This window comes from Lissotriton vulgaris, chromosome 7 (assembly GCF_964263255.1).
Source record: "Lissotriton vulgaris chromosome 7, aLisVul1.2, whole genome shotgun sequence".
Taxonomy (NCBI): Eukaryota; Metazoa; Chordata; class Amphibia; order Caudata; family Salamandridae; genus Lissotriton; species Lissotriton vulgaris.
In genome coordinates, this window is record NC_141695.1 from 243,391,494 (window position 1) to 243,535,672 (window position 144,179).

General features: G+C 43.8%; 1 protein-coding gene across 2 annotated transcripts; it reads right to left on the reverse strand.

Annotated features, from left to right (window-relative positions):
• Nucleotides 1-46,463: 46,463 nt before the first annotated feature.
• Nucleotides 46,464-114,450, reverse strand: LOC147701291 (uncharacterized). 2 transcript variants are annotated; one of them, XM_086928616.1, is made up of 6 exons: nt 114,240-114,450; nt 96,278-96,601; nt 82,252-82,389; nt 73,900-73,939; nt 59,872-60,009; nt 46,464-47,304 (listed from the first exon to the last, which is right to left on the reverse strand). In XM_086928616.1, the coding sequence occupies exons 1-5, from the start codon at nt 114,322-114,324 to the stop codon at nt 59,913-59,915; spliced, it is 684 nt and encodes a 227-aa protein (XP_086784742.1). In that variant the 5' UTR covers nt 114,325-114,450; the 3' UTR covers nt 46,464-47,304; nt 59,872-59,912. The 2 variants fall into 2 exon arrangements, with proteins under 2 accessions (XP_086784742.1, XP_086784741.1); XM_086928615.1 differs by having other exon boundaries at nt 82,252-82,401.
• Nucleotides 114,451-144,179: the final 29,729 nt, after the last annotated feature.

Consider the following 144,179-nt stretch of genomic DNA (forward strand, 5'->3'; position numbering starts at 1 on the left):
GTGGGTGTGTGAGTATTTGCATGGGTGAGTGAGTTGCTGTGAAGAGATGCTGTATGGGTGAATGACTGACTGTATGAGTGGCTGTAGAGGTGAATAAGTGGATATGTGAGTTGCAGTGTGGGTAAGTATGTAGCTATGTGAGTGGCTGTATGGGTAAGTGACTGGTTCTATGAGCAGGTCTATGAGTGAGTGAGTGGTTGTTTCAGTGCCTATTTGAGTGAGTGGGTCTGAAGAATTTCACTGGTTTTGTACGAGTGAAATGTGAGCCTAACTATGACATCTCTGTAACCTTTGTTTTTTTCAGTGAATTTCTACGTTTTTTTTCAATTCTATTTCCTAACTGCAATGTCCCTGTAAACATTTGGGTTTTTTTCAGTGAATTTCTAAGTTTTTAAAAATGGTATTCCCTATCTATAATGTCCCTATCATCTTCGTTTTTGTTCTGCAAATTATTAAGGTTTCTTCAATTCTATTTCCTAATTATAACAACCCTTAACCTATGCTATTTTTCAGGGAATTTCAGCATACCTTTACATTTTATTTCATAACTATAACCTGTTAAAGTTTAATTTCCATGAAATGAATATTTTGCAAGAATGATTCCTGCCCTGTGTATTTATCCAACAACCATTTTGTGCAACACCCCTACCCAACTCGAGCACTGTCTACTGGCTAATTAGTAGGTGACACCTCATTGTGAAAATGAACAGTGCATCTCCTACACTACAGCTGCGTTAAGGACATCAAGAAAATGTCTCCAGTGAGTCTGCTACTTTGCCAATGTTTTTGTTACTTGAGCATCTTAATTTTTTAAGGTGGAACTGCTAAGAAAACACACTTGGATGATTTGTACTATACAGAAGTAAGAGCTTCTTTGTTTGGTGGATATGCAATTGTATTCCTAGGCTTCAAGAACCCATCTTCAAAATCTTGGGAAGCACGCTGAGAGCCGTTTACTGACCATGTCATGAGTAGGGGTAGGCGAATTTTGAGTAGTCGCGTTACGCAAAGCTCAGCGAAAAAGTAAAAAATCTCTGCAAACACTCAAAAGTTCCGCAAACAAGCAAAATTGCTTGTTCTGCCCACTAGCGATGCTTTTTTTCCTGTTTGCGAACGCTGTTTGCGTGCTACGGGAGAAATATCTTGCTAACGCGCATTTTGAAAGCGCAAACAAGTAAAAAATTATATGAAGCCACGGATCGCAGAATTTTGGGCAACTCCGCGTTCTCTGCAGAACGAAAATTTACCCAAATTCCGCAAGTGGAATAGAATTTATCACCCAAACTTAATCAAGAGTGATGTAATATGCAATATCATAAGCAGTGCATTGCGGGCCATAAAATATAGGTAACTATAACTGCTGAATTTCACTGGTTTTGTAAGCATGAAATCTGACCCTAACTGTAACATTCCTGTAATCAATTTTTTTATGAATTTCTTTGTTTTTTATAATTTTATTTTCTAGCTATAATGCTGCTCTAACATTTGCTTTTTTCAGTGACTTTCTATGTTTAAAAAAAAACTATTTTCGATCAATGACGTCCCTGTAACCTTTGATTTTTTAAAATACATTTCTATGGTTTTTTAACTACTAAGCATGTTTGTAGATTGGTGGAGAAAAGTGGTGGGGACTTTGACCAGCTCTCTGCAATCCTGCAGTGTGGGCCCTTTTATTGGTAACAGAAGGACTTCTTTGCCCCCAAGGAACCTCAGCACGCAACAAGTAATGCACCAGAAGGTGCGTTTGCAGAGAGTGTTAGAAGGGGGTGGGTCCTCTGACGATAACTCAGCAATCCCGCTGTATCAAAAACACTGGAGGTACCAGGAGGTGTTGTTGGCCCTGCAGGGACCCTTAGTATTCAAGGGGACTTCATCCCCAACCATTAGGGTGCCAGGAGGTGCATTTGGAGAGTTTGCAGAGTGGTGGAGAAAGGGAGCGTGCCTCGGATGAGCTTTCAGTAATCCCGCTGTGCAGGACTTATTCAAGGTAACAGGAGGGGTTCTTGGCCCCCAATGACCCTCGGCATGAAAGAGGACTTCATTCCCCAACCAGAGGTGCACAAAAAGGCGTGTTTGCAGAGTGGAGGAGAAAAGGGATGGGGCCTCCCATGAGCTGTCAGCATTCCCCCTGTGTGGGACTTACTGGAGATACCAGGAGGGGTTCTGGGCCCCCAGGGACCCTCAGCATCAAAGGGGACTTCATCCCCCAACCAGTAGTGCACCAAGAGGCATGTTTGCAGAGTGGTAAAGAAAGGGGGCCTGGCCGCAGATGTGACCTCTTATCAATCTTGCTGTGTGGGACTTATTGGAGGCAACAGGAGGGGTTGCTGGCCCCCAAGGATCCTCAGCAGCCAAAGGGACTTCAACCCCAACCCAGTTATGCGGCAGAAGATGCCTTAACAGAGTGGTTGAGAAAGGGGGCAGGGCCTTTGACGACTTCCATGGGCTGGCTTTTTTTACATTTATTTTTATTAGGTAGCAGCCCCCCTCCCCTGGCCAATTTCAAGCTTGGAGACCACATTCCTTGGGGCCCGGCAATATCCTAATATGGGCTCCAGGCTGAATTCAGCCTATGAGTCACCATCCCCGTGGCCTGAACTTTAAATTAATTTGTTTTGTAATAGGGAATGGGGGGCATATTTCTGCAAAATTTGGTTTAGTTGTGTCCAGTGCTTCAGGCTGCAGGCTTGACAAAAAGGTCCTATGGAAATTATCATGAGAAAGGAACTTTTTTACCCCTTTTTCTCTGACCTCACTATACTGATCATCCATGCAGAACAAGATTCATCAGGGCACTTTTTCGGGAACATTTCATGAAGATTCATCAAACGCCCACAAAAGATATGGGCAAATCCATAAACACTTTTCTTATGGAAACATGGTCCTAACTAAGACTACTTACTGGCAATCACCGATATATATCGGTAAAAGAACCAAAGGTTACAGCATTGTTATAGTTAGAGTCAGAATTTATACACACAAAACCGTAGAAATTCTGCAGGTAGAGTTATAGTTAGCCCAAAAAACTATAACTTGTGCCCTAAGGCAACTATAGCTCGCACCCCTACCAAGCACAGTTTTCTCATCAATAATGTTTCTGCAAATGTAGCTGTGATATTGTTAACTATTTCATAGAATATACAATCAGTGATGGAATAATTGGGGTGATTAGCAGTGTATGGCGAGAACACGAGGCCCTGCGGCCTACTCCCTGCATGAAGTCAACAACATGGCAAGGCCCTGCGGTAAACCCCCCTGCATGCAGCCAACCCCTTGCAGCCAGGTTCTGTGGCCAGCCCCCTAAAGCAAGCTATCCCAGGAGGGTGGCAGGCAACCCACCTCCCTGGGCCAATTTCTGAGTCAAGCAATCTCATCCCTCGGGGTCCAGCCATATTTAGAAGAGGCACATGGCCCCCTTTCTAGGTTTTATTTTGGCCACAGGGACCCCATGTCCCGGGGCCCAGTCTTATCATATTGTAAATGAGAAGGGAGGAAGCAGCCCCCGCTCGGGCTGATTTCTGGCCCCGTGCACCCCATCACTTGGGGACTGGGCATATTTATAATAGGGAGAGTTGCACACAAACACGCTTCCCAGATGAATATTGTCCCTGGGTATCCCATCCCACAGGGCCGAACATTTCATTATTTCAAGAGAGGGGCTGTGCTCACTTGCCGATTCTGGCCCTGGGACCCCATCTCTCAAGGCCCAGTCATTTTCTAAAGAGAGAGGGGGCATGCAGCCCCATCCCTGGTCTAATATTGGCCCTAGGGGAACCCATTGTTGGGGCTCGGCCAGTAAGTGATGGGTACCCTGGAGCCCACTTCCTATTTGTTGAGAGCTCTGCAGGGAGCCCAATGCCCCCCTCGCCAGCCCCACAGTTTGCCATATGCTGGAATAGTAGATCACTTAATCTTGGTGGTTTGATCTTCTTGCACCAGGACCACGCTGCTTAACATTCCCAAGACTCCATCACTGTAGTTGCAGGAAATAGAGCTGCACTCTTGCTGCAGGTGCCAATAAGTAATTGTAGATTGCACTGGATGGAATTAAATCCTATGCATTTCGGTCGTCATTGGGCCTTAATCACAAGGATGAATGAGTCCTTCTTTTCTTTCTGTGACCATTTAATTGTGATGATTTGTTAAATATCAATTCAGTTGTTCAGAGCAATGCATCCTGGCCCTGATAGTTCTTCAGTTTCCATCACTCGCTCCAGTGGGTACTTTTCAAATTTGATTTGTGATAGCATGCTTTTGCACACAGGTCACTCTTATCGATGACATTAAAAAGCATTAGCTTGTGTGTCAATGTGCAGTGGACTAGGGCTAATTGTTGAAATTATTGTCGGCAGCCCATTCACAAATGTTTACATCCAAACACAATTTTTCCTTTGCAGGAATAGTAGTGCGCTTAATTGTGGCAATCTTTTTGCAGCAGGGCCACGCAACTTAACATTACCCAGACTCCGTCCCTGCAGTGACAAAAAATAGAGCAACACCCTTGTCACAGGTGCCAATATTTAACTGTAGAGTAAACAGAAAGCAATTAAAAGCTATGGGGCACATGCATCAACCTATCTAGGAAGTGCAAACGGTGCGAATCGGTAAATTCGGCCGTTTGCACTTCCTAAATATGTGTTTGGGATGCATCAAGCATTTTTGAGTAATTCGGTATTTTTACCGAATTCCAAAAATGCGATTGCTTTTAAGGAATTGCAAATTTGCAATTCCTTAAAAGCAATGCATCATTAAAAAAAAATTGCGATTATTCAAATTGGAAGTGCAAATTACCACGAGGTTCAACCTCGTGGTAATTTGCGAAATTGTTTAAAAATGCTTGAAAATGCATTTTTTAAACTGTTCAGTTACAGACACACATGTCCTTAGGACATGTGTGTGTGAAACATGCACTTTCAATTGCATTTCAGGGGTGCAGGGGGGGGTCCTTTGGACCCCCCCCCTGCACCCATGAAATTTTCTAAGTGCCACTCGCAATTTGCTACTGCCTTCCAATTGACTACATTGATTTCTATGGGCCTCTAGGCCCATAGGAATCAATGTAATGCCATTCCTTAATTGCACTTCGCAATTAAGGAATCGCAATTTCCGAAAATTAAGAAATCCTAAAAACTTTTAGGATTTCTTGATGCATAGCATTTTGCATTTCCTAAATAGCGATTCCTTAATTTTCGCTATTTAAGAAATGCAAAATCCTAGATTGATGCATGTGGGGGTATGCGTTTTGATCCTCATTGGACCTTAATCATGGGTTTGAATGAGTTCTTCTATTCTTTCTGTAGCTATTTAACTGTGATGATTTGTTAATTAGTCCATTGCGCAATGGCCAGTCTCCAAGCTGTTATAAAAGCATAAAAAAGGCTATTAATTAGGAAATGTTTGTAAACATATTAATGAACTTTATTAACCTCAACAGTTATTCCTACTCTAACACCTAACCTGTACAGTTTCAGTCTCCCCGCTCCATTCGCAACTCACCATCTCACTATCTCATTTGCTTAACTACTCCCCCTTACACTAGCTGGCCTCATTCCACACACCCAATCTCTCCTTCACTTGCCCTCCAAACATCCTCCCTTGACGTTCCTTCCATTGCTCATTGCATCCTACATACTGCCATGAGTCACCCTTGCACCCTTCCACCATGAGGGATGAATCTGCTCGTATGTGACTCACCACCCCTCCAAAGTACCACGAACCAGAAAACCGCCAGAGGACAGATACCTGACGCGCCTGAAATAAATATGTGCACCTCTCACCTCTCAGCAATTAGACCTGTGGCACCAAATTGACTCTTCCCCCATTGCCCCCACTGCATCTTGCAATTCCATCATATAATACTCATTCCCCAATATTGGAAGATGCACTCCGTCAACCCTGAAAATACTATCGTTCCTCCTCCTTAATCTCCACATGAGCAATCACTATGATATCCCGTGCCTCACAGAAATCCTTAACCGCCCTGGTCAACTTCCTTTGACCCTTATCAATTACAACATATTTAATGGCATCACAAACTCAGTCCAAATGACACATGTTTCCAAGAAATTCCTTTTGATCACCTCCAGATCCCTCTGCATATGATGTAGCAATGTCAGTCCAGACAGCCGCACTAAATTGTTTTTTCCCCCAGATGGATTAAGAGCATGTCCAGGCAACCCCTCTGTGGAAACCCCCTTTGTCAGCAATGGTAGCAGTGCGCCCCAATGCATCCCCCCTTTACCCCACAAAATAACCTGATCGTGGCTGCTTCTCAAGCCCAGTTTACGTCCATACACTTGTTGGTCCGATTAATTTGCTGCCCAGTGCACAAAGGAATATCCCACAATACAGGTCTTGGTTCCCTGCCCACTCTCACACCCTGCAGTAGAAAAGAGAAACAATGATATTGTGAAACAAACCACTGCATTCCCTCTTTCTAGCATACTACTCTTTTTAAAATTGATTTTTTACAATTTTTATTGAGCAGAGCATTAGGGACATTGCAATAGAAAAATGTTCAGGGAATTTAAAAACCGCATTTGATCAAAACATACAAATCCTAGATAAACCATTCTATGAAAATGCAAGTAAATGCAAAGAAGCAAATAGTAATCAACATATGACAGAATCCCCAATTTTCAACAAAGAAATTTAAAAACAACATTTGATCAGCATCTACCGATCATACAATTAAACCAGTGCAGAAAAATAGAGAATACGTGCAAAAGTAGCGACCTGCAGTAGTTTCCCAAATGTGCTTAAATTAATATCCCTACTTTTTGCGGATACAGAATTCTAGCTTTCTAACGTGCTGAAGTTTTAAAGTGCTGCAGTCGACCGGGCTTCTATACCATCATAATATCTAGATTGACTAAGTATTTCCAAGTCGCATTGAACTTTTATATAGCCCCCACCCGCCTTGCATATGCTTCTTCAAACATTGTGGTTCGCTTCATCTTATTCAGGTATCTCGCATATGAAGGTGCTTCTGCTGACCTCCAATTTTGAGGAATTAAGGAGAAAGCAACAAGGGAGGAAATAGCTAGGAAAGTCTCCTCCAATTTTGTCAAATTTATCCCAGATCTCGTAATATTAAAAGGGTGACTTTCATCACTGGATCTAGTCGCTTCTGGATTGCCCGGCTTATGACCGAAAAAATCTTTCCCCAGAATATCCCTAGCCTTAGACAAGTGCAGAATATATGTAACCAAGCCCCTTCCCCTTCTCCCTGGCAATAAAATCATCTATTCTCCACTTCTGGATATTTCTTGTTTAGGGCTTTGGGAGTATAGTATGCCATTCACAGGGACAAATCAATCAATCAATCAATCAATCAATCAATCAATCAGGACATGTGTTAAGCGTGCTGCATACCCGTGAGGGTCTCAAGGCTCTGGAGGGGGGTGGAGGTGGGGGGTGTTGCTACTGATCAAAGAGCCAGGTCTTGAGAAGTCATCTGAAGGCCAGGAGGTCTTGGGTCTGCCGTAGGTTGGTGGAGGTCTTGGGTTTCTTGAGTAAGGCGTTGATCTTGGCATGCTTCCAGCTCCCTGGGAACGTTGCTGTCCCAAAGGAGGTGTTGATGACTTTCCGGAGGTGGGGTGCGATGATTTTGCTGGCTTTGTTGAAGACGTGGTGTGGGCATGGGTCAGACGGGTATCCAGAGTGGATGGAGTTCATGATTTTGATGGTGTCGTCGTAGTTGGCGTCGGACCATGCGATCAGGTGGCAGGTGATCACGGAGGTGGGGGTCTCAGAGGTTGGCGGGGCAGTCGTGGCGTTGAAGCTGTCGTGGATGTCTGGGATCTAGCGGTGGAAATAGGTTGCCAGTGAGTTGCACAGGTCCTGCGAAGGGGGGATGCCGTTGGTGTTGGAGCTGGGGCTGGAGAGTTCCTTCACGATGTTGAAGATCTCTTTGCTGTTGTGTGCGTTGTTATCCAGACGGTCCTTGAATGCTGTCCTCTTGGCGGTTCTGATGAGTTTATGGTGTCTGTGGGTGGCGTTCTTGAGGGCTGTGTGGTTGTCTGCTGATCGTTTGTGGAGCAGGTTCTTCTCCAGTTTCCGGCAAGTATGCTTGGAGGCCTGGAGGTCTTCAGTGAACCAGGTGGCTTTCTTGCTGTTGTGGCTGTTGGAGGATGTCTCGAGCGGGGCAAGGGTGGTGGCACAGTCATTGACCCACTGTCGGAGATTCAGGGCGGCGGTGACGGTTCGGTGGGGTCGGCTGATAACCTCTGGGCAAGGGCGATAGCTAGCTGCTCTTCGGTGACTTTTCCCCAGCAGCGATGAGGTATCTGTTGGGTGCGGCGATGTGCGGTGGGTTTCCTGAAGGTAAAGTGGAAGCAGCGGTGGTCAGTCCAGTGGGGTTCAGTGGTGTTTTTGAAGGAGACGTGGGGGCTAGCGGAGAAGAAAGGGTCTAGCGTGTGACCGGCGGCGTGGGTGGGTGTTGTCACAAGCTGTCTGAGTCCGAGGTTGGCGAGGTTGCGGATCAGGGTGGTGGAGTTGACATCGTTGTTGTTCTCAAGGTGGAAGTTTAGGTCCCGAGGAGGATGTAATCTGTGGAGGCGAGGGCATGGGTTCTGATGAGGTTGGTGATGGAGTCGCTGAACTGTGGTCTGGGTCCAGGGGGTCTGTAAATGAGAGTTCTTCTGAGGGTGGTGTTGGGGTCGGTGTGAATCTGGAAGTGCAGGTGTTCGGCGGTGCTGGAGGTGTTGTCGGTGCTGGTCGAGATGCTGAGGGTGTTCTTGTGGACGATGGCAATTCCAGCTCCTGTTTCATTGGTGCGGTCTCTGCGGGCAATCGTGTAGCCTTCCGGGATGGCTATGGCAATGTCAGGTGCTGAGATGGGGTCAGCCAGGTCTCTGTCAGGAAGGCGACGTCTGGGGCGGTTGAGTCGAGGGGGTCCCAGATTTTGACGGCGTGTTTGCGGGCGGAACGTGTGTTGAGGAGGATGCTTCTCAGGTGGTTGGGTTTGTTGGTTGGTGGTTTCGCAGGTTGAATATTGGTGAAGCTGCAGTTCCGGCAGGTGAAGGGCCCTCGGGTGCGCTTGGGAGTGGCCCGGTATCAGGTGTGTTTTGATCCGGGGTTGAGTGCATGGAGGGTGCCAGCATCGTAGTGTAGCCGGGTGTCGTGGTGTCTTCGGGGTCCAAGGGTTCTGGCGCTGGGCGCGGTCCAGTTGCAGACTGGCGCAGACTTGCCTCAGGGGCGCCTTTGGCACGCCAGCCGTGTGCCCGCTGGGTGCGGCTGTGCAGCCGCCGCCATATAAGGGGATGTGGAGGGAGGAGCAGCTGGGATGGGGGAGCTTGGTGGCAAATGGAAGAGCGGGTGGGCGGGGAAGCAGGGAGGCAGTGGTGGGAAGGGACGGCGAGATACAGAAGGCAAAAGGGGGCAGGGGCGCTATACTGTCAACAATGCAGGGCAACAGAGATCAGTAAACAGTAACTAGTGATGAAAATCATAAGGCACAGTACAGTTAAGAGAAAAATGATAAAAGGAGGAAAAAAGTCACAGTACAATTTTACCAGCGGAGGGAGGGAGCGGCGAACTCACAAGAAAGCAGCAGCTGGCTCAAGGCAGGCACACACAGGCAGAATTGTGCGGTGTGGGGGGGCGGCCTGACCTGCAAGCAGGGTCAAGGTTCGCTCCCTCTACCGCGCAGTGGCCGCCATAGAAGGTGATGTGGGAGGGAGGAGCAGGTGGGAGGTGGGAGTGGGGTGACGAATTGGAGAGCGGGGGTGGGGCCGGAGGGAGGCAGCGGCTGGAAGGGACGGGACGGCAAAAGGGGGCGGGGGCAGGGGTGCTATACAATCAACTATGAAGGGCAACAGAGATCAGTAAACAGTAAACAGTGATGCATATCAAAAGGCACAGTACAGTTAAGAGAAAAATGACAAAATAAGTGCAATTCACAGTACAATTTTACTAGCTGAGGGGGGGGGGCGGCGAACTCCCGAGGCGGCAGCAGCTGGCTCAAGGCAGGGACACACAGGCGGAGCTGTGCGGTGTGGGGGGCGGCCTGACCTGCAAGCAAAAAGGCCATTCTTTTAAAAGTGGTAGCTCTTAAAGCCTTACTCCCTAGCAAGGATTTCCCGGGTTACTCTCTCTAAGAATTTCTCGACCAGTGGAGACTCGCTTTGGGTACACAAAAAACTGTACCAGTTGCCCACCTTAGCTCCAAATAGATTGGTCGCCAATTTAGTCAGGGCACCACTAGACGAAAGAGAGTATCTATTTAAAAAAAATATACTATTTGTAAATATAAAATAAAACAGGCTTACTTCAGTCGCCGCATCTATCCTGAACCTCATACCAGGTAATTACTCTATACTGAATTAGAAAGTGCTCCAGTTCTTCTAGACCACATTCCTTCCAAATTCTGGGGTGACTAGAATGAATTTGGCGACCCAAGCTTTTACATTCGTCTAATTTCAAATAGTGAAACCCAGAAGAACCAGCTTGCCTAAAAAAGAACTGTAGTCTAAAGGAATATTCCAGAAGAGTTTTATATCTGGTCCTCTTTGGGAGTTTAGAGGTTTTTAGAAATGTTGTGATCTGTTCTGTGAGCCAGATTCTTGTACCATTTTATCCAGAAAAAAATGATCTAATGAACCATTTGAAGACAATAGACAACCTGGTAAATCTAAAATAGCCGATTCGTAGTATGTACAGATCTGCAGTAATGCTAACCCACCCTGATTGATATCAAGTTGGACTACCAAGAGTTTAACCCTGGGAGCTTTTTTACTCCAAACGAACTCTCTAAACAAAGATTTGAGCTCTTTAAAGTAACTAATATTGATATTTTTAGGTGTATTTATGAACAAGAAAATAAGTAGAGGGAGTATGGACATCCTGATAAGGGCTACCCGATCTTTCAAGGTTACATACATTTACATTTACAGTGGCAAACGCGACCAATAACCCAACAATTTCTTTATTTTGCCCTGCGTGGGCTCATAGTTCAATTTATATAACCGCCCATATTGATTTGAGACATGAATCCCCAATACCATATTGGATCCGACCTGAGAGCCTGATGTTTAAGAATTGCCAGAAGAAAATCTATGTCGGTATTCAAGGTTAAAATCTCATTTTTTTAAAGTTCATTTTATAGCCCCCGATCAATTCAAATTGACTAAATTCAGTTAAGACCCGGTCCAGATTCTGGCTCTCAGGACAGAGATATAAAAGAATGTCATCTGCGAACAACTTTAATTTTGACATACCCGAGATAGGGTCTTTGATTGCTATATTATCGTGGATTTTATTAGCAAAGGCTTCAATGAAAAAAGGGAATAATGAAGGGGAGAGCGGGCACCTTTGACTAGTCCTCAGGTTTATATTTACTAACCATACTTGATTTGTATTTATCACCAGCTGGGCCTGGGTCCCCTGATAGACATTTCTGAGCATTTTTATGACCTGAAGGGGAACACCGAACCTACCAAGACCATAGAAAAGGGCTTCCCAGTTGACCAGGTCGAACGCCTTTTTGGCATCCACCATCGTAATGCATCGCCGGAGTATAGTTAATACTAAAGAAGTTGAGAGCCTATACCAAAAACACTGTTTTAGATGACATCGACCACCCGGCAATAGACCCAGACTGGTCTCAGTGGATCACTTCCTGGGCTAAGGGAGTGAAATGCTGAGCCAACACTTTCATTAAAATTTTATAGTCAGCATTGAAAAGGCTGATTGGTCTGTAGGAGTTAATGTCTTTGGCATTCTTTAACACACAAGATGACCCAGCACTAGATTATGTGAATACAAAGTGAACAAAAATATTTATTTTACAGTAACAAATGCGATGTCACAGGAATGGCTTCTCAAAGATAAGCAATTTCAAAGACTTGATTGTAGATTGGTACATTCTTTATTTTTCAAAATTCATTAAAACATGACAGGATTGCTTGTCGCCAATGCGTTTCATCCCACCAGGGACTTCTTCAGGTCTGAGTTTTATTGTTGCAACGAAAAAGTGAGCGAGAAAAAGGCAGGAAATAGTATTTCAAATAATCACAAGTTGATTCCTTATCTCACAAATCACCGAATTTGTCTTCCTGTTGTCATAATTTCACAGTATTTTTGCAACCATGGTATGGTCGGTTAGTGGAATTCCCAAAATGTACGGCCCATCGAATGTAAGGCTGTCGTGATCAGGAGTGCCGGTCCAGTATAGCTCTGACCCTTGTTTCAATTCCTTGGTATTCTTACCCTTTTTCACAAAGCTAACAATAATGGCTTCAGGTCTGAGTTTTATTGTTGCAACGAAAAAGTGAGCGTCGATCTTCTAATATTCTTATGGTGCTCATATAAATAAATATTGTGAGAAAAAGGCAGGAAATAGTATTTCAAATAATCACAAGTTGATTCCTTATCTCACAAATCACCGAATTTGTCTTCCTGTTGTCATAATTTCACAGTATTTTTGCAACCATGGTATGGTCGGTTAGTGGAATTCCCAAAATGTACGGCCCATCGAATGTAAGGCTGTCGTGATCAGGAGTGCCGGTCCAGTATAGCTCTGACCCTTGTTTCAATTCCTTGGTATTCTTACCCTTTTTCACAAAGCTAACAATAATGGCTTTCTTGACGATTGAGGGAACAGTGCCTCCAGTTTTTATATAATTAAACAGTTTTGTCAAAAAGGGAGTCAGCTTCTTTACAAATGTTTTATAAAATTCTATGGGAAACCCATTGTCTCCGCATGCTTTATCTCCTGCAATTAAATTCAGGGGAACCGAATTCTCAGCACGTGATATATATCGCGTTGCTCACTTCTTGCCACCACTATCGTCTGCTGGGGGACTCCAAGCCCCAGGGTACCTTGCTCCCAGGAGGGAGGAGCCTGCCACCACAGTGCTTTATAAAGCATCAACATCCACTGCAGCGCGGGTCTTGCTGCTCACTTGTTGCCACCACTATCTTCTGCTGGGGGACTCCAAGCCCAAGGGTACCTTGTTCCCAGGAGGGAGCAGCCTACCGCAGCGCTTTGAAAAGTGCCAACATCCACAGCAGCATGGGACACCCTACTAACCTGTTGCCACCACTATCATCTGCTGGGGGACTTAAAGCCCAAGGGTTCATTGCTTCAAGGACGGAGGAGCCTGCGGTTGCCGTGCTTTAAAAAGCTCCAACATCCACTGCAGCGTGGGACGTGAGTGGGCCGCGACCGGGTGAAGCCTGGGCCTAGGTCGGGCATGTCGTTGCCCATCATTGCCAGGAAGAGACAGGGCAGGGCAACCCCTTTTTCATCTTACCCCTGGACTGTGTTACTGTTCGGCATAGCCTCCCAGCAACCCGATAAGGTAATGTGCTAACTTGTGTCATGCTTGAGGAGATTCTGTGTAGAGTGAAATACATTGTACAAGAACTAATTCACTTGAACTGTCTGTCCCAATTGTAAGACTTACTAACCCACCATTGCAACTAGCAAACATGGACTCCATGTTCAATTGGGCAAAAACCATTTTTGTGGACAACCATCTGCAAACAGTTGTAATCATCTCAACTAGGTTAAATTATGGACAAAAGGAAAGTCATGGAGGGAAAGGTGCAGGAAGTAGTAGCAACTGCAGGGCAGGCAACGGGAAAAAGGCAAGGAAATCCCACAAACGCGCAGCTAGCAATTGTGTGCTTGATAGAACGGTCACCCTCATCAGTGAATGCAAGGGTACTTATCTGCGGAACCAACAGGGTCCCACAATGTTGGCCAATTCCCTCCCAACCCCACTAGCCCCCCGCCCAACTTCAATTCCCAAAATGTTACACAAGCATTCTTTAGAGGTGATTTTTGCCCACAGCAATACCACACTAGAGGTACAGGCAGCAGGACAGGCGAGGGACTTTTATCCCCCGAATCCTCCACATGTAATGATGAGTGTTTACCTGGTCCCTCCATCCATTGTACAAACAGATTTGCACTACTGGCAGTTACGCCCGACAATGCCACAGACTAAATGCCCAGCCATCTTGCACACCGCAAATAGAGCGTAATGAAGAACAAATCTAGTTAGCTGCCCTTCACGCATTGATTAAATCGTAATTAAATCTTAATTGACGTAAGACTTTGGTGTAAAATGATTGACTATAAAGACCCCGTGGGATGTATCATGCTGCCCCAGACCATCCGGGTTTCAACCTCTATCACTGAGATCGCTCCGTCCAACTGCAAAAGGTACTTAAAGTGACATAAGCTTTGCTTGCAAGATTCTAAAATAGTGGGCATCCGGGAAGTACTGTCCGCGAACACACTAGAGCTTCAGGCCGCAGTTGCAAGTACAGGCGGCTGAGCAGCAGTCTCTACCATACATCTGCATACAATGGAACAGCTGAGCTCTTACTTTCAAGCACCTAGTAAGCGTAGCAAATCTTGGGGATTTCCCGTGAATGTTTAAACTTACTCACCAGTGCTAGAGATGATGGCTACATTTGTGAGGAAGAATTAAAATTTTTGAACAACGCTGAGCCGAAAACCCCAGCTATCTATGGCCTACCAAAGGTTCATAAGCATAAACTAGACCCCCCCATGCGGCCCATCGTGAGTAGCATCAACTCGCTACTTGAGCCAATCAGTAAATATGTGGATCATTTTCTGAGGCCATTGGTGTGCAGGTTAAAATCATATGTGAGAGACTCTGCACACATCATTTCCTTGGTTGAGGGAATGCCTTTCTGTGAAGAGACTCAGTGTCTGGTCACCCTAGACATTGAGTCTCTTTATACGAATATCCCTCAACAAGACACCATCGAAGTTATTGATGAACTTCTATCGATTCAGGATCTGGATGGGGCCAATAAGGATTTTATTGTAGACTGTGTCCGACTAATTCTAACCAACAATGTTTTCCTCTTTAAAAACGAGTACTTCAAACAATTGAAGGGGACCAGTATGGGGGCCACATGTGCCCCCAGTCTGGCCTGTCTATATGTGGGCAACTTTGAGAGCAAGCACATTTATAACGAAATGGCACCTTTTTTCGAGAATGTAGCGGGCTGGTACCGCTACATCGACAATATTTTTTTCATTTGGGAAGGGACCACCACCCTCTTGGAAGAATTTTTACTTTGGATTAATCTTGGCGACCCTAATCTTAGGTTCACCTCAACGTACAGTACAACCAAGGTTGACTTTTTAGATATCTCCATAAAAAGCTCGGAGGGTGTATTAGCGGTTGAGCTATTCACTAAACCTATGGCCAAAAATACGCTCCTTCATTTTTCCAGCTTCCACCCCAAATCCCAAAGGGAAAGTATTCCCTTTAGTCAATTCCTCCGGCTCAGGAGGAATTGCTCAGATATAAAAGATTACTATAAGCATGCTGCAGTTCTCAAGAACAAGTTTCGGGATCGTGGCTATCCCAAAAAACTCCTATCTAATTCTTTGAAGCGGGCTAGATTCTACGACCGCGATGCCCTGATTAACAAACCCAACACTCAAAAAAGCCCTTTAAACAGAGTGGTGTTTGCAACAAAATTCTCCCACATCAGCAACCAGATTAAAAATGTAGTTAATAAACACTGGCACATTCTTAATCATGATGAAGATAAAGTATTAGACAAACCACTTTTTGCTTTAAAAAAAAAATAAAAATCTGCGAGATTTATTAGTACACACCTATAAGGATGAGGGAAGAGAGAACCAGAGAACTCTGGACAACACCACAGTTGTGGGTACCTCTTGGTGTGGTAATTGTAATATCTGTGATCAATGTATTGTAGCCTCTGAAATCTCATGCAATAACAAAACAGTTAGGTGTAAAACCCACAATAACTGCAAAAGCAAAAATGTGATTTATATATTAGAATGTCCCTGTGGGCTGTATTATGTTGGAGAGACAGGGAGAGAAGCTAGAATTAGACTACAGGAGCATAGATCAGCGATCAGGACCAAAAAAATAACTGCCCCAATTGTATCACATTTTTTGGAAAAGAAACATGGTGAATGTGATTTCAAGTGGTTTATTTTGGAAAGAGTCAAAATAGGAAAGAGAGGTGGAAATATTGTGAGTAAACGAAAACAGAGAGAACAATGGTACATTTCTTACCTTAACACTGTAAGAAATGGACTTAACTCCCGTGAAGAATGGGAGAGGCTTATAGGCTGAATGTTGGTTTTGAGATACACCCACCAACAGTATAGAGACCACCACCATAAATAAGAGAGAACTGAGGATCTTGTAATAAGATATCGGAGAAGTATGTAAATAGCGTAGTGTAACTGAAATATTTACCTTCATATATAGGGTGTAGAAAAGTATGTATATATAATAATAGTACATTCGAATAGTACCTGAGTGCAATGAGTTTATCACTTGTTTTGATCTAGTTGTTGTTTCTACACACAAAGTTAGCCAAAAAATACTTCTAGATGTTACCTCTATGGAGACATCTTACAAGACTAGGGAACTCCCTCCTTTTCTTTAAAATAATGTTTTTTTTTTCTCTAAATTTGTTGGACTCGCTAAAAGAAACTAACTCTTAAATCTTGAATCACGCGCTTACTTAATTATAAACTCATACATAAGGTAAACAAATGTTGGATGGACAACATATGCGCTATATGCGCTACATTTTCCTTTAGTGCTGCCGTCCACATTAATGTGCTTGTATTTCGGCGCTGACCGAGCCGCCCGTTAAACAGTTTATCGGAGTCCGCTCTCTAGCTCCATGGACAACACTCGAGGGAGCCAGGTTACTTCCGCATTTACACGCCAGCGGAAAGGTATTTAACCGGCGCGCTTTATTCAAGCCGTGTTGTCTATTTGAACACCACGGAGATTACACGCGGGAATCGTATCGGTCTATCCCTGAAGGTATGTGAATGCGCGATTTGTAGTCAGTCTCTAGAGCAAACTACCTGCCTAGTGTGCCCTATTAGCAACTAAAAAAACGCTGGTAATATATTTCAGAAGCAGCATTTGTTAAAGACTGGGAAGACGGAGGCATCCCTATTTAAGTCTGAGCAGGCTTGTTAAAAAAGTTTTAATGTGAGTATTACCTGAACCTTGATTAATAAACACTTGTGACAGTATAAAATATAACATGGGACTTTAATATTCCCATTTATTTTTTACCAGCGGTGCCCTTGTTTCGAATTCTAACAAATCGGAACCCATTTACCGCGTGTAAGCAGGATAATCTGCCTTTGTTAGTAAGTATGAAGCATGATACAATTATTAGAAATTTGTCAGCCAAGTTGAAAGTATAGAGTGATAAACATATCCCCATATTGCAGGACTGAAATATTATGAAGAGATAGATATATCTACTCGCTGAAGTGACTATGCTTAGCATCCATCAATAGGATCGTGTAACACTAATAAGACGTGAGTATATCTCTGTGCCTACTAAAACTTATTATGGCTAATATAGGTAGTTTATTTATTTTTATTTATTTTATTTTATGTAGTTTATAGAGCGCGCAGCTACCCCCGAAGGGGTGTCCCGGCGCTAAAAATTCAGGATTAGCCAAGGGAGAGGGGGAGTGAAGAAAAGGAAAAAAATGGAAAGACTAGAGTCCGGAGAAGAGCCAGGTTTTAAGTTTGGCTCGGAAGATTGTTTCGGAAGGACAGAACCTCAGCTCGAGCGGAAGGGAGTTCCACAGTCTGGCAGCAATGACACTGAAACCTCTGCCACCGGTTCTAGACAATCTGAACCGGGGCGAGATCAGGAGGCGGAGGTCATTGGATCTCAAGGATCTGGTGGAGCAGGATAAAGAGACCCGTTTTTTCAAATAGGTAGGTCCGTAGTTGTTAACGGCTCGGTAGGTAAGAGAGAGGACCTTAAATTGAATACGGCTGGCCACTGGGAGCCAGTGGAGTTCCCTCCGGTAAGCAGAGACAGATTGACGGTACGGGATATTACCGATCAGTCTGGCTGCAGCATTCTGGACAATCTGCAGCCGGCCTATCAGGTACTGTGGAGCCCCTGCATAGAGACTATTAGCATAGTCTAAGTGGGACGTGATGAGAGCCTGGGTGACTGTGCGGCGGGAATCCAAGGGGAGATAGGGTAGAATCTTTCTTATCATGCGAAGTTTCATAAAGCAGGCGGAGGTAACTTTATTGATCTGGGTTTTGCATGACAAGGAATCATCAAATTGGAAGCCGAGATTCCGCGCCGAGTGGACAGGGGACGGGGCAGGATCAAGCGCTGTGGGCCACCACCGAGAAGAGGGGATAGGGGTTTTGTGATTGAAAAACAGAACCTCAGTTTTATCTGCATTCAATCTGAGGTGATTCGCAGTCATCCAGCCACTGATGTTATTGAGGCATTGGCGGAAATTGAGGAATGCGGAGTCCGAGTGGTCCCTAAAGGAAAACACCAGCTGTGTGTCGTCATCGTAAGAGACCACCCTGACTCCGTAGGACTCCACAACGTCAGCCAAGGGGGCCAGGTAGACGTTGAAGAACAGGGGGCTGAGGGCAGAGCCCTGCGGCACCCCACAGGACAGAGGTTTTTTCTCTGACTTGAAAGGACGTAGCAGTACCTTTTGACTTCTATGTGAGAGAAAGGACTCGATCCAACTGAGGGCAGTGCCACCTATGCCTATCTGCTTGAGACGATCAAGGAGGATGGGATGAGAGACCGTGTCGAATGCAGCGGACAGGTCGAGGAGAACCAACATGGCCTCCTCGCCCCTGTCCACGCATTCTCGGATGGATTCAGATACTTCTAGCAGGGCCATCTCCGTGCTGAATCCGGCTCTGAAACCGGATTGGGATCCATGTAGCAGAGAATGATCTTCTAAATATTCCGTAAGTTGGAGCTGTACGGCCTTTTCCAGAACCTTGGCGGGTTTAGGAAGAAGGGAAATGGGACGGTAGTTAGTAAAGACAGCGGGGTCTGCGTCTGCCTTTTTCAAAATGGGGATCACCAGTGCCTCCTTCCAGGTGGTAGGGAAGAAGCCATGGTGAAGGGAGGCATTCCAGACGGACAGGAAAGGGCAAGCAAGTAAAGGCGCCAGTTCTCCCATGACTTTAGCGGGGACAGGATCAGAGGGGGCACCAGATTTACAGCAAGTGAGTAGTCTGATGGCCTCGTCCTGGTTGAGTTTGTTGAATGAATGGAAGGACGGAGACGCTGGGGGATTAGTGAAGGAAGACTGGGTGACAGATACAGAGGGGAAAGAGACACAGAGTTTATTGATTTTTTCCAGAAAGAAATCTGAAAGTCCCTCGCAGAGAGCCTGACTAGCGGTGTTCTGGGGGGCCCTAGCCGGAGGGTTAATAAAGTCTTTAACAATGTTAAAGAGCGTTTTTGACGAATTTTTGGCTTTATTAATTTGAGCGGCAAAGTGATCTTTCATTGCGCTTTTTTTAAGTTTAAGGAATTGTTTTAGGGCCGTTTTGTAAAGATGTTTGGCTTCAAGGTCGTAGTTAAGTCTCCACTTGCGTTCGAGAGCCTTACATCTGCTTTTCTCCTCCCGAAGGGGGGTGGAGAACCAGGGAGCAGAGGGTCGCGACCTAGTGGAGGAGATGGTTATCTGGGGGGCAATAGAATCAAGCGCTTTGAGGAGAGTGGAGTTTAACCTAGAAACATTTTTATCAATGTCCGGGGAGAGGTGCTCCGACTGAAAGAGAAATATTGGGTCCAAGGTAGCGCAAGTAACCTTGTGCCACTTTCTTCCCAGCTCCTTCCTAGGGGCCATTGGGGCAGATTTGCGTCCCAAGGTGAGAGAGAATGGAATGAGGTAGTGATCAGTCCAGGTTAGAGGGAGAGGCTGAAGAACAGTGATAAGTGGGAAATTGGCGAATATAAGGTCCAGAGTGTGGCCTGCCACATGAGTGGGGCCTGCAACCAGTTGTTTAAGATTGAGGCTCTCCATAGTATCTACCAGGTTGGTAGCCTTAGCACATAGCGGATTGTCTATGTGGAGGTTGAAATCGCCCAGGACAATAAAATTATGGTGTTTAATAGATAGGTCAGCCACAAGGTGGACAAGGGCAGTGAGGGAAGGGGCAGTGACGGGGGGGGGAGAATAAACTAGTATGCCAGCCAAGATAACTGAAGCAGAGTCAGAGACAAAGAAGTACATGGCTTCGATTGTGCCTATATCAGTAAGCTTAGTGAAAGTCAGCTGGAAGGAGGATTTGAATATGACGGCAAGACCGCCTCCAGACTTACCTCCAGCCCGATTCAGGCATTTGATGTCATAACCTGGGGGGATAGCTAGATAGATATCCGGCGAGGAAGAGTCTGTGATCCAAGACTCGGTAAGAAAGAGAATATCCCATTCGTCAGACGAGATGGACATCCAGATGTCATTGGCGTGACAGGGAAGAGATCGACAATTAACCAACCCAGCTCGCAAGGTGTGCTGATTAGAGGAAGGTGGCTGTGGAGGGGGACAAGGGGAGAGTCGAGGATGGCAGGGCGGGAGTGAGAAGCTGCATAGTGAGCAGTGGTAAGGAGCAGTTTCCAGGTGATTAGGGATGCAGCGAGGGCTGGTCGGGCAAAGGCACGTATTGAGAGAGTGAAGTTGAGCAGTAGTCCAGCAGATGCGGGCAGGGCTAGTGGAAGAGGCAGGGGAACTGGCCCTGAGCCCGGTCCAGGCCCGGACGGGCCCAGACGGGCTTGCCTTTGGCGCGCCTTCGGCGCGCTGACGGCGCGCCCGCTGCGCCCGTCCGCTGCGCTTCCTGGCGAGACACATCGTTTATGTCCGTGTGAGAGGGAACATGGGGGTGTGGCCAGCTGAGGTGGGCGTGTCCGCCGTGGCGCCTCGCCCTCAGTGATGGCGACAGGTAGCGTTCGTTGCAGCGCTAGGAGCGCTGTTTAAGTGCACAGGGAAGTGAAGTTAAAAATCAAAGTATCACACAACAAAGATTTTAAAAGCTAAAGATTCACTCCCGGCTTCCGCCTCAGGAGACTCCCAAATTAAAGTGTCGCGCTTTTCCAGCTGCGCGCACTTTATAGTGTCAGGGGGGGGCGTGGCCAGCTGAGGTGGGCGTGTCCGCCGTGGCGCCTCGCCCTCAGGGATGGCGACAGGTAGCGTTCGTTGCAGCGCTAGGAGCGCTGTTTAAGTGCACAGGGAAGTGAAGTTAAAAATCAAAGTATCACACAACAAAGATTTTAAAAGCTAGAGATTCACTCCCGGCTTCTGCCTCAGGAGACTCCCAAATTAAAGTGTCGCGCTTTTCCAGCTGCGCGCACTTTATAGTGTCAGGGGGGGGCGTGGCCAGCTGAGGTGGGCGTGTCCGCCGTGGCGCCTCGCCCTCAGTGATGGCGACAGGTAGCGTTCGTTGCAGCGCTAGGAGCGCTGTTTAAGTGCACAGGGAAGTGAAGTTAAAAATCAAAGTATCACACAACAAAGATTTTAAAAGCTAGAGATTCACTCCCGGCTTCCGCCTCAGGAGACTCCCAAATTAAAGTGTCGCGCTTTTCCAGCTGCGCGCACTTTATAGTGTCAGGGGGGGGCGTGGCCAGCTGAGGTGGGCGTGTCCGCCGTGGCGCCTCGCCCTCAGGGATGGCGACAGGTAGCGTTCGTTGCAGCGCTAGGAGCGCTGTTTAAGTGCACAGGGAAGTGAAGTTAAAAATCAAAGTATCACACAACAAAGATTTTAAAAGCTAGAGATTCACTCCCGGCTTCCGCCTCAGGAGACTCCCAAATTAAAGTGTCGCGCTTTTCCAGCTGCGCGCACTTTATAGTGTCAGGGGGGGGCGTGGCCAGCTGAGGTGGGCGTGTCCGCCGTGGCGCCTCGCCCTCAGGGATGGTGACAGGTAGCGTTCGTTGCAGCGCTAGGAGCGCTGTTTAAGTGCACAGGGAAGTGAAGTTAAAAATCAAAGTATCACACAACAAAGATTTTAAAAGCTAGAGATTCACTCCCGGCTTCCGCCTCAGGAGACTCCCAAATTAAAGTTATTAAAGCTACCCCTATAGGCGGCATGATACTATAAGAGATAATAGTTCTAAGAGAGCAAATATTAAGTAAAGTGTTGGCTTTTATCTAAGAGCCCTTAGTCTGCTAAAATGGCTAACATAATATAACTACTCAGAAATCGAACTCATAAGTCGTTTTCATGTTCCTTTATACATTTCAGTTGGCAATACGACCTATAAAAGACTGCTAGCAACAGGAAGTACGTCCTACCAGAAAGAAGGGAGATATCTATCCCCTATATTTTTAGAACGCCTCATTTTAAGGTTAGTATGGGATTTGACAGTTGAGGTAGATGAAACATAGTAAGTAGTGTATGGGGTGGCCTGGGAACATGAACCCCCTGAATATTAACATTTTAAACTATTTTGAAATCACAAATACCATTTTGAGATGTTGGTAAAATGCTCAAAGAGACAATATAATTATGTCAAATGTAAATGAGTAACTATGCTGTATAAAGAGTATATTTTATTATGTCCTGCAATGTGAATGACATTGAGGAAACACCCAGTGTTAATGATAAAATGTTTGTCTTTGTTTTAATATTGTGAGATATGTCAAATCTATATATGTATGATGTAAGGTGTTGTAATGTATCGAGCAATAGTGAGAAAAACCAATTCTGGTTAGCAGATGGATTGTTGCCCTATGTTCAGTTTTTTAATTTGTTTTATTATTGTTGCTGAGATATTCTTTACTTTAAATTACAGTTATCTGGGGAAGACAGCTAATATTTTTCCTGAGGAAGACGGCTGTATGATATTTGGCCCGTCGAAACGCATTGAGGATTGGGGGAGAGAATCCACTTTATAATTAAAGGAGTATTCTGACTGACGCTGAATATACCTTTTTGAGTATCTCCCTTGGTTTAGCTTTAGGAATTTATATGATGAACTTTAGAGTATAATTTGTTTCCATATATTGTCTGTTTTCCCTTGATTGACATACGTTTTTAATCTGTTTTTTAACTCCATTTTTAATTACAAAATAAAACTGTGCATTTTGAATTTATTTGTTGTTTCAGAATTTGGTTTACCATTGTATTGCTCTGAGTCTGCCTGTAATGTTGTTGTACGTCATGTCATTTTGTTCTTATTAATGTGCCCAAAGGGAATCTCTTTTTTGACAAAGTCAATAGTTGGTACCCCATCCCTTTGCTAGAGGGTCCCTCTCTCTTTTATTAGAGATGACTCAAAAAAAGCCTGCACCTATGGCATACAAAAGACTGCAGGTTTAAAAGACAGGCCCTAGCCGTATCAATCAGAAGTAGGAACTGCCCCCTGGTTAAGATAGCAAGAAAGGACTATAGTGCCGCACTGCACCAAGAAAAGATCACACTGGCAGGATTTAAAGAATGCCAGCCACGCAAAAGACATAAACGAATTTTGGACCCTAGTGAGCCAGGGCAACAGCAGGGACCTAGGTACTTTTTCCAACCACATCACAAGCCCAGACTGGCAGGATTTAAAGAATAAAAACAATAAGGAGCGCAGAGGGAAAAGCAGGACCCGGGTCACCCACCACTCATATAGTCATGCAAACAATAATGACCGGGTCCAATTAGACAATGTTATATATTTTCTCAACAAGTGTATGTCGTATTGCAATTTCTGCAACTATCTCCCCTTCCTTAGGGACAATTGGGGTAGAGAGTACACCGTTAACATGTCAATTTTAAAAGGCCTCCATCCCATCTATGACAGTCGTGTTCAATGGACAACACACAAAGATGTGTAGCTACTGTGAAAAAAATTGTGAAAAGGCGAGATGACCCCTTACAGACGAACCACCATTTACGCTGCGGAATTTGAGAAATTTCGCGTTCCATGGAGAACACAGAATAGCCAAAAATACTGTTCTGTGAGCGGAACGGTATTTACCCCAGAGGCCTAATCATGGGGTTAAATGGATATTAAATGTTAGGAAAACAATGACAGTATTGGGCCTCAAAGAATCATGGGATAGCCAAAACCCCCCAAACAAGATAGAGCTCAAACGCATATACTGGGATTGGACAGCCAGCCAAGAACTTAGTAAGACCAACGCAAGGGGCTAATGGTAGAATTCCTTAATCACAAGCAGATCAGAAGCCTCAAGCCTTAGCTGGATATAATCCCGGTTCCACGAGATAGAGCATTGTATATCCATTTTAGGCTCGGCACACTACCTGTCTACGCACTAACAACAAAGTGGTGTCCACCCAAACATATAACAGAAGGTTGCCCTTGCTGCAGAGCCTCGCTGGAGTGTGTTGCCCATGTCATGTTTGCATGCCCAGCCTAAACCCTGCGAGGTCTAAATGGCTAAAACCGATCTGCAGACACATGGGCACCCACGACCATCGGATCGCTCTGCGCATTTTTAAATTGGACTCAAGAGCTCTTTTCCCTTGCAGGGTGGCTACTTTTTTAAGCCACGCTTGGATAGTCAGGCAAAAAGCCTTGCAAGGGGTGCCTTACTTTCATGATCTAAGTCACACTGAGAAGTCACCTCAATCCAAGCAAGTCCTCAAGGTTGCTCTGCACATACTAAAAGCTGACTAAACAGATTTTTGCTTGTGGGGTAGCTAGGTTTTAAGCCATGCATGGACAGTTAAGTGAGAGGTATCTTAATTTTTATACTCTAGGTCATGCTGAGAAGTCACCTCAACCCAAAAAAGTCCTTTTATAATGTAAATGCACTGGCACTTTACACAAGCCCGTCGGGTTGCACGTTAAGTATTTATTTTTTCAACTATTCACATTTAAATGATGCACGATTTTAGCAAAGTAGCTGTTGAAACTTTTATTGTACAACCTGTGAGAAGTTGTCCTGGTATATAATGCTCACTAATTCTCGTGATCACTTTGTACCATGCCAAGCAACCCTTATGATGATTGGTTGTAATTCAACCTTGTAGACCAGTTATCCTAGTGGTAACGTGGACAAAGCAGTCTTAGGCTAAACTCTGAAAGGCATGTGAAGCCAGCTGTATTACCATACACAACCCCCTTGAATACCAAATGAAAGGGACACCACACAGATATATATTGAAAATATATATGTAGATTTATTAACTACAAAATCCCCTGGACTCTTTATGAGCACAGAAGCACAAGCGTTAAATCACAAGACAGTTTAAAATACACAAAAGTTGCACAATATGGATGAGCCCTAGGGGCCACCTAAACCATATACTAAGAAAGTGGTATAAGAGATACCAATCGGAATGGGAACAGGCCTAGGGCCTTGGGAATCGCTGGAGCTATTCGAGACTATCAATGATTAAGTCGGGAAAGGCCCGCGGGACTCGGGTGCAGTGTTCAAAGTGCACTCACTGGTTAGAGGCGGCAGACCCGAGAGCAGAGGACGGCCCGGGACCAGGGTTCGATTCCCGGCACGGCAGGTTTCTGGACCAGGGTCAGCGGACTCGATAATTCTCTCGCCTCGGTGCCCACTCTGATCAGCGATCACGCTCGGCAACTCTGGGCATTAGCTTGCCTCATCTTCACTAACGGCCCCACCAGACAGGCGGGGATGCCTGGTCTCACCCTGGAGATACCCATTAAGGGACCATCTCTCAAGGAAGCCAGGAAGGGTTTCGCAGCGGTCGAAGCGCCTTGGGACCCTACGGGTAAGTAGTGCGCTATATAAATGCCTATACATACATACATACATACATACAATGTAAAGTCTATGGTGCGTAAAAAGTACCAAGTTAGTTAGATAGGAACCTTCCGAGTGACCTAGAACGCTGAAACTTAAGACACAGGCCCTTGAGATGTGTACCAGTGTAGGAACACTGGCGGAGCTGAGTTACCTCACCCACAGGGAGCAGGTGCACAGGGTCGAAGTAGTGTCGGGTTTCGTCACGCTGGTCGATGGTGCTTGGAGCTGAAGATGCTGCAGGCGGCTCGGTGTGAAGAGTTCTGGTGGATCCAAGGGTGGATCTGAAGATGTGAAGACCTGAATGCAGAGGGGACAATGTTCAAAGTCACTAGCCAGTGACTACCGTGGAACCAGATTGGAACCAGGCGATGTCGGGTGCAAACAGGGGTTGAGGTGTAGCTTCTCTCTGCAGCCACGTAGACACCGGGTGTCGAAGACGTCCAGGAGTCGGTCACGAGCTGTCCCACGCAGGTTTCTCGCTGTTGGCGGTGTTGGTGACCTGATCGGAGCAAACAGGCCTTGGCTAATGCAAGCCACGCAGGAATCGAAAGATGCTTAACACTCGGACCAGCAAGGTCAGAGCGAGTGCTCCTTTTCACAGGAGCTTGGGCAGTCTGGAGCAACCAGACCCGCAGTGTAGTTTGTCGGTTTCGTCGCCAAGATGGCCGCTGACCACGTGGCTAGTGGCCGGGATGGCGCGTTGAGTGGCACAATGCAAAAGGGCCCCACGCAGATCGTGGAGATGCTGGGGGGCTGATCTTCGGTGCAAGGGCTTGTCGGTAGTGGGGGTTCTCAGTCCCCAAAGCACAGCGTCGAGAATGCCTCAGATGCTGCGCAGTCAGCTTTTTGAGTGTCTTCCAAGATGTCCGGTCCCACATCACTCGGTCCCTTCTTGGCAGGGACTGTGGATCGGGCTCTGAGAAGTCTGGGAGTCTGGGTCTTGTCAGGCTCTGGGCTCAGGCTCCGGCGGGAGGCGGCGGCAAAGCAGACGCCGAGTTGCTGGTTGGTGCCTGTGTTCACAGGGTGGCCACTCCTAGGCCACAAGGGAGATTCTCTTCAGTCTTCTGAGCAGCAGAATGTCGAAGTCCAGTCTTCTTCTTTGTTTAAAGTTGAGTCAGGATGATCTGCTGTGCAATGGCACTGCTCCCACTCTTTTTCCCAATCTGAGGGGTGGATCACCTACTAGGTCCCTCCTCTGGGAGGAACCAGGAAGGGGGCGGTTACACCCCCTTTCCTTTGTCCAGCTCCTCGCCAGGCCTGGGTCTAGAAAGTCCCAGGACCGGTTTGGACTGGCCTATGCACGGGGACACCTTGTGTGCCCCGGGCATGTCTGATTCTATTCAGCCCTGTCCTACCCAATACACAAAACCCTGTCTGGGGTGGTGCTCGCACCTCCCAAGGCAGGAAACCCTTTGTCCAGGCCACCATCTGCCGAGTTTCGGTCAGCAGCTGGAGGCCAGACTCGTGTCTGTGGTGGCAGCATCCATTTTGTGATGCTGAGGCTCTGGTTAACTTTAACCGGGGTTAAGGCTACACACATGTCGTGTCCCTCTAGAAGGGTGGAATGCTATCCCCGTCGACAGAACTGTCAAGGGGATAGTATTCCAATTCGTATGACACCTTACTCGACATGTTTTGATAAAGCCAAACCAAAGATAGCATTTAACCGCGAGGATTATAATGCACTTAAGAGTATATGGTATGGCAATATCCGGAACAGCTTAGGGAGTGGTTCCCGACAGCTGCAGACAGGCTCAGCTCATGCTAAAGCACCATCTCACATATTTCCAAGCACTCTGCCTCCAGGATTGATGAGGCCTTCCATAGGAGTGGCTGATAGGAACATATGTGTCCAGTTTAGGGTTAGGCACAGGCATACTGTACCTAAGTAAGGTGTGATTACACCGACTTACCCCAGCTGAGTGATCAGCCAGTTGTGTCAAATATGGAGGCCAGGCCAGGGGTGGCACAATACATGCTGCAGCCCCTGGTAGGCCTTGGAAACACCTATGCCCTGGGTACCTAGGGTACACTGTTACAGGGGCCAATAAGGTGAACCAGTTCCAATTCGTAATGCACCTAAAGTGCATTGGCAGTAATTTAGAGAGAGAACAGCAGGCTGTGGGTCTGATTAGCAGGCCCACAGCCACATTAAGTCATAAACCAGTGAAGCAAAAAGCAAAAATGTGGGGTGACCATAGGATAGCAGACCCTACTCTCCTACACAACCCCCCCCAAACGCAGGGACATTAGACTAACCTTGACCAGTTGGGTCTTCATGTTCTAAGTGGAAGTACCTGGAGAGACCATCTGCGTTGCCATGGTCAGTCCCTGGGCGGTGCTCCACTGTAAAGTCCATCCCCTGTAGGGAAATGGACCACCTGAGTAGTTTGGGGTTTTCACCCTTCATCTGATTAAGCCATAAGAGGGGCTTATGGTCGGTCTGAATCTTGAAGTGAGTGCCAAATGAGTATGGTCTCAACTTCTTCATGGCCCACACCACAGCAAAGGCCTCCCTCTCAATAGCTGACCAACGTTTCTCTCTGGGGGTCAGCCTTCTGCTAATAAAAGCAATGGGCTGGTCCTGGCCATCTACATTAAGCTGTGAAAGCACTGCTCCCACTCCCAACTCAGAAGCATCAGTTTGGACAATGAACTCTCTTGAGTAGTCAGGACTCTTCAGGATAGGTGCAGAGCACATGGCCTTCTTCAGGTCATCAAATGCCTTTTGACAGACTTCTGTCCACTGAACCTTTTTGGGCATCTTCTTGGATGTCAGATCATTAAGAGGAGTCACAATGGACCCATAGTTCTTAACAAACTTCCTGTAGTACCCAGTCAGGCCCAAGAAAGCTCTGACCTGAGTCTGGGTAGTTGGAGGGGACCAGTCCTTTATGGTCTGGATCTTACTCTCCAGTGGTTGAACTTGGCCTCCACCTACAAGGTGGCCCAGGTATACAACCTTGCTCTGCCCTATCTGGCACTTTGTTGCCTTGATAGTGAGGCCTGCCTTTTGCAGAGCCTCAAGCACTTCCTTCAGGGGGACCAGGTGATCCTCCCAGGTGGAGCTAAAGACAGCAATATCATCCAGATAAGCTGCACAAAAGTCATCCAACCCAGTGAGGGCTTGATTCACCAACCTTTGGAAGGTGGCAGGTGCATTTTTCAAACCAAAGGGCATCACCACAAACTGATAATGCCCACTAGGGGTAGAAAATGCTGTCTTGGCTTTAGACTCCTCAGCTAACCTGATTTGCCAGTAGCCATCTGTCAAGTCAAATGTGCTCAAATATTTGGCAGAAGCCAACTTGTCAATGAGCTCATCTGCCCTTGGAATAGGGTGTGCATCTGTCCTGGTGACAGCATTGAGTCCTCTGTAATCCACACAGAACCTCATCTCTCTCTTGCCATCTTTGGTGTGAGGTTTGGGGACCAGAACCACTGGGCTAGCCCAGGGGCTCTCTGAAGGCTCAATAACACCTAATTCCAGCATCTTTTGCACCTCAGTCTTTATACAGTCCCTGACGTGGTCAGGTTGCCTGTAAATCTTGCTCTTTACAGGAAGACTGTCACCAGTGTCCACCACATGGGTACACCAGTTAGTCTGACTGGGTGTCAATGAGAACATATGCCTGTATGCCTGTAGAACTTGTCTGCAGTCATGTTGCTGATGTTCAGTGAGGCTGCCACCTAAGGCCACACCATCAACTGAGCCATCCTCAGGGTTCTGAGTGAGCAGGTCTGGGAGAGGGTCACTCTCTTCCTCCTGTCCCTCATCTGTAGCCATGAGCAAGCCCATGTCTTCCCTGTTGACATATGCCTTCAATCTGTTAACATGGAGCACCCTGTGGGGGCTCCTGGGAGTTCCTAGGTCCACCAAGTAGGTAACCTCTCCCTTCTTCTCCAGAATTGTATGGGGTCCAGACCATTTGTCTTGGAGTGCTGCTGGGGCCACTGGCTCCAACACTCATACCTTCTGTCCAGGCTGAAACTCAACAAGGACAGCCTTTTGGTCATGCCAAGCTTTCTGTAATTCTTGGCTAGCCTCAAGGTTTTTGGATGCCTTTTCCATGTACTCTGCCATCCTGGAGCGGAGACCAAGTACATAGTCCACTATGTCTTGCTTAGGCTTTTTGAGAGGTAACTCCCATCCTTCCTTCACCAGACACAGGGGTCCTCTTACAGGGTGCCCAAACAACAATTCAAAGGGGCTGAAGCCAACCCCCTTTTTAGGGACCTCTCTGTAAGCAAACAAAAGGCAGGGCAATAGGATGTCCCATCTTCGTCTGAGCTTTTAAGGTAATCTTTTAATCATGCCCTTTAGGGTCTTGTTAAATCTCTCAACAAGCCCATTACATTGTGGATGATAAGGAGTGGTGAACTTGTAGTTGACACCACATTCCTTCCACATAGCTGTCAAATATCCTGACATGAAGTTGGCACCTCTATCAGATATTACCTCCTTAGGAAACCCCACTCTGGAGAAAACTTCAAGTAAGGCCCTGGCCACAACAGGAGCTGTTGTGGTCCTAAGTGGAATTGCCTCTTGGTACCTGGTGGCATGATCCACTACCACCAGTATGAATCTGTGCCCAGATGCTGTAGGGGGATCCATTGGACCTACAATATCAATCCCCACTCTTTCAAAGGGAACCCCCACCACAGGTAGTGGTATCAGGGGGGCCTTTGTTGTTCTACCTGCTTTACCACTGGCTTGGCAGGTTTCACAGGAGCGACAAAACTCCTTGGTGTCTTCAGACATGTGGGGCCAGTGAAAGTGAGGGACAAGCCTGTCCCAGGTCTTATTCTGGCCTAAGTGTCCTGCTAAAGGAATATCATGGGCTAAGGCGAGAAGGAAACCCCTAAATTGCAGAGGTATAACCAACCTCCTGGTTGCACCAGGCTTGGGGTCTCTCCCCTCTGTGTAAAGGAGTCCTTCATCCCAATAAACTTTATGGGCACCTTGAGCATTCCCAGCAGCCTCAGCAGCAGCCTGCTGTCTGAGGGGTTCAAGAGAAGGACAGGTTAACTGAGCCTGCCCTAAGTCTGCCCTAGAAGGTCCCCCTGTCCCCAGAAACTCAACCTGATCAGGTTCAAGTTCTTCAGAGACAGTTCCTTCAGGGGTCTCAAGACCAGCTTCCTGTGAAGCCTGATCCTCACTTGCAGGCAGTTGGGAAGGCACAGCCTTAACCCTCCTGTTCTTCTTCTTGGAAGGTGCTTGGTCCATTGTTCCAGGATCCAAGACCTGAGGTTCATAGAGGCACTTTTTGGCCTGTGACCTGGTCACAGCAAGGACATGTGATGATATCCCTAACATCTCTGCATGAGTCCTGTACTTATCTTCTGACCATAGAGAGTTCTCCAGGTCATTGCCCAACAAACATTCAACTGGGAGATCAGCACTAACCACAACTCTTTTTAGGCCAGTTACCCCTCCCCAGGAAAAGTTAACAAGTGCCACACTATGTGTAGTAGTGACATTGCTGGCATTGGTCACCAGGTAATTATCACCTGGCATGTATTGTCCAGGGTCCACAAAGTTAGGCGTCACCATAGTGACACTGGCACATGTGTCCCTGTAAGCTTGAGCCACTTTGTTATTAATCAAAGGCATCTGTCTGTATTTGCCCAGGTTACTGGAACTTATGTCAGGGGTCAAATCTATGTCCCCTTCACAAATCAGAACAGCCTGTGTAAGGGTTCTGACTAGGTCAGAATCTCCTTCAGTTCCCAAAGTGATACCCACTACCCCCTTGGTTTGTGGACCAGCACTGCTAGCTGTACTAGTGGGTGCAGTTGCCTTAGGGGCTGCAGTGCTGGGGGCTCCACCCTTTTTACACTCACTTGTCCAGTGAGAGGTGTTTTTACAAGTTTTACACCAGGGTTTCTTATGACCTTCTTTCTTCTTCTTCTTGGAAGTTTGGGACCCACCCTCTGTATCAGTTTGGGGCCCTGTTGAAGACTTCTGGTCTTTAGATTTCTGCTCCCCACCCTTCTGGTCTGTTTTCTTCTGGTCACCACCCTGGTTCTGGTTCTGGTTCTTTTGCTTAACTCTGGTTCTTACCCATTTATCTGCCCTCTTTCCCAATTCTTGGGGAGAGGTCAAATCTGAGTCAACCAAATGTTGATGCAACTGCTGGTTCTGACAATTATTTAAAATTTGTTCTCTCATCAGCAAATTATACAATCCTTCATAGTCTATAACCTTGCTTCCCAGCAACCATCCCTCCAGAGCCTTAGTGGCACACTCAACAAATTCAGACCAGTCCTGAGTCTGTGTCTTCTGGGTATCTCTGAACATTAACCTGAACTGTTCAGTGGTTAAGCCAAACCCATCAATCAGAGCACTCTTCAGGACCAGGTAGTTTCTAGAATCCCCATCACTAACTGTGAGGAGTCAGTCTCGGCCTCTACCTTCAAAGGAGAGCCACAAAATTGCTGTCCACTGCTCCTGAGGGATCTGCTGTACTCTGCAGGCTCACTCCATTGCAGGTATCCATTTATGGATGTCATCCCCAGCTTTGTAGGGGGGCACAATCTTACTCAGGTTTCTGTTATCAAAAGACCTGTCTTTATCCTTGTGGATATTGCTGCCACCAGTGGGTTCTATTACCCCACTCTCTCTAGGCTGTCTTGCTCTAGCAAGTTTCTCTTGGGCCAGGGCAACTTCTAATTCTTGTCTCTGGATCCTAAGCTCAGCCTCTCTCATCTTGGCCTCATGTTCCCTTCTCTGAGGGCTAGTCATCTCCTTCCTGGAGTGACCATGAGAGCCTCTAGAAGCATGTGAGTTGTTAGAGTCACCTGAGTGAGTCCTCCTCCTCCTAGGCTTCTGGTTAAGTCCACCTGGGGGTCTGAATGGGTTATTACCTGATTCAGTCCCAAATAGGCTTAAGTTAGCCTGGTTCAGTCTACTGACCAGCACCTGACTATTTCTGTCATCATCTGACTCACTGCTTCCCCCCTCTTCCTCTTCTTCCGCTTCCTCTTCCTCCCCATCTACCTGAGGAGCTCCAGTGATGGGGGCTTCCTCATCTACCAGGATGATAGGGCCAGGGGTGTCTACAGTGTCATCCTCTGAAGGATGGCCTCCTTCAGCATCCCCTGTGGGGTCTGCCTTAGAGGTCTTTAGAGTCTCAGACTGATCAAAGAGCTCTCTTAGGTGGTCTGTGGTAAGGGGAGGCCCTGTCCTCAGACCCCTTAAGACATAAAGCTGTCTTAATTCCTTAAAGGAAAAAATAGCAAATTTGGATGGTGCCCTTGGAGGGTCACTCTCAACAGGGATGTTCCCAGTGGAACCTCTGCTCCAGCCATTGCTCTAGTGTGGGTGGATGTGTTGCAATCTACCTACACTGGTGTTTACCTACTAAACCTATCTAGTAGTTGTAGTCAGGGTGTGCTACTCCCTTTACTCTACAACGACTAAGTTCAGTAGAACTTAAGTATACTAGTCTTGTTTTATATGTACCTAGCAGGTACCTGTATGATCTTTCAAATGATAATCTCAAAGATTGTAATGGTAAAACAACAGCAAGCTCAGATCCCAATCCGCTGCTCACCAATGTGAGAAGTTGGCCTGGTATATAATGCTCACTAATTCTCGTGATCACTTTGTACCATGCCAAGCAACCCTTATGATGATTGGTTGTAATTCAACCTTGTAGACGAGTTATCCTAGTGGTAACGTGGACAAAGCAGTCTTAGGCTAAACTCTGAAAGGCATGTGAAGCCAGCTGTATTAGCATACACAACCCCCTTGAATACCAAATGAAAGGGACACCACACAGATATATATTGAAAATATATATTTAGATTTATTAACTACAAAATCCCCTGGACTCTTTATGAGCACAGAAGCACAAGCGTTAAATCACAAGACAGTTTAAAATACACAAAAGTTGCACAATATGGATGAGCCCCAGGGGCCACCTAAACCATATACTAAGAAAGTGGTATAAGAGATACCAATCGGAATGGGAACAGGCCTAGGGCCTTGGGAATCGCTGGAGCTATTCGAGACTATCAATGATTAAGTCGGGAAAGGCCCGCGGGACTTGGGTGCAGTGTTCAAAGTGCACGCACTTTCCAATGTAAAGTCTATGGTGCGTAAAAAGTACCAAGTTAGTTAGATAGGAATCTTCTGAGTGACCTAGAACGCTGAAACTTAAGACACAGGCCCTTGAGATGTGTACCAGTGTAGGAACACTGGCGAAGCTGAGTTACCTCACCCACAGGAAGCGGGTGCGCAGGGTCGAAGTAGTGTCGGGTTTCGTCACGCTGGTCGATGGTGCTTGGAGCTGAAGATGCTGCAGGCGGCTCGATGTAAGGAGTTCCGGTGGATCCAAGGGTGGATCTGAAGATGTGAAGACCTGAAAGCAGAGGGGACAATGTTCAAAGTCACTAGCCCGTGACTACCGTGGAACCGGATTAGAACCAGGCGATGTCGGGTGCAAACAGGCGTTGAGGTGTAGCTTCTCTCTGCAGCCACGTGGACACCGGGGGTCGAGGACGTCCAGGAGTTGGTCACAAGCTGTCCCACGCAGGCTTCTCGCTGTTGGCGGTATCGGCGACCTGATCGGAGCAAACAGGGCTTGGCTAATGCAAGCCACGCAGGAATCAAAAGATGCTTAACACTCGGACCAGCAAGGTCAGAGCGAGTGCTCCTTTTCACAGGAGCTTGGGCAAGTCTGGAGCAACCAGACCCACGGTGTAGTTTGTCGGTTTCGTCGCCAAGATGGCCGCTGACCACGTGGCTAGTGGCCGGGATGGCGCGTCGAGTGGCACAATGCAAAAGGGCCCCACGCAGATCGTGGAGATGCTGGGGGGCTGATCTTCGGTGCAAGGGCTGCTCGGTGGTGGGGGTTCTCAGTCCCCAAAGCACAACGTCGAGGATGCCTCAGATGCTGCGCAGTCAGCTTTTCGAGTGTCTTCCAGGATGTCCGGTCCCACGTCACTCGGTGCCTCCACGGGTCCCTTCTTTGCAAGGACTGTGGATCGGGCTCTGAGAAGTCTGGGAGTCTGGGTTTTGTCAGGCTCTGGGCTCGGGCTCCGGCGGGAGGCGGCGGCAAAGCAGACGTCGAGTTGCTGGTTGGTGCCTGTGTTCACAGGGTGGCCACTCCTAGGCCACAAGGGAGATTCTCTTTAGTCTTCTGAGCAGCAGAATGTCGAAGTCCAGTCTTCTTCTTTGTTTAAAGTTGATTCAGGATGATCTGCTGTGCAATGGCACTGCTCCCACTCTTTTTCCCAATCTGAGGGGTGGATCACCTACTAGGTCCCTCCTCTGGGAGGAATCAGGAAGGGGGGCGGTTACACCCCCTTTCCTTTGTCCAGCTCCTCGCCAGACCTGGGTCTAGAAAGTCCCAGGACCGGTTTGGACTAGCCTATGCACGGGGACACCTTGTGTGCCCCGGGCATGTCTGATTCTATTCAGCCCTGTCCTACCCAATACACAAAACCCTGTCTGGGGTGGTGCTCGCACCTCCCAAGGCAGGAAACCCTTTGTCCAGGCCACCATCTGCCAAGTTTCGGTCAGCAGCAGGAGGCCAGACTTGTGTCTGTGGTGGCAGCATCCATTTTGTGATGCTGAGGCTCTGGTTAACTATAACCGGGTTTAAGGCTACACACATGTCGTGTCCCTCTAGAAGGGTGGAATGCTATCCCCGTTGACAGAGCTGTCGAGGGGATAGTATTCCAATTCGTATGACACCTTACTCGACATGTTTTGATAAAGCCAAACCAAAGATAGCATTTAACCGCGAGGATTATAATGCACTTAAGAGTATATGGTATGGCAATATCCCGGAACAGCTTAGGGAGTGGTTCCCGACAGCTGCAGACAGGCTCAGCTCATGCTAGAGCACCATCTCACATATTTCCAAGCACTCTGCCTCCAGAATTGATGAGGCCTTCCATAGGAGTGGCTGATAGGAACATATGTGTCCAGTTTAGGGTTAGGCACAGGCATACTGTACCTAAGTAAGGGGTGATTACACCGACTTACCCCAGCTGAGTGATCAGCCAGTTGTGTCAAATATGGAGGCCAGGCCAGGGGTGGCACAATACATGCTGCAGCCCCTGGTAGGCCTTGGAAACACCTATGCCCTGGGTACCTAGGGTACACTGTTACAGGGGCCAATAAGGTGAACCAGTTCCAATTCGTAATGCACCTAAAGTGCATTGGCAGTAATTTAGAGAGAGAACAGCAGGCTGTGGGTCTTATTAGCAGGCCCACAGCCACATTAAGTCATAAACCAGTGAAGCAAAAAGCAAAAATTTGGGGTGACCATAGGATAGCAGACCCTACTCTCCTACACAACCTTGTAGATAACTATTTTTATGCTATGTGGTGCAACATCATGTCTAAATGTACTGTGTAAGCACATTCGCCAGTTCAATCATGTATCAATTGATTATTTGCACTAATTCAATTTTTTACCTTTTGTACAAATGTTGCACAACGCTTTTATGATACAAGTTATAGAAATAAAGCAATTGATGATGATGATATCTCGTTGTAACTGGTCCACGAGGGTATGGGATAACCTTATGAGATTTACCCCTTCAAAATAATTTTGCATTAAATTGTGGCTAACCGCATATTTAGTAGTGTAGAGCTGTTGGTAATGTTCTACAAAAACTCGAGCAATCCCAGCCCTACCTGTGACCACTGATCTGGTCTTGGGATCCATGACCTCTGTAATTAGGGCTGCTTCCTCTCTAGTGGACCCGGTTAACAATTAGAGAACCATTTGGCTTTCTTCATAAATGGCTTGTTGAACAGTCCGGGAGCGGTTGATTTCTTCTACTAAGAAACAATCCCTTAGCACCTTCTTAGCCTTTTCAAGCTTACCACTTGAAGGGGAACTTCTCTGATTTAAAGCGCCTTCGACCGCCTCCTGGAGTTTGGCTATTTTAGTGGGTCAAGTTTTAGACTGCGCAGCCAAAAAGGCAATCATTTGTCCACTAACAGTCACCTTAAATCCACCCATACTAAAAATGGTTCTGCCATCCCCTCATTTATCTTAAAATACTCGAGTATCCACTCTCTTAAGCCTTCTATCCATAGAAGATCCTGGAGAAGGAGACGGTCCATCTGCCACCTGGATCTCAACCTCCTCCCATGTTCGATTTCTTGATCAAAGATACAAGAGTGGTCGGAAAATGAATTGGCCGCAATTTCTGCCTCTCAGGGTCAGGGATTGTGATGTTGAAAAAAATATATACGCAATGCTGTCTGGAATTGGCGGGAGAAGCAGGTATAATCACAAGTTCCCTGCTTGGCTTTTCGCTATGGATCGATCAGTTGAAATTTGTGTATTGAGGGCTCAAAGACTTATTTAATCTTTGGAAGGATCTGACCGGGGACCGCTGTGAGTGGCTGCGGAGATCCACGCCTCTGCTTAGCCACAGGTGTCTGCTGCTCCCCGTTCAGTAATGGAGCGCATGGATTCCTGCACCTGGATGTTTGTGCCCCAAAGTTGAGGTCGCTGAGGACCGCTCACTTGAGCTTTCAGTGATTCTTACCTGAATTCTTGGCATTTCATGCGACTGTGACACTCAAGGGTGATCTTTGCGTACGGCTCACCACTGAGGCCTTATCACGCAGCTAGACAGGAGATATGAAGAAGCAGTCAGACCACTGGTGCTGATGCCGGCAGGAGGCCGGTAGAAGGCCGGTAGAAGGCCAATGTGCTGTCGAGGTGAGGCAGGCCAGGCGGTGTTTCGTGGTTGGTAAATAGCTTTAGCCTCTGAATCAGGGAATCCTGGTAACAGGGCAAGTTGAGGCTGCAATTAATATAGAGGACAGAGGCAGTCAGCATAGTCAACTGCATGGGGCTTATGATATTATAAGTAGCAGAAGCAGCAGCTTTCTCTCCTCAAGATCCAGGCTCGCGGCGAGTACAACAAGACTTGTTGAGGCTTTAAGCACCTGGCGAGCAGGTCTTAGGATTCAAGGAAAGATGGGGAGACACCTAAAGCAGATGAATGCCATTGCAAAAGTCGACTCTGTGGCAGGGCTTAAAGCCAAAACCAGCTTAGCCCAAGCAAAAGCGGTGTCATTGGCGGCCAGAGCTGTGAATACTTCAAACTGGCCTGGTTTGAACTCAAGTTTCGAGAGCTCTGAAGAAGAGCCACTTGAGTCTCATCTAGGGGAGGATGATCCTATTGTTCTGAAACAAATAGGTGGTTCAACCGGTGGAGAGAAGGAGCAGACTGATGGGCCAACAACAGAGACAAACAAGGGCAAGATAAAAAAATTCCAAAGACTTTCCATTACTTTTTAAAAAGACATCTCATCCAGCATCAGCCATATCTATGGCAAACCCACTTCAACCAAACGAGGGGGGTCAGGAGAAGCACCAACTAGCCCCTCGCAGATTCTGTTTACATCTCCACCCCCTCAGGCCCTGGTGTCTTCTACAGTCGCCCTGACTTCTCGAAAGACTAGCCAACCTCGGCACTGCCAGTTAGGTTCACCAATATCATCAGTTTAGACCCAGTCTCCTGATCGGCCTCCTTCCAAAGACATCTTAAAATATCTCTTCAAAGCCCAAGGTGCAGAGAGTTCAATAGCTCAACAATCTAAACTTTGAGTCCTTATGTGAGGGAAATTCCACATGTTCTCAAATGTAGAGGAAGTCCAGGAATTGTTGAAAGAGATCTCTTCTTCAAAATTAATGTGTTGACAATTTGATGTTCAGGGTCTACATTATCGGGCGACGGGGGGCGGGTTACCCAGGGTGCAGCTTCAGGGTACCCCACAGTGTAGTAGGGGGGGGTGAGATGTGGTTAGGAGGGTTCAACACATTTCTTGGGGGGGTCCAGGCAGGTGGAGTTGGTAGGGAGTGGGCTCATGGTGGTGAAAAGAGGAGTCGTAAAAGGGAAACAGGCAGGGGAATAGGGTTTTGAACTCAAATGATCTTTGTGGCTATTTGAAGCATAAATATGGCTAGCAGATGTTGTATTATGTTGTTAAATGTGAATGGTTAGTTAAGCACACAAAAATAAGGAGGGCTTATAAGATGGCTGGCCTCCTTTGCGTCTCTTTTCTCCAAGTAACCCACCTAAACACTAACCCTGGGCAGAATTTGTGTTGTCGCACTACGCAAAGTGTAGTTCCGTGGTTTGTGAGTGAAATTCGATGGTTCCGAACCCGTTCAATAAAGGTCGTCAGAAATAGACGATTTTGGTGTCAGCAGACCGCAAATGACGAGTGTAGTGTGTCTGAGTGTTTTTTTGCATGAATCGATCAATGGGAACACTCTGTATTCAAGGATTTAGTTCAAACCTTCGGGTTCCATTTTGTGTGCGGCAGCCATTTTGTATGGTTGCCCTCACATAGGCCGAAGACTACGGCTGAATGAGTCCTTGAGACACGTATGCCTTAGCTGACTTCTGAATGACCTGGCCGAACTGACTCCTTGCTCGAGGCCGACCTCGCTGAGCCAGTTCCTTGTTAAGCAGCTGGTCTGATAAAGATCAAAGGGTAGAGCAGGCCCGAGTTTATGGTACACTGCGCCCACCTTTCTATCTTGCTTTCAATCTGTTTCTGTTCCTTCCTTTACGACATAATCCCTGATTTGGGTTGAGGGTTTTATGATGGGTTTGTCCGGCCTGATCGAACAGGAAATCTGGAAGTTGCTTGGTCATTTCTGGTGGGCTGGACAACGGAAAGTGGGATTGTCGTCATACGCTACTTTTAAATTGTGACATTGTCATTGGTCCGTTTGTATGAACCCAAAGCTAATTTGAAAAGTTGCCTGAGGCTTGATTTTTGGCATAAAAGACCATGCTCCGCTCATTGAATTTGTGCAGTCTCTAGCGAACCACCCGTGTGTGCATCGTAGATCTCTGTTCCTGGTTGCAGCCAATAATGCTAATGTGTGTGGGGCGGCCTTCTATGCGAGTTTACATGCCTCTTGTTTATTAAAGGTCAGAGACTGATCAGAGCAGCAGATGAGGAGAGAGAACCTCCTGGTCACAGGAACTACACAGGGATTTAGCTCAAGAAAGTCATGGATGCAAAGACCTCCATCAATTATCACAGCTACTTTTTGATGGTAGATATGGGGAGAAAGCACACCATCCCAGCCTCGAGCGTGCTGACGAACATTCTGGGCTGATTAATGCGTTCGTGAATTTGAGCTTCAACTCAGGCACCTTTGTTATTTATATCTGTAAGTGCTTCCTGTTGAAGTTTTAATTTTTGTGACAGGAGCATTGTGCCAGAATGAATCCTGCGTGCATATTTTTCCAAGAAGACGCCACCATTTTGTGCAATACCTCTACTCAACTGGAGTACTTGCTACTGGCTAATCAGTAAGTGCTACCTCATTGGGTAAATGTATAGTGCTTTTCCTATACTACAGTTGCGTAAACGGCCAGAAGAGTTGCCTCCAGTGACTATGTGTGTTTGTAACTTAGCCACCGCGCCGAAAGGCGCAGGGGTCCTTTGAGTGAGCTGTCTATCATAGTGGGTAAAGGGCAGTAAGACGTTGCATACCGCTAGTGTGTGTGGGGTGGGGCTTCTATGCGAGTTCACCTGCCTCTTGTTTATAAAGGGTCGGAGACGGATCAGAGCAGCAGATGAGGAGAAAGAACCTCCTGGTCACAGGAACTACACAGGGATTGCGCTTGAGAAACTAATGGATGCAAAGTCCTCGATCAAGGATCACAGCTAATTTATGATGGTAGATATTGGGAGAAAGCACACCTGCCCACCTCGAGCGTGCTGATTGCAGAATTGTTGGCAATTCTACGTTCCGCGCAGAACACCGAGGGCATATTATCAAGGAAAGGCAATACATTTTCACCGCTTTTATTGGCAGGAAACTGCTGATAAAGCGGCGATAATGGCCTTGATAATATGCACTATGAATTCCAATCCAAGCCCATGTTAGATGTGAAGAATCGCAGGGTTAATACACCACTTGCGAGAAACATGTTGACCCACACACTTTAACAAGGACACGAATACGCACGAAAACTTTTCGGGCAAGCGCCTTGTACACTGGTTTTAATTAGGTCAGGAGACCCCCAGAATAAAACTTTGTCCTTCTAGGTACTCCCAGTCCTATTTAACTCCACTTCACTGCATCTACACAACAACAGCCCCATACCCGCACTTCACCATACGGCAGTTGGATAGAAGATCTCTGACAAAGAGCCCCTTTTTAGGGAGTCCGGTAGGGATTGCACCGCCGCCCCAATGAGGAGCAGCCCAGATGATGAAGCATGACACCAGAAAGGGTGTGTGAGGGCATTATGATCCAACATATGGATCCCCATTTATGCCCTTTCTATGGTACAGTGAGATCCAGCCACTAGCATTGTTTAAAAGAGCAACAGCTTAAAACCCTTTTTTGTATTGTATCTACTGAGGCTCCCTTTATGCTGGACCTCCCCATTCCTCTTTGAGTGGGAAACACGCCTCTAGTCCCTTTCTTTGACTCAGCAATCAATTTAAAAGTATTTCAATATCATGTGCCTATAAAAATTGAAGCTCGGGCAATCAAACTGTTGCTAGCTCAGGCAGCTGGATAAAAAAACAAAAATACTCTCACCTGCATTGAGGAGAAACATGTATTTTTCCTGTGGAAGCACACAGCTTCTGTCTAATCTGAACATATACTCCTTGTTCCAACTTGTAGGTTGAGTTAAAACACCTCTCTGTGCTACTTCTGGAAGCTTTTTTTAAATTCATCATGTCTGATGACAACTACAATGTCAAACCACATCTGAAAAGACACTGACCAACAGGGGTAGTATTACTTACAGTGCCAGGAGGCCGAAACAGGCATGTATGCCTGTTTTCTGTGCAGATGCCTCTGTGGCCCATTCTGTAATACAGATAGCACCAGAGTACATATAACACTGACGTTATCTTAAAGAGGGATTCCCTCATTTTCATTAGGTGCAGAAGCAAAGAGGGTGTCACAATCGCACAGACTGTGCCCCATCAAGAGGTGACCAACAGTCAGTGCAGCCCTTAAGGGGTAGTTTCAGTCACTCACTGCACTGAACTGCAGGGGAATCTCTGCTTTGCCTCCCCTCGGAAGTGCAGGACAGGCACTGCCTGCACTGTCAAAGAGGGATGAGCTGCTTCAAGCAGGTGCTCCACGTTTTACTAATGCACATTATTTGTAATGGAGCACACTGTCTTACTTACGCCCAGCACCCCTCATTAAAGATGTGCTGTGGTGCAAACATGGACAGTACACTCTAAGTATTACATGGTCATGGGTGTTATCACCCATTTAATAGTACTCTCATTACTGAGTACCATTGACCTTGGATAGATCAAAGGCTAAGTTTGCTATCCCTGGATTAAAACGTAGAAGACATACACGATTTCAAAAGTAAACAATGAACCTTCTTCTAAAATTTAAAAATCTCTCCTCCATTTATTTATGCTAACATTGATTCGACCCCCTACTCTGTTCTTTGTGTAAAGTAACAAAAATAGAGGAGGGAGAAACACTCTTTGGACAGGAAATGAAGAACTGAGAAGCAAGACACTTTGCAACACATATGTCATTAAAGCAATCTTGAAAAAGCAATAGGCAGCAGCAAATCCTTCTTCGCACACACAGAAAAAGCTCAAATAATGCATCAGTAGCAATCCTGGGTCGTAATCACGCTTGTATGACCTTTAGCACACATGCCTTTACAACATCGGCTCTGGAGTGAACGCGACATTACGATGCTTTCCTTTAGCATGCAAGTCGTTACAACGTCTTGCCTTAGGGGGACGCTGGACTTTGGAATAACATCATCTACTCTTCCAAATTCAGTCTACGAAACAGTAGGGAAGGTGTAGGACATAAAATCCAACACCACTCCACCTATGCACCAATTTAAAGCAAGGCGTTGTAAGAACTTGCGTGCTAAACTAATGCGTGCTAACTACGTGTTTGTTCTACTTACGGCATTGTGAAGGCACAGCGTGATTCCAGCTTTGGTCTAAAGCAGGGGTCTTGAAAGTGTGGGCCGTCGAGTGATGGAAAGGGGGTCGCACATTCCCGATCACACCTCTGCCCGTGCCCATCTGACTACAGGGATTCAGCCCCCCTCCTCCTCCGTAGTGTGTCTCAGCTCGAGCTGCTGTGAGCTCCGCAGGGCTGTGTCTGCAGTCTTATCTCCAACACAGCCCGGCACCCCTGAGGTTTTCACAGGTCGTTAACGATCATTTGCATATTTACAGACCTTTTGAAAACTGGTTACTGAGGCTTATTTTTTTTTTTATTGTTCCAGTACCCCCTGGGCCCCAACTCAGCCTTTTCCTTACATTTGTATTTTACATTTACTGCAATAGTGTGAGAATGCATTTCATGAAAAAAAATAAAAAGTAGGGTTGCCAGAAGAAAAAAATACCAGTCATTTCTCTTGTAACACACTGTTTGCTACCTCTCACATTTTGTTTGCTTTATATACTTGCACAAGTGCCACCATTGCCTACGTAACGTTTGTTCTTGTGTTTGAGTGTCTGCCATTTATTGCAGTATTATACCTCTACTTGTACTTTGTACGCTTTTGTAACCTGCACACATATCACTTTTTCCTCCTGTAATGTACAGTTTGCTACCTCTTGTATTTTGGTTGCTCACTATTGTCACTTTTGCCTCATGTAACTTAATGTTTGCTTTTGTAACTTGTTCACTTGTAATTTTCTCCTCATCTAACATTACTGTTCCTATTGTGAAGCACTCTGACACCTTCGGGTAAAGTCCACGCTATAAAAAAACTCATAAATAAATACATTCGTAATGTAACTTTTCTGTCTTTCATCCCTTTAATTATCAGTCATGGATCATTGAGGCAGCCCTAGAACACAATTAAAAGTGCTTTCTATTTAGATTTTCTGTTCCAAGTATGCACAGATGAGTGCTGAAATATACAGCTTTAGGTGACTGCTTATTTTGGTACCGTCTGGGTCATCAAAATAATGAGCAGGCAACCCTAACCATAGGACTGGAAGTATGTTGCAAGATCAGCATATTATTTATATCCTCCACCCTCGATCCCTGATTAATGTCATAATAGCAATAGTTTAACTTATATCTTAAGCCCTATGTCGCCTTCAATAATATGTTGAGTTACTTCAAGTGTCTGGAAATGCACCCTGCATTCAGAGAACTCACTTCTCATTCTCGCACTTCACTGTAATGCTCACCCTGCACTCACAGCGATCACAATGCACTCACACTGATCACCCTGCACTCACATCATCAACCCTCTCACCCTGCACTCACAGTGATCACTCTGCAATCACAATGCACTTGCGTGGTTCACCCTGTACCTCAGCCTGCAGTCACACTACTCATCTGCGCTCATCCTGCACTCATGTGACACTTCATTCACCTGCCCCCTCACTGCTCAATTTGCAACTCACTCAAACAAGCCCATCATTAACCAAGCATCCGTTCATCCCACTCTGCACTTATATCCACACCCAAATTCATATGGCCACCTCACTCACCATGCAGTCACTCCTCTTTCCCTACTCTCATACTGTTGCATCGCTCACCGTGCACTCACATGGACACTCTTCTCATCCACAGAGTGCAGAGGGCTAATGTGCCTGCTACAAAGAATATGTACTATGCAGATCACAGAACTGAGTGTGAGTAAACTATGTGTAGCACTATTAAAAAAAATGTTTGTCAGAAAGATTCCACAGAGAGATGAGGTGCATTGTTGGTGCCACTGCAACTTTAACCACCCACCCATTGCCTTGCCTGTGCGGCCAATGACAATACCTATGCAGGTGATTAAGGGTGAAGTGAGAAGTTGAATGGGGAGAGTTCAGAAGTTGTAAAAAGGGGTGAAATAAAATGCTGGCAATATGAGAGAGGGATACGGGGTTGGGAGAGGAGAGAGGGATGGAAGGGAGGGGGTGATAGGAAAGCGGCATGGGTAAATTGCTTAACTCTGCACAAGACCGCCAGGTTTTTAAGGGACCCCTGCTTCTCCCGGCCAGGGCTAGGTGAGCTTCTAATGTGGCAGCACGTATTCCTGCGGAGTGGAAGGCCCTTCACCAAGGTTGACTAGACATCTTTCTGATGTTAATTGCTGTATTTTGGTTATAAACTGGTACTGATGGGGTGAAATCTTTCCTCTGTGTTATTGTGTGCAAAAAATGTCAAAATAATGAAGCAATTCTATCCCAAAATAACATGGAATCACATAACATTATTTACATTTTCCTCTCACACAATTTAGTCAAACCTTTCGTGTAATTTGGTCCTCACCTGCCTCGTAATTCTAGAAGCCCTGCCTACAGGTTCAGAAATGTTTGTCAGGAGGGGGTCCTTACGACTGAAAATGTTGACAGGGGGGTCTCGGCACCCAAAAGTTTGATGACCTCTGGTCTAAAGGATGTTTCCCTGTAATCATGAGGCTATTTACGTCTTGTTCCTGACAACTATTCAAAAAATGCATACATGAAAGTGTAAGTGGTTTTAGTACTTTGTAATTATCCACCACGAATGCACAGAATTACTTAGCAGGAAACCTCTCAAAAGGGTTGGAGAGTGTGAGGGACAAGAGTAGCTAGAAGTGGCAGTTTGTGAATGTTCACAAACTTGAAAGTCTGTGAGCATTCACAAAGTCCTATCTGACCATATCCCAACCTGGATATGATCTGAGTTTTAGCTTCAGGAAACAGCTGGTGTAACTCCTTTTTCAGAGTAAGAAGGGAAACGGATCAACCCCAAACATGGTGGGGTTGTAGAAGAAGGGGATTCTCTACAGGGACAAATATTATTCACTTTGAGAAAATATGTGCATATTCAAATCAGCAGTGGCATATTATAAAGACAGGCGATAAAATGTCACAGTTTTAGCGGCAGAAAACTGTCGCTAAAACGGCGATAATGGGCTTGATAATGGGCCAGATGTAGGTAATTCCGATTTACCTACTCTTAAATACCGACTCATACCGATTCGGTATTTAAGAGTCGGTAAATTGGAAGGAGACAGATGTAGGTAAAAAATTACCGAATCTGTAAGAGTCGGTATTTACCGATTCTGTAAATACCGAATCTGTATTTCCCATTGATTCCTATGGGCCTTGAAGCCCATAGGAATCAATGGGGAATACAGATTCGGTATTTACAGAATCGGTAAATACCGAATCCTGCAAGGGTGCAGGGGGTGTCACTTTGACACCCTCTAGCACCCCAATTCCGGATTTGTGTGCCATGTGGCACACAGACATGCCCTAAGGGCATGTCTGTGTGTCACATTGCACAGGTGTGCATGCACAGATGTGCATGCACACCTGAATTCGGTATTTTACCACCCAATAGGATTGGGTGGTAAAATACCGATTTTTAAGGGCCTGTGGCACTCTTAGGAGTGCTTGTGGTGTTTCCGAATCGGTAAATATACCGATTCGGTATTTTACCAATTCTGTAAATTTACCGATTCGGTAACTTTACAGAATCGGTAAAATATAGGCCCCCTACATCTGGAAACCCTAATACCGGTCGGTAACGGACAAATTCGGCCGTTACCGACCGGTATTAGGGCTCCTACATCTGGCCCAATATGCTCTGTGGAATTCCAATTGAAGCCCATATTAAATGTGAAGGACATTTAACATGGGCTTCAATTGGAATTCCATAGAGCATATTATCAAGCTCATTACTGCCGTTTTAGCGACAGTTTTCTGCCGCTAAAACAGCGATAATTTTATCGGCGATCATGATAATATGCCCACAGTCTTTCTGTATTACAATCACACACTACATAAACCCCACATGGCATTCCAGTGCCTTGCTTTTGTTTGTGAATTTGCAAAAAGTGTAAACGTATGGCAAGTGGCAGCGTCTTTTTTTGTGAATCACGCTCTCCATAGAAATAAGTATGCTTCTCCATTTTAATATCTACTTCAACAGAATCCTTCTACTTTAAATTAACAGTGCAACTTTTACATAGTCTAGTTCATATTTTATTAGGAATACCATAAAAAACTTTAAACGTATAAGAATATAATTCTCCCGTAAACATATTTTAAGTTCCTTTTACTTTTTTGTTATGATCATATCTCACTTTTCCTGTAATTTGCATTACAAGTAACAATAAAATATTGAACTGCACCGTGTTTCTAATGATACAAGGGCGTCATGCCTCACTCCATTTATGTTTCCCACTTTACGTGAATGCCTTTGTATACAAGTCTCTGTATAATCCAGATCTGTTGGCTTTGTAAGTGGTTATGTTTAATCCTGTAAATGAATCGTTTTCACAGCTTGCTATTCTGTGTCTTGGCTAAGACTATAAAATGATTGTATCATGTTCCTCTGCTCACAGCCATCAGCAGCCTAACCAATGATATACGTGCTGCACTGGCTAAATCATGTTCTGGATAAATATTGTAGACTTATAGGATAAGAGAAGAAAACCCACTAATACTATTGCATTAAGAAATTATTGTAGTCTTTAAGAAGGTGCCCCTAGTGGAGATCCGTAGTCATGCTCAAGGCCCACATTTGGGCTTTCTGCATAGAAGAATCCATACCTCTTGGGGCTCTGCAAATGATACCTCTGAAGATACAAGTTAAACCCTAAAAAGTAAAATAGTGGTCTCAACTTTTGCTATTCTGCTCCCGTCGTCTTTTCTCTGTACTCCTTAAAATGCTAGGGGATGAATTCTGTAATAAGGTGTCTGTAGCAAGTCACATGTTAATGAAAGAGTGCTCTCAAAGGTTCCTGCAGAGTAGTTTTCCTGTGTCCTTCAGTCTGCAGGCCTTAATCTCACGCGCTGACACGGTCCGTGCTGTGAAGGAATCAGAGGAGGAATTTTATTAGGAACATGGTATGCTCAAGTGGAACGTAAATTATAAGGATAACCTTTTAATTATGATTATTCTAATAATGCTTCTTTTATCCCTGTGTAGCCTCCACCTGGAATTCTGCTATTTTCCCACACAAACCTTCAGGACCTGTTTCACAGTTGACTGATAATGGGGAATTTTCAGATTGCTGGAGTACGTGCCAAAACCAGAGGCGAGTCTATCAGTGGACTTTCCTAGAACATGTGAATAGTCTGGTGGAGGGCAAACTTTCTCTTACCATAAAATTCTAAATACAGACTTTTATTGAAACTCTGCGAAATAGGCAACATTAGTAGAAAGGGTCTTGTGCTTTCAATATTAATGAATAAATAAAGTTGGCCATAGCAAAGTGCAACAACCACCTCAAAAGGCATCTCAACGCTAAAATTCAGTATAAGAGAATGAAAGCCTGTCCCTCCGAGAAATAAACACTCAAGGCGGAGTTAAAAGCCAGGTTTTAAGATGCTTTCAAGGTAAGCCTTCATGGAAAGTTCTAAACCTAAACAGCTAGTTTTGTGCTGTATAAATAGTGGTAATACTTTACAAACCATGTTTATGTACAATGCATGCCTTTACCATGTACCCTTTACCACGCCAGCTTTCACCATGCATGTACCTTTCAAATCGATGCCTTTACAATGCAAGGTAAGTATATATAAAGTTAAACCACTACTATTTATATAGTAGTGGTTCAACTTACTTTATATGTGTGGATTTATATATGTATATATATATGTGTATGTCTTTATATATATGTGTCTATATATATTCACTGAAAAAAGTAGGTTTTAGCATTTAAAAAGCCTTAGAAATTCACAAAAAAAACATAAGTTCCAGGAGTGTTATAGTTAGCCGGACATTTCACTCGTACAAAACCATAGAAATTCCCCTGTTATACTTAGTGCAGCTAACTATAACTCGCGTGCCCGCAATGCACTGCTGATGACATCACATATTACATCATTCATGACATGGTCAGTGACATCACTCATGACATCACTGCTGACATATCAAATGACATCACTGATGACATCATCCAGTGAATGTGTGTTTTTCTGACAAATAAATATGTTTATATTTGTACATCTCAAGGTCGATGGAAGAATAAATGGGTATATAAGAGTCTAAATGGATGATTTGTTTGTAAACTTGATTGTATAACTGTCTAAGTGTATTTTAGTGAATACATGGGTTAGTGAGTAATGTTTAACCCCTTGGATGCTAATGACAAGGGTAACTCGTCATGCACTTACCATTCATTTCAATGGAAATTAGAGTGGAATATTAATATTGCCTTAGCACTAAAGGGGTTAAATATGTAAATATCTGTATCAGTCTCTCACTTTGTGTATATGTGGCTGCATGGGTTAGTGAGTAGCTACATGAGTGTCTATATGGGTTATTAGTTGGTTTTTTGAGTATCAGTATGAGTTTCTGAGTGTCTTTATGGTTCGGTGGGGGGTATTACTTAGTTCATAGAAGAATGAATGAGTGACTCACTGTTTGTATGTGTGGAAGACAGCATGTATGCAGAACTGTATAGGTGGATGACAGTGTGTATGGGTGTGTTAGTCAGTGAATGACTGCTCAATAGGGTCTTTATGAGTAACTACCTATGTTTTAAACTAGTATATGTGAGTATTGGTGTATATAAGTGAGTATATGTGAGAGTGAGAGAGTGGAAGAGTTCCTGTAGAAATAAGTAGGTGTTTCTATAAGGTTTCTATAAGTGATTGTTTAAGAGAGTAAGTATGTGTAAGTTTCGGTAGAAGTAAGTGTGGTAGTGTGTGTATAACTGTATATGCAAGTAAATGGATGTTTGATACTTTGTTTGCATGAGTGAGTATGTGTGTGAGTAACTCTATAGATGAGCTGCGGTGTGTAACAGGATGTATAGGTGAATGAGTACATATGATGAGTGAATACATGTATGAGTGACTGTATAGGACTGCTGATGAATGAGTGGATGTGTCTGGGCTTCATCCTGGACTCCTCCCTCTCGATGACCAGACAAGTCAACGCCGTATCCTCATCATGCTTTCACACCCTTCACATGCTTCGCAAGATCTTCCGATGGATCCTGACCGAAACCAGGAAGACGGTCACCCAGGCCCTCGTCACCAGCCGACTGGACTACGGAAACACCCTTACGCCGGAACCACAGTCAAGCTACAGAAAAGACTCCAACGCATCCAGAACGCCTCCGCCTGACTCATTCTGGACATCCCCCGACGCAGCCACATCTCCGGCCACCTGAGGGACCTGCACTGGCTCCCCGTCGACAAGAGGATCACGTTCAGGCTCCTCACCCACGCACACAAGTCTCTCTTCAACCTGGGCCCCAAGTACCTCAACGACCGCCTGACCTTCTACACGCCCACCCGCCAGCTACGGTCTACCAGCCTCGCTCTCGCCACTGTACCATGCATCCGAAGAGCCACCGCCGGAGGCAGATCCTTCTCCTACCTGGCGGCCAAGACATGGAACTCCCTCCCCATCCACCTTCGGCTGACCCAGGACCACCTCGCCTTCAGGAGACAACTCAAGACCTGGCTGTTCGAGCAGTAGCGGACCCCTTCCCCCAAGCGCCTTGAGACCCTTCCGGGTGAGTAGCGCGCTATACAAATGCTGTGATTGATTGATTGATTGTAGATCTTGGAATTACGGAATAGATGTGTTGTAACTGGTTTGGTATGTGCATTGTTTTGAAAATGTTAGTTTGTATTTTTGAGTGTGTGTATCAAAGGTTATATTAGGGTATGAGGAGGTCTCCCACTCTATCACAAGGATGATGTCATCAGTGATGTAATTTGATATGTCATCGGTGATGTAATGAGTGATGTCCCTGACCATGTCATGAGTGATGTAATATGTGACGTCATCAGCAGTGCATTGCAAGCACACAAGTAATAATTAGCTGAACTAACTATAATGGGGGAATTTCTATGACGAGCAGAAATAAGCCTTGTTGCAAAATCATCCTGTACTGGCAACTTTTTCAGACGGATACTGGTGGGAACTGAGTCTGACTAACCAGCACTAGAGCCAGTGCTCTGTTAAAAGGTTCTTAGAATACAGTGAAAACACCTACATACACCAGGGAACACTATGCGTTGGGGTCCGCCTGTGATTAGCATGACCTCCTCTGTAAGCCCCCAGTATGTAATAGGGCATGGGGATTAAAACTACCTCTTAAAACATGCCACAGGGTGCCTTTACACACTGGTTAAGGGAGGTGGGACCCTGAGTTAACATATGTGCAAACACGCCCTGTGGACATTTTAAGTTGGGGGATAAAGTCCCCTTGAATCATGAGGGACCCTGGGGTCCAACTAGCCCACTACGTACCTCCAATAAGCGCCACAGAGCTGTGTTGCAGAGAGGTGTAAAAAGGGGCACAGCCTAGACTACCTCTCTGTAACACAGCACCGTGGCGCTTACTGGAAGCACCTGGTCGACTAGTTGGCCACCAGGGTCCCTCAGGATTGAAGTAGAATTATTTCCCCAACTTAAAAGGCGCCACAGGGCGTTTTTGCACACGTCACCTCAGGCCCTGTCCCCTCCCTTCACCACTGTGTGAACGCGCCCTGTGGCCGTTTTAAGTTTAGAGATTAAGGCCCCTTGAATCCCTAGGGTCCAAGTAGCCTACTAGGTACCTCCAGTAAGTGCCACAGAGCTGCGTTGCAGAGAGATGTAAAAAGGGGCACGGCCTAGCCCACCTCTCAGCAACGCAGTGCAGTGGCACTTACTGGAAGCACATGAAGGGCTAATTAGCCCCTAGGGGCCCTCAGGATGGAAGGGGAATTATTTCCCCAACTTAAAAAGCGCCATAGGGCATGTTTGCACACATCACCTCAGGCCCCGTCCCGCCCCTTTCCCACTGTGTAAACACGCCCTGTGGCATTTTACGTTGGGAGAATAAGTCCCCTTGAATCCTGAGGGTCCCTAGGGGCAAAATAGACCACTATGTACCTCCAGTAAGCGCCATTGCAGAGAGGTGTAAAAAGGGGCACGGTCTGCACCACCTCTCTGCAAGGCAGTGCCGTGGTGCTTACTGGAAGCACCTGGTGGGCTAGTTGCCCCCAGGGTCCCTCAGGATTGAAGGGGAATTATGTCCCCAACTTAAAAGGTGCCACAGAGCGTGTTTGCGCACATCACCTCAGGCCCCGTCCTCTCCCTTCACAACTGTGTAAACGCACCTTGAGGCCGTTCTAAGTTTAGCGATTAAGTCCCCTTAAATCCTAAGGGTCCCTAGGGTCAAACTAGCCCACTAGAGACCTCCAGTAAGCTCCACAGAGCTGTGTTGCCGAGAGTTTTAAATAGGGGTGTGGCATCTGAACACCTGTCTGCAACGCAGCTCCCTGGCGCCTACTGGAGATACCTGTTGGGCTAGTTGGCCCTCAGGGACCCTCAGTATTGAAAAAGAATTAATTTCCCAACATACAACTCGCCATGGGGTGCATTTGCACAATGGTGAAGGAAGGGGGCGTGGCCTGAAATGACATGTCTGCAAACACGCCCTGTGGCGCATTTTAAGTTGGAAAATTAATTCCTCCTCAATCCTGAGGGTCCCTGGGCGCCAACTGCCCATCAGGTACCTCCAGTATGCGCCAGAGAGCAGCGTTGCAGAGAGGTGTTCAGAGGCCACGCCCTTTTTAACAACACTCAGCAACGTAGCTCTGTGGTGCTTACTGGAGGTAACTGATGAGTTAGTTGGCCCCCAGGGACCCTCAGGATTGAAGAGGAATAAATTCCTCAACTTAAAACATGCCACAGGGTGTGTTTGCACACATGTCACCTCAGGCCCCGCCCCCTCCCTTCACCACTGTGCAAACGCGCCCGTGGCACGTTTTAAGTTGGGGATTAACCCCCCTTGAATCCTGAGGGTCCCTGGGGTGCAACTACCCCACCAGCTACTTCCATTAAGCGCCACAGTGCTGCATTGCAGAGAGGTGTAAAAAGGGGCATGGCCTCAGAACACCTCTCTGCTACGCAGCCCCCTGGCACATACTGGAGGATCCTGGTGGCCTAATCGGCCCCCAGGGACCCCCAGTATTCAAGGGTAATTTGTTTTCCATCTGCAAACATGCCAGGGGGCGCGTTTGCAGAATGCAGCAAGGAGGCAGCTTGGCCCCCGGTGCAATCCTGTTTTTTTAATTGTGTTTTTTAAGAAGGGGGCTGTGTGGCCTACTACAGTGCATTGTTCGCAGGTGGAAGGAACTATTCAGGGCAAAGGCGCAGTAAATTCACATGAAGAATCACTGTGAAAATACTCCCACCACTTTGAAGAACAGGGCCTCTTTCACGCCACTGGCGGGCACGCAGAGTCCATAGAAAAACACCCCTCCGATTTGAAAAGGTAAGAGGCAACTTTGTGGAAGACTTGGAAACCTTTTATTCAGACAGCATTTGGCATAATGCATTTCGACATTAGTAGCCTTCGTCAGATGCCACTGCTACCAGGATGTAGATCACCCACACCTTTAAGTATTCTGCAGGACCACCATTGGAGGATGTATAATAACCTCAAGTCACATGGTCGCATTGCCACTGCGGCCCAAGCTTCACTACAATTCCCATAAGGCATTGTTCGCAATTGGATGTTACATGAGGAAGGAACTATTCAGGGCAAAGGTGCGGTAAATTCAAATGAAGAATCCCGGTGTAAATTGAAGTCCTCAGGTTTCCTTGAGTCCCCTTTAACGTTCTAGCCCCTTGTGCAAATGTCAGCCAGGCCGCGAGTCAAACTAACAGTGCATTTGACTCCTAATGAAGTCACGAGCTGCAATCCCTGGCTTGACACACACTCGAGGTGGGCAGGAGTTGCTCCAATACCTTAGTCCGAAAACAAGCTGCACAGCTGATGCCAGCACTACTCCCGCCACTTTGGAGAGCGCGCCTCTTTCACGCCACTAGCAGGCACGCAAAGTCCATAGAAAAACACCCCTCTGATATGAAAAATGTGTACATATGTATATATATATATATATATATATATATATATATATATATATATATATATATATATTCGGCATAGAATGTCGGCAGCAGCATGCAGCAGCAGCAGGACAGACGAAGCAAACCCGATATCTGTGAGTAGTGGTATATTTTATTTAATCGCTCATCACCACTCCGCCATGACGCGTTTCGGTGCCAACAGCACCTTGATCACATGACAACGTTACAAGGCGGGCGTGCTCTTTTTAAATTACTCAGAGCCAATCAAAAGTAACGGCATAGACATAGAAAGCGTTCTGTCGAAATAAGTTACTGCATAAATGCATTGATATACATAAGCGTAAGTAGGACACAGTCAATAATCATTTGGACATACAAAATTATTAAAATTTGGTACAAAATATGCAATTGAATCTTATTGTGCAATGAATTTAAAATCAATAAATAAATAAATACATATAAATATATACTCATTTAAAAAATTCATTTATATACACACATAGTTGATTCTCTCTAGCAGCAATAAGTCAGTTCTATAACCAATTTTCTTAAAGCCCAAAACCCTTTCTTAAAGATTTTGCGCTATGTGAGAAAGTGCATATTAAAGGAGCAGTCGTTGCATAATGCAAGACACAGACAATTTGAATGATCATAAATATATAATATATACATCTGTTTGCAAGTCTGGTATATTACTTGTACTACTCCTGTCATGTACCAATTTTGCCTACTAACATATACAATGCTAAAAGTTGAATCATTTATGGACTCCGAGCTAATTGTGCAACCCCGTGAATAATAAAGAAAAATTGTGATGTTAAAATGTGATATTTGGTCTGAGGCTGATACTATGTTACTTAAAGTGTTGCTCAACTGGAATTCTCGATAGATTGATTAAAGTTACAGATAAGTGTGGCAGTCCTCCCCTGCGTTGAGTCCATTCGGGCTCTTAGTGTCTAGTAGGATAATGTGGCGAGTTTCCAGTCTGCGCAGTAATAGGTCACGGTCACCGCCCCTTCTCTGTGGAGGGACAGTGTCTATCACAAAGTAGCGCAAATCAGCGGCCTTTTTGTTGTGCATCAACTCGAAGTGCCGTGCTACCGGGTACGCCGTGTCGCCATTCGTGATGGCCCTTAGGTGTTGGAGTATCCGTTTATGTACTTGTGGCCTCGTACTTCCCACATAACGTAGGTCACAGGGGCACTCCAACACATACACGGCGTATTCAGTACGGCACGTCAACTTATACCTGATGGTAGTCGGTATTTTGTTGAAAGGCGTGATATATTCCTTCCTACTGACTCCATTCTTGCAAGCCTTGCAAGTTGGACAGCGTAAGAACCCTTTGCTCTTATCCATCCATTGAGTCTCTACTCGGGTTTCAGGACTGCTTGAAACCAGGCAATTGCCCAATGATCTTGCCCGCTTATAGGCAATCAAGGGAGCCCCCTTGAATTGATTACCTAAAACTGGATCGCTAGTAATAAGTGACCAGTTGCGTTTGATGATGTTTCTAATGGTGTGGTGCTAGTTGCTGTAAGTTAAAATCAATCTAGTTATGTTCTCCTCTTTTTGATTTGTTGTCTGTACTGCAATGGAACCTGTCATGATGGTTGTAGTAGGGGCACTGGCAGTGACGGCTAATAAAGAGGATCTTGACTGTGCATTTGCACGGTTCATGGCCCTCGCTATTATGTTTTGGCTATACCCTCTTTTACTGAATCCAGCCGCACACTCTTGCTGCGCTGACAGACACCCATCTTCAGTGCTACAAATCCACCTGATGCGGAGCATCTCACCATAAGGTATGCTCCTGATAAAGTGGGCAGGATGGTTGCTCCCTGAGTGGAGGATACTGTTGCCTGCTGTTTCTTTTCTAAATAGCCTGGTTTCCAGTTTTCCTCCACTTACAACGATTTCCACATCTAAAAAGCTGATGGAAGTCTCACTGATCTGACTAGTGAATTGGAGATTCATATTATTTACATTCAGACTGTTAATGAACCCCTTAGCTTCTTGTGAACTTCCGTCCCAGATCACGAAAAGGTCGTCTATGTACCTTAACCATAAAATGACTTTGTAGCCATGATCTCCGAGTAGTTAACCGATAGGACCTGCTCCTCCCAGTACCCCATGTGCAAACAGGCATAACTGGGAGAGAAGCAGGCCCCCATCGCTACTCCTCTAATTTGCTGAAAATATTGTTTCCCAAATAGAAAGAAATTATTTTCTAGACACAAGGTGATCATATCAATGATCATGCGCCAATGAGTCCTACATCCTTCTGGCCTGGCATTGAGATAGTGTTGCACTGCTCTAAGGCCGTCCCTGTGGTGTATTCTGGTGTATAATGCAGACACATCTAAAGCTATCAACAGGTAACTCGATTTCCATTGCACATCATACACTTTTCTAAGAAAGTCACTTGTGTCTAGTACAAAAGATGGCAAAGATTTAACAAAGTCTTGGAGGAAATAATCCACATATTTACTTGAGTTTTCCAATATACTATTGCACGCGGAAATGATTGGACGTCCTGGTGGCACGGTATTGTTCTTGTGAATCTTGGGGATAAAATAGATGACAGGAGTGATGGGATTGTCGTTTTTCATGAACTTATATTCGTCCATCGTAATCACTCCGGCACTCCTCCATGCCATAAGTTTTGAATGTATTTGCTTTTTTGCCATCGTGACCTCATTATGATACGCCCTTCGATAACATGTGCGATCATTCAATTGGCCCATCGCCTCATCAAGATACATCTGGAGAGGCCACAGAACAACGGGCCCGATTCACAGAATGAACTTACTACTTTTGGCATTCACAGAATGCACTTACTACTTTTGGTATTCACAGAATGAACTTACTCATTTCGGTATTCACAGAAGTTAGGACTACTAACTTTAGGACTCCTAAATGCCTTCTGTGAATACCGAAAGTCTTAAAATTAGGATTTTTCTCAATTTAGTAGTAGTAAAGTTAGGACTACTAACTTTAGGACTCCTAAATGCCTTCTGTGAATACCGAAAGTCCTAAAATTAGGATTTTTCTCAATTTAGTAGTAGTAAAGTTAGGACTACTAACTTTAGGACGCCTAAATGCCTTCTGTGAATACCGAAAGTCTTAAAATTACGATTTTTCTCAATTTAGTAGTAGTAAATTTAGGACTCCTAACTTTAGGGCTCCTAAATGCCTTCTGTGAATACCGAAAGTCTTAAAATTAGGATTTTTCTCAATTTAGTAGTAGTAAAGTTAGGACTCCTAACTTTACTACTACTAAATTAAGAAAAATTGTAATTTTAAGACTTTCGGTATTCACAGAAGGCATTTAGGCATCCTAAAGTTAGTAGTCCTAACTTTACTACTACTAAATTGAGAGAAATCGTAATTTTAAGACTTTCGGTATTCACAGAAGACATTTAGGAGTCCTAAAGTTAGTAGTCCTAACTTCTGTGAATACCGAAATGAGTAAGTTCATTCTGTGAATACCAAAAGTAGTAAGTGCATTCTGTGAATGCCAAAAGTAGTAAGTTTATTCTGTGAATCGGGCCCAACATTTCCGCCTTTGTCGGATTGTCTTATTACCACCTTTGTGTTACTCTTTAATTTTTTGACACATTGGTGGTAAGCAAAGTCTTGATATTTGTGTTTATTGGTGAACTCGTTACGTTTAAGGTAAAATTCTCTTAGTTCTTGTGCAACCTTATCATGAAATTGGTCCAAATTGTCCTTGATCATTAATGGACAAAATTTCGATTTGGGCTTGAAGTTAGTGGTTGTAGAAAATTGTTCATGGCCCGAGCCCGGGTCTGACTGTGATGACGTGGGTTCCGTTTGCATATCAATTATTGTAGTTAGGAGACTCTCATCTAACATTGAAACAGTAGTATGTTGTAAAATCGTGCCAGCTGTGATGGGCAGTACCGCCGGTTTGCGTCCCATATTGTATTTGCGTAACTTGAGTTTGCGGACATATTTAAACAGTTCTATTTTGGTGTCCGCATAGTCAAAGTTTGCTCTTGCACTATAGGATAAACCTAAGGATAGTATTTCAGTTTCCTTGGTTGTCAAGATTAGATCAGTTAAATTAACGACAGTTGGAGGTTCAGTTGTACTATTGGTGTTGCAGGAAGAGGCTAGCGCCGATTCCATTGATTGCGCGTTAGTTGTTTTTTTTGCGGTTTCTTTTGCGCGCTTGCATTTGTTGTGCTTCCTCCTTGCTGCACGTTTGGTGTTTGTGCTTTGTTTCTTGCAGCATTTTGCGCACCAGAGCGTAGGGTCTGCTTCCTGTCCTGTTGAACCACCTCCAGTTCTTGGGCTGGAGTGAATTTGCGAAACCCCACCCGTTGAATTCTGCTTTGCTCATTGTCTGACCCACTTTCAATGCTCGATATTGCTTCAAAAGAGGAAAGGCTCTCTGTTCTGGCTGGCCCTGATGAGGTAGTTGCTTGTGAGAGTCCACTTCCCTTGTTGGGTTGTGTTTTCTTAATGTTGTCGTATTTTTTAGCGAAGGTAAAGATTTGTCCATTTTCATAATCTAGCCGATCCCTTTGAAATTTGTAGGCTTTTCGGCGTTTGATTATATCTTCCTTTCCCTTTAGTCTCACTAGCATCTCCTCTCGGTATTTCACAATCAACACCTTTAAGTATTCTGCAGGACCACCATTGGAGGATGTATAATAATCTCAAGTCACATGGTCGCATTGCCACTACGGCCCAAGCTTCACTACAATTCCCATAAGGCATTGTTCGCAATTGGATGTTACATGAGGAAGGAACTATTCAGGGCAAAGGTGCGGTAAATTCAAATGAAGAATCCCGGTGTAAATTGAAGTCCTCAGGTTTCCTTGAGTCCCCTTTAACGTTCTAGCCCCTTGTGCAAATGTCAGCCAGGCCGCGAGTCAAACTAACAGTGCATTTGACTCCTAATGAAGTCACGAGCTGCAATCCCTGGCTTGACACACACTCGAGGTGGGCAGGAGTTGCTCCAATACCTTAGTCCGAAAACAAGCTGCACAGCTGATGCCAGCACTACTCCCGCCACTTTGGAGAACGGGCCTCTTTCACACCACTAGCAGGCACGCAAAGTCCATAGAAAAACACCCCTCTGATATGAAAAATGTGTACATATATATATATATATATATATATATATATATAATAACCCTAAGTCACACATATATATATATATATATATATATATATATATATATATATATATATATATATATATATATATATATATATATATATATATATATATATATATATATATATATATATATATATATATATATATATATATATATATATATATATATATGTGTGACTTAGGGTTATTGTACTTCCTCCAATATATATATGTATATATATCGAGTTAGCACTCCACGTGCACTTGCAACCCTCCTATTCCCTTACTCACCCCTAACCCTAAAATCACACCTACCACCAAATACTCTTACCCACCATTAAACGCTTAAAACACCCTTCCCACCCAATATCCTTACCCACCCCATAAATCTAAAAAACTCACTTACTATCCTATACCCTTGCCCACACCTAAACTCCGTAAATAACCTTACCACCCTATAACCTAACCAACTCCTAAACCATAAAAACACCCATACCACCCAATATATTTACCCATCACATTACCCTTCAAAAAACCTCACCACGCAAAATCCCATGCAAACTCCTTAAATGTGGCTTGTAAATCTCATTTTAGGTTTTGTGTCGTCCTGCGTCCCCTTGCGTGGCACAAGAGTAGTGAAAAACCTTTGATAAATATGCCCCTTATTCCCATTATGGATGTTATCTCTAGTGTTGTGGCTGATCATGTGCTTCTCTTGTTACATGCTGTTCAATTTTGGGGGTTTTTGACTCTAATTGCAGTGCTGATTTTGTACTATCTTTCAGGTGACATTGTGCAAACGTCTTGTGCATTTATTCATATCGTTAATTGTGGCCTACATTTCCTCGAATTCAATTTTTGATTAGTTAAATATACTCAGCTTTAATAATGAAAGTTTGTGCAATTCAGCTGTCTACTAAATAATGAAAACAAGGTGTAAAGGTGAATGCAAAGAGATGGTTGGCACACGGAAGTAGGATGAAACGACAGAGAAAGAACAGGAGAAAGGAGTTAGGATGGATAAAGAGAACATTATAGTAAGACAAGTTCTGGATCAGGATTATTGAGAATGGCAGGCAGTGGAACAGAATAATTCTAGAGAGGGGCAAGGCAGGGGTGGAGGATAATGATGAAAAGATTAAGGGCTGGGTGAGAGCTGGTGGTCTTAATGTTGGAGATAGATGAGATGACATTATTGAACGAGGATGACTAGGGTTAATAGGTAAAAGAAAAGAGGGGAAGGATTGGGAAGGAAAAAGGTACTAAGCGAGGTGATGAAATAACTCAAGCCGATGCTGAAAATTATGTAGGTGGAATGAAGAGGGAAAGGTCAATAGAGATAAAAGGAAAGAATAACTACTCTAGATGAGCCAGATGGAGACAGATGTTCTAGGAGAGGGTCTGAAGAATTACTCACGTGCTCTCGGAGTGTCCTGAAATTGCGCCTGCGGCAGGAACCTACTTTGGAGGCTGCTCACTAGAGTTAGTCTTCTCAGCTTCTTCATAGTCGTTGGGAATTGACCCTTTTTCCAATGTGCTGTTCGTATTTCCTGACCTAGATGTAAAGATGACAGGATGCGGGTAAGTAGTAAAGTCTTTAATGTAAGAAAACACCTGACACCAAAGATACGTCTGATAGCAAGTGCCACTGGCGAGCAACTGTCATTCTAACTGTCAACCTGCCGGTGGTCAGGTAGAACACCCTGACGTCATAATGCACCGGCAGGCAGCGCGTGCAGAGAACATGTCGCGCGTTCATTCATAGACCAAGCAATAGTTTATTTAAACACAACACATCTCCCTTCCTAAAACAACCAGGGAGCCTATGGATGACAGCAGATGGTTGCAGAAGGGAAAAGAGAAAACCACAGCTAATCCCAAACGTGATCTTGTAATTAAGCTGGAGGCTTTACTACTCTTCCATATCGGCTTACATTGGGTTCATACTCACAACTGACGTCCTGAGACGTAACATCTTCATAAACAGAATCATCAGAATCAGACTCAGTATCACTGTTGGTCTGACACCTGTACTCTTCTAATGTTACCTTGCTCTGCCCACTACTACTGTCTTCCAACCGTGAGGTATCTGAATTGTTCTCAATCTCAGAAAACACCTCGTTAGTACCTAGAGATACAACGTTGGTACCCTCTGGTCGAGACTCCTCAATTCCATCACGGTCCAGAATCCAATCGTAGTCCTGAGAACAGGAAACTTCATTATTTTCCAGATCATATTTATAATCACACACTCCTTCTCCCTCCTTGCATAAAGATAAAGCAGAAAAATGCCAGGACTTTCCATCGCTTATAAGGGCAGAATTACAAAACACTTTCTTCACCTCCATTGGTTGAGAGTATTGATTTTTTCCCTTTCTGGTGATCCTTGCACTTTTAACTCTCACATAGTCTCCTTCCTTGATGTTAACTCTTTTACTTGCATGCCTATTGTCATAGTATTTCTTACTTATGGTTTGCGACCTCCTTACATTCTCCTGTATTTCCTCTGGAGACCACATCACTCTTTCTGTTGTAGCCCAACTTACATTATCCTTTGTGATTGGAGTCTTTCCTCTCAAAAGTACAAAAGGACTGGTGCCTGTAGATACACATGGTGTAACACGGAATGACCAAAGATTCTTGATTATTTGTTTCCTCCATGACATGTTATTCTGATTTGCCAGTTGGATTATTTCTTTAATCACCCTAATAAATCTTTCTACTGCGCCATTTCCAGCAGGATGGTAGACAGACGTAGTTTTGTGCTCTATCCCATGTTTCTTCAGAAACTCTTTAAACTCTTTAGAAGTGAACTGTGGGCCATTGTCCGACACAATGCATTTTGGAAGGCCCTCCCTTAGGAAAAGGTTGCGCAAGAAAACAACAACACTATTTGCATCAGCATCCTGCACCACTTCAACCTCTGGCCATTTTGAGAAATGGTCTACTAGTACAATCAGATACAACAGTTCTCCATTTTCTCTGATGGGACCACAAAAGTCAATACCTAGTCTGACCCATGGCATGTTTGGACAAGACAGTGGTTGAAGAGGTAGTCTCAATGTTTGTTTTGTCTTATCCGAATTTTCACAGCCTGTACAATTTCTTACACTTCTTTCAATGTTAGGTCATACCCTAGCCACCAGTATGAATTTCTTACTCTACTCTTGGTCTTACCAATTCCAAGGTGCCCTTCATGGCAAATATCCAGGAGTTTTGAACGCAACTCTTTAGGTGGAACCACCTTCCCATTCTTTAAAATCAAATCACCTTCCACTGACAATTTGTTTAGTAGTTCCCAAATAGGACGTAATGGAGCAGGTATTTTTTTCTTGTCAGGCCAGCCCACTCTTATGTATTTTTTTACCTCATGTAAAACCTCATCTTTTCCCATCTTTTCAGTCCACTCTTCAACAGAAATACAATGCACTTCTTCCAGAACATTAGCTATACAGAAAGCGTCTATTCCTGAAACCTGTTCTTCATCATTAGGTAGAGGTGGTCGGCTTAGACAGTCCGCCACCTTGTTTTTCACCCCAGGAAGGTATACAACCTCATAGTTATACTCTAACATTTTCATAGAAATCCTTGATAATCTGGGGAGGCAACTTGGAGACCCTTTGTGGACAGCACTTTTACCAAAGGTTTGTGATCGCTTCTAAGGGTGATGTTGTATCCCCAAGTGGTTCAATGCCCATGCACATGCTAGTGCCTCCCTCTCAATCACCGAATACCTTACCTCAGTAGGCGTGATTGATCGAGAGGCAAAAGCAATGGTAACCTCTTTACCTTCCCCATTGACCTGCGAAAGTACTGCGCCCAACCCCTTGTTGCTCGCATCGGTAGTTACTATGCTTTTCAAAGAGGGGTTAAACCCTTGAAGGGGTGGGGCACCACAAATATCTTCTTTTATCCTGTTAAATGCCTCTTCACAGGTAGCATTCCACTCAAATTTATTCTTTTGTTTAATGAGTTCCCTTAAATGTAAGGTTTTAGAAGAGAAGTTCTTTACGAACTTTGCATAAAATTCTGATAGGCCTAAGAATGCTCTGACCTCATCCTTGTTCTTGGGTGAAGGGGCTTCCCTAATGGCTGCCAGCAGCTCTTCTTTTGGTCTTATACCATTTCCATCAATTTCATGCCCCAAATAGGTGACTTTATTAGCAGCAAATTTGCATTTGCGCAGGTCTGCTGTTAGCCCATGATGTTCTAGCAACCCTAAGACTCTGTTGAATTTAGCATCATGTTCACCTCTGCTTTTGCCTGTTACCATGATGTCATCTTGGAAAATCAATAGATTTTTTTCTCCTTTGAAGAGTTCACTCATCAACCTCTGAAACATGGCCGCGGCAGAGGCCAGCCCAAAAGGTACTCTCTTGAACCTAAAACTCCCCAGCGGGGTTACGAATGTGGTAAGACTTCTAATTTTGGGATGTAATGCAACCTGGTGGTAGGCAGAGCTCAGGTCAATTGTTGAAAACCATTTTGCACCATTAGTAAGGGACAGCATCTCGCTAATCTTTGGCAAGGGAAATTGATCCACTAGAATGTTTGTATTAAGATCGCGTAGATCAATGCATAGACGGAGCTTGCCATTTGGCTTCTTCGTGACAACCAAAGGCGAAACCCACTCTGCCGGTTCCACCGGTTCGATGATGCCCTCCCTCTGCAACTTTTTAAGTTCATTTTCCACTTCACCAATGATGGAAAATGGTATGTTTCTAGACTTGTGTATGCAGGGCACGGCGTCCCTCTTTAATTTGATTTCGTGGACGAAACCTATCAGCTTCCCAATGTTCTCTGAAAATATCCCAGGATACCTTTTTTTGTAGAAATTGTTACATTCTTCTTCTGTTTGCAAGATGAGGTCAGGATCTGGACTGTTTGGATCTAGAATTATACCTAGTTCTCTCTGGTCCATCCATCCTAACACAGACGGACCAACCTTGGAGACGTACAGTTTGCCAAACGTTTGACGGGATTTAAATTTGAACTCAAGTTCCCTGTAACCTAACATTTCAATAGGTTCATAATTGAATGACTTGGGGAAAACATCTGGTTGCATCAATTTCTTCCCTATTACAGGTACAAATTTCTTCCTCCATACTTCCTCATTAACTATAGTATATGGGGAGCCCGAATCTGCCACAATAGACATATCAACCCCGCCAATATTCATTTCACAGATCGGTTTCTTTTTTTTGTTTACCCCATCTTCCACATTCAACACAAATAAATTCATGTCATCTTCATCAGAAGATGCAAATCTTTCTTCTTCCTCTGAAATTACTGCTTTTACATTTCTATTGTTTTTTTGTTTCTTAGGACACATAGCACCAAAATGTCCTACCATACTGCAATTAGAACATTTTTGTCTCACCGCTGGACACGATCTGTCGTTGGCTAGATGGTATCTACTACCGCATCTATAACATCTCCTCTCATCTGAAAGCTTATTTTTATGGCCAGCATCTCTATTTTGTACATATCCAGAACTTGGTCTCCTATAACTTTTCCTTGAACTTATGACTTTTGCTACCGTAGATTTTTCCTCAACAGAGGATTTTTCTTCTAGTAAAACAGCCTTTGCACATCTTCCTGTTAATTCAGTACATTTTACAATTTCAACTACTTCTTCCAAAGGCAATTCACCCTTTGCCCACAATTTCTCCTGTACATGTTTATTTGAGGATCTCATAACGACCTGGTCGCGAACCAGCTTGTCATGTAATGCCCTAAATCTACAGGTAAGTGCTAAGTTTTTCAACTGAGCAACATAATCCTCTATAGATTCTTTAGGTGCTTGCTTGCGTTGAACAAATTTGAATCTGTTTACTGAAATAGAAATAGTAGGCTTGAAATACATAGTCAAATCTTCTAATGCAATATTATATACATCTCCAGGCCTAGTTTTTTTGTTTATTCTATTATATATTTTCATTGACTTCGCCCCTAAACAGTGAAGTAGGATTTTCTTTTTCTTCTCTGGGGTCAACTCCTCATCCCCCTCAAAAGTGGATAAATAATTTTCAAAGTACTCCCTCCACTCTTCCCATTTAAGTGCATCATCACCAGTAGAGGGTATGAAAGGTTGTGGTGGTGATAGATTCCAAACATTTCCTGTAGCCATTATCTATGCTAAATTTTACACTTAAAGATCAGTAGTGGAGAAATGATATATATATTCTCCTGTAAATTCACTTCTACACTGAACACCCTCACAGATGTTTCCACTGAATAATTTTTTACACTGTAGTAATTCAGTCAATGTAGCTACGCTGTCAAATTAGAGTTAAGGTTTTTTTTTCCACTTAAACTGTATGTGATTATTTTTCTCCAACACTAAGTAGTGTTTATTTGTAAATATACTACCTAGATGTGCGTGTCATCGATCTTGACCACACGCCCACAATCTTAGGGAAGACAATTTCCTTAACAAGCAGGTAATTTCCCTTTTAAAACTGCTCGCCGATGTAAGCAAAGCCTGTTTCCTTATCTGTGTGTTGGTGTGCGTATCACCGTGCAGATGACAAACACGACTAATATTCACTGACTTTTCCAAAATGGCCGCCAGATGCCGTCTTACATTGCGTTTTACTGACGTCACCGCCGAGCCTGGCAGGATTTTCTCCTCAAGGATCGTCGTGTGGATGCGCAGGAAGGCGGAACACGCTTCAACTTTCACACGCGAAGCCGCTCCTTCTCACACACGGAATTCTCCTGCCCTTCCACCACGCCGACTCGGACTGAAACACACTGCCTCAAACAACGGAGGCAAACTGCAAAACGAAGGCAAATCTCCTCACAAGTTAGAATATTGCCAGGTTTTTAATAAACAGTCTGTGGTTCTGTTCAGATTCTCCTCGAGGATGACATACTCAGCAGTGCTGATTGCACCTTCAGCCCCCCTCACCCACCCACTTACATATGGCGACCAAGGTACAATTCAGGATTACAGAATATAGATATTTAAAAAGATGTACCAGGAAGCTAAAGCTTAGAAAATAAATGAACATGCATTGAACAATATAGAATGAAACCGCTGGAGTGGCTGCTTACTGATCTAAACTAAGCAGTATCCTAATTTCAAAAGGATGCTCGAATATTTGAATTTACCTTGATAAGTCTGTGAAACGAAGTGAAAACTGCTGACGTTGATTAATTGTAAACATTGCATTATGCTGCATGTCGAAATCACTAAGACATAACCTTAAGTTCAGTCTTTCCACACTGCCACATGTTTTAAAACATCAAACCCTCTGTCCATGGACATCAATTCATCAGAATGCCAAGTGTAGCGGACATTATGCCACACAAAAAGGAAGCGGTACAAAAGGAGGTGGTGATGGACGGAGCATCTGAATCAATCAAACACTCACACCCAGTCTAAAGATCTGGGTTTAATCCATCACCGTTCTTTAGCCAACTCTGCCACCCCAGTTCAGACATGGCCATATGCAAATCAGTCTGACCCTGTGCCTCATGGGAACAGACCAGCCCGAACTGCAAAGCCATGTCTTCCCTGGACCGGAAACAAGCTACTGAGGACCGGTTTCTGGCATTCCAGACATCTTCAGCCCGGCTTGCTTGTATCCAGTGGCAAAGTGAGCAAGGGACTCACGTCTGAGCATACCCTGCCACACTTATGGCAGCCAAAAGCGGTACAAAAGTGGGTGGTGATGGACGGAGCATATGAATCAATCAAACACTCACACCCAGTCAAAAGATCTGGGTTTAATCCATCACTGTTCTTTAGCCCACTCTGCCACCCTAGTGCAGACATGGCCATATGCAAATCAGTCTGACCCTGTGCCTCATGGGAACAGTCCAGCCCGAACTGCCAAGCCATGTGTTCCCTTGACCGTAAACAAGCTTCTGAGGACCGGTTTCTGGCATTCCAGCCGTCTTCAGCCCGGCTTGCTTGAATCCAGTGGCAAAGTGAGCAAGGGACTGACGTCTGAGCATACCCTGCCACACTTATGGCGGCCAAACGGTACAAAAGCGGGTGGTGATGGACGGAGCATCTGAATCAATCAAACACTCACACCCAGTAAAAAGATCTGGGTTTAATCCATCACCGTTCTTTAGCCCACTCTGCCACCCCAGTTCAGACATGGCCATATGCAAATCAGTCTGACCCTGTGCCTCATGGGAACAGTCCAGCCCGAACTGCCAAGCCATGTCTTCCCTGGACCGGAAACAAGCTTCTGAGGACCGGTTTATGGCATTCCAGCCATCTTCAGCCCGGCTTGCTTGAATCCAGTGGCAAAGTGAGCAAGGGACTCACGTCTGAGCATACCCTGCCACACTTATGGCGGCCAAAAGCGGTACGAAAGGGGGTGGTGATGGACGGAGCATCTGAATCCATCAAACACTCACACCCAGTCAAAAGATCTGGGTTTAATCCATCACCGTTCTTTAGCCCACTCTGCCACCCCAGTTCAGACATGGCTGACCCTGTGCCTCATGGGAACAGTCCAGCCCGAACTGCCAAGCCAAGTCTTCCCTCGACCGGAAACAAGCTTCCGAGGACCGGTTTCTGGCATTCCAGCCGTCTTCAGCCCGGCTTGCTTGAATCCAGTGGCAAAGTGAGCAAGGGACTGACGTCTGAGCATACCCTGCCACACTTATGCCGGCCAAACGGTACAAAAGGGGGTGGTGATGGACGGAGCATCTGAATCAATCAAACACTCACACCCAGTCAAAAGATCTGGGTTTAATCCATCACCGTTCTTTAGCCCACTCTGCCACCCCAGTTCAGACATGGCCATATGCAAATCAGTCTGACCCTGTGCCTCATGGGAACAGTCCAGCCCGAACTGCCAAGCCATGTCTTCCCTGGACCGGAAACTAGCTTCCGAGGATCGGTTTCTGGCTTTCCAGCCGTCTTCAGCCCGGCTTGCTTGAATCCAGTGGCAAAGTGAGCAAGAGACTTACGTCTGAGCATACCCTGCCACACTTATGGCGGCCAAAAGCGGTACAAAAGGGGGGGGTGATGGACGCAGCATCTGAATCAATCAAACACTCACACCCAGTCAAGCTAAAGAATGGTGATGGATTAAACCCAGATCAGTTGACTGGGAGTGAGTGTTTGATTTGCTCAAACACTCTGTCCATCATCCCCTTTTGTTTCGCTTTGTTTGCCCTAAGTTGGCAGGGTATGCTCAGACGTGAGTCCCTTGCTCACTTGGCCACTGGATTCAAGATAGCCTGGCTGATGAGGATTATGAATCCGAAACCGGTCCCAGGATGCTTGTTTCTGGTCCAGGGAAGACATGGCTTGGCAGTTCGGGCTGGACTGTTCACATGAGGCACAGGGTCAGACTGATTTGCATATGGCCATGTCTGAACTGGGGTGGCTGAGTGAGCTAAAGAATGGTGATGGATTAAACTCATGCATAAGACAATGCATGGAATTCAGAGAGGTTTACCAAGCTTTTTATGGCTCGGCATTGCCTAATGAATCCAGAGTAACGCAAGGCAAGCAAGTACCTGGCTTTCGTTACTCTGCATTGGGAAGTCGTTCCAGGGGTGGGAACCCACACATCTACCCATGGTGTTTGCTCATTCACAAATTTGCTAATACTAGTAATCCTGGGAATGTGTCAAAATGATTCACCATCCCAATAGAGGCATAACAAGTAGAAATATTTGTATTTCTACTCATTATTTCCTCTTTTCAAGTGTACTCCATTCTGCAGCACGTGTAGAAAAAGGAAAATGCCTCTTTTGTGCAGGAAGGTACTCCTTCCTGCAGAAAAACAATCCTTCCCTTTATGCAGGCTCCCTTCCACTATGGCCTAGGGTGCCTGTGCTAGCGCTAAGCTGCACTCAGTGTTGCAAGGCAGGCAGAGAACAGGAAGGTGCCATATCTTAGTAGTAAAAACTTCAACATTAAGGGCCTGATTTAGAGCTTGATGGATGGGTTGCTCTGTCACAACTGTGATGGATATGCCTCCTGCTGAATTAAAAATCCCAATGTATCCAATTAGATTTATATTTCGGGGGATGGGGTATACATCACTATTGTGATGGATTAACCTAGTCGACCAAGATCTAAATCAAGCCAAAGTCTTGATTGTTTCACATAACTTCTTCCTAAAAGTCTGAGTCTGAATAGAAGGCACTTTGCAGTTCAGTAAGCTCACAGTATTTACTGACATATGTGGCTCCAAGGAAATCAGTATTACTTGACAAACATATTAATTATTTGTTTTTGAGTTCCCTGGCATAAACGAACTGTCCTGACAACCTTTCTCAGCATCCTACCCTCCTCCCATTTCAGGCATCCTCAACCTTCCTGCACCCTTGTCACCACTGATCTTATCCTAGAAGACTTCTCAGCTGCCTCTCATGTCTCTTCCGTGTTTAGTATTTTGAAACATACAGATGAACATTCATCATCATTCATCAAGCTCTTACAAACCATGGGCATCAAAGCACCCTGCGGTATAGTGAACAGATTGAGTGGCAAAGAGGGGTAAAAGGATGGGTTCCGCCCCTTGGTACTCGTCGGACTTACGTATCCTCAGGAAAGGATGTAAGAGGCTGGAGAGAACCTGGAGAAAAAACTGGGAGGTGGCAAGCCGGGATGAATATCGCACCGCAATAAGAAAATATAAAAACGCCCTTCGCAGTGCTAAGGCGCAATTCTTCAAGGATAGGATAAAAAGTGCCTCCAATTCTTCGAGAGAGACCTTTACAGTGGTAAAGGAACTCCTCAAAATCCCGGAGCCACCGTTGACTCAGGATAATCCTGCTGAGAAGTGTAGAGAGCTAGCGGAATTTTTCCATTTAAAAATTGAAAACATCATAGCTGCCCTGCCCCAAGTCGTGCAGGTTGCACAGACAGGCAATCAGACAACAGGAGAAGGCGCCCGCCTGGATACTTTTGGTCCAATCCCTGTAGCTGAGGTCGCAAAGGAGCTAGGATCCATGAAGAGTGGTTCACCAGAGGATCCAGCCCCAATGAGATTTCTGAAACAGGTAACATCTGTGGTTGCGGCTCCCATAGTGAACCTGATCCCTTACCCAGGGTGTGGTGCCGCCGAGCTGGAAAAGAGTGGTTGTAAAGGCTCTTCTGAAGAAACGCAATCTGGATTCGTCAGATTTGGCAAACTTCAGGCCCATTTCTCTGCTGCCGGGTCTTGGTAAGATCGCTGAAAGACTGGTTAACCGGCAACTATCCGTCTTTCTGGAATCCAATGGCCTGATGAGAGATTCACAAACAGGCTTTCGGCAGGGCAGGGCACAGACACAGCCCTCTTGGCAGTCGTTGAGGAAGCAAGGAGCATTTTGGATTCAGGAGGGTCAGTGGCAGTGATCCTCCTGGACCTCAGTGCTGCCTTTGACACTGTAAACCATCAAGTGTTGATCCAACGGCTGTCCAATGCGGGGGTCACAGGAGTGGCGTTGCAATGGCTTAGGTCATTTCTGTGTGGTCGTACCTATCAGGTCTGAGAAGGCAGCGAGAAGTCTCCATCTATCCCCCTCCAGTGCGGTGTGCCACAGGGCTCCTCGTTGAGCCCTACGCTGTTTAATGTCTATATGGCCCCCCTGGAGGATGTGGTGGCCCCTTTTGGGATAAAAATTGTCAGCTATGCTGATGATACCCAGCTGGTGGTCGCATTATCTCAACTGGAGAAGAACCCAGACGCGCTGCGCCTATGCCTGACCAATGTACACACCTAGATGTGTGAATCGTCGCTCAAACTAAACGGTTCCGAGACGGAGATAATGCTGTTAGGGCACAAGACTCCCTCTCCCTCTCTCCCCTTGACCGTTTGGCCCCGGTGCCTGGGGGAGCTCCCCAGCCCCAAGCAGGAGATCAAGAGTTTGGGAGTATGGCTGGAGCAAGATCTCTCCTTTAAAACTCAGGCCAAGAAAACGGCGGGGATCTGTTTTGGGCTTCTTCGTTCAGCCCGTAAAGTCTTGCCCCTCCTCCCCTTACCATCGAGGGGGTTACTCATCCAGGGGCTAATCATCTCCAGGCTTGATTACTGCAATGCCATATTCCTTGGTGCTCCGGAAGCCACGCTCAGTAAGCTGCAGCAGGTGCAAAATGCTGCGGCTAGGCTGTTGACTAATACATCAAGGAGACAATCAGTTAAGCCCGCCTTGGAAGCATTGCATTGGCTCCCGGTGAGAGAGAGGGTCAAGTTTAAGGCTCTCTGTACGGCCCACAAGATCCTCCAAGGGAAAGGACCTCCTTCTTTAAGGAAGCTAGTGGTGCCCTATAAAGCCAATAGAGCTCTTCGCTCTGATCAAAAACTTTTGCTACAGGTCCCCAGAGTTCATAAAGCCCACAGTGGAGGCAGAAGATTTTCGGTGCATACAGACACCCTTTGGAATTCGCTCCCATTGAAACTGCTTTGTGAGACATGCATTCTTCGTTTTCGGAAGCTTCTGAAAACACATCTCTTCCCATCTTAATACGTTGGATTGGCTTCGCAACGGTCTGACGGACTCCTTGACAAGCACTGGGACGCCCAAAGGTAACCACGCGCTATATAAGACTCAAATCAAATCAAATCATTGAACTGTAGTAAAAACCATGTGATATAAATTTAAAACGGCCTAAAGGCAGTTTCAGTAACATGACAGCTCTCATAATGCGGTTCATCTATTTTAACACGTTCTGACATGGTCAGGTATGCACCCTATTTCATATGGGAGGATGAGTGATACACATAAGCAATATATTTAGGCTATCCTGTTTTAGGTTTAAACTTATAATAACTGATAAAACCCCACCGAATGGGAAATAGCCTTCACCAGTTTAAACATTTAAACACTGAAAAAACTCCTACACAACCACAAACTAAATGCCATTCAAAGAAAGGAAAAGGAGAGTGAAAGAGTAATTTTTATTTCTTAACACCTTCGCTGCTAGGTGTTTTCCCCTCCGGTGCTGGATGCTGCCCATTTCCCATTGTTTCATGACGAGCTCAGCTCGTCATCAGCACAGCTCAACCGTGCATCATGACGAGCTGAGCTCGTCATGAGCATGGAAAGGGTTAATGAAGGGGCCAATACAATGTAACTTTGTTTTATAAGGTAGAAGCATAAAAGAATGGGATAACATTATTCTGCTTGAGTTTTGTTCTTTAGATGGATCACTAAAATATTGTTTCTTTTTCCTTTTGATTTTTTCAGTTTTGTGGTCTTTGGTCTAAAGATGCAGGGTTTAGAAACATGTTTTAGGTCTTGTTTAATTATTTTATGAAATTAGAGAATCAGGAAATAACAAAAACATATTTGATATTTTGGCTTCGTTTGATTCTTTCACTGATAGGTAAAATGGCTGATTTCATAAGAATCTTTCCCAAAATGTACCATCACATTTACTCACAGAGAGCAGGTAAAACACCTTGATATATCAGCCACCTTTTCTAGTGAGTAACTATTGATAGTAGGTGAATTGGTACACATCACAGGTTTTAAACAATCAATGCAAGGTGTAGTGACATGTATATGTGAAAAGAGTGCTAACACCAAGCATCTAGATTAGAGGTGAAAACATGACACCAGGCTTTTGGAAAACATGGATCACATAGTTACTTGGAATGCTGCTGCAGAACATTCTTAATAATAATCATATAATAATAATAAACACATTTGTAAAGCGCATGGTTACACTAATTAGTGTGTCCCTGCGCTGCAATAAAAAGAGGGACTCTGAGTGGAGTAGAGAAGTGAAATAGAAGACAAGTCAAACATGGAGGCTTGAAGGAAAAAGCAAGGTCTTGAGCTTTTTCCGAAAGATTGTCTCAGAGGACTACAGCCGAAGACCTAGGGAAAGTTTATTCCAATGTTTGGCTGCCAGAAAGCGGAAGGAACAGCCACCCATTCTTACTCTTCTGATGGCCAGAACACTGACCTACCTCATTCCCCTTGACCTGAGCTGATGGGTCGGAACATAGGGGTGAATAGGTGGGCCCTTTCCTCTGTAGGATGTGGTGGCTGACACACAGGGCTTTAAAGATTGGAGTGATAATGTTTGTATTTGTAGTGATCTAGCTACGTATATGAAAAATGTGGGTGATGACCTGTCAAAATTGATACCTGAGCTGAAGTGCTTCCATGTAAGAGATCATTGTCACTTGCTAGATGGTATGCTGAAAGTATCTTTCCAATCTTCACAGTTAATGAAGAATGCTGTTGACTTTTTGGTCCATTCTGGTGCACTGTTTAGTTTTGCGCTGGGAACTAAAACTCGATTATATATCGCTTTGTGTGGCAACAAAGAAAATGTCATCCCAACTGTGTCATTTAGCTGGTGTTCTGCGTCCTAGAGGCTGTGAATGCTGTATTATCCATGTGGCAAATGTTAACAGAATTTTTTGTTGAGTTATGATGCCCAGTGCAAAAAGTTTGAGGATCTTCGGTCACTTATTGTAAGTAATGTGAAAAAAATGCACTTTACTGCATTCTTAGATTTTTACAGGAAAACATGACGGCTGTAGTGGACATATTAAAAAAAACTTGAGTCTGAAAACACTGTTGTCTACCAGGTGTTCAGCATAATTGGTGTAGATGTGACACATCTGCTTGAGTGTAGGCTGGGCGATACTTTTAGTGACTTTGGCACTAGAACATGTTCCATGTTAGAATGCTTGCTGCTTCATAAGCAATTAAATGTTGAAGAGCAATTCAGGAAATGTTACTTTACAATGTATGAGAATTGACTTGCAATGATGCATAGAAATGTCCCTTCACCAACCATGGAATTTGAAGTCAATGAAGCCACACTGTGGTGCTCTGCACTAGTTCTAGGTCCCTTCCGTAAAGGGATATTTTCTCTGGACTTTCAAAAATGCTGCTTTATTTATGATTGCTTCAATAACTCTGAGGGCCTATGCACCCAGTTCAGAAACTGTCCCAAAGAAATGCAATCTTCAGGTACACCAGTATTGGCATGGAAAGCTATTTATTGGCCAGAGTTAGCAAATTGTGTACAGACTGTTTTGACGTTGCCCGTCTAAAGTGCTAATGTTGAGAGGGAATTTTTATAGATAAAAGTTTACATGGGAAGGAAAGACCAAGCGTGCATGACCAAAGACTCACTGAAAAAGTATTATATGGTGTATTACAGTAAGTTTGATTTGTAAAAATTTATTTGGATCTTATAAACATGGTACATATACTGTTTATATACCATCAGTGCAGAGAGAAAGCAATAATAAAAGCAAAAAGTTCCATAAACAATGGAAAAACACTGTTTCTGTTGTTTTTACTGGGACAAAAATGTGTAATGACTGATAAGCACAGTTTTTAAGGTATTGTAAACACTTGAACAAACTGAAAAACCCCATCAGAATTTACCCAGAATGGAAACTCAAAACAGGAAAGCCTAAATATATTACACTGCTGATAAGATCACTTCTGCGATGTGTATTGGGTTCAGAACGGGGATGTTCAGGAGAGGGAGGTGTGTGCTACTCACCAGCTCGGGTTGCTGAAGCTGGTCACAATCTTCTTCTCATCTGTAAAGAAGAAACGTCAAACATTAGGCAATGGAATCCATGCATGCGCACAGCACGCTCAGGCCTCGGCATCGTTCATGGACATGTAGAAGCAGAAACCACCAGAATGTGCAAGAAATAAGTTTGAATATTTGAACTGTTTTGGAATGTAACTATGCTTCATGGACTATATCTATTGATTGACTAATGCTGGTCGTCAGATTACATCCAAGAACTAAAGAACGAGTTCGGAAAAAGCAGGCCACACAACTGGAATTGAAGCCCCTTTCCTCACCTTATTATGGAGAGGGGCATTGCCTCTCAAACAAGCATGATCAGGTAGTTGCTGATCAACAACATTTCTCTCTTTGTTCTCTGCAGACCACAGAATCCACTGAATGCTAGGGAAGATGCTTTCTCTTTTCCTGTTTTCAGGACAAAGAACTGTCTTCAATCTATCAAACCGGTTACATTATCACTATCCAATAATTCCTTAAAATGTGAGTCCAGACAAAAGAAATTCCTATAGGGCTCCATGAGTTGTCTAAATGTGAAATGAGGTGATCTCCAGACCCAACAAAGGAGTTATAAATTGTGTCTTCTTGGAAATATGTATACTACCTATAGCTCTTCCCCGTCTCTGCTGTACACCTGCTCTTTTTGCAGGAAAACCTTATCTTGCTGCTGTTAATTTTGCATCATGTTTGTCCCACCTTTATTGTTGTCATTTATCACACTTTATTTTTATTGTCATTAAATCATCTTTTCTAGCAATTTTTTTCCAAATGGCTTAAATAATTAGCTTTACTGAATGTGAAGGTAGTTGTGGACATGCCAGTACTTATGATAAAAAAGAAGACTTGAGAAGAAGAAAGTGTGCCCTCTGGTGCAAGGGAGGTATGAGGGATGCTACCAAAGTGAAAGGGGAATGGTGCAGCAAAGAACCTGGCTAGAAAGGTCACTACTCCTTAGCCCGTATTCCATGTCCCAATCCTTACTGGGAAGACCTTTACTCCCGTCACCAAACCTATTTACTTTCCAAGCGAAATAAAATGATAACATGCTATCCGGGCTGCCCTGTACTTCTACATGGACATAACAGAGGTGGCCCATGTCATACTTTCAGTTTTCTTTAATGCTCCATCACTTACTGCTTCATCAAGGCGCTTTTGTGGAGCCGTCTAGAGCTGATGTAATAGTCTGGCTCAATGGGAACTTACTGTTCTTGGGTGAGTGAGGGTGAGTGCCTGGGGTCACGCCTCCCTGCCTGGTACGTCGAACACCTGAACCAGCGCTGTTAAAGCTGGTATTACTCACTACGCTATTATGGAGGCAAAGGCTAACAGATTTGCCACTTGTATCTCCTGAGAGAGTAGTACAAGAGTCTACTCAGTCTGAGGAATAACATGGCTCTCACTTTCATCAGAAATTGAAATACCCCGCAGTCAAAGCAGGTTTTCTGGAAGGAGAGGGCTCTTCCCCTAACATACCTAAGAAATTGGTGGAACTTGACTGGGTCATGAAGTGGATGAAGACATTAGTGTCTGCCTTGCGCAGGGGCAGGTGTTCACTGGTTTATTTCATGATGTCATAGACATTTGTGCCTTTCCCTGTATGAGTCTTCAGTTAACAGTAGAAATAGATGACTTTTTCAATCAGTATCAGCAGCAAGAACCTACATTTTTTCCTCTTCTTTCAGCTGTTTGGAAGCTGCAGTCTAACCAATGGAAAGAGATGGACCTTTCATAGATTACTCACACAATGAGACTATTACAGAATTATTCTAAGTGCTTCCTGCATGTAGTCAAGATTGATCCCCTGAAGGTGCAATTTCGTCTTAGAAAGTGGTATTTCCAGTTGTTGCGGACAAGAAGGTGAAGTAGGCAGTTAAGTCCCTCCATTCCACCTTAAACTTTCATATTTGGGAAAGTACCTATTGAATTACATAATTTTCTAGGTCTATGAGGGTCTGATTCACAAAGATAAATTTACGCTTTTGTGTAAGTTCATGTTTGTTTTGTAATTCACAAAACTATGATTGAATGGTAAGTTTATGACTGCTGAGACTCTACAGTCGGTGCAGAGAACCTCACACAGAAAAAGATAGTCATGTCGTATCATTTTATGTGCCGAGTTCTTTGCCCCAAATTCAGAATTTCTGCAGTTGTAAACTTACTATTAAATTGGAGTTGTGTGAATTCAAAAACAAATGTAAACTTACATCAAAGTGTTGGTTTACCTTTGTGAATTAGGCCTCAATGATTGGCAGATCAGGTGCATCAAGGAGAAGACTTCACATCAACATTATAGTTGATGGATGTTATACCTGACAGCTTTAGGATGGTCTTCCTCCAACCTTTAGCAAGCCTCCCTCCATTTTTCTCTACTTATTTTTGCTGGCTTTAGGACTCTACGCACCTTACCACTGCTAATTGGTTTTAAAGGGCTTGTGCTCTCTCATCTAAATATGGTAACATTGGCCCATACCCAATTGGCATATTTAATTTGTTTATAAGCCCCTCGTAAATGGCACTACTTGTGCGCAGGGTCTGTAAAGTAAATGCTACCAGTGGGCCAGCAGCACTGATTGGGCCACTCATACAGGGAGCCCATTAACCATGTGTCAGGCCTGCCAATTGCAGTGCTTGTGTGTGTCTGCAGTTTATTGCCACATCGACTAGGCGTTTAAAACTACTGCCCATGTCTTAAACTCCCCTTTTACTGCATAAAAGTCACCATTAAGGAAGGCCCTTGGTAACCCAAAGAGCAGAGCACTACATAAGACAAGGCTGGACATGTACTTCCATGTTTGACATGTCCTGCTAGTGACAAACAGATGTTTTTCACTGCTGTTAGCTCTACTCCTCTCGTCGACTGGAATTGAAAACTCCTTAAAATACCATTAAGCTGTGATTTATGATCAGTAAGGAGTAGCTTTTTATGACTCCTATCTTTGGAATGGTTTATTGGTAAGGTAGGATTTAATATTGCTATTTAAAAAATGCCACTTTTCCCAGCTTCCAACATGTTGTGGAAAGTATACAGAGACTGCTGACTGTGGCTGCCGCATTCTTCTCTGACATAATGATATCTGAAAAATGTTTTTTGTTATGAGATGCCAACTTCACCAGGCATAAATATTCCACAACTTATCTGCAATATTTTCCTCTTTAGAATTGCTTTGATTTTCATCCTACGGAGTCTTGGATCTTCACATAAAATTTCTTGTCCTGTTGATTTTCTCCTATATTTTCCTCAGAAGAGACTGAAACGTCAACACCCTAAACCCAATTCCTTTTTAGTCTCCGTTAAGATTAAATTTGGGAGATTTTGTTCCTATGGCCAGGACAGTCTCCAAATTGTATACTAGCAGAAATGGGCTACTTTGCACTAATAACTAGCAAACTCTGTCAACAATCTTTTTCTGTCCAGTTATCACTGCTGTTTAAGTACCTTTTTCATTTTGAATCCCTTAAGAAACCACCTTTCTATGAGTGAAATATAATCATTTAAGAGATACACGCCATTGCATTGATTTATTTCTCCTTTTCTAAATATTATTGAATATTGTGCTCTGAATTGGTTTCTTGATCTCATGATTAAACGTCTAGTAAGTAATCAGAGATCTTTACCTAAGTATCTATTTAAGTACCTTCCTTGTATGCAATATTACCCAAAACGTATTCACCAAATCTCACAATAGTATATTGGGGCACCCATTTATACATACATACTTTTAGAAAGTGGATATTTCTCTACTTGTACTACTATGTGTGACTTACATCCTGTCTCAAAATACATACAAGGGCTAGATGACATATCCCTTTGTGCATTCCTTCTAAACAGCCACAGATGCAGGAAAGTGGTGGGTGTGATTTCCTGGGCAGATGGGAGGAGGGGGCTCATCCTAACACTTCATAGAGTAGTGGCGTGACCCCATACAATGAACTGATAACCCCCACTGGTAGTCTGGAGTCAGGGTTGAGATTGAAATGGATATTGAGGAATTTTAAAACCACTCTTTAAAGTTTCCCTCACATCAGAGGCCCATTTGGGTATATGTACTGGGTCTCTGGGCCCCATCAAATCAGACACTTCTAGACCTGTGTGGAAAGTGTGGCACAATGGTTAGAGCGGCAGACCCTGATTCAGAGATCTAGCCCGGGACCAGGGTTCAATTCCCGCCTCGGCAGGTCTTGGGCTAAATTTCCTCGTACCTGATAATTCTCGCCTCGGTGCCTATTCTAATTCATGGGTCCCACTCTGCAACTCTGGGCAATAGCTTGCTTAATCTTGACAATGGCCCCAACAACACTAGGATGCTTGGCTTCACCTTGGGGGTGCCCAGGAGTGGGCACTTCACTGGGAAAAGCCAGGAAGGGTTCCACAGCGGTATGCATACAAGTGCTGAGATGCCTCATGGGTGATTTGTGCGCTATACAAGTACTTCTACATTTACATTTACAACGAATCTCTGTCAGAAGAACTGAGGTGCTGCTCAAAGGGCGTAACTGGATTGCTTTCCTGGTTGGACTGCTGCCTGCTTGTTGACATGCTGCATGCGGCTCTCTGACTCTGCTGAAGCAGAACTGAAGCCGGCCTCCCCTTCAAAGTGATCTCCTAGGGCTTTTTAACATGCCTCCTGTTTCTGAAGTCTAAGGGATACAAAAGACTTCCTACAGTTCCACCGGTGCTGCTGGACTCTGCCTTTTAGGATGCATGATTTCGGTCCAGGAAAGACATGGCTTGGCAGTTCGGGCCGGACTATTCCCATGAGGCACAAGGTCAAGACTGATTTGCATATGGCCATGTCTGAACTGGGGTTGCGTGGTGAGCAAACAAACAATGGATTAAACCCAGATCTGTGACTGGGGGTGAATGTTTTGCCAATGTGCAACATTCCTTCCATCATCTTGTGTGTTTTACGGGATGACTTAGGGCATAGGAATAGAAGGAGCCTGGAGAGTGCGCACCCCGCAGCGGATCTACCTAGACTCAGCACTCGGTCCCTCATGGAGCAAGCATCCCCGGCTTGGGACGGCTCAGGGCATAGGGATCAAAGGAGGAGCCTGAAGAGCACGCACCCCACAGCGGATCTACCTAGACTCAGCACACAGTACTTCACAGAGCAAGCATCCCCGGATGAAGCCGCAGCCTAACTCTGCCCCCTCAGGCTTTCTGCATAACAACGCAGAGGGTATTGTGGGAGTGTTTTCATTTTACAGTGTTGCACTGACTTTTACATTATACTTTGTACACATGGCGATGGGATTTTGCCCGCACATGTGAGCGGGTTGAGAGTGAGGCCATCGGCATGGCAATGTCCCCTCAAGCATGATGGCAGCGCCAATGCAGCCTTGATGGTCAGTTATATTTGGCACTCTCTTTGTGTGTGTTCACATCTATTTCACAATGGGCGGCGTCGAGAAACCTCACTGGATTTCTCCAGGCGCATTTCTGCACTGTTTGTCATTGAGTCATCTGCCTGCACATGGGAACTAAGAGCGTGCCACTTGACACCATTTTTCTATCTATGGGCAGCATCTGCTTCTGGTTCCCTAACTGCTAAATGGCGGCCCACATAAATACCATTACTTTGAAGTCTGCCCCCGGCTTGCTGTTGCTGTTGCACTAGCTAAAGAAAGACCTCGATCCTCGAAGGAAGCAAAAGATAAAATTGAAAAAGGACCAAAAACAACAACTGTTTTATTGAAACAGAAACAGGACTACTCCTGACCAGCCCAGTCAATGGACAGAGACACAGGACTATCCGGATGGCTATGATGTCCACTCCTATGAGGTGGCCATCTTGGACTGTCTACCTCTCTACCTATACAGGTCAGAACCTCAATCGAAAATGTTATTAAAATGTAATTACATCATCTTGAGTTATCTATATCTCAATCCTTACTGCCACAGCTACACCCCCAATCCTCAATTTGCCTGCCTCAGTGCTATTACGCTACTTCATCCATCTCCTACTACTCCCCTGCACAAACTTAAGCCACCACCACAGCTCACCGACCCCAAGATAAATTAGGCCTACGACCCAACGGTTGAGAATTTGCTTCCTTCTTGTCTCAGAAGACCGCAACCATAAAGAAGGGCCTTCTCAACGATCTAATCACACACTCTGTCGCATACATGAATCCCTCACCATCCCTTCTAATTTCCCCACACCGAATCTCATCAAAGTTCGATTTAAAAAACAATGCATCTTGGTCATCCTTCGATTCCTATAATGAAGAATCTATTTTTAAAATGCTGCCTGCCTTAAATCCTGCCAATCACTTCATGGACCCTCTCCCAGCAAACCTTGTAAAATACTTCACCCCGCTGGTACTACCTCTCTGGACCAAGATCATAAATAACTCTTTACGCCAAGGCTGCATCCCTGACACCCTCAAGGCCGGGCAGGTATCCCCCATTCTAAAGAAACCCACAGCTGAAACTGCGGACTTAAACAATTACCATCTTATATCCAACATCCCTACCCTGGCCAAACTCTTATAAAAGTGTGAACACCTCCAGCTGCTAAGACGTATTGAACAGTTTAACCTACTAAACAAATACCAACCAGGTTTCCATGCAGGCCACAGCACAGAATCAGCCATGACCCATATAATTGACAATGCCCTACAAATCTTATATCAGAACGGTGCCTGCTTACTCATCTTGCTAGGCCTTTCCTCGGCCTTTGACACAGTCAAATATGATAATCTGATTGACCTTCCAAAACACATAATGGGATTAGGTGGATCAGTTCGAAGTTGGCTTACTTTGTTCCTCCAAAACAGATCACAACGATTCAAGGTCGATCACTCCCTGTCCAAACCTGTCCCAGTAACTTTAGGAATCCCACAAGGGTCTGAATTATCTCCGACATTGTTCAATCTTTTCATGGAACCCGTTACTGAAATTCTCTACTCGTCCAACGTGCAATATCACATGTACGCTGATGAAACACAATTACATCTTAAGATCCATACCCTAGAAGACATCAAATCTCTCAACACTATTCTCGGAAAAACTCAGACAAGACTGGCAGAAAATCATCTAAAACTGAATGCCCTCAAAACCGAAATCCTCCTAATCGCTCCCCCTGCCCAAGTACCGATAATGCAAGATTGAATCAAACACCTTACTGCACTCAACTGCCAACCTCTCATCGTTGATTCAGCAAACTCTTTGGGAATATCACTGGACAGAACCTCAATATGCAAAAACACATCAGCAACACAACAAAAGGAGCAAACTTTCAGATAAACATTTCGAGAAAACTGAAACCTTTCCAGCCGGATAGATATTTCAAGCTGGCAGTACAAGCTCTAGTCATCCCAAGAGTGGATTACGGAAGTGTCTCTCTCTGCGGCCTACCGAAAGCGGCAACAGCCCCTCTAAGAGCCTCAATCAACGCCGCAGCAAGGCTCATCACTGGTTCCAAAAGAAGTTCCCACATATCCCCTGACCTAAAATCCCTTAATTGGCTACCTTTTGAAGCCAGAATTCATTTGAAAATAACATGTATGACACATAAAGCCATTCATCACAATACACCCAGCTATCTGGCTCAGAAATGGGTGCCCTCTTGTGGTGTCAGATCCTCAAGAAGTGCTAACAACCTTCCACTGAAACCAGAAAGATTCAAAAAGAAAAAATCATATAACCGGTCATTTTCATGTATGGTCCCCCGGAATTGGAATGCTCTATCCCCAGAAACCAGACTTAATCCATCTACTGCATTTTTCAAAAAAGAAGTGAAATCGCTCCTCATGGCTCAATTCACTTGACCAGGGACCACTTTCATTTTGCGACCCAACGTATCCTCTACGTGAAACTTTATAATATCCACTGCCCAGCCAGGTATCCTAGATACTGTATCTATATTATGCTTGATATACAGCGAACGCCTTGTTTTGTATTATATACCTTGTATCAACGATAGGATGATTACACTACTATTGTCTATCAGCGATCTTGATGCTATTTACCTTGTTTTTATGTAACTAAGACAATTACCTTGTAAAGCGCTCTGATATCTGCAAGGATCTGGTTGGCACTCTATAAAACTCTCAAAATAAATACAATAAATACAAATAAAAACAGATACTTTTCAGTCTTTTCACTGGTGATTAAAACTGAAATCCTTCCCCATGCAGTTCTTTTTCATTGCCACTTTTGATGCTTTATCATGAACCTGTGCGCTTGTGCAGGGCGCGGCTGTACACCTGTCTTCATGCATATTAGTGCATTGCCTAAAGCGCATAGATTTATTTGTAAGCAGAGTAGATGAACCACTTATTACCGAGTCTGAACATTACTGAGGTACTCACCTTCCTCCTCTGATCTTCTGCACCTGGCGCAGCATATCAGACAACAGACTATTAGAGCAAAGACGAGGAGGAATCCCAGAAATCCACCCACGACAGGGGCAGCGATGGAGATTGCGCTGTACACGGTCATTGCTGCCTCTGTAGTTTTTTCTAGAAAAACAAAGCTTGTGGTCAGGTACTTACAATCACTTTCAGTGAAATTGCAGGCATTTTAATGGGCATGTGATTTTTTACAAAATATAAAGTAGCTCAGAAGATTTATATAGTTTCAAAGTCTCCCATACATCCTTACTCTCCTTTTCTATGTGCCAGATTCTGCCAATTGTAATAACTCATATTGTATTTTTAGGCTGGGAATGAATCACCCATTATAACCGATACGGAGTGTATGTCCTATTTCCACCGAAATGATGCAGTTCACAAAAGGGCTATGTGTTTTTCATACATGCATAATCAAAGCAGCATAACAAATTTTATACAAATGTATGCAAAAAATTAACAAGGTTTATTTTTCTAAATATATCAGCTGGTAAGTTTAATTAGGACCTGGTAAAATGTTGATTATGCCAGCGTAATCTCGAGTAATGTACAACATTTTGCGCTATGCTTAGTATGCAAATTACCCCGAATAATGAAATGATGCCAGGATCAGTTACTTCAAGACAGTTCGGGTAAAAATCTTATTGCAGGAGCCAAGAAACAACACGAGCAACAGCAACTAGCTGTTGTTTGTGGTACTTGTGTTTTTTACACTATGTTTTAGTGTGAAATACATCCTCATATGCAAGGTGAACGCAAAGGCACATTCCACGTCTAAATTCCAGATTTCATTTTGCATACATTTTTTTGAGAATTTTTACGAACACCCTCAACTGTGCACACGGCACAGCCTTCCTTTTAATGCACAATTCAAAATTATTTTCAATTGTGTCCAAAGCAGAGGAGCAGGCCCTGCTCTGAAGAGAATCAAGTTACTTGGAGAACCAGGGAGACATTTGACTGCTGACATAAAACACAAAACAAAAGCAGGAGGTGTGAGGTGCTGCGGAGCAACATACATCACTGCCCGACTGCTGCTGACGAGTCTTATTATTACTTGAAAAACGTGGAAAGGTTTTACGGAAAGAAAAGAATCTAAGGTTAGGGTAATAAATGTAATTAGATGGGGAGAGGTCAGAGAATCGTAGAAGGGGAACTCATGTGGAAACGTGTGTATTTTTTACATGCTAAATCACAGATACTGTTTGCGCAGATTTTGGGATGCTAGATAAATCAATACAGCAAGATGCAAAGAGTATATTCGCAAGCAGTCAAAGGAAAACTGCTTCATGAGGCAGGGGGAATTTTTTTTAAATGCACGTGGATGTGCTGTGGATGCAGAGAAAGAGGTCTGCAATGGAATGGAGACATTGATTTCTGTAACTTCCGCCATAGATTCTCACCCAATAAAGATACACGGGTTACCAAAAACATAAGAACTGGTCCTGCTCCCCAAGTGCTTTAAATACAGTGCTTTGTTCCCAATTCCGATTAGGATCTACGTGGATGAAAATGCTGGTCTAGAGGGCTTTGGTAACCTAGAAAATATTGGACCATCCTTTGACAATGCTCTAATAATCTACCTCAGGAGTCATGGTTTGCAAAGGATTTTGATATAAATACTTAGAAAGCATTTTCTTGACTAGGAAGTCAGTCTGCAAAAAAAGGACAAAGAGGGACTTTAGCATTGGAAGTCTGAAATGAAAACCACACGCTAGTTGCTTCTTACTCTGTTTATATATTGCTTGTTTTTTTAGGTTCAGATGATATTTTATTTGAATGTATTATTTGTAGTGTTTATTTCTGATCTTTTTACTTTGAATCTTCATTGTCTAGGTTATTTTATGTTTTAATGACATAATGTGATACATTCTCTATTGCAGTTTTAATAGTTGTAAGTGCTTTTAGCATTAAAGCAACTAATTGTATATATAAGAAATCAGGTTTGACAGATTTAGATATGGTCTGGGTCTTGTGGACACAACTTACCAAATACGAATTCATTTCAATAGTCAATCAAATATCTTCTGAGCTTGTGCCCCTCAGTTGAATATGGCTTTATTAAATTGTAGATTTTAGGCTCGACCTGGAAGCTGGTGTTTATTTCTTGGCAAAGAGAAACTCAAAACCCATTGATTGATTACATCTTTATTCTTTATTCTGGATTGAAACTAGCAATGAAATTTGAAATTAATCAAATTACCTGAAGTGATCGTAATCAAATCTTTGTTACCCAGTGGTAGCTCCTTCGCTATGGCGGAGGAGCTTCACCCCCCCTGCTGGGAGCCAGCTGAGGGAAACAGGAAAAATAAAATGATGACATGCCATGATAACAGCAGAGAAGGTGTAGTGCACGGTGTAAATGCGCATGTCAGTATGGCCGGCTGTCTAAGGCTGACCAAACCGTCATACACACTTAGAACTCTCTCCAGCCGAGCTGTACCGCACAGCCCGGTGGAGAAAACGCAAGAAGAGGCATAGGCTCCGAGGCCTGAGTGAATATAGCTCCTTATAATGCATAGGTCCAGGTTGGGACTAGCTAGAAAAATGATTCAAGGACTTCTTGTAATAGGAATTTTAAATCCAACGTAATGCTCAGGCCAATTACTGAGCTGCTCTCATGCTGTATTAACAGTGTGAGAGTTGCGTCTTGATTGGCTCTTGGAGCCTGCGCAGTGTGAACCAGCCTGTGGGGAATCAAAGTCAGGACCGGAGCAGAAGGACCCTGAGACTAGGACTGGCAATGCTGTTTTTTGTGTTATTTACCTGCACCTCTCACACCTCCCTAGCCCCCTCCCCACCACTTGTTATGAAGAGCAGCCGCTACTGATGTTACTTAACGATCACTTGAATTACAATGTCACTCAAGTCATTTATATATGTGGATTAAAGATTGTTGTTATAACGTGATATTATGGTCCCAGCAATCTATTGATTATGTCACTAATCTTATTAATCTTACACCACATTTTCAACAAAGCAGCCTCCTTCATCGCACCCCATCTCCGCGACGTCATCAACTGTTCCTTCAACTCCGCTACCTTCCCGAAAAGCTGGAAACATGCCGAACTCAGAGCCCTTCTGAAAAAACCCACAGCAGACCCCTCTGAACTTAAGAACTACCGCCCCATCTTACTCCTCCCATTCCCTGCCAAAGTCATTGAGAAAGCCGTCAATACTCAGCTCGCCGCCTTCCTTGAATCCAACAACTCCCTCGACCCCTCCCAGTCCAGCTTCCGAGCCAAACACAGCACCGAAACCGCCCTCATCGCTGCTACAGACGACATCCGAACGCTACTGGACAACGGAGAAACAGCTGCCCTCATCCTACTCGACCTTTCCGCAGCCTTCGACACAGTCTGTCATAGCACCCTTATACAACGCCTCAGCAACATCGGAATACAAGGAAAAGCTCCAGACTGGATCATCTTGTTCCTTGCCGGAAGAACCCAGAGAGTCCGCCTCCCCCCATTCAAATCAGAGGCCACCAAAGTCATCTGCGGCGTACCACAAGGATCATCACTCAGCCCCACCCTCTTCAATGTTTACATGAGTCCCCTCGCATCCATCGCGCGCCAACACAACCTCAACATCATCTCCTACGCAGACGACACCCAGCTGATCCTCTCCCTCACCAAAGACCCAAACACCGCCAAAACCAATCTACACGAAGGAATGAAAGAAGTAGCCGAATGGATGAAGAACAGCCGCTTAAAACTAAACTCGGACAAAACAGAGGTCCTCATCTTAGGATCATCCCCCTCTGCCTGGGACGACTCATGGTGGCCTCCGGCCCTGGGCACTGCTCCCATACCTACAGATCACGCACAAAACCTGGACTTCATCCTAGACTCCTCCCTCTCGATGACCAGACAAGTCAATGCCGTCTCATCCTCATGCTTCAACATCCTACGCATGCTCAAAAAAATCTTCAGTTGGATCCCCACCGAAACAAGAAAGACAGTCACCCACGCACTGGTCACTAGCCAACTAGAATATGGAAATACCCTTTACGCAGGAACCACAGCCAAACTGCAGAAAAAACTTCAACGCATCCAAAACGCCTCAGCCAGACTCATACTGGACATCCCCCGTCAAGCTCATATTTCCGGTCACCTAAAAGAACTCCACTGGCTTCCCGTCAACAAGAGAATAACGTTCCGTCTCCTCACCCACGCACACAAGTAAGTATGGGCGGAAAATCCGTTCCGCTCGCGGATTTTGCGGATTTTCGGTAAATTCGCAATCCGCGAGATTCGCGAATTTCCCGCAAAATCCGCAAATCCGCGAGCAGCGGATTTTATGGCTTGCTCGCACTGTTCGCGTGAGTTTGCGGCTTCCCAGTTCAACTTCGCGCCCTGCGAATAAGCGCTAAATTGCAGAAATACGATCTTAGCAAAACTGAAACTACTTACCAGGTTCAAAAGTTCAAGCTCATCATTAGTAGCCATTTCCTGTAGTGCTTCCTGAGGGGCCCCTCCAGAGTTCAGTTGCCTACTTGCAACTATTATGTGACCCTGCTCTGACCCTCAGAATAGTTACACAAATGCCAGAAAGGTCCTGAATTACAGCTAAGGGAGACAAGCAGGAGCCAGGCTGGAAGTTCAAATCCAGTGACACATTAATCAGCCCCTAATTCATTATTGTCAGTTGGGGCAGGGCAGGTGTTGTAACTAATTTTGCAACAATGAAAGCACTTAGCAAGTGCAAAAGATCACTAATCAGGAAGCACTAAGGAAGCAGGTGCCAGCTAAAAAAATATTCTGTGGCACATTAATCAGCCCCAAATTAATTCAGGTCACTTGAGGCAGGGAAGGTGTGCTTTGCTTTGCCACAATAATGTACACTGGACAACGAGAGGGTGCTGTGATGAAACAGAGGGTGGCATGGGTGAGCCAGAGGGTGGCATGTGGTGACTGAGGGTGGCAGTGATGAAGAAGAGTGTCCCAAACAGGCTGGATACGTAGAAACAACAAATTTGCAAAACTTGCGACCCGACAGGTAAGTTCGCGTTTGCGAAATTGTACAAAAACCCTCGCGACCTGGCAGAAACCCGCGCGGACACAAAAAAAAGAAAAAATCTGCAAATTCGCGAAAATTTGTGGATTTTGCGGATTGCGAGTTCGCAAATCCGCAAAATTCGCGAATGCGAGATTCGCAAAATTCGCCTATGCTTACACACAAGGCCCTCTATGACCTAGGACCCGAATGCCTCAACACACGACTGTCCTTCTACACACCCACCCGCCAACTACGATCGTCCAATCAAGCCCTCGCCGCAATCCTGCGTATCCATAAATCCACCATGGGAGGAAGATCCTTCTCCCACTTAGCGGCCAAAACCTGGAACTCTCTCCCCACTCATCTCCGCCTCTCACAGAACCACCTCTCCTTCAGAAAACAGCTAAAAACCTGGCTTTTCGATAAGTAATGCACCCACCCTCCCTCAAGCGCCTTGAGACCCTCTGGGTGAGTAGTGCGCTATACAAATTCTTGAACTTGAACTAATATTGACATCTTTGACGATTTCTATGTCCACTGTTGGAAATGTGTGCTTCTTACAGGTTCACTCGAGATTTTTTCCCTCTTTGGCAGAAACTGTTTACGTTAGCTTTAGAATTCTGTGCACATTACTCATACTATCCAGTGGTAAAGTGATTGTGCTCTCCCTTCCAAACATGGTACAATTGGTATACACCTGACTGGTACATTTGATTTACTTATAAGTCTCTAGTATATGCTATAACTGTACCCAGCACATGTAAATTGAATGCTATTAGTGGGGTGCCACTCACATTGTGCCACCCACTCACATTGTGCCACCCACTAAGGTCGCACGGTAAAACATGTCTCAGGTTTGTCATTGCAGTATGTAGTGCAGTTTAAAACTGCCATTTTGATCTGGGGGAAAAACATTTTTTCCAGGCCTAAACATTCCTTTCAAATACGTTAAATGGCCCCTCAGGTTGGCCTTGAAAGCCCACAGGGCAGGGTGCTTGACATTTAAAATATAGGTTATGTATATTTATGACATTACATGTCCTAACAGTGAAAAACCTACTCTCAGAAAAGCATGAGGTTACAATATAGCTCCTTATAATGCATAGGTCCAGGTTGGGACTAGCTAGACAAATGATTCAAGGACTTCTTGTAATAGGAATTTTAAATCCAACATAATGGTCATGTCTGAAGTGAGATTACTATTTTGAAATGTGACGTCTCCCTTCCTAAGTCAACAAGACCCTACTGCCAATGCCCAGTGTCACATAACTGCTAAAGGCTCCTCTGTGGTGGGTTGAAGTATTTTGCTTCCAGACAGTGGGTAAAGAGCTTGAGTACAGGGAACTGTTTGTCTTCTTCGGGCAGGATGGTCTTTTGGCTGTGCATTGCCTCTTCCAGAGATTCAAAGGAGGCCTACCTACCCTGTCACTAGTATATGTGACTCACACATGTGCCTACTCCCTCTATTGTCCTTGTGAGAAATGTGGTTGTTGGTTGAGGGGGTGTGGGCCCTGGTCAAGCAGCAACCACAATCCTTGCCAGGGTAAGATACAAACAAACCCCAAATTAACTTGTGCGCAAACCCCTGGTAGCTTGGCACCGAGCAGTCAGGCTTAACTTAGAGGCAACAGGTAGAGTATTTGTGCCACACTTCAAACAGTAAAACTGTGAAAACACTACACAATAAGATACCCCACCAGGTTAGAAAAATAGAGCAGAATGTAATAACTATAGCAAAACCAAAATGACAAAATTTCAATCAGTAGACCTGGAGTTATGAATACTTAAAGAATAAAGTGTAAAATAGCACCTTAGAAGCACAAAGCTCCAACCATGGCTATCTAGTCACGCTAGACAGGTCAAAGTGAAATTTTCAGGATGACCATGGTGGATTGCAGGTCCGATCCAATTGCAGGTCAGTCCAGCTGAAGGGTCACATTCTCAGGCTCATGCCAAGAGTCCTGTTCATGTTGCAGAGGGCTGCGAGGAACAGAGAGAGCATTACAGGATGCTGTTGACGAAGCACGAGGAGCCAGCCAGCATTTCAGGAAGGCATTGCTGAAGCTTTGCGATGGCGGCCCCCACGAGCAGTCAATGCTGCAGGGCGAGGAGTCAGACTGACGGAGCTCCATGCTGATTTGTGGCTCAAGCGATGAGGTCTTTATGTGAACAGGCCCATGTGTTGTCGCAAATAGCCCAAATGCTTAATTTCAGTGCCCTTAAGCCACACCAAGGGTGCAGGACCTGAGAAGCACCACTTGGAGTCAGGAAATCAGCAGACTTGCCCTCTGAGTCACTCAGGGGTCCTGGGTTCAAATTAAGTTACAGGTCCAGTTCTCGTTCTCCAGGCAAAGTGCTGAAGGCAGCAGGTCAGCATAGCATAGCAGGGCAGTAGTTCCTTTGGAGCAGGAGTCCAGCAGAGCTGCAGTCATTGTAGCAGCACAGTAGATCTTATCACCAATGACAACCGCCAAGGGGAAGGTCTGGTGAACCCAGCTCTACACGCTACAGCAACTGCCAGCAACAACTGGTAACATGAGATTTGCACTTCACAGTACAGCATTGATAGCCTGCAGTGAAACTCCGGGAATGACCATTCAGTATGCCTGACGGGATCTTCATGCTATAGGGACCACGGTCCACAAAGCCCAGCCTACTGTTTGCCCTACAGTGACGGCCATACACAAAGGTAACCCTGCTCCCCATGGCTGCCTCTACCTCAAACTAGACAGTGCGCAGGAACTTTAGAAGATATAATTTTCAGCAGGACTAGCCTGGTCCCTGTATGTTGCTGATCTTGTGACTTTCCCTGGGTTCATATGGCCAGAAAACCACAGGTGGGGCTTTGTGATTTTGACTGCTATACTTAACTTAAATCCTTGAAATTGCAGATCTCCTGTACTTCTAATTGGATTTTTATTTGTTTTGGGGTTAAAAATGTATTACATTTTACTCTATTTTTCGAAATTACTGTGCGATTGTTCTTGTGTTGTGTTATCACTTTATTACTGTTTAAGCACTGCATCAATATTTTACACCTTGCCTCCAGGTTCAGGCTGATTGCTTTTGTGCCAAGCTATCAGAGGGTCAAGCACATGCTAATTTAGTGACTTTTGAGGTTCACCCTGACAAGGACTGTAGCTGATGCTTGAGAAGTCCTGCCCCCCCCCCCAGCCAACAGCCCTATGTACTATGTTGAAATATTTTACTTCATCTTCAGAAAATATAAACAGATTAATGTTACAAAAAAATGATGACAAATTTACAAAAGAAACAATTAAAAAATAACATGGTTGCAAAATATTGGCTTCCTTGCAAGCTGCTGTTATTGACATGAAATGAAATACAGTATTTAATAAAGCACACAGCTACTCAAGCTAGAGTGTCCTGCTGCATATGCAAATATGGTATTTAATTGCCTAAGGTTTAAGTAGAGATTATCTTAAAAATCTCAAAGATAAAGAGCAATAACCTTACCACTGCACTAAACAACATAATTTGACAAAAATATCATCCATTTATAGTTAAATTTCCATTGCTTCTAGTTCCTTCTGGGATGGGATGAGATTGGAAACATAATTCTGGGACTTAATAACTCCTATGCACAAGATCCTGATGATATAACTGCCAATATACGAAAAATTGGTACATCGTTGTGGGCAAAAAATCTTAAACCGTCTGTTGGATTATTGTTTAAGGGATGATTCGATTCCTCAAACATTGATGGGCAACAACAAACTATGCTTAAGTATGGGTAAAAAATATGTTTTTCAACACAAAATGATGCTCTGTGTGGCTTTTGCAGATTTTATTAGCACACTTGACTGTGTCAACCGTGCCACATTGTGGCATAAATTAATTACATTTGGCATTCCAATTGAGATATTAAGGCCATTGCTGAATTTCCATTCAGAATATTAGATAATAGTACTTCTGGGGTAGGAAAGGTAGTGCTGTGGAACTATTGAGATTAAAAATGGTTTCAAACAAGGCTGTATAGAAACCAGGAATCTGTATACTATAATCCCACTGTGGGGAAACCAGGTCCTCTTTGCCATCTTTTGTGATATTTCATACCATTCAAAGCACTGAGCAACTGTGGCCTGGAAGAGGGTTGAAAGAAATACATCCTTGAGTGATGTACCTCAGATTTACTTTAACAAGCCAAGTGCAATGGGTGGACAGAAGTAAATGAGTACACTATTCAGCTAATAATAAAATCCCCGACAATTTGACTGAAAGGTAACTCCATAATTGCAAAAAAGAGACCTCTGTTTTATCTGTCTTATAAATAAACATGTAGCACAGCAAGTCCCATTGCTGTGCTGTGCTGCATGATAGGAAAAGAGCAGGAATGCACCATGCTTAAGAATATACAACACATTCTTGTCATTTTCCAGTGATGGTGGACAATGCGTTGCCTACCTCCAACGCAGGTGCAGGTGCAAGGGTGTGTGCGTTGTAGGACGGATTGCTTTTGTGCTAGAAAGAAAACCTTCCTGCGCAAAAACAGTCCTCTGAGGAATTCACTTCTTTCCATGTGTGCTGCATAATGCAGGACACAAAAACTGAGGAATTGTACCCACGTTGCACCCATGGAACGCCTCCCTGGGGCAGAGTACAGCAACACAGTGATTTGTGCTGCATTGTGTTACTTTAGATTCATCAAGCCACACAAAGCCAAGCAAGTTGATCCTCTGTGGCTTGATAAATCATACTTGAGAGTTGTGGCGTTCTTGCACCCTGTGGCATTATGCAAAAGCAATGCAACCCTTTGATAAATGTGCCCCTTTATATTTTCAGGATTACCAAATTAGTGAATTTCACGGTGAGGAGGGTGTCAACCCAGTTATGTCATAATTATTTAGAAAGTAAAGATATGCAACAATTTACTGTGCACTCTATACAGTATAAGAACCTTTTTCTTTTCCTGGAGGAAAAAACTGGTATTTTCCTTCCTATAAATGAAGAAGGCGGTATCTGATTTCATTGTATTTGTACACACCTGAAATTTATCAACTAGCCCATTAGTGCTTGGCTTTAAACAATTTTGAATAATAATGATCTTTCCAGCCAATACAAGCTGTTCATTGTGCCCAGAGCAGCAGCTATTCAGGGCTCTTGGACCTACTCCTACTAACACTCATCCTGTAGTTCATTGGTGCTAAGTAAGATTCGCTAGAGGAGGAGCCTTTACACAGGGATCCACTAGCCCAGGATATCCTTGCTTAGTTCTGCATTCATGAGTGAAATCAGTTGTCTGCTACAGATCCTTTAACAAACATATTGTGTAATAAATTATCACAATAGGACCCTTGTCATGGGTTAGGTCAAACATCCTGCACTCGATAATGGCCCACAGCATGGTGTTAGAAAACTCAGGGACGTAAACATTACATTTGTGGGTTTTTATGATACTAATTCAAGCACTAATTCCTGTTTCTCCAGAAATCACGATTTTCTCTAAACTGGTAATGAGGGCCTTGATGCTTCGTTGAACTTGTGTAAACCGGTGCTTGATTTGCAACAAAGTAAGTGTAGGTGCCCCACATATTTAGGTCGAGCCTAGGCAGTGGGTTTGCGCTGTCTGCAAGACCTGCTGTAAGCAGCATACGAGTGTTATCCCACCTGCTGCTTGCCATTGATTAACTCCTCTTTCCTGTCTCCTTATTGGTTGGCACTCCGATTGATCCCTTCCATTTTATTGCAAGTAGTGCAGGCCAGCTACAGTTTTATTACGCTGTAAGTTTTTGCGTGTTTCTTTTAGGGACTACTTCTTTTCTTTTTTGATAGTGATATTCTATCACCACAGAGCCCAGTTTCATGTTTTCTTTTTTTATTCACTATGGCGCTACTTCGCGGTCGCCATGCACACAACTTACATATGCCTGGGTGCCGCGCTTTATATTTTTGCACTGCACCAGCTCTCATCATTATTTGTGCATTGTAAATGCTTTTTCCCCTTTATGTTGGTGTGGCCCAAGACAGCCTGGCATATTTTACCACGGCATTCACTTTGGTGTCCGTAGGAGAGGAAGGGGAAGCTTCACCCGCATCTGAGGTGAGCCGCAAAAATGAAAAGCAATGTTTGCAGTAAAGCCTTGTTTTGGTGAAGTCTGTTAAACTGTATACATATATTTGTGGACTTTAAGGGATGGGGTGGGAGAGGAGTGGGGCGTCTTAAGAAAAATACGTGTCCTGCTTTCGTGTTTCCTTTCTACTCCCCTCTTGCCATCCTGGGCTCTGTCCGTTTGTGCAGTGTGTTTTTTTTCCATTCGGTTTCCGGCCACAGTTCACAGCTTTGTCCAATGCGGTTTTATCAGTTGTGCATCTGCAAAGTTTTTTTCCCACCCATTGGGAGGGTGGTTGGGTTGGTGGTGGTTTCGCTGTCGTCGTCATTTGGCTCTTTCCTACCTCCCGTCTCCCCATGACCCCCTCCTCCTCCCGGAAGTGCTTTATTTTTCTTTCTTCCTTTTCTGGCAGATCTCTGCTTGCCTCCCTTACCCTTTCCGGGAACTCGGAGAGCCAAATGCTGTTTCCCCGTACTCACCTTTTGAAACAAAACAAAGCAAACACATTTCTAATGTTTCCAGATAACACACCATCTTCCTGCAGATACCATTCCGCTTACGCAGGGTCCTAACAGTTCAGTTTTAGCATTCTCCATTTTGTTGCTGCTTCAACCACCAACTATAAAACATTAGCTATAAAAATGCTGTTGCCCAGGGTTCTCGTCTCTTGGCTATAGCTATCTGGGGGTGTAAGTTGCTTTAATGTGCACAGTAAGCAAGCCTTAAAGACCTCTGAAAGCTCCCTACCCTCCAACCATCTACACAGTCAAGTCTGTTACTGAACAAGGGTGGCGGGAGGGATAAAAATATTAATACCACTTACCTTGTACAGCTGCCAACTCTCCTCCATCACCGTCTCTTGCCCGGTTCAGTCCAGTCAGTCCGGTCAGGCTCCCCTATGCCATGGTTCAGCGCTCAGACAAGCAGTGGGAGCCTGTGCGTGTTCCTCATCAGGCTGGGCAGTACACCCTGTTGGGGAACATGCTAAGTGTGCATGACTGTTTGGGCAGCCCAAGAGGGGCGTCCATACATTCATGCCCACTTATGTGCACATATTTCTTCCTCCCCCTGCTGGCTGCGATGACAGCCAAGCCCCGCCCCAAAACCTGCTTCAGCATGGATAAATAGAATAACAACATTCTGTTGTTATGATGTTACTTTTCCTTCTTTGCACTGCCGAAAAGCAGTGGAGCGACATTTCTCCTCCTTAGCGGAGGAGCCGCCAGTGCAGCTTTAAAGACACCCCTAACTCTCCATCTCTCTCTCTCTCACACACACAGTTTTTTACTCAGTTAAAACAGATTTATTATTTACTTATATAGGAGCTTTGCCTCTGAAGTCTTTTCTGTTATGAGATGTGTCTTTTTTAGGTGAACCCTCATCTCCTCCTCGGATTTCTCCTGCTGGTTTCCCTATGTTGTTTTTTTCTTGTACCACCTTTTGTGATTTATGGTGGGTGCTGTTATTTGATTGAGCACGGCGCCCTCTTTTATGTTTTAAAATGCAATAGCCTTAAGTGTCACAAATGCGAAACACATTGAGAGAGATTTACAAAAAATTAGCGCAATGCAGCGTAGCCCCCTGACAGGGAGAGGAGCAGAGGAGCGCCATATCTACAGAGACATGATTCTCTCCTTCCCTTTCCCTTGCACTGGTGCTGTTTACAGCTGCTGTGTGCCATGCACACACCTTAGTGCCGCAGCGCTGGGTGTGTGCATGAGTCAAGCATAGGTTTTGTACAGGAAGGGTACCCTTCCTGTACAAAATACTATGCTCGACACAAGGGAAAGCTTTTCCCACTTTGTATGTGTGCTGCACATTGCAGCACGCAAGCAAAGTGAGAAAAGGAAGGAGAAATGAAAGAATTTCTCCTTCCTTGCGCCTAGTTTAAAAAGGAGCAGTTTTCTCACGCTAAATCCAATCTACTCTTTTTAGTAAATTGGGTTTAGCATTAGAAACCCTGGGTGGTTGCATGGGAACGCCCATGCACAACCCTTGGTACGCCGCCATGGCGCAAAGTAATGCAAGCTTCGCATTACTTTTATGTTTTTCCCAGCGCTAAACAAGTGGAAAGTAAATTACAAAAAAAATATTTTCGTCGTTTTGCGTCACTTTTGTGACGCAAAAACGGCGCAAAAGCTTAGTAAATCCGCTCCACCATTGTATTGCAAATGCTTGTTTATGGACGCACCGTGCGCCTCCAATATTACCAGTTCGGTCTCTTTTCGCATGGCCTATTTCTTAATTCTAAGATGCAGTTTTGTATTCTGCCACAAGATGGTGGAAGGGTCTCATAAAAGAACCAAGATGCGTTCCATTTTGCTTAATATTATATCTTGGAAAGTTATGTAACATTGCAGCTGCAAGGAAAAATATAAAGTTAAGTGTCCCAGTCCCCTTTAGAACGAGCCTGAACAACCGAGATCATGTTCCTGAAGGTGTTGGTAGGTAAATTTTAATCTTGAAAGCTGCGCTCTCCCTTCTTAATTAAATTGAACAATATCACTACCACAGAAACAGGCACCCCTCAATCACTGCTGCATTGTCCTGTTTACCTTGAAGCCTTTCAAACAATTCATTAGCCGATGCATCAGAAAATGTAACGGGCCTCACAACGAATTCACTCATAGAAGAGCAAGTTGGAAGTTTTCAGAGTTAGCAAAGAAATTCAAGACAGCATTTCCGTAGTAGACAATGCTCGACAGCAGAGAATTAGAATACACGGAAAAACACGAAAAGTAACAGTAACATGGAATTTTAAACCAACAATACAAAAAAATCCTGTTACCAGAGGTCATACAATGAGGGAGTGTGTCATAAGAGGGGCACCCTTCTATTCCTTGGCACGTGGGTGAGCAGGACTGATTGCAAGCGCTCGATTTGGCAGGGTGGGAATAAAGGAGAGGGTGGTTTACCTTCCACAATTAGGAATGACGTCTTGTTCTTCTGCCCCTCAGCAGTGCAGATCACCTGGGCACTGTTGTCGACCTTGGCCACATCCTTGATGGTCCAGGTGGCTCTGAGGCCACCCGGTGCTTCCGGGTCGCAGGCTGCCTCAATCCTGGGGTCAGGAACCAACGGTGGAGTTCCAGGGCACGTGATGCTCGTGCTGAAGCCGTTCGTGAAGATGAAGAAGACAACGGGGGTCTTATTCTGCGTGACACATTGAAAGGTGACCGTCCGTCCTATCTGGGCAGTAATGTTCTCCGGGGTGAACTGGGGAAGGATGCCATGAGGACCTACAATAAAGAAGAAATAAAGTGAGCAGCAGTGAAATGTGGCAGGCCAGCTCCTGGAGGGACCAGTAGAGGAGGAGAAAGACCACGCAGTCTCACCTGCTCAGTCATTTCTTTTCTTCAGTTTTATATAGCGCGAACTCAACTCGAAGGTACTGGAGCGCTTTACATGAGCACTAGTTACATGCACAAGAGCACCTTCAGGGACGTATTTATGGGCTTTTGCCATGGAGCAGCACCGCAGGCCTCCCTGCTGCGCTGCCCTAAGGCAAAAGGACGGGCAGGAATGAGCTGTATCTATATGATACGGCACATTCTTGTCCTTTTCCCCTGCGCTGGCGCACAATGGGCTGTCGTGCGCCAAGGCAGGCACCTTTGCACCAGCAAGCGTGCCTGCATTGCGCGGATGATTGATTTTGTGCAGAAAGGGACACTTCCTACACAAAATCAGTCCATTCAGACGCTTTCCCCTTTTTAGAAAAATGAAAGTATGAGGAGAAATGGTTTCATTTCTCTTCGTTGTGTATAGGTTCTGACGCATTCCCAGTTTTACGATGTCTCGTAAATCTGGGAATGTATCAGGTTCCATGGGTGCTGTGTGGGAGCACCCACAGCAACACCCATGGAACGATCCCAGCCAGGGCCCGTGGAAGGAGTTACGGTGGGGCAGGAAAACGGGGCAGGGGAGGGGCAGGGTGGGAGATGCTAAAAACCGGAATATGGATAATTGGAGGTAAGTAAACAATTTAATAAATAAAACGAATTTTGTAGCGTGCCCTGCATCGCATTTTGCGATGCAGGGCCCGCTACGAAATTCATTTTATTAATGAAATTGTTTACTTACCTCCAATTATCCATATTCCGGTTTTTAGCATCTCCCACCATGCCCCTCCCCCGCCCGCCTTCCTGCCCCACCTTAACTCCTTCCACGGGCCGCGGCTGAACGATCCTTTCACACAGTTCTCTGCCTTAAAGAGGCACATAATCATAAGGCCATGAAAAGCCACTAAAGTGGCTTCATGTGGTCTTATAAATATACAGTGGCACATTGCGCCACCAGAACGTAAAAAAAGTGACGTTCAAGGGGTGCAAAAATGAGACCCTCAGTTTTTGTAGGCACTGGAGGATAAGTGCTTTGCCAGAATCACAGGATGTTGATCAGATCCACGTCAAGACTCGAACCCCGTTCCCCAGCCCAAATGTCAGCAGATCTATTTTGCCACATCCTCTGTTTACGTTGCATAGGGAACAATATTTAATCATAGTCTCTATCCCAGCCGCAGAGTCAGCTGTCATTTCTGCCTTTAGTGCGTGAAGACAGATTCCTACATGCAGTGAATGATGGGCAGACTCATTACCACCACCACATGCAATACAACTGACTCGTTCTGTACCCTGCTTAAGGTGATTATTTCCTCGTTTGTGCTAGAGTGGGTACCTGCTCATTAGTGCATGGCTACTTGGGTTAATGTATGTTTGTACAGACTTATAAATTGCTACAAACTGGCCTCCAGGGGCACCGTGCTGAGAAAGGCGTACTAATGAAAGTAGAAATTCTTTGGTCGGCGCACAGGCTTTAAGTGTTCTATTTGCGCTGGTGTAGCGTGCTCCAGTGGTATCACTCTCTACCTCTTAGAGTGTTGAGCATGTGAAGATTTGAAGCATCCTCTGTGTAGAGGATGGCCCTCTGGGCTCAGCTAATAGTCCGCTGTGAAGCGTTCAAAATTTATTAGAATATTATTCCAATGAAGGTAGAGGTTTCAAAAAGGTATTTATTTGAAGATAATTGTTGTCATTAACTTCAAGGTTAACTTCTTATTAGCGAAATTCACATGTTCTTGTTTTTTACAATCCCACAAGTTTTTGCAAAGCGTTCCCAATGCATTTCGTGGACAAAGTGATTCTCAACATGTGATATACTATCTTAAATGTCCATGTGGACTTACATGAGCCCCCTCGCGGCCATCGCACGCCAACACAACCTCAGCATAATCTCCTACGCCGACGACACCCAGCTGATCCTCTCCCTGACCAACGACCCCGCCACCGCCAGAGCCAACCTACACGAAGGGATGAAAGAGGTAGCCGAGTGGATGACGACCAGCCGCCTGAAACTGAACTCTGACAAGACGGAGGTCCTCATCCTGGGCTCTTCACCCTCCGCCTGGGACAACTCCTGGTGGCCTCCCGCCCTGGGCACCGCACCCAAACCGACAGACCATGCACGCAACCTGGGCTTCATCCTGGACTCCTCCCTCTCCATGACCAGGCAAGTCAACAACGTCTCCTCGGCGTGCTTCAACATCCTACGCATGCTACGGAAGATCTTCTGGTGGATCCCCACCGAGACCAGGAAGACCGTCACCCAGGCCCTCGTCACCAGCCGACTGGACTACGGCAACGCCCTCTACGCCGGTACCACCGCCAAGCTCCAGAAGAGACTCCAGCGGATCCAGAACGCCTCAGCCAGACTCATCCTTGACATCCCATGAACCAGCCACATCTCCGGACATCTGAGAGACCTTCACTGGCTCCCCGTCAACGAAAGAATCACCTTCCGCCTCCTCACCCACGCACACAAACCCCTACACGACCAAGGCCCAAGCTACCTCAACAGCCGGATCAACTTCTACGCTCCCAAACGCCACCTCCGATCAGCCAACCACGCCCTCGCCGCCGTCCCCCGCATCCGAAGAGCGAGTACAGGAGGAAGGTCCTTCTCCTACCTGGCCGCCAAGACCTGGAACTCCCTCCCGGCCGACCTGCGCCTGACCCAAGACCACCTCTCCTTCAGGAAGAAGCTGAAGACCTGGCTGTTCGAGCAGTAGCGGCACCACCCCTCCCCCAGCGCCTTGAGACCCTACGGGTATGTAGCGCGCTCTATAAGTGTCACTGATTGATTGATTGATATATGTGGGTAAAACGATCAGAAAAATTAAGGTGCGAATATCTGAGCATAAGAGCAATATCAGAACCAACAACCCGAGGTCAAGTGTCGCCACACATTTCAATGAAAGACTTCACAACATCAGCCAACTGCAACACATATAGATGTTGAAAAAAATCATTTTTTAAAAATGATTGTTTATGTGCAGGAAGGGTCACCTTCCCGTACATAAACAATCATTGGCCTTTTGCTGCTTCCATGTGTGCCGCACAACGCAGTACACATGGAACCAACAAAAATGAGGAGAAAATAAACATTTCTCCTCATTTCGCCAGGTTTTCCCTGGTCTTAATTTTGACGCTGCCTCCTTTTTACGCAGCCCTTGTATATAGCGTCAAAATCAATGGGTGTTGTGGTGGAACGCCCACCGCAATACCCACTGCACTTCCCTTTCACGCTAAGTACTGCGTGAAAGAGTAGCTTATTTATAAGGCAGCATTAATTAACATTGCCGTGTGAATAAGGCGAAGCACATATTGCCACAGGTACGTCACTTAAAAGTGAAGTTCCTGTGGAGATAGGGGTTAGTAAATATGCACCAAAGTGTTTCAATTCTATTTCAGCGAAGATGTTACTGAGAAAAATAAGTATGGGAAGAATAGACTACATTATTTACACTGCAAAATGTATAAATTTCATTTGTTTGCGATCTCTGTGAAACAAGTACACATCAGAAACCAAAAGTATAAAGCCAATTGTACGACTAAGTGAGAGATTTGTTGCTAAAGATGCAATCAGTTTAGCAGGGTGCAGGTAGAGCATTGGTACAATGTTCCCTATCCCAAATGCATCCACCTCAGTTCAGACTGGAAGGGAGGGTCAACAAGGCAGTCTATTCTTCAGGAGGAAAGTTCTGTTCCATTCACATAGGTGAGGTCCCACGGGGTGGCATATGTACTGATGAACAGGATGGAGAAGTAGAAAGAAGACAGGAAGAGATAGGCAACTGTGACTTAAGTATGGGTAACAGACGCAGTGGAAGACAATGGATGTGGCAAAAGTAGAACATATAGCCGAGGGAATTGTTAGTTTTAAGTGTTTAATAATGTCCCAAATGATGTTGCTGCACAAAGATGAAAGAATGCACCTCAACACCAGGATGTATTCAATTACCATCCTATTGATATGTTTCTCTACATGGGTTCAACAAAGTAGTGATGTTTGAAAGTTTCAATGTCATACAGAAAACTGGCAATAAACTGTGCAGCAAATCAGCTGCCTTGCCTGAATCATGGAACTTTGATTGGTAGTTCAGCTTGCTTGGTACATGCACCTATTATGTTTGGGTGGTTTTATGTATGTATGTGTGTTCTTATATAGCGCTTGACTTACCCTAGGGCATCTCGCGCTTGCCTTGGGAACCCGTCCTGGCTTTTCCCTGTAAGATAACCCGTCCTGGGCATCCCCAAGGTGAAAGCCAGGCATCCCACCGCGGGGGGGTGGGGGGGTGGGGGGGGGGAGGCAGTAGTGTAGATTAAGCAAGCTAATGCCCAGAGTTGCAGAGTGTGAATGATTAGAGTGGGCACCGAAGCGAGAATTATCGAGTCCGTGGACAACTGGGCTAAAGACCCTGCCGCGTCGGGAATTGAACCCTGGTCCCGGGTCTGACCTCTGCTTCAGGGTATGCCTCCTCTAACCAGTGAGCCACACTTCTCTACACACAGTGCAGCAACATAAAAGCCCGGATTATGAAACACATTCTGTGGATGCATTATTGTAGTTTATATATGCAGCAGTGTTTTGTGAAATCTGCAAAGTATGAAAATGATGTGGCAAATATTGTGGAAATGCAATCCATCAATAATTATGCAATGAATGCTTCAGTTACAGAACCTAATAAATCCACGAACACTCACTACTATCCATTATTTTAGTAACAAGTTATTCATGATAGGCAAAGAAAACCTAACTTCATTGAGTGCATTAACTCGGTGCTCATTGATAGCTGTACTTTACCAAAAACATTTCTTTCGAACTAAGTACCCCAAAATAAACGTGATAAAAAGAAATGAACAGATAACTTGAAATATGCCATCTCAGTGTTCTAGCGATATTTATAAGCCACTTTTCCTTTGGCCTCATGACACATGATATCAACAGAAACAATAGGGTCTTAGCTGGCCATGCGTGGTAAGGTGCACATTGGGGGTTGGTAGGCCAGGCCCTGTGGCCAATAACACCCTGCATACAGCCAAAGGCCATGTGTGGTGGGAAGTTGCCTGCCGCAGGTGGTTGGGCGCACTCATATTCCCCATATGCATATTTCATACACAAAACGTGCAAACCATAACTTGCACACCAAATGCAATGCTCATGTCTGCACCCTTGATGTCACAGAGGCAATTACAAGTTCAAAATAACCTTAAGGTGAGATTATTGTGATGACAATGAATATATTGTCATTTGAATCAACACCAGATGAACTAACAGAGAACATTGAAGCCTCAGCAGAGGATATCACCTGTATTTTCAATGCACAGGTGTTATTTCCCTTACATTCTAATGCATACCATGGTCCTACCTCTGATTAAAAAACAAATCTAAATGCCTCCTCCCCATGCAACTACTGTCCTCTCTATATTCAAAGTTTCCTGTCAAATATCATTGAAACCGAAGTAGCCAATCAACTTGAGTACTACATAGAATCTAACAAATTTAGCTGTGTGAAACTTGCATAATTTGTTGTAGCGTAGTTATGCACAATTACCGCAAACTAAGTGCAATTACACATAAGTATTGTAAAAGCATCTCACATAAAAAAATGACACAAGCGGTCCATTTGGGTAAAAAAATTCAACTTAATAATTTAATTTTGAGATGATTCCCAGTCACTCACATTCAAAACACTGCAGTTCGCATTCAGATGTGTAGTTTCCTCCTCAAAAATTACTCTGAGGTTCGCTCAGATAAATCATTTACCTGAAATTTTTGTTTACCGCCCTCCTTAAAAGAACTGCTGTTCATAGTAAAAAAAAATGATGCTGCTGGCATTCATATTTGTAGTTTTGTGCTCAAACATTACCGGAACAGTTAGTTCAAGCAAAAAATCTATCTGACTACAATAAGGTCATTGCTGCTCAAGTTGAAAACAGAGCCACTCGCGCTCAAAAATGACCCAACAGTACATCCTGCTTTACACTTTTTTATCGAAATGGGAAACTCATTAAGTGATGTGGTGTACTCGAAAATGGGATAATCTCTGTAGTTCTGAATACACAGAATTACCAAACTTTTCACCCAGGCCTACTAACAATATGCTTGCTGGTATGTAATCCAGACTCAGCCATCTAAGAGGTACTAAAACTATTTGATGCGCATAAGAGAAACAAGCATTTGTATTGCAATAGGACTCACATTTGAGAGAGTTTGAGCTAGTGGCATTGTAAATGACAATCTGGCACATGCATCAAAGCTTTTTCCGATCGCAAACGGTGCGATTCGCAAACATCGGCTGTTTGCGATTGCAAAATTAGCTTTTGAGATGAATCAAGGGACAAGGTCCTCGCAATTTGAGAAGTTGAAGTTGAACTTCATGGAAATTAGCAAAAACTTTGAAAAATGCAAGTTCAGGGGTGCAACAGGGTGTTCTTTTGAACCCTTGCACCTTTGAAATTAAATGAGCAATTTGCGCACCTATTGATACTCGCAAATTGCGCATGCAATTTCCCATTCATTCTAATGGGCCAAAAGGCCCGTAGGAATGAAGGGGAAGCCATTCCTTATTTGGGAATCACAATTTGCGACTCGCAAATAAGGAATGTGTAGAAATCGCTATTTTTATAGCGATTCCTACATGCATAGTCTTTTGCGAGTCCTTAATTGCGATTCCTTAATAATCGCTATTAAGGACACGCAAAATTCGCAATTTGAGAATTCGCAATTAATTGCAGGTTCTCAAATTGTGGTTGCATTTAAGGAATCGCATTTTGCGATTCCTTAAATTCAATGAAAGAACCACTTTGAAGTAGCGATTTCACTACTAGGGGTGGCAAAATTACCATGAAGTTGAACTTCATGGTAATTAGCAAAAACTTTGAAAAATGCACTAAAGTGCATTTTTCAAAGTTTTAGGTTACACACACACATGTCCTTGGGACATGAGTGTGCGCAACATTTGTGCACAGATCAATTTCAGGGGTGCAACAGGGTGTTCCTTTGAACCCTTGCACCCTTGAAATTGCATGAGCAGTTTGCGAGGACCTATTGGTCCATAGGAATGAATGAGAAGCCATTCCTTATTTGGGAATCGCAATTAGCGACTCACAAATAAGGAATGTGTAGAAATCGTTATTTTTATAGCGATTCCTACATGCATAGGCTTTTGCGAGTCCTTAATTGCGATTCCTTAATAATCGCAATTAAGGGCTCGCAAAATTCTAGCTTGATATATGTGCCTTTTATTTATGCATTTTGAAAACCTGCAAGTGGTGCATAAATGTGCAGTTTGCACTTATAGTTGTTGATTACAAGAATCAAGGTTGGCAGTAATTGAGCCTCTTCTACTGCCAGCCTTGACTTTCATAGGAAAAGACTATTAGTACAAAGTACATACTTATGCACCACTTGCAGGTTTCCAAAACACATAAATCAAAGGCATTGTCATTTACTATGTCAATAGCTCAAATTCTCGCAAATATGAGACCTGTTGAATTGCAAATGCTTGTTTGGAGTGCAGGGTGGAAGGGTGAGAAGACCAGCTTCTGGGAATGGTCTGTTTTCATGAGGAACGGGGTCAGCCTTGTTCTGCCTTATGTGGACCTCTGTCAAGAGTGGCATAGTGGCTGAAAGACAATGTGTTGGAAAGCTACACCGACTGACTGTCACTGGTTAGATAATTTTCAAGCATTTAGCACATCTTCTTTTGGGTGTTTGCTTGCCAGTAGTATGTCTGGATGCATGAGGCTGGCATAGCCTACCACGGCCAATATTTATAAATTCCAAAAGGTACAACATTTCCATGCATTCAGGTAGTACTTCTTTAGGTGCTGATTTACTACATTTTTTTGGTAAACCAGTCACTACATATTTTTAAGATTTTGATCCCAAAATAGAACAAGATAAAAATACTTTGTCAAAAAAGATTGATGACAAACCAGCCTTATGGCCCCCAGGACAACTACCAAGTTAAGAATGCATTAGAGCGGTGTCACACCCCAAACACCCCTGCTGAAGCTAAGCTCACTGCTCCTGTACTTAATATTTTCCCCTGGGTATGCTGCAGTATGGTCATGTACAACACAGTGGCCTGGAGTCCCTGCCCTATGATCACTTATTTTAAGTCATCTTTGCAACAAGAAGTCTTGATGGCAGAGTGGTCAAATCGGTACATGTGGGGTCAAACTTTCGAGTTGTCACCTTTTACAAATAATTTTATGAAGTGACTGATGACCCCCAGCATGAATCCTGAGTCATAAACAGATGGGGCGTGGAGGCTAATTAACAAGGAGGGCTGAGCGAGAGCCTAGCCATGGGTTTGTCTTGACTCTAAGTCTGTGCATGATTAGAGATATGGAAATGTTTGTCATGTAGCTTGTGCAGCAAGCATAATGTAAAATATGATAAAATCTCTTCACAATTCAAAAAGAGTATTTCTTTACCATGCGGAAGCGTTCCACCTGAAAACATATCATTCTATCACTGCAGAGACAGACATTTATTAAAAGTGACTTTTTTTAGAAATATTCCTGACTTGTCTCCCAACCACAAAACTGTTGAGCTATGAGGCCAGTAAGTAGTCATGTAAACCCTAAATGTGGTCTAGATGCTTATAGATGAAACACCATTACAGTCTGTTAAATCAAATATAAGAGGTGATTTACAACATACACTCTGAAATGAAGTACTTAAAAGTGTGCTCATGAAGAAATAGGAGGCTATGTGAAATGAAATATTTGCTGCAAAAAAAAAAAATTGGACAAACAGGAAAACCAATATTGATTTGGTTATCTGGTTTCACATTTTAAAAGTCAGCTACCAGATGGGTCTGTCTTCATCTCTCTCCTGTTTACATCACAGTTCAATGTTTTGTTGTTCATTCTTGGTTCACAGCAAGAAAAACCGACACAAAGATAACAGACCCGACTCAGGACCCCCCAGACTCAACTACTAAGCCAAGAATGTATTTATTTAGGGGGCATGACACCCCAAGCACCCCTCCCCCTGAAGCTATGCCCCCGCCCCTGATGTTGTCACTCAGAGTGAAGGTAGCAAATGCCTGACCTAGGCTGACCCATTGCCCCATGTTATATGCTGTAGGAGGCCGAAGAAAAATGGAAATGGTACCACTGTCCAATGGATGACAAACTGGCATGAAAGCCCCTAAAAATAAGCAAATTATCTATATAATCTAGTAAAATCAAAAGGTCTTGGCTAAATATATTTGCAGCAAGGTGTCATCACCTTATTATACAGATGTATTTGTAGGTATTGCTAACTATGGCCCTTAAATCAAAATAGTGTTGTAACCAGATAAACAACATACCTCAGCTTAGTGATGCACATGTAGTCAGGTGATCTACGTGCCTTGGTGTATAAATATACTTTTAATTTTGAGTTATGTACCTTAGTGCAAAGATTTATTTGCACATAGTACACTTTTCATGTCAGTTTTCCACTGCCCATATTAAACTTCGAATTCTAAAAGAAGCATGCTAGGATGCTTGGAACAAGATGGGGAAGGTGACATTGCTGTCTGCATTCAGTTTTCTGGTGGTGGGTCTGCAATACAACCACAGCTACTACTTCCGGCTGAGGTGAAACTTTCCCGAGGAGCCATCATCCTCTGAAAAGAACATGGGAAAGGCAGTGCTGAGATGCAATCTACCTCAGTCAATCTGCAAAATAACTACATTCCATTCAAAACAAAGTATACCCACCACAGAAACAGTGCTAGAGTACCTGCATTGAAAACTTGCACATTTTCAATCTTATTCTGACATAGACCCCTCTCATTCCGTGGGGCTTATTTACAAGAAACTGACACATCTGTATGGATGTGTCAGTTTCCCTGCGCCAACCTTTAAAACCCTTTTGTCTCCATAGATACGCCGTATTTACAATATGGTGCACCATGACACAAGAAGTAACAGGTGTGTAAGAAATTCTGGCACATCTGTTGCCGCAAACGTTACGCATTGCTGGAGTCATGTCGCAAGCACAACGCAACTCAAGCAATGCTTGGGGGAGGCCTACACTTAATACACAGCTCCACTCCTTATACCTGCTCCAATTAGGTGTAAGGTTTTGATGCAGTGGCATCCTAAAAGTGGTGCAGTGAAATCGTGTAGATTTCACTGCTTCACTTCTATGAGGCTTTCCAGTGTGGGAATATCCAACCTACATTCATCATACCTGACGCAGGTATAATGTGGCGCATGGTTTTAGATGGTCACGCATCTCCCTAGAAGCGTCAAGTTGTAAATTGCCCCTGACCTGGTACATTGTTTACACCGGTGAAGCATCACAAAAAGTGGCACGACAACGGCGCAAATGTGTCGCAAGGGGCTTCTCATTCTGCCTCCATGTTGGGAACTATTGGAGTATACCAGTATTTCCCCCAGCGTTTTTTAAAAGGCCCATCAGAATATTGTCCTGTATTTTGCTGTTGCACAAACTTGGCTCAAGTGAATTAGTGAGGTTTGCATGAGCACCAAACTGCGTTGCATATTTTTTTGGCACAACCTAATTAAGCAATTTGCCTAGAATCAGAAAATGTTGAGAAGAGGCTGGGACGCAAACCTAGTTTCCCAAGTTGACAGCTCTAAAACTGTAAAATAGGCATTTTGACATAGACTTTTTTTGTATAGCCCATTTTAACTTTTTTATCCCCAGGACACGTTCTCAATAAAATTATACAGCCAAGTGTGAAGAGCAACACAAAACAACATTATTTAATTTTTTTATCCAATCTTGAGAACTCACTGAGCCGGGCTGCAGTTTCCTGGCATGTCCATACAAACTCGATTATACACTTATATTTTTAAAACCACTTTCTGTTCTTGTTCTTATATCTCTTACAAAAAAGGGAACTACTATTGTGTAATCTCTGATAGGAAAAGGAGTCTGAGAATGGTTGCGGGGCAGATTTTTGGCTGATTTTAAAAGGGAAAGACTGGCAAACATAATTATTAGGGAAAAAGGCAAACCTTTGTTTTGTGTTTGGCATTTAACTGTACAGTGCTTATAATCTATACTGAAAAAAGGAAAGACAAATGCACCCTTCCACAAAAACAATTTGTTAAAACAATCATGAAAAAGTGGGAGAACGTAAATAGCGTATTAAACAGACACATGTTCTCCGGAGCTTCCGGCTTGGGGGCGGAGCTTACGGCCCAGAGGCGGAGCTTGCAGCTTTGAGACGGAGCTTCCGGCTCAGAGGTGGGTATTTAGCTATGGCTGAAATCTCCACCTCTGGGCCGTAAGCTCTGCCTCCAATCCGCAAGCTTTGCCTCCGGGCCGTAAGCTCTGCCCCCAAGCCGGAAGCTCCGCCACCGGGCCAGAATTTCCGGCCCGAGTGCGGACGTAAAGTTAGTAGTCTTAAATCTATTCTGTGAATACCGAAAGTAGTAAATTCATTCTGTGAATCCCGAAAGTAGTAAATTCACTCTGTGAATCCCAACAGTAGTAAGTGCATTCTCTGAATACCAAATTGTAGCAAGTTTAAAATGTAGTCTTAAGTTCATTCTGTGAATCGGGCCCAGTGTGTGCACATGCTTGCTGCACTAGTGGAAGCCATGTGCACCAGTGTTGACTCTCATTGTGTGCAACCAGCAGCCCCTGAGAAAGCCTACTAATTTGCATAAAATGCACTCTTTCTAGCGCAGACTGGAGCATTGGGATATTGTCCTTGCGTTGTATGTGTGCAAGACACAAAATACAACTTGAAGAACATGGTTCTGACAAATCTTTTTTGTCAAAATTAGTCTGTCTCACTGCCCTTCTTGCTGACTTGTTTTTCTTTCAGGTTGCCTTTTCGGTTCTGTTTTTCATGGGGCTGTTTTCCTGCATAGCCCCATGACCAACACCACCCCACCTTCACGTAGGTTTCCTTTTTTTAAGTCTCTTTACATATGGGACTTTCTACCTCTTGTCCCCCTAGCCCCTTTCCTCTGCCTTTTAACCCTCTCCAGCACCTCCCATTACCTCATAGGATACTGGGATGCATTTTTTTAAAGCCTTCCTATGTTTTGTTCTGCTGTGTAGATTTGTGGGACCTATTAGGACACCTCTAAAAGCCAGATCTTCAGCTTCCAATGGAATTAAAAAAGTGAGGCGGAGGGTCTTTTATGTATTTGCAGGTCCTTTCATGCTTTAGGAGTGATGTAGGATAAGGATCTACCACCAGATCTGGTGTTCTGTATGCGAGGGATGTCTTTGAGTAAAAGTCTGGAGAAGTAAAGGTGACCGAAAGGCTGGTGAAAGCAGATGTGATTGTTGAGGGTAAACATCCTTTACCACGAAGTTTTTACCACGTGGTACCTTTACCACGCGGCCGTTACAACGCAAGTCGTTACCACGACTTGCGCTGGAGGGCGCTAAAGGATTAAAAATAGTGAATTTACTATCCCAATACCTTCCCTAGGGTCCATGGGGACTGGTGTTAGAATAGTAAATTATACTATTCGAAATCCGCGCCCCCAACGCAAGTCGTGGTAACGACTTGCGTTGTAAGGGATGTGGTGTAAAGGGATGCGTTGTGACGGTACGCGTTGTACCGTCATACATCCGATTGTTGAGGCTTGCTGGGCTGGTGTTATGTTGAAAGTGTGGGTGAGGGGTATGAATTGTGCCCATTTGTGTATGGAGAGGCAAAGTGATTATGGCCTCAGAGTTCCTAATAGTCTGCAGCCATCTGATAAGTTTCTTGTTGATTCGAGCATAGAGGGCAGCCCCATAGTCCAGTTTGCTTCTGACCAGGGCGTGTGTGACCGTTTTCCGTGTGCTGCTTGGAAGCTTTTAGAAAATCTTCCTAAGCATCCTTGGAGTATGGATCCATGAGGCGGTGAAGAGATGACTTGGTCATTCATGTTGAGTTTGGTGTCGATGATGATCCTGAGGCTTGTCGTGTGTTGTCAGTCTCAGCTCTGATGCCTACCAGGCGGAGTCCCAATGTGATGTACTCTTCCAAAAAGATAGCAATTTTAGTCTTATTAGTGTTGCACCTAAGACAGTTGGAGACATATTTATTAAAAAGTCACGCAGCTTAGTCAAGCAAGCCACCTTGCTATGCTGAGTGATAGGGCAAGGGCAGGAATGCACCATATTTAACATAATACTATGCATGCCTGTCTTTTCCCAGCGCTGGTGCACAATGTGCTGCCTAGCTCAAACACAGGCACCCTTGCACAATGGTGCAATGGTGCCTGCATTGTAAGGTGGATTGGTTTAGTGCAGCAAGGGACACCTTGCTACACAAAAACAATCCCCTGAGAAATTCTCCTATTTCTATGTATACTACGGAATGCAGCACACATAGAAAGAGAAATAAACTAGGAGAAATAAATATATTTTTTGATGCATTCCCAGGTCTCCCAGTAATGGTAAATATGGCAATGCACCCAAACCCATGTGTGTTGCATGGAAATACACACACACCATCCATGGAACACCTCCCTGGGGCAGAACAACTCAATGCAGAGATTTGCTTTGTGTTACTCTAGATTTATCAAACCACTCAGGGCCACGGAGGGTGGCCTTGCATGGCTTGATAAATATAACTTAAGAGATGAGTTATTCTTGTGCCCTGTTGCATGTACAAGGATGACACAGCCATTTGATAAATATGCCCAGTTGGTCTTCATTCAGTGGGCAACATCAGACATGCAAGCATTAAACTTGATCTGGGTACTGAGCATCTGGTCCATGACAAAGAAAATGAGTTGCATGTCATCAGCGTAGGAGAGAACATTGATTATGTGAGAGTAAATGATGCTGGCTAGAGGGATTATGTGTGCGTTGAAGAGGGTCAGACTCAGGAAAGAACACAGGGAGGAACTCCAAAGATGAGGTTGCGATGAGCATCTGAGGTGTACGGTGCCCGATGACAGACCAGGTCCTTCCAATCAGGAAGAAGAATATCCATTGGAGTGTGTGTTCTTGGATTCCGATGTTGTGTATGCATTGGATGAAGATGGGGTGGGAGAACATGTCAAATGCTATGGAAAGTTCCAGAAGGATGACTGTCATGGTGTCCCCTCTGTCCAGAGTCATGTGGATGTCATCTGTGGTGGCTATGGTGGCAGTTTACCTGCTGTGGTTGGGTCTGAACCCGACTGAGTGGTGTTGAAAAGGTGGTGGTCATTGAGGTATTCAGTGAGACATCTGTTCATTTTCTTTAAGACTTGGTCGGACTGTTAGCAGGGAGCTCAGTCTGTAGTTGATGAGCATTGAAGGGACCTTAGAGGTTTTCTTCACTAGTGGCAGGACAGTTGCATGTTTCCAAGCATCTGGGAAGGTCGAGGAAGAGGGGGACATATTCAGATTGGGTGTGAGCATGTCACTGATAGGTTGCTGTCCTCTGGAGCAGACGCGGTGGGGAGAGGGAACTCATGGGCCCCTGAGTGGGTGGACCACATGGTGGTGACAGTTTCTTAGGTGGTGCTAATGGGCCATGTGGTTAGCATTAGTTTTCTGGATAAGATCAGGAGGTGTTTGACGAACACTGCCAGGTCCTTTGGCAGGTTGAATTTGCTGTAAATGGCGGTGTTTGTTTCGATGAACAATTGAGAGAGATGGTTGCTGAGGTCTTAGGAAGGGGTAATTAAGTTGAAGGCGGCCTCTGGTGAGGTGAAATCTTTCCAAATGGCAAACATTATTTGTTTTTGTGCAGATGGCTTCAATGCTGTCCTCCAGAGTGATGCGTTTCATGGTCCAGATCACAATTTGCTCATGTGGCTACTCTATTAATATAGACCATGCAAAGCTGTTCCCTAATTGTCATGGGGTCTGTCCCATACAAATGAAGCACATCCACATGTCATTGTGTTTTTAGTGAGTGTGTCCCTGCATAGTTCCAATTTCAGATAGGGGTGTACCACAGTGCAACCCCATCCGTATTACAGACGTGGCCCAGGAATACAAAAAGATGCAGCAGATGTACATTAAACTTGCATGGACACTTCTGTAATTTCTGTAATTCGGACCCTCAAATTGGGAGTCATGGCATGGGGTGATGCACTTGTAATTCACAAACTTTGAATGAAACCACCTTAAGGTTCTGTGGGACCCAGCTGCAGAAAGTTCCTACTAAACATATATGATCAGTGCATAAACCACAGAGGAAGCTATTGAGGGCTTTCAGAGAGTGACAACATGTTCTGGTCTCGGAAAATGTGTCTGCGCATTCAGCAGCTGAGCCTCACGGGAAGAGAGCCCATATTTACATGTTTCTCCACAGAAATGGCTAAGAGAAGAAGCGTCTCAATAGGTGTTCGCACCAGATTTAGTTCAGGCCCCTTGTCTGATCTTTGAAGAGTGGCTTTGACTGCCCAGAAATCTCTGGACTAGAGAAAAATCTTGGCGACTCAATAGGTGAATGCTAAGAACTATCGCTGAATGCCTCGGTATATGATTTCCGGGGTTTGTCTCGAGATCAGCGTGTTACAGCATGTATTTTAGTTTTTCATAAATGTCTGAAATATTTCTTAAACTGATGCTTTTCTTTATGCAAAGCACCAAGAACATGGAAATGGTGCAGCTGGGAAGTTTCTGTGTTGCGTAATCACAGTAAGGAATTCACTTTTGCCGGTGAAATTAACAAACTGCTGTGGAAAATGGCTGATTTTTTCGTCAAGAAAGACTGAAGCACATTTTACAGTTTCCACCTAAAACCTTCTCTTCCTTCGCCCTCACAGGTGTAGACTTCGAGACACCATCCACATATTTCACCAAGTAGATCCTCTTGGCAATATAAGAACTAGATTAGGGATTGTTAAAGTATTTGTCTTCTTGCAGAAAATATAAAGCCATTGTTTTTAGGCTACTGGCATTTTGAATGATTTGCAGTTTGACCTAATGATTCTGTAACTAGGCCCTAAAGAAGATATGAAACCATAGAGGCACTTTGTTGTTTATGTGCACAATGGTGCATAATGTGTAAAGCGTTTGCTCTTAGGCACTTTATAGCTTATTTGCACCATGTTACGAAATGTCTATAGTTATTAATGTATATTTCTGGGAACTTTTCCATTATATGTACAGCAAGGTCCCCCTTCCTGTATATAAACAATCTTTATAAAATGCCATTTTGTGACTTTCATGAGTGCAGCATTAAGCAGCACACATGAAAGTGACAAAATGGCCTTTCAGGAGTGTTTATGTGCAGGAAGGGACACTTTTCTACACATAAACAGTCCTCGCCTGCATAAACACACCCTTGACCATAGCAAGGGTGCCTGCGTTGGCGCTACACCGCTAAGTGTAGCGCCATTGCAGGGGTAATGTACAGTTGCTCCGTATCGTTGTAAATATGCTTCAGCCTTGCGTTTCATAAGTGGTGGAGTGAGGCATTAATATTAATCCATCACTTCATTGTACATATCTCCCTAAGATTGTTAGTAAAGCCTACATCAATATTTACTTTAATACGTGAGCATTTTTTCCATTTTTAATTAAGTTAATTATATTGAAAACAACACATCAAAGCAATGGAAGAGCATTGGGTGTGAAGTGAAATATATTTGTAAATTAGATAGCAATGTTCTGAGCTGAGTATATTTAAATGTAACAGGTGGGATGCATATGTCTTTCTGGTGTAAAAGGGCAGACGGGTAACACAAGAGTTAGTTCGCACCATAGAATTTAGGTCCATACTCCTTTTTTTGTGAAGTTATGTGGGATTTGCTACTCGTTGGTAGGGGTGAATATATGAGCCCTATTTTTGGCTCAACCACCTCTATTTCAAGGTGCTCTACGGTCCTAATGCAGATGGGTTTGACCGTCAGAACAATCTATCCATAGAAAACAGGGAAAACGATAGTTTTATTCAGATCTGAGGTCGTGGGAGGGCTCGGTTTGACAAGGCATCTCTAGGGAATCAGACGTGAACAACAGGTTCACATGTTGTGCCATTACTACACAGGTTGCACGAAACTTTCCACTCAGTCCAGGTCTGAAGAGACTGCAAGAAAACCGCAACAAAGATGTGCCATCCTGTGAGGGTGCAGTGGCAACGCTCTAGACCCACAGGTGGGCTGTGGTGTTTGTGCTGTGTGTGTGGACCTTACCGTGCAACGCCGGGGAAGCAGGACAAGATGAAGGTGTCGGTTCGTTCTGACCGTGGCTCGAATCAGATTGGCCACGCTGCCTCACCAATATTAGGAAGAAATGGGCACGAAATAAATGATAAACGTGGCCTTCAGCATGCCTTAAGACTGTAGCAGGCAATCCCAGGACAAGACACGTAGAGCACACGCCACTACCCAGCTGGTTATCGGCACTGCAAGCATTAAGCAGTAACATAGCAGATTCATTACCCAACAATTTGGACCATAGCACGCTGCGCCGTGCCAGCGCTGAGTAAAGCGCCAGGGAGTAGGCAGAGCCTACTTTTGGCATGCAAACGAGCTGTGTGCACTACACTGCAACAATTTACAGGAGTAGTAGTCAACAGTGATACTCTCATAGCATAAAATGGTACCATAGCATTACTTTTCAGCACCAAGGCGCACATGGCGTTAAACTGAACTTATGGCTTACTTTCTTCATGTTCATCAGAGCGTCCAAGGAGCACTTGGCAGGCGAGAAGAAGGCCGAAGGCCCACATGGGTGCAGCCCGTGACATTTGTTCTGCAGCAGGTAGGAGGCTTGACACCGGTGGGAGTAACTCACAACTCAGTAGCGCTGCGAAGCCCAGGCACACAGTCAGTACTGCTGGTGGCTGTGCTTTACCTGCTGCTTATCTGCTTAACTTCTGAGGTAGGAATGTTAACCATGTCTTGCAAGGTGCGTCACTAAACCTGTCCTTCCAGCCAGCTCTAAAAATAGACTCAATGCCCTAACCATAGAGAACAGAAGTGGCTCACCCCTGGGCCCCAACAGGAAGAGTGCGAGGAATGTGGTGGCTGTCACTCCCACAACGGCACGAGTTCACTCTTGGCTGAGAAAGAGAACACTCTTTAGATAAAGCATTACCCTGGCAGGGCAGACAAAGGCCAGCAGATTCCCATCATCTAAACACCCAATCTGCGACTTTCAAGCATGGAAAGAAACCAGGGAAAGAAAAAGAAATGGCCCTAGTATTAAGTGAAAAAACAGCAGGAATATGCTATTGCCCCCAGAGGTCGTGGTGCTTCTCCCATCAGCACGACCATGTTACACTCCTCGTAATCCATGCCTCAGGATATCACCCGCCTCCAAGAACTTTTCAGCCTATCCCTATAGAAAGTCTCTTGTTGCATACATTTCTCAGATCATTCCTGATTATGAGTTACATACATTAAAAATGTTTACAGTACGTCTCTGGCTTGATTGAGGTGTAGGGGGGAATAGTCTTTATAGCACAGGCATCATCATGAAATGTCTTTACATGGCATAATTTATTATGCATTGCCTTTTCATCCCAATGCATTTGGCATGCATTCCTTTACCATGCATGCCTTTACAATGCAAGGTAAGTGTGTCTATCTATCTATCTATCTATCTATCTATCTATCTATCTATCTATCTATCTATCTATCTATCTATCTATCTATCTATCTATCTATCTATCTATCTATCTATCTATCTATCTATCTATCTATCTATCTATCTGTCCATCTATCTTTATATAAGTGTAGATACACACACAAACACACATATATATATATATATATATATATATATATATATATATATATATATATATATATATATATATATATATATATATATATATATATATATATATATATTTATTTACTGAAAAACCATAGGTTTAAGGGGTGTTATAGTTAGTTGGACATTTCACCTGTACACAACCATTGAAATTCCTCCGTTATAGTTAGTTGTACTAACTATAACCTGCTCTCCCGCAATCCACTGCTGATGATGTCACATATTACATAATTCATGACATGGTCAGTAACATCACTGATGACATCACTGATGACATCTCAAATGACATCACTGATGACATCATGACATCATCCAGTGAATGTGGTTTGGTTCGATAATTACATAAGTATTATATATATATAGCAATCTGCCTTGAAGACTGAGTGGATGTATACATGTCTGAATGGAGGATTTAGTAGCAATGTGATTGACTGTCTAAGTGATGAATTTAAAGTGTCTCACTAATTATATGGGATAGTGATTAAACTATGTGAATACCTGTATCACTCTATCTCTTGTTGTGTAAACTACTACATAAGTTGGTTACTAACTATGTGAAAGTCTATTTTAGTTAATAATTAGTTAAGTGAGTATTTGTATGGGATAGTGAATTAATGTGTGTGTGGTTGGGTGGGAGGTGTGTGACTGTCCAAAGATGTGTAAATAGTTGATTTAGTAGGTATATGAGGTTAAGCCTGTATGTGGAAACAGTTGTTTGGGTGAGTGAATATCTTTATGGGTGTGGTGATGAGTAAATATATTTCTCAATGATACATGTCCAACAAACTAGACCTATAAAAGACAGTGAATGTGACAGTTGTTGTATATAAATAAGTATACATAAGACACAGTGATTGTATGAGTGACTGTATGGATAACTGTATACTTGTAATAGTGATTTTATAACACACTAAGTATGAGTTACTATCTATTTGAATAAATAAAGTGGTGTTTGTATAAGTGTGTAGCTTAGTAAATGTAAGTATGATCAATTGTTTGCATAAGTGAGTAGGATGACTGAATAAATGAATAGGATGTGTGCTAGTGTGTAATGTCGATGTAGGTGTATAAGTATATTTAATAGTGTTCTATTGATCTTTGTTAGCATGTATGAGTGAATCTATAGGTAAGTGTTTTGATGTGTGTGCAGATGTAGTAATCACTGAGTGGGTTTTTAGAAACTTGTATTGGTGTGTCAATCGTTTCAAATACGGTACTCCATATTTTATAATGAGTGTTGAAAGGTTATACTAGTGTATGATAAGATGTATCAGATTGTCACGTGGATGATGTCATCAGTGATGTCATTTGAGATGTCATCAGTGATGTCATCAGTGATGTCACTGATCATGTCATGAATGATGTAATATGTGACATCATCAGCAGTGAATTGCGGGTGCGCGAGTTATAGTTAGTATAACTAACTATAACAGAGGAATTTCAATGGTTTTGTACAAGTGAAATGTCCAACTAACTATAAAACCCCTAAAACCTATGTTTTTTTCAGTGAATTTCTAAGTTTTTTTAAATGCTAATTCCTAACTATAACATGTCTGAAACCTATGTTCTTTTCAGTGACTTTCAAAGGTTTTTTAAAAGATAATTCCTAACTATAACCTGCCGGAAACCTATGTTTTTTTCAGTGAATTTCAAAGGTTTTGTAAATGATCATTTTTAAATGTATTAATATTTATACTTATTTTTTTTTATACTGATTTACTACATGTTTTTAAACTATTTATCTTTAGATATTTTATTTTTTAAATTACTTTATAATTACATTATACATTACATTACCAAATATACTTTCTCAGAATGAATTACTATAGTTTAAATACTTTGCAAATAGGCAATATACTTTTAAGTACAGTAGTTACAGTTGTTGCAATGGGCAACACAATTTCAAACATAATGCAACATTGAGCTGAATGGGAATTTCTAGTGAAAATCAATTAGTTACTTTATGGATTACTTTTCTAACCATAAGACTGGATCCTAGATTCAGTCCTGGGACATCTCCTGTAAACAGTTGAGTAAAAGCGTTTTGGTTACAGTGGTGATTTTTAAGGAATATTATTGTATTTTAAAAGTTGACACTTAGAAACTTTTTCACATAGAATCACCATTGTTATCCTATGGGAGGAAATTCACTTAGCAAGTAAGTAGTGTTATCGTTACTTTTTCTTACTCAGTGGTGGATCCTGGATCCAGCACTGGTGCATCTCCTGTAAACAGTTGAAAGAATGCGTTTAAGTCATACACTCGATTTTTTAGGAATATTTGTAGTTTGTGAAAATAGACACTTAGAAACTTTTATGGTGAAAACCAGACAATGGATTCCTATGGAAGGGGATACAAGTTACTGGTAAGTATGGTTAGAATTACTTTCAGGGTCAGTGCTAAACTAAAAGATGCAGCACTGGGTTCTCTCCTGATAACATGTGAGTAAATTAGAATTTGTTGTTCGGATGATTTTAGGTGAATATTTAAAAGTTCCAAAACTCCACACTTAGAAAAATTTCCGAGTGAAACCAGTCAATGTTAGCCTATGGAAGGAAATACAAGTTACAGGTAAGAATGGTTAGAATTACTTTTCAGGATCCATATTGGGCTCAAAGATGCTGCACTGAGGTCTCTCCTGATAACAGGTGAGTAAATCGAAATTCGTAGTACATCCAGTAAGGGCCGCAGAGCTGCGTAGCAGAAAGATGTAAAAAGGGGCACCACCTGCACCACCTCTCTGCAATGCAGCGCAGTGGCGCTTCCTGAAAGCACCCGGTGGGCTACTTGGCCCCCATGGTCCCTCAGGTTTGAAGTGGAATTTTTTCCTCAACTTAAAACATGCCACAGGGCGTGTTTGCAGACATGTCAGCTCAGACCCGCCCCCTCCCTTCACCATTATGCAAACCCACCCTGTGGAGTGTTTTAAGTTGAGAAACTAATTCCTCATCAACCTTGAGGGTCTGTGGGGGCCAACTAGCCCACCAAGTACCTCCAGTAAGCGCCACAGAGCTGTGTTGCAGAGAGGTGTAAAAAGTGGCGTGGCTTCTGAACACCTCACTGCAACGCAGCGCCTTGGCGCATAATGGAGGTACCCGGTGGGCTAGTTGGCCCCCAGGGACCTACAAGATTGAAGAGTATTCAATTTCTCAACTTAAAATGCACCACATGGGTGCGTTTGAACAATGGTGATGGAAGGGGGCGCGGACTGAGGTGACATGTCTGCAAACACGCCATGTGGCTCGTTTTAAGTTGGGGAATTAATTACTCTTCAATCCTGATGTCACCTGGTGGCCAACTAGCCCACCTGGTACCTCCAGTATGTGCCAGGGAGCTGCGTTGCAGAGAGGTGTTCAGATGCCACGCCCCTTTTACAACACTCTGCAATGCAGCTGCGTGGCACTTACTGAAGGTACCTGGTGGAGTAGTTGGCCCCAGGGTACCTCAGGATTGAAGAGGAAATAATTCCCCAACTTAAAACATGCCACAGGGCGTGATTGCACACAACTCACCTCAGGCCCCACCCCCTACTTTCACCACTGTGCAAAAGCGTCCCATGGTGGGTTTTCAGTTGGGGTATTACGTCCCCTTGAATACTGGGCGTCTCTGGGGGCCAACTAGCCCACCAGTAACCTCCAATATAGAACAGGGGGCTGCATTGCAGAAAGGTGTTAAGAGGCCATGCCCCTTTTTACACCTCTCTGCAACGCAGCCTTGTGGCACTTACTGGAGGTACCTGGTGGGCTAGTTGGCCCCCAGAGACGCCCAGTATTCAAGGGGAATTCGTTCTCCCTCTGCAAACGCACCAGGGGGCGGGTTTGTGGAGTAGTGCAAGGAGGGGGCGTTACCTCGGCTTGATCGTTTTTTTGTTTTTTTTAAGAAGGGGGGCTATGTTGCCCCCCATTATTTTTCTAATTTATTTGCCCTGGTAACCCCATCCCCCGGGGCATGACCCTTTTTTAAAATTGTTATATTGGAGGGGGGCTGCCTTGCCCCCCTCCTGTGGCCTGTTCTGACCCCGGGGACCCCATCCCCTGGGGCGTTTCGTTTTTTTACATGCTGCTCCCCCTGTGGAAAAGCAATCTGCTTTCCTATTTGGAAGAGAGAGCAGGTTTCCTGCTCTCTCTTCCAAATAGGAAAGCAGTTTTTAATGACACCATGGAAGCCGCGAGGCTCCCGCCCTCTCATTGCAAACTACAGTGTCCCTGGGGTGGGCACCCTGGGACACTGCAGGAGCCAGCCCTGGGGGGTAGCGGTCCCCAGGGCCTAGACAAGGCTCCAGGAAGGGGGTCATGTGGGCCCCGTCCCACATATTTAAGAAGCCCCGGGTGGTGGCTGTCCCCGGGGCTGGGTGGCCTCAGAGCCCCCCTCACTTAATGTTATGAAGCCTCGTGGGGTGGTGGTTCCCGGGGCTGGGTGGGGTCTGAAAGCCCCCCCACCCATTTTAAATAAGCCCTGGAGGGTGGTGGTCCCCGGAGCTGCAGGGGGGCCCATGAGCCCCCAGCATATAGTAAGTTAGAGGCCCTTGGGTGGCGGTCCCCGGGGCAGTGTGGGGGATTTTGGAACCCCCACACTATGTTTTTGATGATGCCCCCGGGATTTGCTCCCCCTAGGGGTAAATTAGCATATTTAGCGCCGGAGACTACGTTTCTTTTTTTTTATTGGCAGGAAGCGCGTATCCTGCGCAAATCTTCCCGCTATTTAAAAAAAAATAATAATAATTTTTGGGGCCTTGTGGGTTCTTGTGGACCCCCTGAGCTGGCCTAGGGGGTCAGGGTATTTCTACCCTGCCCCCTTTTCACGGTTTGTAACTTTTTGGGGGGTTTCTTTTGCCTCAGTTATACCGAGGCACAAGATGGCTGCCAACACTTCCTGATTTGGAGTGTTCACAGCCAATTAAAATACAGCTTGTGCACGGCAGGGTGCGCGTAGGCTGCGCTTAGTGTATGCGTACGTAAGGGCGGATCCACTGCACCTATTGATATATAAATGCTTTTAACTATCATTTTCCCAAGAACTACTGAACGGATTTACACCATTTAAGTAAAAGGCACGAGTCTGAACTAAGGACTACCCCTTCGCCAAATTTGGTGTAATTCCATTCAGCAGTTCGGCTGTAGCTGCGGCTAAAGGTCCATGGGAAATTGCATGGGAAAATTTTGTTTTGGGACCCCCTTTTTTCTCGACCCCCGCTTGATGAATCACCGTGAAAGCGGACCGAAGCTAGCCAAAAGTAAAAAAAAATTGCTAGGTATATAGGGTGTTTTTAGGTTTAAAGAGTGGGTAGCTGTATAAAGCAGTAAGTGCACTCTTGGCATTAGAGGTGGGTGGGGGTATAGGGTGGTAAAGGTATTTTTAAGGTTTAGGGTGTTGGTAGGGGTATAGGATGATAAAGATATTTTTAGAGTTTAAGGTTGAGTAGGGGTATAGGTTGGTAAGTGTGTTTGTAGGTTTTAGGGATGTTTAAGGGTATAGGGTTTTAAGAGGATTTTTAAGGTTATGGGGTGTGTAGTACTAGTGGCAAGGGTGTTTTTAGTATTTAGGGGTGGTTAAGGGTATAGGGTGTTAATGGCATTTTTAGGGTTTAGGAGTTAGGTGTGGGTAGGGATATAGTGTGGCAAGGTTATTTTTAGGGTAGAGGAGTGGGTAGGGGTATTGAGTAGTATTGTTAAAAAAGGAGAAATAAAAATGACTTAAAAAACAGAGTATGTTGCTGGAGATGTGGGCCGCCGTGCCACCAATGTACTTACCGGGGGAGGGTAAACACCCATTATTCCGCAACTTTCTTTCCGTATACCATCACTCCACATACTTTCATTACGAAAGTATCATGACTCCGCAATGCCATTATAACGCATGGCATTACATTTTATATGCTTTTACCACACATTAATTTACAACGAAATTCGTTGTAAATGCATGAATGGTAAAAACATGTTTTATTTTTAATGTTTGGATAAGGTATGGGTATAGGGGTATATGTTTGGGGTACTGAGGTATATGTTTTGGGGTGTTTGGGTATTTTAAGGGTTCAGATATAGTTTTGGGTTATGGGGTACAAGGGTAGTTTTAGGGTTTAGGGATGGGTATGGGTTTTGGGGTACAGGGGTATTTTTAGGGTTCAGGGGTAGGTTTGGGTTTTGGGATTCAGGTTTTTTTTTTAAGGGTTGAGGGCTAGGTTTGGGTTTTGGGGTACAGGGGTATTTTTAGGGTTCAGGGGTAGGTTTGGGTTTTGAGGTACAGCAGTATTTACAGGGCTCAGGGCTAGGTGTGGGTTTTGGGGTACAGTGGTATTTTAGGGTTCAGGGGTAGGTTTGGGGTACAGGGTTATTTTTAGGCTGTCAACACTTCTAACCAGGAAGTGTTGGGAAACATCTTGTGCTAGGTAGACCGAGGCACAAGAAAGCAGAAAAACAAACATGTAGAACAAAAAAAGGTGGCAGGGTAGATACACCAGGACCCCCTTGGCCTGCCCAGGTGGTCCCACAAGGACAAAAAAGTCTCAATTAAAAAAAAAAAACCCGGCCTGTTTTTTAAAAAATTACCCCCCGGGGGGATCAAATCGCGAGGGCATAGTGATAAAGAAGTGTGAGGGGTCCCCAATCCCCCCCACACTGCCTCGGGGACCGCTGCCCTGGGGCAAAGCAACGCAGCCCCCTGGTGCATACTGGAGGCTCCTGGTGGGCTAGTTGGCCCACAGGGAACCCCAGAATGCAAGGAGAATTAGTTCCCCCTCTGAAAAGACGCCCAGGGGCTGCGTTGCAGAGAGGTGTAAAAAAGGGTGTGGCCTCATTACACCTCTCTGCAATGCAGCCCACCGGCGCATACTGGAGGTTCCATGTGGGCTAGTTGGCCCCCTGGGACCCCTGGTATGCAAGGGGAATTAGTTCCTCGTCTGCAAACGCGCCCGGTGGCTGCGTTGCAGAGAGGTGTAAAAAAGGGTGTGGCCTCATTACACCTTTCTGCAATGCATCCCCCTGGTGCATATTGGAGGTTCCAGGTAGGCTAGTTGGCCCCCAGGGAACCCCAGTATGCAAGGGGAATTAGTTCCACCTTTGCAAACACGCCAGGGTACTGTGTTGCAGAGGTGTACAAACATATTTTTTTAATGTAATTTAAAAAAAATTATATCTAAAAATAAATAATTTATAATAATGTAGTAAATCAGTATAAAAAATATAAAAATTATTACATTTAAAAATTATCATTTACGAAACCATTGAAATTCACTGAAAAAACCATAGGTTTCAGCCACGTTATAGTTAGGAATTACCATTTAAAAAAACTTTGAAACATAGGTTTCACACCAGTTATAGTTAGCTGGTCATTTTACTCATACAAAACCTATGAAATTCCCCTGTTAAAGTTAGTTCAGCTAACTATAACTTGCGCTCCCGCAATGCACTGCTGATGACGTCACATATTACATCACTCATGACATGGTCAGTGACATCACTCATGACATCACTGATGACATCTCAAATGACATCCCTGATGACATCACTGATGACATCATCCTTGTGGCAGACCTCCTCTCACCGTAATATAACCTTTGATACACACGATCAAAAATAGAAAGTAACATTTTCAAAAAAATGGAGATACCAATTCCAGTTAGAACAACCTATTCAGTATTTCCAAAATCTACATACATATCCAGTCATTCACTAACAGTTCTATATAGGCACTCATACATGTACTCACTCATCATATGTACTCATACACCTATACATCTTATTGCACACCGACACTCATCTATAGAGTTATTCACACATACAAATAAACTATCAAACATCCATTTACTTGCATATACAGCTATACACCTACCACTACACTAATTTCTACAGAATCGTACACATACTTACTCTCTAAAACAATCACTTATAGAAACAAATGCTTATTTATACAGGAACTCTTACAATCTCTCGCTCTCACATATACTCATTTATATACATCAACACTCACATAAACTAGTTTAAAACATATGTAGTTACTCATAAAGGTACTTTTGAGACAGTCATTCACTCACTAACACACCCATACACACACTCATCCACTATACAGTCCTGCACACATGCTGTCTTCAAAACACATTCAAACAGTGAGTCAGTCATTCATGCATCTGTGCGCTAAGTAATACTCCCCACCGAACCATACAGACACTCATTCTGATACTTAAAAACACAACTAATAACCCATATACACACTCATGTAGCTACTCACCACCCCATGCAGCCACTTATATACAAAGTGAGACACTGATACAGATATTTAAAGATTTAAAGATTACTCGCTAATACACCTATTCACTACTTAATAAGTCAGTTATACAATCAATTTTACAAAAAACATTCATTTAGCGACTTATTTACCAATTCAATCTTCCATTGTCCTTTAGATATACATATATAAAAAATATTTATTTATTTTTCAGAAAGAGACTCATTCACTGGGTGATGTCATCAGTGATGTCATCCGGGATGTCATTTGAGATGTCATCAGTGATGTCATGAGTGATGTCACTGACCATGTCATGAGGGATGTAATATGTGACGTCATCAGCAGTGCATTGCGGGTGCGCAAGTTATAGTTAGCTGAATTAACTATAGCAGGGGAATTTCATAGGTTTTGTATGTGTAAAATGGCCACCTAACTATAACTGATGTGAAACCTATGGTTTTTTGTTGAATTTTAAAGGTTTTTAAAATGCTAATTCCAGGTGTGTGAAACCTATGTTTTTTTCAGTGAATATATATATATATATATACAAAGCAATATCTGTTTGCCAGTCGAGACCACAGAAGGTAAGGACCACCACACGACTTCCTGAGTGTTAAAACGAGCTTTTATTATCCATTTTTAGCAGTTCAGCAGGCATGACGCGTTTCGGGCAGGGACTGCCCTTGATCACATCTATATATATATATATATATATATATATATATATATATATATATATATATATATATATATATATATATATGAAGAAATCCCCGCCTGTCAATGGATGACAGGCAACAGCAGGGTGCAGACCTCACAGCGCCACAGCAGACAGGCAAATGAAGCTCTCCAATTATCCAACTCGAGTGAGTAGCAGGTTTTCAAAACATTTATTAAAGGGTAACGCGTTTCACTCCACTAGGGAGCTTGATCACACAAAGGCACTCATAAAAGTGGGGATATATATACAACAAGTGGGAGGGGCTTGATTGGGGAGGAAAACGCCCAAAAAATAAAAAAAACAGGAAAGTAAATAAAGCAACAGTGTCTACATTAATCCAATATGTTGAGCACACATGGAAAAAACAGCATGTACCACATGGGAAATTACATGTTAAGGAAAACACAATGCAATCAGATAAGAAAACAAAGCTGGGAAGTATTAGAAGCAGATCAGGAGTAAGACAGCGCTGCATGGGTCAAAAAAAGTTTGCAAAAGAGTAGCATGTAAAATAACATGGGAAGTCACGACAAAGTGCCAAAATGGTAATTACATGGAAACAAATCAAGCAAACCAGGAGGTCAAAAAAAAGCGCGCTGAAAACAATTACGGCATAGTGCCTGAGTCCAATATCTGCACATTCAAGAAGTTTAAAAAATAATGTAAATTCTTCAGACAGCATATTAGTGAAAAAAGAACGTGGCATGACATAGCAAGCTGAGAGAGACATGTGAGCTCTAATAAGAGTAAAGGATGAGAATACAAAGTGCTTAAAAAAATCACGTGAAGAAAGAGTGACAACATTAATGGAGAGCCCAACCACAAATGTGAAAAATTAAAGGTGAGAGAAGAGGGAAAGTAACGAAACAGAAAGAGAGAGAATGAGCTAGCGGCAGCACAAGAAAAAACTATATAGAAAATATATAGAGAAAACATGGCAACAAGTCATATTCAAGTTACAGGTATAACAAGAGTCATAAATTTAAAGTTGCGCCATGCATAACATATGGCAAATAAGCCAGCAGTCAAAAATGAGCCTGAACTGAGCGAGAGAGTGGAAAAGACTGGAGCAAGGAATAGATTGAATATGACCAGACCACCTAACTAGGGACAGATGGAAGCATTACAAGAAGCTTTTTAAATCTTCAGTCAAGTTGAGACCGTTAGGGGCTTTAGTGTCGAGGGACAGAATCAACTGGGTTTCTCGTTGCCTGAGCATTTTTTCACGGTCACCTCCGCGGCTAGGTGGAGGTACTGAACAGAGAACCGTGTATTGGAGGTCTTTAAGCTTTTTGTTATGGACCAACCCAAAGTGTCGAGCAACTGGATAGTTGCTGTCACTATTAACGATGGCCCTTATGTGCTGCAAAATTCTCTGATGCACTGGTAGCTTAGTGCTGCCGATGTATTCTAGATTGCATGTGCACTTTAGTTTGTAGACCACAAACTCTGATCTGCACGTGAGGTATTCTTTGATGGGAATGGGAGTGTCACAAAAGGCAGTCACGTAGTGGGTAGCATTAGTAGCAAAATTGCAGGCCCGGCAAGAGGTGCATTTAAAAAAGCCCATTTTGGTGGTTTTGTTAGGTTTTGGAGGATTTTCAGGTGCAATTCTATCGAGTGCATCCCGCATGGAGGGTGCACGTCGGAAGGTAATGGTAGGAGTATCATTTAAGAGAGGACCAAGGACTGGGTCAGTCAAAATAATAGGCCATTCAGTGCCAATGATGCGTCTGATCTTGCGCTCATGTGTGCTAAAAGTAGTTATTAGTCTGACAGTGCACTGTGAAACATCCTGGTTATCATTGCTGCTGGTGGTACATTGCTCTCTAGGTTTCAGTAAAGTGGCTCTATCCAGTGATGAAGCTTTAGCCAAAGCTTGGTCAAGTATGGCCCTAGAGTAACCCCTTTGCAAAAAACGCTGCTTGGATTCCTCAAGGCAAGTAGCAGTAGAGTTAGGGTCACTGCATACTCTGCGAATGCGAATGAATTCGCCAAAAGGGATACTGCGGATAGTATGGGCAGGATGAGAGCTTTGTGCGTGCAGGATGGAATTTCCCGCCGTACTTTTGCGATGCAATCTGGACATGAGGGTATTGTCCCTGATGAACAGCTGAACATCCAAAAATTCTGCTTCAGTACTGCTGAGGTTAGCAGTAAATTTCAAATTCAGGTTATTGTTGTTGCAATCTGATACAAATGAGAGGGCTTGGTCTTGAGTTCCCTTCCAGATGATACAGATGTCATCTATGTAACGCCAGTAATGTGCGATACAAGGCGACCAATGAGCATGTGTGACCCTGAGCTCGTGCTCCTCCCACCAACCAACATGCAAACATGAGTAGCTGGGAGAGAAACACGAGCCCATGGCCACACCGCGTAATTGCTGGTAGATGTTGTTCCTGAAGCGGAAGTAGTTGGAAGTTAGGCACAATTTTATCATGGCAATTAACATTGAGTTGTGTTCTCTGAAACAAATGGCACGTGAGTTTAAGAAATATTGACATGCATTCACACCATGCTGATGGTTTATAGAAGTGTAAAGGGATTCAATATCAAGAATCAAAAACAGATAGTCATTGCACCACACAATATCCCCAATTTTGGTCAAAAAGTCAGTGGTATCTTTGAGGAAAGAAGGAAGATTCGCCACATGGGGCTGGAGAAAGAAATCAACGTATTTGGAGATATTTTCCGTCATACTCCCAATGGCTGATATAATAGGACGACCTGGTGTGGGGGTAACAAGTTTGTGTATTTTTGGAAGAAAATACAAATGCGGAGTCACAGGATGATCCTTGGAGAGGAAGTTGCACTCATCCTTGGTTAGAAGACTCAGTCTTTTCCATGAAGTTAACTGTTTGCGAATGAGGTTATGGTTCTGGACCATCGCAAACTGAGATGAGAGGGTGTAGCAAGTGGTGTCAGATAAATGTCTTTCCGCTTCCAGAATGTAGTCAGAGGTTTTCCATAGAACAGTGTTGCCCCCCTTATCAGCACTTTTTATGACGACATTGTTATCAGACTGTAATTTGCTTATGAGGAGGTTGTACATTCGATCATTGTACTTTAGTTGTTTCCGTTGTGTCATGATGGACCTGTTGAGAGCCTTAAGTTCGATAATGACACGGTCGCTGAAGATGTCCACTGCATCACGGGGCATTAAAGGAAAGAAAGTAGACTTAGGTCTGAAGGGTGTAGTAGCTGACCTATTGACATTGAACACTTGACTGACAGTGGGCGTAGTTTGTGAAGTGCCTTCAAATGCGAGATCGTACAGGTCTTGTAACCCAGCATTATCATTGACTTGGAGGTTAGTTTCCATGGTAGAAGGATTAGTAACCGCCCCACTTTGTTTGCGTCTGGCCTCCAATTTAAAATACTTGATGAGTTTGATTTTTCTGACGAATTTATACAGATCGATCCTTGTTTGATTGTAGGAGAATTTGTTGGGAGGGCAATAAGAGAGACCAAGGGACAGAAGCTGTTCCTCTGCTTTAGTGAGGATGGTGTCAGATAGATTTATGACAGTGTTATCAACAGTACCAGTTATTTGCGCCAGTTCCTATATATATATATATATTACCTACTGGCGGTCGCCAGTAGGTATATATGGTTAAGACCTAGTTACCATAGGAAATCCCCAACATTCTATTTGGAATAACTTTGGCGCTGAATGAGGAATCTGCGTGTAATTGTCCTTAAAATTGCTTTGCTCCGTTCCGCTCCTTCCCTGAAAGTTTCGGGGGAATTCATCATGCAGGGGTCGAGAAAAAAGGGGGGTCCCAAAACATGTTTTCCCCATGTTAATTTCCATAGGGACCAATAGACATGGCTACAGCCCGAACGGCTGAATGGAATTACACCAAACTTGGCAAAATGGTAGGGCCTGGTATGCAGATTTGCCTTTGCTATGATTGGTGAAAATCCATCCAGTAGTTCTTGAGAAAATTGAATTTGAAATTTTTCAAATGGCATTTTCTATGGGACATTTAGACACGGCTACAGCCCGAACGGCTGAACGGAATTACACCAAACTTGGCAAAATGGTAGGGACAGGTATCCAGTAGTGCCTTTTCTATATTTGGTGAAAATCCCTCCAGTACTTGTTGAGAAAATTGAATTTGAGCAAATTATATATCTATATGCGCTCAACATTCTATCTGTGAGTACCACCGCGTTCAACTTTAGGTCCTGCATGCAACTTGTTGCAGAGTGGATGATTCTCAACTCCCTAAAGTTGAACGGTGACAAAACAGAGGTACTGGTCTTTGGTAGAGACCAGGACATGTGGTCAGGCGAGTGGTGGCCCTCATCTTTAGGCATCTGCCCCACTCCAACACAATCTGCTAGGAATCTAGGCGTCATCTTTGACACCTCGCTCTCTATGGAGCTCCAGGTTAACAGGACTGTGGCTACCTGTTGGGGTGTCATCAGGACTCTCAAAATAATCCTTCACTATCTTTCCCCACAGGCACGCAAGCAGATTGTGATTGCTCTTGTTGGCTCAAGGCTCGATTATTGTAACTCACTGTATGCCGGAGCCAACAAGGGCTTTCTGCAGCGTCTACAGGTTGTGCAGAACGCGGCGGCCCGATTTGTGTTGGCCCTGCCTTGCTTTCTTCTGCTACCATGGCAAGGAAGAGTCTCCATTGGCTCCCTATCACCTCCAGAGTATCTTTTAAACTCCTCTGCCTCACTTACAGGGCCCTTATGGCTGGCCCGGCCGATGCTCTTGGATCCCTGCTCACTCTGTATGTTCCGAGTAGATGCCTATGTTCTCTAGAGCTAAACCAACTGGTAGTCCCGCGCTCTAGGAAGGTCAGATGGGGGAGTAAGGCCTTCTCCATCCTGACTCCCCAACTATGGAACACACTTCTCCTTGAGATCAAATCACAGCCCTCATTGGATCTCTTTAGGAAAGCTCTTAAAACCTGGTGTTTCATTAAGGCCTATCAGTAAGCTCCTGTCGCCTGGTGTTTTCAGCTAGATATTGAGTTAGGCGCCTTGACGCCCATCGGGCTAAGTTGCGCATGTATAAATCTCACTTAATAATAATAATAATAACTTTGGCACCGATTAAGGAATCTGTGTGTAATTTCCCAGAATGTTGGCCAGCTCCGCTCCGCTCCTTCCCCGAAAGTTTCGGGGGGATTCGTCAAGCGGTGGCCAACAGGGGGGTCCAAAATGTGTTTTCCCAATGTTTATTTCCATAGGGACCTTTAGACACAGCTACAGCCCGAACGGCTGAATGAAATTACACCAAACTTGGCAAAATGGTAGGGCCTGGTTTGCAGATGTGCCTTTGCTATGTTTGGTGAAATCCCTCCAGTAGTTCTTGAGAAAATTGAATTTGACATTTTTCAAAAGGCATTTTCGATGGGACCTTTAGACACGGCTACAGCCCGAACGGCTGAACGGAATTACACCAAACTTGGCAAAATGGTAGGGACAGGTATGTAGTAGTGCCTTTTCTATATTTGGTGAAAATCCCTCCAGTAGATGTTGAGAAAATTGAATTTGAGCAAATTATATATCTATATGCACTCACCGTACGCACACCTTACGCGTTCGTGCGCGTTCCCTTAAGCGCGTGAGCGAGTTTCTGATTGGGTGGCAGTCGACTGTCAACATTCCAAACTGTCCAAACCAGGAAGTGTTGGCCACCATCTTGTTTTTCAGGAGAACTGAGGCACAAGAGAGCCCAAAGCAAGAGTGGAAAACACGAAAAGGGGGCAGGGTAGAGACCCCCCAACCCTCTAGCCCTTTTAAGGGGGTCCAAAAAGGACCCATAAGGGCAAAAAAAAATCTGAAATTCAAAAGAATCACGGGGTACGTGCACTGTACGCATACGGTACGCGTTCCGTCCGCGTACCCCGCGATTTAAAAAAAAACATTTTTTTTGCACTTGGTGGTCCTTCTGGGACCCCCTGAGAAGGGCTAGGGGCCCAGGGGTTCTCAATCCTGCCTCCTTTTCACGTTTTCTACTCTTTTTTTGTGCTCTCTTGTGCCTCACTTCTCCTGAGAAACAAGATGGCTGCTCAGTCGGTCCCAGAAGGATAATAACATATATAAACGTTATCCGCCAATAGAATTAGCATTTACAAAACCATTGAAATTTATTGAAAAAAATATAGGTTTCACACCTGATATAGTTAGGAATTAGCATTTAAAAAACCTTACAAATTCACTGAAAAAACCCTAGGTTTCAAGCCTTATATAGTTAGGAATTAGCATTTAAAAAACCTTGCAAATTCACTTAAAAACCATAGGTTTCAGGCCTTATATAGATAGGAATTAGCATTTAAAAAACCTTGCAAATTCACTTAAAAAAACATAGGTTTCAGGCCTTATATAGTTAGGAATTAGCATTTTAAAAACCTTGCAAATTCACTTAAAAAACTATAGGTTTCAGGCCTTATATAGTTAGGAATTAGCATTTAAAAAACCATTGAAATTGCTACTATATATATTTAGTTGTACTAACTATATTTCGCGCACCCGCAATCCACTGCTGATGATGTCACATATTACATCATTCATGACATGGTCAGTGACATCACTGATGACATCACTGATGACATCTCAAATGACAACACTGATGATATCACTGATGACATCTCATTTGACATCACTGATCACATCACTGATGATATCATTCATGTGATAATACGATGCACCTTCTCACAGTCTAATATAAACTTTGATACACCCAGTGTTAAATACAGACTACCATTCTTGAAACCATTGACACACCAATACCAGTTACTACATACGCACTCACTGATTCCTAGGTCTACACACACATTCACTCATTCACCCATAGAATCACTCATACATACAGTCACTCATCAATACAACACTATTATATGCACTCATACACCAATACAGACACTCACACACTGCCACTCATCCATGGAGGTACTCACACACCTAGTCAGTCATGCGAAGAATCAATCACACTTCCATTTCCTCAACTATACAGTTATACACACAACACCTTACTTATTCAAACATATACTAACACATACTTACTCTCTTATACAATCATTCATTCAAATTTTTATGAATGACATTGTTGACCAGACACACGTGTAGCAGGGGATAGAAGTTGCACTATACATAAAATATTTTATGTGGTAACTGACAATGATTTGTATGCTGGGGACATGAGTAGTGGATAAAATAAGATATATGTGAGAGGAGTGACCGATTAGCCCATCCAGGGCATCATGATGATTTTTTACCAATTTGTTAACACTCTATGGCGTTACTGATCGTTAACGGAAGTCTCTCCACTATGTCTATGAGTTTGACAAGCCCATCCAGGGCAGAATTGTTGTAGCAGTTTTTATCTCCAATATAACTAATTGTATTTACAATGAACTGTAACTGAGATATTGATCACATTGTGCATTTGATGGCGTTAATGTACCAGTGTTACGGCAATATTTACCAAACTAAGATGGCGCTGGCCAATCTGCTTGAATGAGCTCTTTTTCTGTATTCGGGAAAGATGATAACATTCTGACAATTTCCGGCGCGCCTGAAACTGACGAAGGCGACTGTTAAAACGCGTCTTGTTTGCTGTGGAGTTCTAATAAACTGCTTATGAACTCACCCCGTGAGTGCATCATATATATATAATTATATATATATAAATATATATATATATATATATTCACTGAAAAAAACATAGGGTTTACATGCATTATAGCAATTAAAAAACCTTTAAAATTTGCTGAAAAAACCATAGGTTTTAGGGACGTTATAGTTAGTTGGACATTTGACTCATATAAAACTAGAGAAATTCACCCGTTATAGTTAGATGAGCTAATTATAACTAATGCGCCCGCAACGCACTGCTGATGACGTCACATATTACATCACTCATGACATGGTCAGTGTCACTACTGATGACATCACTGATGACATCTCAAATGACATCACTGAGATTTTAGACACGACTATAGCCCAAACTGTTGGACGGAATTACATAAAATTAATCAGAAAACTAGATCTTGTTCCAGAAAGAGCCCTTCTTCTGATTTTGAGGAAATCCATTCAATAGTTTTGAAGTTGTTAGAGGAAAAAATAAATATAAATATCTAGAGGAGTGAACCCTTAGCAAATCCCAAAAATGTAGTGTTGAGATCTGATCGGCTCACCTTCTGGCCATATTCAGCCCCGTGGACTGCCACCTCCCCGAGGCATGGCCAAATTTAAACTGGAGGGGCGCTGCGTGGACCCCTTCTGAGCTGTTTTCTTCCCTTTAGAGCACCACCTACCTGGGGCAAGCCCAGGAGCAATTAATGACCCTTGGGACCTCCATCCCCCAGGGCCCGCTCTCTATGACCTGGGGGGGCCCACCCGCAGGACATAGCTGTTCACAAATGTTATGCCTGCCTTGTGGAAGCATCCATTTTTGGCGCAAAGCCGTATCTACTAAAAAATTTATACAGGGCTTTGCATCAAAGATACATTGGTAGTTGCATGGGAACACTCATGTACCACCCATTGGGCACCCCCTTGAAGCAAAGTAGCACAAAGTACTACTTTGCATTATTTATGTGTACTTTCTAGCGAAAACCAAGACTTGAACCGGTAAATGAATCTCAATTCAAAACTTTGCAGTGCTTTGCATCACTGCACCACAACAAAGCCTTGTTTAATTTGACCCTATGTGTTTAACACCCTCAAGTTGCTGCCAGGCCCTTAAGTATATTAATGAATAAGTAAAAAGCAATACCATCTCAGGAAGGTATTTTAAAGTAAGCATTGGGGTTCTAAAATACAAATCCAAGGTGCCTGGCTTCCTCTAGTTCCTGAGAATTTTAGTATACAGGTTGTACCTGCACAGCAGGGTGCCATACATTGCCAGATATGTAAATACGGACTTGTGCTAAAAATACATGCATTGTTTCCGAAGGAAGTGAACACTCTGCTATGACTGACCTGGTGACGACAGTCTCTTAACCTCCCAGTTGCAGATTAAATTTCCAAACAGTCCGGATTCTATTCTGTGCACATACTTCTTTGTGCTGCGCCCCCAACATGTTGTGCATTATGAAGAGTTCAAATGCCTTCTTTGTAAAATAGTACGGTGACATTGTGCAGCTTGTGGTTTTTGAAGTAATGCAGAATGCAGCATGCATAGAAAGAGAAAAGAAAATGAGGAGAAATTAAACCAATTCTCCTCATTGCGCCTCCCTACTCCTCCCCTGGGTAGGCATAGCATTCATACGTATTTCCAGATTTACAATTCTTCGTGAATCTGGAAATGTTTCTGGTTCCATGGGTGTTGCGTGGGAACAACCACAGCAACTCCCATGTAATACCCCTTTCGTGCAAAGTGTTGTGTGTAAAAGGGCCATATTTACAATATGGAGCAGGAAAATGTGCCACCTGTACAGCACAAAAAGTGATGCACCGGTGGCGCAAGGGGCTTGTAAATCTGCCCCTAGAATAACAGATTATTTGTGGAGGCTACTTGGGTAAAAGCCCTATCTAAAGTTTGGCGATTTTTTTCAAAGGCAATGGTTTTGATTAATGTCAAAGGCCATTTGAATTAACGAAATGGAAGTATGTTGACTATGCAATACAGACCAATGGTCAACTTCAAGCAGGTCTTCGTGGCAGCTGGGGTAGCAAAACAGCTGAAGAGCCAGGCTTGTTTGTGATATGGAAGGAAGAGCTATCTTACTGATTACTGGACAACATATCTGAAATACAGCAAGAACAAAAGTGTCTTCACCACCTCTGTGGGATCCGAAGTCCAATCATACATGGAACCCTAATAATTGATCACTTAAATTTTTACCTAAGTAATTCAGCTCCAGCGTCTCTCCAGTTGATCTAGTGGGTAAAGACTGTGCTCCTTATCAATATAACACAATTTAGCAGACTTAACCAGAAATACATTTTGAAGTGCAAAGAATTGGGAGTTCCAAGCTAAAAATAATGCAAAAACTGCATTTTTAATACAGGAAAAGTAAATGCAATACAGGGAAAATATGCATGAAATGCCATAAAAGCCTATAAACGTTGAATTATATACAAAATCATAACATCAATCCCTAGTTAATAGAATTCAAGTCAGTATGCATAAAGATTTGAGACATATCCCATAGAGACTCTAAGTCAAATGGACATAGAAAAATAGTCTCCAGTAACAGCAGTCTTAATGACAGCTGTAAAATACAACAGAACCCGAAAAGTATTGGCCTAATGAAGCTAAGGGCTTGAATTAGATTTTGGCGAGAATGGTCTCGCAGTTGCTTTTTCAGCAATCTTCCCACCCCCGACTTCGTAGTCCACCTGCTCAATTTAGATGTTGGCTAGTCACTAAAGGGAAGTCAGTCACAGTCTTGCTGCTTCCGCCAGAATCTTTTTCCCGTGTCAACAGCGTCAGAGGCAGAAGCAGCTGTCGGAGGGAGTTCCACCAAGATTCCTTCCATACAGATTATGATGTGCCTTTCCGTCAAGGCAACTGTAGCAGGGAAACCTCCAAGCTCGATTTGACGGAATGGAATAAAAAGATCTGAAAACTCACCTTTTTCGGGGTCCCACCACCAATTCTGTCCTAAATGCTATTGTCCACATCATTCCTTTGCCTCTGCTACTTGACCGTGACGCTCAGCCATACCGTTGTCACCAGGATCTGCAGTAGGCTTCTGTGGTGGGAATGGGTGTCTATGCAATATTGTGTGTATGTTGTTGGTGTGCAATGCTATATGTAAAAATATGGGCAGTACACATTACCTACATATACATATTGACAGATTTACAACATTTATGTGTATTGTAATATCATATAATATAATATCACATCATCAAGTAGTACTTACCTGTCTCCACACCACCATGGCCTCACTCCATCAGGACTCTGCTGTCAGAACACTGTCAGCACATTGGGAACATCTAAATTGGCTCAGTGCAAGTCCACTGGCCTGACGGTGATAGAGTACTGTTAGCAAGCAGAGAAGGCCCCCACCATGGCAGGACACTGCTTATTGACGCAACATCTAAATACGCCAGGTATGCCATTGTCAGCTCAACAGAGTACTTGGAACCGCAGCTGCAGCGCGGCGACGGCAATGCTGCCAAGATCTAAATCAGACCCTAAGACTATACTTGAGTCCAAAAGTTTTTATACACAAATCACACTTTCTAAAAATAGATGCTGCACATTCAGCATAGTACGATCAAGATCAGGGTCGCATTGGCAAGAGTAGCAAAGTATTCAATTTTCTCCCTCAGCAACCTCCCTCCAGAGATAAGCAACAGAATATGAAACATACCTCTAACAATGGTGCATAGAATCTGCATGTCCTTAAGAATAATTCCAGCTGAAGTCCTTGAAAATTATACTTTTTTTGTACATGCTGGAAGGTTTTTTCACAATACAGACTTCTAATAAAGTTGTACAGCAGTATTATATTTAGATCATTCACTTGGTGTTCTGCAGAGAAAAAGGGAGAGATGGTTTTACAGCAGGCCACTGAGTGGGAGGGGAGAATGATCCGGAGTAGGTTGAACATAACATCAGAAACTACAACCATATAAGAAATAATGGTGCTCCGTCAAAAAATGTGACAGCCTATTCGTATCATCTTCTACCCTTCTAAATGATCTACGTAATTAATTTCAGGAGCAACATAATTAGCTCTTCATTTACGACTCTGCATTATAACCAGCACTATGAGGAATACTTTTACTAAAAATGTGCAAATTTTTGATATGTTTGAAAATACTATAACACCTCCAAAGAAGCTATGAACGGCAGGGTCATGAAAGGTAGGAACCAACAAATGAACAGATTTGACACAAATCAATTTCTTACTAATTATCTAGGAATGGAGTTCCTTTGAATCCTTCTACTTATCACTAAAGCTAGTAACATTCTATAGCCATTACATAAATGAATGCAAAAAAGTTATGAAGCCATCTGACGCTTTTGATTAACAACGGATTTGATCCAGCGTTTTCTGGGCCCACACTTTACTCTCTCTTTGTTGTCCAACAGGCATTTCTTGGCGCAATGCAGGGAAAGGGAGTTACCATTTAATCATTTCAATCAGATTTAATTTGGTTACTCAATAAGGACCAGGAATCTCTTGGAAAGTTTAAAAAAAGGTTTTAAAAAAATAGTAATCAAATTCAAACACATCACTCTCAATTCAATGCTACAGAGATACAGTATTTCATCTGGTTGAAGACTTGAATTAAACAGAGAAGCAACTCTGCAGCAATGATACAGAACCGCAGCACCAGTACCCGATGCTCAGAAAATAATCTTAAATTCCATTGTCTATACATTAGTAATCTTAGTTAACTAGAAAGCCTCAGATATCAAATTGTTCTATGTAAGGACCAAAGGCAAAGCAACGGTAGTAGAACAATTGTTAGCATTTCAAAAGCTCGGTCAAGAGTCTTCAGCCGGTCGGGAATATGTTTCAGCCTAAGCCAAACTTAGGGTAGGATCCAAGGGAAGCATATTGGCCTAAACTTCTCAAAGTCCGTTCAAAAGTGGTTGGGAACTATGGAAAGGGTCTGCAAGGAGTCAAAGGGAAGGTCTTCATAGAATATGCAGAAAGGGGGGGTTCAGCAAGGAAGTCCAGCAAAGGGTTACAAAGAGGTATGCTGAAAGGAAACTCTGGGGGTAGTTCTGAAGAGATCTGAGGAAGTAGTTTGTTTAAAAGGAAGGTCTGAAATTAAACAGGATGATCGGTATATTTTAATCCATAAAGTCCATACACAACACGACTCTGGTTGCATCATTACAGGATGTCCATTGTCCATAGTGTTCACATGTTGCGGACTGCAACATTTGCTAATTGTTCCACACTAGACATGGGAACAGCATTATTTTCTCATAAAAAGGTCAAGAGATAATAGTCCTTTGATTAGCACTCTGATTTCTTGTGTACTTTCATCAAGGTCTGCTTATCAGGCTATGTATTTATCTCTAGTACAGCATTGTATCTGTTCTAAACTTGGAATACATGGGAATACCTGCAAGAAAGCCACATTACCAGTAATTGAAATACAACTATTTATGAAAGGCAGGATTGTAAAATACAGGCCTACAGAATTATTAACTTAAATGTTTAATTCAATGGTACACATTTATTTTGTGTGTACACAATTAAACATAAACAAAAATAATTTCTTTGGTATCTTAGTTCATATTGCATGAGCACACAGTAAATAATCACATTAATGAGAAGTTTGACTGACAGCTACGTTTGAAAGTACATACATGTAACATTAATGAACACATTGCATGAGCTTTATCATTTAACTTGCAACAACATTCTACACATATGATAGTTGAGGACTAATATTTAAGTCTCTAAATGTTACTCAGGCAATATAGCACACGTTTAGGAATCATGGGTCATGTATTAGCAACAAACACAATAACATGAAGAGGATGATTATTTTCAGTACATCAAAGGATTATTTCTAAGTCATCTATATCAAATACATGTCCACTAATTGAAGGTGTTTCCTTAGACTAAGTATTTCAATTAACATGGTTAACCACACTATGTGAGTACATTCTCAATTTCTACAGTTAAGGCACTCTTTAATACAAATGTTGAATAAAATGTTTTGCATTTAGGGTTGTGTCAAGTAAGAAAGATGTGCAAACTGCACATTCATTCAGTGTGTCTGTGAACATCCTTGTTATGTATATATTACATTTAAAGAGTGGGTAAATTTGCACTACACCAGGTTTATATTTTCAGTCTTGGCCATGATCCTAGAAAATTATGAACTTGGGTAGCAAAATGGAGAATCAAGATTGAGACACAATTGTTTTTTCCTGCACAAATTTTTACTTTTTTTGGAGACATAGGCAACAAAATTAGTACTTTACTACCTTTTTTGTGCTGCCAAATTTTGCAGGTGGCCATTTGTTCTGACCGGGTTTTTGTTCTATTTTTGAGTGAAGGTGACTTTAGCCTACTATCATTCTAATAGAGGGATTAGAGCCTTAGATTTGGCCTATTCACAAGATGCTTGACATAATTCCCTATTCTTTTCTCTATTGTAGGGCCTATAAGCTTATGTTAGGGGATAGATTCCTTAGTATTGGTATTATTTCGTCCTTTTGTAAGGTTATTAGTATATTCCTGATAGAGTTATTCATCTTTCTGCTTACTTCCGGCCTTGTAGGCCTCGAACGGGAGAGACTCCATCTTTCTTTCTGCCTCGGCTGCTTGAGATGCTTTTAGGTCAAATGTGATGTTTTAGTTATAAGGTGTTGTTCGCTTGGAGAGAACCGGCTCGAGCTGGCCCTTATCGAATGACTGTATTTTTGTTCATGTCGAAGACGCAACATCAGGCCGGCCGGCTGAGAACGTGTCCTTGGCACGGGGTGGTACAAGAATTTGGTGGGCGGCTGGTTACTGGCTGTAAATTTCCATGCATGAACAGGGTTCTATATTAGCGAAAGGATAGAGAGGAGGAGAGTTCATTCAGTCAGTTAGTAGACGGCAGCTAGTCGTTAGCATTTTTGCAGTTAATCAACTTGGAGCAGACAGTCGCCATTTTGAAGTCTGAAAAGACCGAAGGCTGATAATCTCTCAGAAAGATTGAAGTTACTTTAATTGGAGCAGTTGGTGAGCTGTGATACTGAGATCAGAGCATGCACAGTGAAGAAGTTAGTGGAGCGGACGAATACTAGAGCGGCAGAAACTGATTTATAAGATCGAAGTTGGAAGGTGAAGATAGTCCGTGACCGAGAGGAGAGAGGAGTAGTGCAGAACGACGAGAGTGAGACAGACGAAACAGAGAACAAGAGAGAGGTTTCAGTGACTTGGAGGGGAGCAGAGGAGACAGAGCATAGCAGTGCAGACGTGTGTCCGTGACTGCAGGGGTGATCCTGAGATGAGCCAAGGCACAGACGAGAAGGGAACCCAGATAACAACTGAGTCCAGACTTCGTACTCATAAGGTGACGTCGACCCTTTCTTATTAGCTGGCACACACATATCTTAATTCTTTCCTTTGCTTTTCAGGCTATATGTTATATTGCAGTGTTATATCGTTATTATAATTTGCTATTGTGTAATAAAGGGACCCCAGTTCTTAGTGAACCACTGTGCAGGTGTTGTTTTTATGATGAGACTAACCTTTCTTCAAGTCAGATGCTGTTATGTGGACGGATGTGTTTCCCATCCGGGTAAGTGGTAACTGAGTAAGGGAGCAGGGAGCGCCTAAATCAGAGAATAACCTTTGCATGTTGTGATTTGGCCCTTCTTGTGTGAGAGGATTGAACTGTCTATCTACCACATAAAATATAATATTGTGTATGAGACATCCCCAGTAGATATTATACAAATAGAGAAACTTCCCAACAAAGAGAGAGAGAGAGTTGAAGGTATCAATAGGACAGTGATCGCCATTGTGTAGCGGCATTAGCAAGAGCACCGGAGGGATACGGTGTGTATCGTCACATGATTGTGGCAGCAGCGTGAGCACCGGGAGGATACGGTGTGTATACCCGCAGGATTGCGGCTTGCGTGAGCACTGATTGAGGTCAGTGTGTAATGGTATATGATCAGAACTGCCCCCTTCACTATGAGGAGGAGGGTAGCATAGTCTGGGCCTGAGCTGCCGCTAGACTATAAGGTATGGGTGTGGTGTAGAGTATGGAATTCCGTAGCCATTAGTGATTGTTTCTTGTAATCCCTATGGATTTAGTGGTGTTTTTGATGATATGAGCTTGTATATTGCTAACTCCCCATCCCCAGGAAGGTACCTAGGTACCGAGGTAAGTAGGTCCTGAGGAGGGAGGTGGTTATGTTTCGGCCGGGTTGGTGGAGTCTTGGTGAGCTGATTCTATCTGGTCCGAAAATCCGGTTGTTACACCATTGCAGATGCAACAGTTAATTACCAAGTACACAATTGAGCTGACAATTGTCATCAAGCCTTAGGTAAATCTTTTTGAGACGTTAAAGAACTGGATGCCCTGCTAATTCATTTTTCTTTAAAACAGTACTTTAATATGCCAGCATAACTAACAATGTTTTTGGTTGTATGAAACCTTCTTCCCTGTTCCCTATCTAATTCTTTTGCAATCAAAATACTTATCTTTCACTGATGGGTAGCTCCATGGCTTAAAAGAAACACATGTTCCGCTTTGACTCAGGGAATTTCTTCCATGGTGGTGCAAGCCTGGAAGATTAATCTCCCTTCTGAACATTAACAGAGTTTGTGTAAAGAGTTGTGTTTCAAAAACATGAATTTTAGGGATATATCGGTCAATAGATATGGCTTTCTAAAGAGCTTGGCCCAGCAGTGTTATGGACTATGGCTTGGTCAATGAACACTTTGTGGCGAAAGGTAGACCTTGCTATTGTTCAAAGACAAGAAGGAGTTCATGACTCTCTTGGGGAACTGGTAAATGCTGCTTATCATTCTCTCTAGATCTCTGCTTTGGGCTTCCACTCACCTCAGAGCTATTAAGAGAACCATAATAAACCAGAGGCTGTTGCAACTTCTATTTGCAATGCTGTCCTTTGAGTATTTAATCATATGTTGATAGGCTTCAACAAGCCTAATTATCATTCCTAATTACCATCGATGAAGCGAGTTTCAGAAATAAAATATAATTTTGTCTCGCGAAGTTAAACTTCCATAATGACTAATCATATTAATGAGTTTATGCACGAAAATGTACTAATCAACCTAGAATACAATGCATACACGACATATGGGTTTAACATTATGTGCTCTTTGTTGCATTCGCAAGTACGTTGAAAAATAATGAACTAATCTTGTCTATTTATTTTGTCAACATTAATTGCGGCTGTTTAATTAATGGCATGTGCTTATTTTAAATGTGCTTTTGTCTATGTCGTGTCTTATATGTGGCAAAGGCTCGTGGAGAATCCTTGAGGCCTGTAAGAAGAAGGTTTTTATTATGCTGCTTTTTGTGCTATGGCTAGGTAACATAATTAACCGGGTTAATATTTAGCAAGGGGGTGGGTAACAGAATAATCTTCACTACTCAAATTAATTAATGTTTTGTGTTTCTTTTAATACTAGCCTTCAAGAAAGAGGCCTGAGGCCTAGCTTTTAATAGGGTGATTGTAATCCTGTCATGATGAGCTGTGCACAGCTAAGAAAGTGGAAAAGTTTTGCCACAATGATGTCCATCAGTAAAATAAATAAATGGAACTGTGCAAGATGTGCTCTGGGTTGAATAACTTCAAGGACAGGAAGCGGCAGATCAGCCAAGCTGAGGAAGCAGCGAATTGTCATTTAATAAGATGTTGCAAAATCCTAGGAAGCTAATGTCACCTGTGAATAAAGGACAAAGACGTTTTAGAAAGGCACAACATTGGATTGAAAAGGTTATGATCTCATATGGACTGACGGCTGTAAGCCAATAGAAATGCTGGATGACGGAGAAAAAGTTTTCTTTTTGTGTCTGAATTAGTAAGTTTTAGATAGAGAAAAGGTATAAAACCTGACCCCTTGGGAGGAGGGTTGGTTGGCTCGTTCCTGATTCCTGAAGGGCGTGAAGTGCTGTCGGACCTTTGACTCACGTAAGGATAGCTGAACTAATGACATTTCCTTTTTAGGTTTAATGAGTTTAGTCAGGGAAATAGAATTTAGGGAATGAGACCTTTGCTGCTTTAATTCTTTGCAAGCTGATCCGTTTTAAAAGTGCCAGTTTAATGTGCCTTTATTTGATTAAATGATGCTTTCAAAATGCTAATAAAAAGATTTCTTAATTCTAAAATGCTCTTTGTTTGATAATAAAATTAATAAAATAGATTTTGAAATGACAAGCTGGTCTTGTTTATTCTTAGTCTAGTTACCATCAGTTGATCCATTACCTAAGTGACTTAATTAAATGTTTCCGTTATATTTTCATGAGTATGATGATGATAAACTGCAGTTGTATATAATATCTAAATAGTTTGTGAATAGTTCCGATTAATTAGGTCACATGATTCAGCTGCCCAATATTTGTCTCGGTTATTTATGGGCCTTTTGAGAATTTATGATTAATGGTGAGTATCATGGTGTTGGGTAGTGTTGTTGAGACAGATTTTCTATAGGGGCGCTGGATCACCATCAAGTAGTACAATTATAGGGCTCATATGTGTCAACCTTGCAGTCATCAAACAGGATATAGACATCAATGTTTGTCATTTGTTAAAAACCCACCTTAAAAACGCAGATCAAGTTTGAGCACAATCGCCTTTGGAGTGAGGTTGATGAAGAAACCATCAAGGTGTGTTTGCATCAAAGGGTTAGAGTTCTCGTTTAAAAGAACCCAAATCAGCTTCTACAAGCATGTGACACTAGCCTCTCTTCAGTGTCTGTAATCTCTGTATATCGAGCCAGGAAAGGTATGCAAAGGTCAAGCCTTGGCATTTATTGGCTCACTGACCACTTGCATGCAGAGAAGTTAGAATTAAGAAAGACAGAAATAAAATGTCATGACTACCTCTCTGGTGAAACCTTGGTAGAATACCTATTTTGGGCAATAGAAAGTGAGTCTCTTTCATGCTACATCATGTGTCTGTGACAACAACATCTCTGGAGCAATACATTCATCCTGCACAAGATTGTGAGGGAGACTATTAACCCTAGCTATATCACTGCCTTGATTCATCCCTCTCAAGAGTTAGTCATCAGACTACTATCCTTAATCAGTATGATCCAATTATTATTAGATAGCAATAAGATGCAATCCTGTCTGTGCAAATTAGGGGAAGACACCACTTTCCCGTGGATTGGAGTATATGTGACAGGACTCTTTTCCTTCAATCCAGAAATTAGACAGACAGGTCTTAATGCTGCCCAGCTCCACAGATAGTATGTGTCCAGTCTCAGTACTACAGTCGATGTCCGCAGTGATCCCTACTGCCATTAAAGCACTATTACTTTATCCTCTGAAGCTGTAATTGTAAGGAGAAGCTCATTCGAACATTATCAAAAAGCCTAATCTTGATGGAAATGAAGAGCTTAAATCTAGACCCATCTCTTGTCTGCCTGCCCTTTCGAACATTGTGGAAAATGTTGTGGCCCAATGGTTGGCCAGTTATCTCAAAATAGGAGGAAACAATTGACCTGATAGACAGGACTTACAGGCTATCACTCAGTTGAGGCTCAGTAGGGGAATGGAGACCACTTTGATCTTTGTACCAAATGATTTGATAAGAGGCCTGGAATCAGTTCTCCCCTGGGTCCTTGTTTTAGTCACTCTGTCAGCAGCTTGCTAAAAGGTGGATCATTCCATTCTTATCTACTATTAGGTAGCTGCTGGTTTACATAATCATGCTGTCCTGGGTTAACAGCTGTTGCAAGCTATCCAAGCTTGTGTGAGCTTAATTTAGTTGAGTGCCAGTAAGACAAAGGTTCTTTCCTTTGGCCAGGATAACTTGTGGAGTCTTTCATTCTCACCAGAACCATTGGGTTCTCCTCCATTCCTGCTTGCGAAAATGAAAAAGCTAGGTTTCAGAATGGACAGGATCTTGAACATTGGGACCCAAATCAACAGAGAAACCTCTTGGTGTTAACAAATACATGCTTTATCTCCCACAACAACTCAGTGTCCCAGTTGTAAGTACAATAATCTTCTTAAGGTTGGGCTGTGCTAATCATCATTGCCTGGACCTATGGTTTGGGAAAATCAGGAAGCTTCAGGCTCTGCGGAATTGGAATAATATATCCACTAGATGTGACATAGGACTTATGTCTACTAGGTCGCTATTGAATATATTACCCTTAATTGTGAGTGCCAGCTAGCTCAGAGGTCCCTAGAAACTTTCTCGAATTCACAAGAAGGGATTTAGTTTCTGACAACCGCATAAACATGACAACTTTGTTTCCCCAAGATAAAACTGATCTTCA

Excerpts from the sequence above, each read along its gene's own strand:
- LOC147701291 (XM_086928615.1), bottom strand. The coding sequence starts at position 114,324 with ATGTCACGGGCTGCACCCATGTGGGCCTTCGGCCTTCTTCTCGCCTGC. Across the intron at positions 82,402-96,277 it reads GTCATTCCTAATTGTGGAAG|AAAAAACTACAGAGGCAGCA; the intron begins GTAAACCACCCT and ends TTGTTTTTCTAG. Across the intron at positions 60,010-73,899 it reads AGCTTCAGCAACCCGAGCTG|GTCAGGAAATACGAACAGCA; the intron begins GTGAGTAGCACA and ends CTTTACATCTAG.